Source organism: Epinephelus moara, chromosome 20, assembly GCF_006386435.1.
Source record: "Epinephelus moara isolate mb chromosome 20, YSFRI_EMoa_1.0, whole genome shotgun sequence".
Classification (NCBI taxonomy): domain Eukaryota; kingdom Metazoa; phylum Chordata; class Actinopteri; order Perciformes; family Serranidae; genus Epinephelus; species Epinephelus moara.
The window spans coordinates 34,591,756-34,735,934 of record NC_065525.1 but is presented as its reverse complement, the minus strand read 5'-3'; the positions used below and the strand labels follow the sequence as shown (position 1 = coordinate 34,735,934).

Here is a 144,179-nt window from a genome sequence, read left to right as displayed (position 1 = left end):
TCAATAATGCTTATTGCATCATCTGGGATCTCCTTTGGTCCACTTGCCAGTGTCAGTAGTGCATCTGTCAGTTTTGGCAGCGACTCCCATGTTGACCATGCTGCTTTCTTTCCATGTCCAGCAAAGCTGGATATGGTGTCACAGCCTGTCAAAGCATGGAACATTGGAAGGGCACATGACATCTCTGGTCCGAGACATGCAACCATTTGGTGGGCTGCAAGATAGCGAAAGCTCTTGCCTGTTCCGAATTAAACATATTTTTCACTTTCACTGGTCTCTAAATTATATTTGTGGTGCTGAAAAGATGGTAACAGCAGCTTGAGGGGGTGACCAAAGTGTTCTATTCCAGTATATTAAGCTATAAATGTACCAAATTTGGTGCTTTTATCGCAAAAATGAACAATTTTTTAGCTATGCCGCCCAATTTATTAGTTTGTTAGCAGAATTATACAAAAATTGCCTGACTGATTTTCACAAAATTCTGTGGAGGGATGTAACACATGCCAACTTAGAATACAATAAATTTTGGTGTTGATCCAACTCAGGGGTCGTGTCCACTGGCCGCCCACACATGGCCGCTCATTCACTTCCATTCATTTTTTGGATGAGGATTACGTGAAAACTGAGGCATTTAGCATGGTCCAACATTTCCCCAATATCCAAATTTGTTCTAAATATATTTGTCAACACATCTGCCAAATTTGGTGCTTTTTTCATAGAAATGAACAATTTTATAGCTGTGCCGCCCCACTATAAAGGCATATTGATGCAAGTGCCACCCGTGGCATTTGGTTTAGGAACAAGTTGCCTGTCTTTCTCTTACTCTCAACTGTTTTTTTTTCTCCGCCTCGTCTCCCCCTCACAAAGATTGCACTGTGTGTGTGTGTGTGTGTGTGTGTGTGTGTATGTGAATGTGTAGCCCATAGCCCCGCCTCCCCCACAGAGACAAAGACACTCGATGACAAGAGCTTTCCCTCCGTTCATTATGCTAATGAACCAACTCACCTGGCTGCCAGACGATGCATGGCAGTGAACGCTCTTGTCGTCCGGTCTCTTTGGTGGAGAGAGACAAGGAAAACAAACACACATGAATATGGCAATTAATCGCAGCCGTTTAAATTTACCGTGCAATTAATCTACTTATCGCATATGCAACAGGCCGAATTATGATTCCCTGTCCCGCCCACTCCCGTTGACTTTTTTCCCATCCCGTCCCAATCACGTGAGGAGTAGTGAAACTGATTCCCATCCCGTGGGAATCCCACGGGAATCACGTGACCCGTGGGACTCCCGAAAAAATGTCAGCCTCTAGTCTACAGTGAGACATTGGTCTATATCTTGCACGCCGTATGCTAAATCAGTCTGTGAGATGAATGAAGTTACCCCAGTAGCACACGTACAATACTGTGGACATTTTCCTCTGTAACTTTTAGCTGCGTCCAGTCAAGCCATACAGCACCGATTTGTGTTTCCGTTATCAGTTTGGACGGGTGGTGCCACGCTGAGCTGAGCACCCTCTCCTTCTCCAGAGTAGGTCCAAAAGCCGGGCCGCCTGGCCTAGAGCAGGTAACAGTGGCGTCTCGTCGACCGCAGCCAACACTCGACCACCCCACAAACCAACACCCAAGCCGTGTGTGTTGCGAGACTTTCCTCACCTCTGTCTGCAGGAGACCAGAGAGAAAGGCGTTTCTAAAAGTCTCTGTGTGTTCAGCTCTCAGTACTTTTGTAGCTTCTAACTGAATCTCTGTGGTTTGGAGTTTAGTTTCTCTGCGTCCTGTTTTTACTTGAGATAACTGCTTTATTTTATGGTTTCATGTTCACTATCTGCCGTATTAGAAGTTGTGTGAAGTTGCTGCTCAAAAACAATAAAAGTTTTAGGTAACAAACAACAGGAGACTTTTATTTTTAAGATTCTATAGGAATTAAAATATGTTTATTACCGAATTAGCGGTACTTTATTAGCAGCTTTTCTTCAATAAATATAAGTCTAATAATACGGCAGGGAGGAAGAGTAAAAGCAGAAACAGCCACAATGAGATGTTGATGAAGAGCTGCAGACAACAGGCTCTTACTGAACCTCTGCAAACAGCTCACCTCTAACAGGTAAACTTCTTTTACCTGCCCTGCTGTGGAAAAACACACACAGTAGCAATAACAGGGGACTTCAGCTGTGGATAAGCTTGCAACTGAACATGTAGCCCACTTAGTAGAAAATACTGGGATATATATCGTGTATTGCCACTCAGCCTGAAAATACTAAGTTATGAGTTTTCATCCGTATTGCCCGACTTGACTCTGTTGTTAAACCCACTAATAACAGCTAGTTAATGTTAGCCGTGTGATGCTTACAGTTGACAGGCCACAGTCACTCACATTAAGCTGGGTTCTTCATTCTTGAATTACAAATCCAGCGGAGGAGACGTCTCTTTCACTGGCTGCGCTCGATGCCGGGATGGCGAAAACATAGCACGCAGTTGCTGCCAGGTTAGGAAACATTTTAGCATGCTCCTCCCACCACCATAAAACCTTGAAAAGGATCTTCCTTGGGTGTCTTGAAGTTGATGCAGGCTGCCACCTCATCCTCAGGCTGCAAAGTTTCATCGCTCGAGTCTTCCATGTTGGTGACGAATGTGACAGTGAGGTCCAAGGTTCGACTGGTGTCGCTGACTTTCAAAATAAACGGAATTAGTGATTCAAATGTCGAAATATTACACATTTACCACATGTTTTTCAGTTGTTTTATTCTGCAAAATAAAAAAAAATATATTTTAGTTCTTACTTGCTGCCTGCCCGTGTGTAGTTTATTTTTACCTGTGTCCATACCCATGAATTTATACATATATATGTATGCATATTTCACCTGTTACACAGCTTTTTGTGGGTTGGTGCAGGACTCTACATAGGACTGCACAGAAGTACCTAATACTCACATCTGCAGCCATTTAATCTCCATCCGTGAACAAGATCTGCTTTTGAGTGATGGTTAAATAAGTCAAGTCAATATGTACTTAAGGAAAAACTAAGTGATTAATACTGCTTCACAGTCATTAGAAAATAAAACAAGCTCAAGTCATAGCCTCTCTGGATATGTATGGAAACAGGAGTTTGATGTTTGACACGTCTACAGTAGAAAGCAGAACGCCTAATAAATCACAATCCAAATAAAAGAATAACACAGAGCAACTGTGGAGTGCAATTTCTGTCTGTCCGTTCTCGAGAGAGGAATAACGATCCACCTCTTTCCCTCTCCACCTCCTCTTAATTGTCTTTCAAGTCCTTCTTTAGAGATCTCAAAGCAAGGAGAACGGATTAACAGAGGAATTATTGACTAGTTTTACTTTGAGGAGGAACCACGGAGCCGCCCATTTGTCTCTGGCTTGGTTTTATCAAGTGCAAAAGTCCAGCAATTACTTTTCCTCTGACCTCAGGGAGATCAGGAAAGTAGGCTTCTGTAATCCTTGCTATTGTGCGATGGAAGTGGCGTCTCGTTATATTCACACCAGCTTACATTAGAATTCACCGCTCATGTTGATGGAGGCCAGTAAGATCAATCCATTCTGAAAGCCTCAGCATAGAGAATCTCGGTGGCTGTACATTTAATTAACTGGCAGCATGTCAGTTCCCGAGAGTCTGAAAGGGTTTAGCATCTGGTCATTTCAGTAGTGCTACTGATGGCGTTCAAGTCCAACTTTGTCATTACTATGCAGTTTTTTATTATTATTCTCCCTCTATATTAAATGGCACCTCTTTGTATTGACTGGTTATTTCAGGCTTGAAATGTTGGCTCCGGAAAGCTCCATCTGAGCGTTCACAACTGTGCCCAAGATGCAGATCATTTTTTTCTCTTTTATTGTGGGGCTAAAAGGACAGCATGATGATGAGGGAGCAATGGCTGTTTGAGGCACTCTACAATAATGTAATCAATGGCGTTAATGGAATCTGACTTCCATAAAGAGCTAATGTTGGTCAGCTTCTGCCACTAATTTGCATGGAGAAGGCTGTGGCGTCAAAAACACTGCAGCGAGCCATCTGGAACTGTAGCCCAATGGCAGCCCCCTGCATATGCCATTAGCAGTAAGTGCTGCTACTGTACCTAAGCCAGTCAACATCACATAAGGAGCCCACCGTGTGGAAGCGGCTGGCAGTGGCTTGGTCCCAACCTCAGTCTTGGTCGCTCCATCTCTTCCCCTGTGTCAAATCTTTATTTCTTAATTTCTGCTAGACTCAGACTCTATTGTTGGAGGACAGCAAACTTCCAAAGGGGAATAAAAGGACTGGGTCACACTGACTGATTTGCAGCCTTTCATTGAAGTCACAGAGAAGTCAACATATTGTGACAGAGGCTCCATAACACTATAAATGCTTGCCACAATCGGTCAGAGCTAAGGGGGGATTATTAGTGGATTTATATACTTTGGACAGGCCTTAAAAACAGGATATATAAGGCGTCACTTCTTTGTGCATTTTGACTCTGATGAAGACAGACGAACGTTGACTTTGTTTTCACAATTAAAGGCTGCAAATCAGTGTGTTCTAGTTTTCCTCTTCGGAGTGTGCTCTTTTCTTTCGGTCTTTGTTGACAGACGTTGTTTTCCTACATCCCATCAAATCATTTCCTTTTAAACTTGTTGGTATTTATTAGTAACTGTCACCATTATCTATCATTTGCTGATAGTGACCAACCTCATCAACTAGCAGTCTGACGAAGATAAGCCTCAGGGGGCAATGGCCAGTATTTCCGAGTAGGTGTAATTGCAGCTGAAGCAGCTACATGACTTGTCTGCAATAATCATGCATTAGTTCATTGTAAGCCCCTTTCGCCCCTTGGTCCGGCAGTGGCAGCCCTCAAAATAATGCTAAATTAGTGTTTAGCTAGCTATGAAGCGTTAGGCTGAAAAGGGAGGCAGTCAAGATGAGGGCAAGGGTTACATCTCGTTATGTATAAGGCAGAATTTATACTTCTACGTTGAATTGACCCCATAGCTACTGTGAACGTGGTGACACAGACCTCCTGTCTATTTCTGTAAGCTAAAACCATTTCCCTCAGTGGAAACAAAGCTTTTATTTACTTTAATTTCACAGATAAGAAACAATAAATTGTGAAGACAATAAAGCCTCCACAAATTAGCATTTTAAGTCTTGTGTGTGATTTATCCTGGCTTCATATGAGCAGAGGAAATCTCCACTGATCGCTCTGCCAATTTATACAATGTAAAATGCCATAGGCTTGTGCTAATAACGTTAGCATGTTGTATTTGTTTGGAAAACGTGTTTAGTATAAGACAGTTGTTTTGTCAGTGAACCTTGTGAGTTGAAATAGAGTCAAATTTTGTAACTTTACCTTTGTTAAATGTTGCTGTTGTCCCTGGTTTCATATGAGAAGAGGAAAAGTTTGCTGGTCGCTAGCGTAATGTATACAATGTAAAATACCATAGGCTTGTGCTAATAACATTAGCATGTTGTATTTGTGGGGAAAATGTGTCCAGATAAAGTTTGTCTGTGAATGCTGCGAGTTATGGTGAAGCTGATTTGTGTACTTGTGTTTGAAACAGTCTCTGTTAAGCCATGTTTACTGTGTGTTTAATGTGTGTTTTGGGTGAGTTTTAAATCAACCAAACTTTCAGACAAATGCTCAAGCAGGTACTGACAGCTTGTATGCTTTTTATCTTTTTAACACCACAATAACTTTCAGGGCCAAACAATAACATCTTGGACATGAACCAAACATTTTCTGTAACAACTCATGCTGTAAAAAATGCGCGACTCACATTAAAACTCAGATTGTGACACGACACTCAGATCGTGACATGTGGTTTGTGCAAGTGGTGTAGCCGTAGGTGTTTGTCGACTCACATCGATGCACGACTCACATTGTGTATTGACAGCCCCCACTGTCTTTAGCTTGTTAGCTAGCTAGCTACCAGCAGAGCTTTGTTTGCAGTGTGTATTTATGGATTGCTAATTCAGCTGTGTGTAAAATAAGTACCCACTCAGCGGCCTGAGGAGTGGAGTATGAAGGTGTCCAAAGATTTTTTTTTTCTTCCTATTAGTCCTAAAAATATGAACTAAATATTTAGTCAAACACTTTACTGAAAATTACTTTAACAATTTTTGATCTATTTGGTCGAGCTGTGGGATAATTCAGTATTATTATTTATGGATTTCCACATCATGTTATCTTTTTACAAAAATCTCTTGTCCAATAATCCAAATAGATTTTAATTAGATATCATTCAGTGAGGTTTTATACTTTTGTATAGTTTTGTTATCTGAAAAATGTTCTTGTTGATAGTGTGATATTGATTAAACCTTAGTGCACCCTGGGAGCAGGCAAAGAGTCTTCCTGTCTTCCTGTCGGAGTGAAACTCCAGCAGGGCAGATGCTTTCCATCCTTCACACCCACATACTGCATCTCTATACTGTAGAAAAATCATCATTTTAATTCTGGGACATGTTTCCTTCTTTTTTTTTTAGACCCAGCTTCGTCTCCTCCTTCTTTATTTGCTTCAGGATCTGCGTTTTTATTGCATTTGGCTCACTCGTGCTTTCTGATTCAACCTATTGGCACTGAGCTGAGAGTGCTGAGTGAGTAATAAAGTGCTTGCGAAGACGGACGCGAGGAACATATGGATCTTTTCTGGAGCAGTTTAGCTGCTGCAAAGCTGCTGTTGGCGCCTCCGTATGTGATGTATTACGGCCATCGATGTGTTAATATATACATGTGGGTGGGAGACTTATAGCTACAACCTTTACAGTCTGCATCTACTTACTGACAATGCTTCACTTTTAATTAGAAATAATACGCAAGCTAGAAATTAAAGAAATTATTCTGCAATGTCAATGCAGTTAGGCCAAAATATAAGCATTTAATGGTTATTAAATGCAAATTATTGCTGTTAATAAAAACATTTCATGGCACAGATATCCTTTTAATGAAAACAATAAACACACAACATGTTTGTTACACTGTCATTAAATTCTGTCTTTCAGTCTGAGGTACCAGAACACCGCTGAAGGTGATTTTAAAAAAAGAAATTAAGTGTAAGGGGCAAAATGTGGCAATGCACAGCATCTCCAAATGAAGCAGTGCAGAGCTTTACTGCAGTATTTTCTTTTGGCAGTGTGTGAGGCCTTATTATTGCAACAGAAGCCAGGAATCCTTAATCCACAGGGGGTCTCAGTGGGAAGGAAAAGCTTCTTGAACAATCCCCGTTCTTGGAGTCTGTGGTGAAATCCAGCGATCAGTCAACCCTGAGCCCCTGAGCCTCCTGAGGGCTTGGGACTCAGGCCAGTGTTTTACAATGACCCCGGTGCACTGAGGAGAAAGAAAGGGAGGAAGAGACAAGGAGAGGGAGTGAAGGGAAGAGACAGATACAGAGGGAGAGGAAGAAAAGAGACAGAGATGTAGCGATAGAGGGAGAAAGACAGCCAAGGTCTGCTCGGAACAAAACACCATAACTCACAAACACATAAAAAAATTGGCTCAACATTGGTGTATTCATAGAGCTGAGTTACAAGGCTGGTGGGACACAGGAGTGGGTGTTGATTTCGCACGACGCCTACATACACATATACACATCTCCACATACACCCAGACAAGTTGACTTTACTCCGAGAAGTTAAGGCAAGAACTGCCTTAAAAAAATATAAGTGATGGATAATCTGTTTGAGGGAAATTGATTTTAGCGTAAGTTCATTACACTAAAAGCCAAATTATTTCTACTTGAAGGTTCTGTATATGAGATTTTAAACATTAACACAGCTCCGAACAGCTATTTGCTATGTAAAGATTCAGTGGAGTAATAGCGTCAGAGCAGAAACCAAAGTCACACTCCTGTGTTTGTGTGTTGTAATCCAAGCTTCTCGGTGCTTTGTTGTGGTATCCGGGGTCCAGCAGCGTGTGCATGTTACTGCATTGAAGTCCTGTAAGTCTTAATATGTCACTGGCTAGCTTATCACCGCTGCCCTGCACTACACTCATAAGGCAGTTACGACTGATAAAGCTGTCCTAACCCATTGCGGCAGGACGGATTCATAGAGGAAATGTAAAGCCCAGTTCAGACCAAAGATTTGCGATGAGATAAATTGAAACAGGCAACCACTTGCAATGCGCTGTTCTGCAACGTTCTAAAAACCTGCTGGTTCACATCAATGAAACTAGAGGAGACGGTATATCATCTCTGAGCAACAACTTTCTGTACTTCCGTTCTGATTTCCACAGTCTGCTCGGCCCCAGCTCCAAAATTGAATAGGTTCTTCCCACAGACTGTTAAAAAATCATGGACGTAGCCACTGTGTCATCACCTAATGGTTTGTGGACTCCCATTTGAAGCCCTGAGTTTCACATTTTCACTGTCACCACCTTGAATTTTTTGAACTAGAAGTGACCATATTTGGATGACAGGGTGAAGCTAACCCTAACGCTAGCTGCTAACTTGAAATTTTTGAACTAGAAGTGACCATGTTTGGACAATAGGGTAAAGCTAACCCTAACGCTAGCTGCTAACTTGGAATTTTTGAACTAGAAGTGACCATATTTGGACAATAGGGTGAAGCTAACCCTAACGCTAGCTGCTAACTTGAAATTTTTGAACTAGAAGTGACCATATTTGGACGATAGGGTGAAGCTAACCCTAACGCTAGCTGCTGACTTGGTTAGCGCAGTGCACTAGAGTCTGTGGTTAACTTTGATAATGCTAAAGCTAATGCTAAAGCTTTTGCTAGCAAAAAACAGGCTTAAAACCATAAAAACAACGTTTAGGCCTACTTATTGGAAAAACTGAACATCTGACTCCTTAGAGTTTAGTTAAGAAAAATCAAACACTGAAAAAAACTTGTTTAGGCAACCAAAATGTTACAGTTAACTTTAATGAACTGAAAACACACTGAAATAGCGACGTGTACATCTGTGCCTAAACTGTGAATCTGGGGTAACGCCATGGTTCCGTTTCTAGACCAATATTGTTGCTGTGGTAGCAACATGTTGATGAACTTGTCACTCAGAGCAGCCATGCCCTTAGTGATGCAAAACTTTAAGCCTCAGTAATGCTTCAACAGGTGACATATTTAAAAATGTAACCTCCGTACAGTCGTCATGAATGCGGATACTAGCCATAGAGACCCAAAGCGCTTTTTGGACCAGGCTGTAAACATGTTTATTTCTACATTTAAGTTGATTATACTAATACGGGGGTCTATGAGGATTGACTCGCATTAGGAGTCAGCTTCAAGTGGCCATTCGAGGAATTTCAGGTTTTGGCAATTCCATGTTTGTTTTCCAGCCCTGGAGGTTCCTCTTTCCATGCTTTACCTGTCTGCCAAGTCTCATGAAAATTGGACTGATAGTTTTTCCGTAATCCTGCTGACAAACAAAACATACCCTCCTTGGTGGAGGTAATGACATAACGGTAATAAGACCTACATTGTTTGTTCTTAACATATACAAACAAAACATTCAGTGTAGCGTTCAATTTCCATCCTAAAAAATAATTTCATACATTTGTCAGGGATTGGCCAGCTCTCAACTTGGAAGCTGATTTTTTAGCATTTGAATTTTGGGAGCCAGCTCACCTCTGAAGATTCAGCATTACCTGTTGAGTATAGTTAAATATTTTTTGATGCACTTAGCTACTGCAGGTGCAGTTCATAAATTGGACTGGACATGAGGCAGCCTGAGGTGGGCTCTTCAGTTCATCCATGACAACACTGCCGTCCAACATGTTCCCTGCTTTTGATGGGTTCAAGTAAGGAGAGGCCACATCTTCCACATCAGTATCCCAACAGAGAGAGACATTAAGGAACAATATTATTATGTCCAGTCAACATTTGTAAGTGTGTCTGTGTCACACTGATGCATTTGTGGATGGAAGTCTCATTTTTGTGAACAAAACCGCCTTTTAAACTTCATTGTCAATTTCATTCAAGGCACAGAAGCCCACAGGAGGCCATCTTGTTCATTTTAAAACAGTGATTTAGAGACCATTCATGCTGCACTGTGCATAATCCTGCCACCGTACCTCCTCTATCACTCGGGGATGTTGTGTTGAAATGTAGATGGACTGCCGCATGGCTTTCCACAGTTCATAAAATAAGAAAGACTGGCTTTTGAAAAATGGGAAACCTTTCGCAGATTGATTGCTGTCATGAAAACACAATCCTCTGTTAAATGTCACTGAAATGATGAGCTGTGATGAGATATTAATAAAAGAACAGGATTTTAAGGACGGAACCAGCTGTCCTCTGCAAACAGTGAGAAATCAGCTAAAACATATTTAATTGAGCACGTTTTCATACGCAGCAGTCGCGCTGCTCATGTGAAACAAGATCATATTCTCTGATTCACTCAGTTGCCATTTAGTGATGACAACCTTTGACCACAGCTAACTAATAAAATTACATTCACATGCATGGATTCATTTTTCAAGCATCCCTCAGTGTCCTGTTCCCACGGAGGCACAGACTGACCTTACATTTCTGACCGTCTCAATCTGACCTGCATGTGAAACACCGGAAATGACTGTTTATTCATCACAATGTTTGTTGACGTGGTTGATTCATCCCATGAACGGTTCGATGCCACAACACTATCTTACTCTGTGAACCGGAAGCATTTAATATGTTTTTTCCCCTGTGGAGCAGATTCTGGTGAGTCATCCATTAGACTCTTGTTCTGGAAAAACCTCCCGCAACAATCTATTCATTACAATAATTGTAATACACATTCGAGTGTATGCAGGCAAAGAGGCCTGTTGGGTGGTCATCAAAGCTCATTTGATCCTCCACCAGAGGGCAGTGCTAAGTGCTCTCTTGACCTTGGAGCTCTGCTTGACTCCCCAGTGGTGCAGCAACTGCATCTCATCCCACCTACTACTGTACCTCAGAGCTGTGCTTATTTGTACTCAGCGCACTCTGAACATTTTGCATGATAGGATCAAGAAAAACAAACAGCCTCTAATTGCTGCGGATGTTGATACCCTCCAATAGACTGAAGATATTTTCTGTATTCCTGCAGCATTATCCAATAGGCACTGTGCAGCCTTAAGGTTTTTTTTCCCTTGACTCTACACGCTAAAAACCCTCTTTCCTTTCTCACCACGCACAGATCGGGAGGTGCTTTGGATGAGTGCCAGCACCTCTCAAGAAAGAATACAAGAACAGAGGGTGCACGGAATCATTGAGAGCGTTGAAACTGAGCATTTTTAATAATCGCCTCGTCGCACTGTGCTGAGCTTTGTATCTGAGCGTGTCTTTTGTGTCTGAACAAGCCGGGCGCAAACACAAAAGGCAGTCAAACATTTTTTAGGTTCCCAGCAGGTTTCTTTAAATGTTTAAAAAATGAGTGATACCGGGTCTCCACATGGTATCCTCAATCAAGGTTGCAGAATAGAAGGTAATTAAGTCGTTTAAGTCTCCTATGAGCACCATGAAGCTAATTTCTGCTTTTGACAGGAGAGCCTGGACCAGTGACAAGCTGAATAAATTACAAGGCTGCTTTTATAACGTATTAGAGTGACTACAAGAGTATAAGAAAAAAGATAAAATGAAAACACATCCCCTCTGGCCTTCAGCCTCTTCCATTAACACATTGTTTGTTGTACTTAAGTGATTTATATTATTTTAAAACAACAGTCAATAGTTTCTTTTGAATATTATAACTGCAAGCCAAGAATTTTTTTCCGCCTGTGTGTTCACCAGCATGGCTTAGGTTGTGCAATGACCTTGACTGTCTTTCCACCCACATCTTGGCATTCAAACTAATAATATGATACAAAATGAGTCTCCAATTCAGGAAGTAATAAAATGCAATTTTGCGATGTGACGTCTTGTTCAATTACTGTATATATGCAAAATAAGAGACGTGTTTAGTAAGGATGAAAAGATAACATGGAGGATTTATTGGAGGACAGATATGTCTAGTTAATCAACAGGGTTCATGACTGTGGAATCCACTGGATGGTAAATACATAAATCTGAAAAGAGGAAACATCTGTAGAACTGCCAGTCTGTATCAAGGTGGGATTTGGTTTTTCTAGCCAACATGAGGTCTATCACCAGTATGAAAGATCTCAGATGTCTTTGATTACTTTTTTTTTAACATCCTCTATCATATTTTGTTCATATCTTTATGGCTTTTCTTCTTTGTTTACCATATTTATTGCAGCTGCAGTGCTCCAAGGCTTCAATATACTGCAGTTCAGTTATCTTTGATATAATGAAAAGAGAGCATCGTGATTCATTCATATTTCATTTTTAAGGGAACTATCATTACATATCTGAATGATCGTATTCATGACCAACATTATTACTGTGCGTAAATGAACAGCAGAGATATAGATGAGATTAATACTACTCTCATGTCTGTCGGGTAAATACAAAGCTTTTGAAGCAAACCAATGGCCAAAACAAAATGTGGGCACCAGGGATATGTTATATTTCTATTTTATTATGCAGTGGATATGTTGAAAAATATGTTTCAAACAACACTGTGATTAATGTGTGGTTATGTTGAGGCACAAAAACCACTTGGTAAGGGAAGAGAAAAATGTTTGGGCCTAAAATACTTACGTTTGGCAGCACAAAAGTCACTTGAGTCGTTAAAAACACCCACATTTGGTGACACAAACACCGCTGAAAACTGGAGCTTGATTGGAGCCACTGGTTATTAAAAAGCACCCATGTTTGGTGGTACTAAAGTGGAAAAGTGGCAGTGGCTCACAAAAGAACACCCATGAAACGGCGCTGGAAACACGGCCACCAGTCACTAAAAAACACCTGTGTTCAGTGGTACAAATGCCACCGAAAATGCAGCTGAAAACCGGAGCTAGAGCTAGAACCATTGGTCGTTAAAAAACACCCATGTTTGGTGGTACAAATGCGACTAGAATAACCATGATGGTTTGCTAAAAAATTACCAAGTTTTGTGTCAAAAAAGCCTCTTGAAACTTGGCCACCGTCACTAAAAACATCCATATTCAGTGGGACAAACACCACTAGAAATGCTGCCACCAGTCCCTAAAAAACACCCATGTTAAATGTGTGGCAGGTTGCTAAAAAACAGCTACATTTGGTGGCACAAACACCACTGAAATCGCTGCTGAAAACACAAATGAAAACTGGAGCTTGAGCTGGAGTCATTGGTCCATCAGTCACTAAAAAACACCCACGTTAAACGCAGTGACAGATAGCTAAAAAACACCTACATTCAGAGGCACAAAAGCCACTGGAAATGTGGTGATGGGTTGCTAGAACACACCCATGTTTGGTGGCACAATCACTGCGGAAACATAGCCACTTGTGCAAAAAACACCCACATTTGGTGGCTCAAAGGCTGCTGGAAACGCAGCCACCAGTCACCAAAAAACACCCATGTTTGGCGGTACAAACGAAACTGGAAATGCTGCTGAAAACTGGAATATGAGCTTGAGCCACTAGTCGTGAAAAAACACCCATGTTTGGTGGCACAAACGCCGATGGAAATGCGGCCACAGGTTGCAAAAACACCCACATTTAGTGGCACAATAGCCACTAGGAACACCATGATGGTTCACTAAAAAACTCCCATGTTTGGTGGCACAAATGCCACTTGAATTGTGGCCACCAGTCACTAAAAAAAACACCCATATTTAGGGGCAAAATGCAGCAAGAAATGCTGCCACCAGTAGCTAAATCCACCCACGTTAAACACAGTGATGAAACACAGTGATGAGTTTCTATAAAACACCTACATTTGGAGGCACAAAAACCACCTGAAGTGCAGTGACAGGTCACTAAAAAAGACCTACATTTGGTGGCACAAATGCGGCTGAAAACTGGAGCTTCGGCTGGAACCACTGGTCCACCAGTCACTAACAAAACACTCACATCAAACATAGTGACAGGTCACTAAAAAACACTTAGCCTACATTCGGAGGCACAATAGCTGCTGGAAATGCCGCAACCAGTCGAACTGTGGTCTGTAGCTTTGCAGCTGTCTCAGCTTGGCATCACATCATCCACCATCCCCTCCACATCCAGATAACAAAGTCAGCTCATATACTGTGTCACTTTAGGGATGTTGATATGGTAGGTATGAAACATAAAATCTGTATCAGTAGTTTGCAGAAACGTTTCCCTCTGTTTTCAGTCTTTGTGCTAAGCTAAGCTAACCGGCTGCTGACTGTAGCCATATATTTACCCCTCAGACACAAGAGTAAGACAAAAACTTTGTAAGACAAAAAACACGTGAAATAAATTAGTAGTTTCTTAGGAACTGTGTAGATTCAGTTTTATGCAGCAGAAAAAGGGGTTTCATGCACAGCATGCAGTCCTCTCCTGTTTGTGATGTTTCAGGACTACGCTGCAATACATTACTTATTGATTTCAGGTGAGAAATCAAAGGATGTTTTTTTTTTACTTCAAATAAGAAAAAAAGGCCTTACAGTCTCATGTGCCTCGACTGATTTTTTGCTGAGTGTTTCAATCACTGCCTGACTCTCTCCAAAGACAACTAGCTGCTTCATGTACTCTGTCTACTTCATGCTGCATGTTTGCAGCTTTAAAGCACTGTGGTGCTCAGAGCACAGCAGGGGGACTCAGTGTTACAGTAACAATGTTTGCCGCCCTCCCATCCGTCCTTCCATTTAGCAAGTTCATATGCGAGCAGCTTGAACGGCTGACATTCCCCTCTTTATCAAGTGAAACGGCGCGTGAAATTCTGAATTTAGTTTTGTGTGCATGCTGACTGGCACACAATTGATTGTTAGAAAGATTTCTGTCCCACTCTGTCACACTGATGATCTGTTGGCTTTGATGGAGTGAAAAATCCAGTTTTAGAAGATCAACTGTGATGTTATGCCTCACAGTATTATGCGTGTGTCAAGAAATGAGATTGGAAAACTTTTTTTCTGTGACAAAGCAAGCATATGTTTGAATTTAACCTTGCAATTTTAACAAATTGGGTACAAACCTGGTTCATAAATAAATTGCTGATAAGTGAGGCTAGTTAGCATGGGTGGATTACTAAACGGGCCTACCAGGCACAGGCCCAGGGGCATCAAGTGTCAGGGGCCCCCAGGTCCTCACCTGCAAAATCTCACTCAAAGAGACACATACCGACCGGAAACAAACTGAAAATGACCACAAAGAGATGCAAAACAGCTACAAAAAGCCACAAAGAAGACCAAGACAACAATACAAAGGGGCAAAACAACCACAAAGAGACATGACTACAAAAAAACAAAAGGCACCATCAAAGAGACACAAAATGTTCAGTAAGAGATAGAAAATGACTGCAGAGACTCAAATCAACCACAAAGAGTCACAAAATCACAACAAGATGACTCAAAACAACCACAAAGAGACACATGGCTACAAAACAAAAAGCACCTTCAAAGAGACTCAAAATAACTACAGAGACAATAAAACGTAAAAGAAACACAAAATGACCATGAAGAGACACAAAATGAACACTAAGAAGTACAACATGACTACAGAGACACAAAGCAACTACACTGAGACTCAAAATGACCATACAGAGACACAAAATTAACGCAAAGAAATACAAAATGACTACAGAGACGCAAAGCAACCTAAATTAGCACATTTACCAAGGTGTTGTGTTCCCATCAATGCTGATCGGGGCCAGAGGTGATAATTACCCATGCCTAGTGTAGAGTCATTTGGCCAGGGTGTGAATGCCAGTTAAAACTGTTTCCATCACATTATAAAGCCAGATGTTAGCGGGGTTTTTTGTGCAGTGGGGAGGTGGTGGGGCCTTCTGCATGTCTGAGCCCAGGGGCCCATTGTCTCAAGATCCATCCATGCTAGGCAGGTATTACTGTACAAAAACAAGATGGAAAATGAAATGCTTTCTGTCAGTATGTGCTATCTTTGACAGCACTAAGTCTGTTTTCATTAACACTTCTGCTTCGTTATTTATCCTCCATTTTACATGCATATTTGTGTTAATTTATTTCTGTGTTGTTGTTTTTTCTTCCACTGAAGCATCATTTAATACCTGAGGATCCCCATCTATCTGCAGACAATGCGCCCCAGAGCATTGCATTAGGGACGGAGATTCAAAGTCACAGAGCTGTCAGGGAAAAGATAAACAAACTGGATGTGGTGAGGATTTAGCCAGGGAGCCCTGCGCCTTTGAAAACTACATGCTAATCGAGATTAAGACCCTGAAATGATGTTTACAGCAAATGCCACAACACAGTTGAGGCTGCAACCACTTATTATCAAGTTGCATTGCTTTAAATTGCTCTGGAATCATTTGATTGGCAAGTTTAATCCTCTCCTCTCCTTGAGCAAACATATCTAAATAAGTGATTATTGAACTTGTGAAAAAAACCGAAGGTGACACAAATATTGTCACAGGAATTAGCATCATTAATAAATATGGGGAACACAGCATTACATGTGTATACACCGCAAATGAGTCAACCATTTTTTTTTTTCTTCCAGTGGTGTCATGCATTAGCTGAGGTGAGAAAAGCAAATTGAAGTTGACACTGCCGACGGATTGTCAAAGGAGGACTGTAATAGGCTTACAGCGGGAAGAAAGTAACTCTGACAACTAGCGTCTGCTAATGTTGCAGCACAAAATAGAAGCCTGAAAAATGATATTCGCCATGCTTTTTTATTATCTGCAAACGTTGGCTGTTGGTCATTGAGAGTCCTTTGAAAGTTGGAAATGTGTCCCGCGAGTGAACTGACTTTATCAGTGACTGTCAGTCAGGGTGGAAAATCACTGTGGGTACAGAGCATGCAGCCCGGATCATTTATTGATTAAAATCCCTTTATTAAGAAATCTCAATAATTCTTCGAGCTTCATTTTGTGTGCTTGACATAAACGCCACGCTATAACCTCGAAATCTGAGTTCAGTCAACACCTTTGTGACAGTGTGAGGCGCATTAATCACACTGTAACACCTCTACCTCTGAGGGTCGGGCTGACATAGATTCTCACAGCTTAAAATAGATTTATTTGAAGTAATATTCCACCGAAATGTATCCATATAAGCCTGTTAACATCTCCAGTGCAGGACACATTTAGCTGTTTGGCAATGAGCCCACGTACAGAATTATATACAGACGCTGGAATGCTAATCTTATCTTAATACTGTATGTGACAAATTCCTCTCTGGACTGCAGAGCGCGTTCCTGGACAGAAACACTTAAAATTCATATAATCGCTGCCATGCATCAGGCCACAAGTGGTAAGAGGAGAACGTCTAAGATTACTGAAAGTTTTATTTTTGTCAAATAAAAGAGGTGCAAGTAATGGTTGTTTTCATTATCGGTTAATCTGCTGATTAAATTTGCAATGAATCAATAATCCTGTGGTGTATGAAACATCAAACGTGAAAAAATATGTCCACAATAATGTCCCAGAGCAAAGTATCCTCATACAACAGTTCATATCTTCATACCTTCATAATTCTAAAAAAAAGACAATGCATGTAACAGGCAGAACTTGACACGGCATCCCAGAACATCAATATCCAACGCACCCAAGGTACCTTTCATGTTGTATCTGGACATGGAAGGTCCATGACGAAATGTCGATATATGACGAAGTCGGAGTGATGTGTTGGGCGGACCCAAAAATTGTAGTTACAGAGTTTGGCCTCGATATGAAGCCTGACGCACTTCCTGGGGCTTGGGTTTCTGTTGGGGGTTCTGTTACCAACATAATGCTCGCAGCTGCTGAATGATCTCAAGACATGGATTGTTCTTTATGTAGTTGTTGTGGTGTTTGTCGTACAGTATTGGGTGTTAAGTAACCAAATTGACAATTTTCTTCATTTTGGCAGCAAGCTGACCTGGAGGTATGACATCAGCTGGAGCAAAGGAAGGATGTTGTAAGTCAAACACACATGTCCACAGGCGGTAATCTGCTGGAATCAAGGCAAGTCTCAAATTGTTTTCTCTTCACAAATGATCCTAGGGATATGCAAGCGTCAAAGTCAGTTTTATATCCATGCAAATTTTTCGGAAAAGTCTGTGCTTGGTGCGAAGAAGCTCCAACAGTCTGAACTCAAAAAGTTCAGTTTACAGTTACAGAAAACACAGAAACTGGGCAAATTCTCACAAAGGGAAGCTGGAACCATCAAAATATTGGCAATTTTCTTCAGAAAATTACTTAAATGCTTAAGCAGTTATCAAAAATTGTTTGTGATTACCAACTTTCAAAACCTAAATTTGTAATGATACACTGTTTTTTCCCATTCACAGTTTCATCTGTTAAGGCTATCCTACACAAATCATTGATCTATACCAGATTACATTTTGAAAGTAACCTTCTTTGCCCTGTAAAGAAATAATGTCATCATGAACTTTGCCTCTCGGTGTGCTGCCTTCTCTCACAGCTACTCATCAAAGTGTTTACCTTTGCTGTTAAATGACAGAGGCTGCAACCTGCAACCTCCTCAAAAAACCTTTTCCACTCATAAAATCCTGTCCAGCAACCATGCTTGAGGCATGTACCACACATGGAGCATTGATGCAGGTGGTTTCAGTTTATTCTTAATTAAGGTTGTCATAGAAAGGAAAGGCAAAATACTAAGGAGTCATAGATTAATATTATGAATTTAGTCAAACAATAGAGCTCATGAAAGTGAGCCATTATACTGCACTAAAGAGACAGAAAGTAAGTGGGCTCACATTAGCTCAAAAGGCAAAGAGAAGTGATATCTCCTGGACAAAATTAAGATTCTCATATAATGAAACTTCCATTTTCCCACAGCAGGATCGGCTGCTACTGCCAATGCCACTAAAGCTCTTTGTTCAGAGACCACTTGATTATTACAGTGTATTTTAAAAGCAGTAAATCATGGTGATCAAAACAGACCGCTGTGATTATCTGGCATTTGGCTCAAGTTCTTATCCTGACAGTGGAAAAAAAAAAAAGAAAAGGTTTAGAATAACATTGACATACTTGCTGCGGTTTAATCAAGTCTGGAGCTTTGTGAGCATAGCGGTGGTCTGGCCAGACGGCTGCAGCAACACAGGAAGGTGATATTTGAGACGGTGTGGTGAAAGCTGAGCTTCTTCTCTCTTCTGCCCAGGATGACTTGAGAGGTGATATTTCGGCAAAATATCCCAAGTTACTGCTCTGTGTGAAGATTACATCAATGGGAAGGGAAATGAGATCTGATAAGGATTCCTCCAAGCTACTGAGATATAAATGTCAGGTAATATGGTGAGATGGTAGAATCAAATAGTGTCTATTGTTGCCGAAGTGCACAAATATTTCAACTTAAAGGACTGGCGTAGATTTTCTATTGTGAAGAAATGTATCAGAAGAAGAGATTGGGCGGTCTGATCAATCAAACAAGGTTGGGATCTTCATTTACAGTCCTTTAAATTTTCAAAACGTTCTCACTCCAAACTCCTCAAATATGGCAGCTTGGTCAATGACCCTGTTCTTCAAACTGTGATCCAACAGGTGCCCCTCTAGCATCAATTTTGGACTTGTCAGTTTCCATGTCACTTTCTGCTCAGTCTTCTGGGTGAAGGTCCAGTGTTTGTTTGACCCATCCACCTCCACCTCCACTCTAGTTGCACTTTCTCTTTCTTTCTAGTATGCTTTTGCAGCAGACAGGATTACATTGGACTTAGTTGACAGCCCAGTGTGTGTCATACAGACGCTGCATGGTGCCTTGTGCGTCAGCAACAGAAGCCAAGGGCCAGTGACCAGTGTTAGGGACCAAGCGGTGAGGCAACAAGGACGCAGGAGTTGTTGACAAACTGTGGGTTTTTATTTACCCAAAAAATGCATGAAAGATTACAAACCAAGAACTGAAGAACTGGGCCTATGAAAGAGGTCAACATAACAATACTTAACATAATAACTAAACAAGGTGTCAACTGAACAACCTGAGCTGTCAACATAACACATGAGGGAGCATATATAGTGGCTTGGCCAAACCAAACAGTACACAAGGGCTAACCAAAATAGACAGCAACTACAACTTAATACCATGCAAAACTAACTAAATTCAAATCCCCCCCATGCCAAGACAGCACATGGTTTGGTCCAGTGAGTTGGCTCCAGAATTTAAGGCTGAATCCAAATGTCCACCCTCTGGATTTGCAGACTGAGCTCTTGCAGATGTCAATTGTACGTACTGTGACAAGTTCACCATCATCATGTAAAGTCTGTGAGGGCAGAGATCGCAAGCCGCTGACAAACAGCTGCTCTTGAGACTGTTGTACTTGTTGCCATAGAAATGTTCAAGTGACAGTTACAATCATTGTAACTACTGGCATATTCCTCCTGCTCATTTGTCCCTACAGATGACAAAATATAAATCTCGTGTATAGGGTTAATTTGTGAGTGAACAAACAAAATGTATTTCTGTATAACATATAGACTGCAGACATTCAAATACAGAGATGTTTCCAAATAAGGACTGAACTATGACTAAATTGTGTAAGCCTATTACTTACATCAGAAGATCTTCTGTTGTTTTAGGCCACTTGTGTATCCTATGGATTTGGCATTACACTGTGCAACCTATAGTTTAGGCTGCATAAACACAATGCATTTTAATACCCCTCTATAACCTATATTCCTATATCTCTTCTATTTCTGTATCATGATGATGCTGAATATTATTTCTAGGCCGACATGATTCAGGTAGAGTTTTAGTAGGCTACAGTAACTGTTTTACATATACATACATTTTGTTTTTTTTAGTTGGTTATTGAAAATAGAAAATTACAATGCCACGTCTGAACTGCGATGAATTGTGGGCCATTAAATCAGTGAAGTCTGCTGAAGTCTGCACCCCACGCAGACTCTCTGGAAGTTTGCAAAAAGTCCATCTGAGGCCCCTTGTGGACTGGATGAATTGTGAATTAGGACAGCCCTAAGCATTCCCACACTCCCAGTACGCACCCGCAAAGTCCACAAGTCTGCAAGTGCGGTGAAGTCCAGACATTTGGATTCAGCCTGTGAATCCTCAGACAGTGTTTCCTTACTGAAATGCAAGGGAGGGACAGTAACACAAAGGAGAAAAAAAATGTTATGTTTGAAGATACCACCTTGATTTGTCTCAGTCAGACTGCTGTCAGCTTCACCTTAATTTTGGAAGCCATTTTTGCAACAGCACTGTGAGTAAAGCTGCAATAAATATTTTTTATATTAACAAAGAATGAACAGACCAGATGTCCCTCATACTATAGTTGTAAGACTAACTATTCTAACTCTTTCAGCTCAGTATTTCAAAGTTCTGATAAACTCACTGGACACTACGACAAAGTTGGCAACTAGCTGTTGAACATAGTAAAAATTATTAACTTTCTGACTCACTGGCCAAGCATATTTTTACCAACCAAAACAATAAATTTGCCTTCTTTTTTTTTGGTCACATATATATTCGTTAATGAATAAATTATAACATATTATGTTGAGTACAGAGTTAAAGAGGCCAGAGCAAAATTTGAAGCAAAATTATTTTAATGTGTTTTCTTTTTAATGCCTTTATTCACCAACTAGTGCAAACATATGTTGACAACATGGACAACAATAGATTTACAGACGGTACTGATTAACAAAACATAAAAGGGCTTAGATTAGCAACAGAGGACAGTGTGGGAGGAACAGGAAAAAAGGGGGAAAGAGAAACGAAACAGAAATGAAACAGGTGGGTGTGGGTGGCGGTTGTTAGGTGACTATAGGGCATGGTCTGTTTGGGTTTGAATACATTTCGGTCATGTTTTGCAGGATGAGTTTGGTTTAGTTATATAAATTATTTCTATTCATATATACACACATTCATTATTTTGATGTACAGTATTTACCAACTCAACATCGCAGCCTCAGCATGTGAATAACTTCCCCCTGGTTAACAGTGATGAATGTATATATAGGGCTTTTATTTCAGAAAGTAAGAACAGAAAGAGTGAAGCTCTAATGCACTGCCTTCGACAATGTGGGAAGCAATAAAGAGTTTGCCATTTTGGTTCAGACTACAGAGCCTCCATGTTATTATATTATTACCTTCATAGGTAAGGGTGCAACTGTAGCTGGTCTCGTACTGTAAACAGTGCCGCAAAACTAGGAGTGCTCGAGACGGTCAGTTATTTGATGCTGTTAAGGCGCATAAAATCACATCTGTAGTGTATGTGTGTGTCTTAACTTGGACAATTAGAGCAGAGTAGCAGCACAGCAGTGCACCCTTAAATGATACCAAAATTCAGCAGGGACTCTCAACATAGATTTTTTATTACATGACTATTTTGGCGCAAACATCATCTGCCAGTGTGGCAAATAGCAGATTTATGCCCTCTACACACTGTGCGATTTTAGCAATCTTATAAGACTATTGCATGACACACTGTGAGACATGGATCTAATAAACTTTGGTACGACGTCAAGTTTGATGTGTACAGATTGTACGATGGCCGATTACTACTGAATCGCAGGTTATGACGTACGTCAATATGCAACCTCATCAGCGTGCACCGCATCAGCATACGTCATCCATCTGCGTCACCATAGGTAGCCTGCTCACCTGGAAGTTGCAGTTCCTCTGCAGTTTCCTTCAGTGCAGCATCTTTTTTCTCGCGGTCATGATAGCAGCTGGAGGAAACATCAAATAAACAAGGCTTCTGCTGCCACAGCTCCACCAAACTTTCCTCTTTCTGGGAGTTCCACACACTTCTTTTTGTTTGTTTTACCTCCATGGCAAGCGATCATTTGTTTGGGTTTAGCGCCAGTGTTGCGGTCTCCATTGTGTCATTTCGTGCTGCATTTCTATTGGTTGATTAGTAGACGTAGGTCGTAGCAGCTGTCACGCTGTGAGATAGTCATCCTAAATTTCTGACACCATTAGAATTTTATCTCAGGTTATCTTTGGTCGCAAGACATTGACAACAGCTGTCCTTGAACCTGTCTCACAGTGCGACGTAAGACCACCATTTTAGAGCCACGACCAAAGATATTGCCACGTTTCTCCCACGATGGTCATCTTTCGTCTGGGACAGCCCAAAATCCATTACTCACCAAACAGAAAATGTATCTGCATTTGGCAGTTGGTGAGTGTTTTTTGTAACCTGAAAATAGTGGAGCATTTAGCAGCTTGAGAGACAGATATTTCCCTCAGTAGCTGGTTGAGACCAAAAACAGAGCAAAAAGTTGAGGGAATACCAGACTGAGATTGTTCAGGTGGACGGAAACGTGACAAATTAATATTAATGTTGCTACTGGTTGTGCTAACAGGTGACTTATTGGTTTGCAGCTACTTCATTTCAATCAGGAAAGACAGAAGAATGAAGTAAAGATAATATTTAATACAGTATATGAGTGTACACATTAACAGATTATTTGTGCTGATTAAGATTTAACAGAAGTCTTTAGCGCTTGGACCCCAGAGGGAGATGTTTTGTGATCGAGGGACATCTGAGTAGCAGCAGGATAAATCCCCCCCATGGAGTCCAGACACTGGTGGAGGCCACTGCTGACTCTGAGGCTGCTGACTCTGAGGCTTCTGACTGCTGAGGCATATGAGGCTGATGAATCCGTAAAGACTGGGTGGTGAAGGGCACACGCGACGGCAGCAAGAAAGAACTTCGGCAGAGAAAGAACCATATTTAAAATGAGGAGCAGTGAGATGATAGGCTGACAGAGAAGGTGTGTTGCTGTGCTGTTGGTTGATTGTGAATCAGCTGATGACTCAACAGACCGACCCAGACAATGTCACCTAGAGATAGTGAGTGAGCATACGTGCTTGATATGTCAAGTACCTACATTCTGCTGCCTCCAAGTGGCCAAAAAAACAACAAATCCTGCTTTAAAGGAACTTAATGGAGTTATTGACCACTAGTGTTTTTGTAGTGTAATGTTTTTATTACTGGGTCCTCATATTGTTTTTATCTTGTTTTCCACCACAACAACAATGCACATGCCCAACATAAGCAGGATGTTAACTTGGTGCAAAGTTCACAGCAGGACTGCTATAAAAAAGATGTAAACAATAGAAGTTTCTAAAGATTCAAAAGGGATTTGCAGATGTTTTATGAGGTAGGAAATGCATTCAATGTGTTTTTAAGCCTTAAGGACACATATAACATAATTTGGTGAGAATAGCTGAATGTAAAAAAATCCCTGTTTGTTTACAATAAAGACTCCACATGACACTTTTAATCAAAGCATGTCCATGCATTATTAACCGCCCCCCAAAAAAACTTTGTGAATTGCATCATCTACCTTTGATAAAGACAAGTTCGCACACATCTACTTGCATCATCTGAAGTGCTTATGCTAAAGGGGCCACTGGTGTTGTGGATTACATAAGACTGCCTGCGCTCTCACATACTGCAGGAGCCCACTCATATCAGTGGGTGACATCCCTCCAGGGCAATTTATGCATCCCCAGGGAGGCGAGAGTATGTCATCGGTGCAAACGATTGGCTTAGGCTCAGAGGGAGCATTTTAATTGTAGCTCGTGTCATGCTGAAATAATCAGGGAGGCTGCGGTGTCAGGAAAGGTTGCCTGCAATAAATAGTGTCGTGTTTCCGACGCCATGTGTTATTTTACAGGTTTTCTTACAGATACGAACACACACACACACACACACACGCACCCTTTCGCAGAGTAAAGAGAGGAGATGTCCACGTCATCTTCACCGTGTTTGTTGTTTTCCCAACAAATTAGTGCCACCTCAGTGAGGAGCTGTTATGTTATTTGCCACTGGAGGTGCTGTTGATTCAAAGAAAAGAGATTTTGTTTGAAGGAGAATTTGTACTTTTCTGCACAGATCAGAGGAGGAAGATGAAAGCAGTGTGTCTGTGTGGATATCAGTCTCAGTCACGAATGAGAAAAAGTATTAGAACTTGATATTTTGGGTGTGTTTTTGCTACAATGTGCAACTTTATGAGATAAAACTCTTCACATTTTTATATAAAACGCCCCCTCTCTTTCTCATGGCTTGGGATGGTTCATCATACTTTTATATGGCAGCTAATTTGAAGATCATTTCTGAGGAATTGTTTGTTCAGTTGAAAAGAAATCTTTAATTGAACTGCATGGGCCGCGCTCAACAGTGAATTACTGTTGTAAAGTCATTCCACACCTGAGAGGAAGTGTTTAGAAAATTCTAATTGTATTCCCATTTCGGCTGTCAGAGAGAACGAGAAATAATTTGCCAACCAGCTGACTGTGAGACAGGTGAAATTGAACGTTCAGGCTTTGAGAGAGAACTTGAGGTTTAATCTTAGCATCCAACCAGAAAATACTAATCCTTGTGAGGAGTCTGTGTATGTTCATTACCTTAAAAAAAAAGAAAGAAAGTAAAAGCCAAGTGGAGAACAATCAGCGACAGCACTCACCACGATTAAAGTCTCCCTGTGAGTGCCTTAGATAACTTGAGCAGTAAAACTTTTCCATTGTCCCTGTCCTATCAATAGAGGAGAGATAGTGAATGCAAATCCAACACAACCCACCTCTACTCCACGCTAAAGTGTGAGCTTAATTAGCTTCGGGAGCAGGTTTGTTGAACAAAAACATAAAGAACGAGACATTGATCAAGGGAAAGGCTAGGAAGATAAACCGCCAAGAGAGCTGGGCAACCTGATTTGTCTTTAATTAAAAGTAAAAGGTTTATCCTTGCAGAAGGCAGCGGCTAGTCTCCAAAGGCCACTCCAATTACTGAGTGAGACAAAAGGAGGGAGTTCTACGAATCCAGGAGTGGTCAGACTGAGAGAGGCAGAGAGGTAGCTTTGCTATGGGGGGGTTTGATTTGACAGGTGGTACAGGAGGGATGATATGTGTGAATGTATATTAGTGATGGGTGGTCCCATTGTTTTCACAGTGTCAGTTCCTTCGAGTTGATATAAATATAAATGTAAATATCGGTTAATGTTGCTTGCGACGGCCCGACAGTCTTGAAGCAGAAACTAACCAGTCAGTTAAAAAAAAAAGAAATGCAAAATGAGGTCAAGTACGAGGGGCCTTTCCTTTTTGTCTGGCGCTCCATTAACTCAGTGAGCTTAAGCACGGCATTTCAAAGCCTTATTCATTAAGAGGTGGTGAATTTCTTTCTGTAAATGTCTTGCCTTTTATTTTATTTTTTGTTAGCTTTGCTGACTGACAGCCAGCTTGGCACGTTAGCATGCTTAAACATGCATAACACAGTGCCCTCTACCCACCCACCGGTCTCTACTGGTTAGCTAACGTTAGCCTAGGACACTCTGCGTCCACACCAGCTAGATTAGGTGGGAGCTAGTTAGCGGGACAGCTCAGTCACAGATTACTGCTGGTACCACCATCCCAATGGCGGGACAGCGTTGCTGCAGAACCATGGTGCCACCCTCCAGTCTCATCAGCTTAATTTATAAACACACTCTTTCAGCATTTTTTTTACTATTTTACCACAATGCTAACGGTGCTAACTGGTTAGTTAACGTTAGCCTAGGCCGCTCTGCATCCACACCAGCGAGTTTAGGTGGGAGCTAGTTAGCGGGACAGCTCAGCTACAGATTACTGCTGGTAACACCATCCCAATGGCGGGACAGCGTTGCTGCAGAACCATGGTGCCACCCTCCAGTCTCATCAGCTTAATTTATAAACACACACCCCTTCAGCATTTTTTACTATTTTACCACAGTGCTAACTGATTAGCTAACATTTGCCTAGGCCGCTCTGCATCCACACCAGCTAGGCTGGGTGGAAGCTAGTTAGCAACTCAGCTCATTCATAGATGACTGCTGGTAACACCGTCCCAATGGCAGGACAGTGTTGCTGCAGAAACGTGGTACCACCCAACAGTCTCATCAGCTTCATTTATTAACACAAACACCCATCAGCATTCAAAACTATGTTAGCACTACTAGCCGTTCTGACAAGCGGTGCAAACAGTGATGCTAAAGGAGGGTTTGCAGGTCAAAATTGAGCCTCTTAGCTAATGGGTCAACCTGGGGAGAAACTGGAGGGTGGGCACAATGTTTCCACAGCAATACTGTTGGATAGGGACAGTGTTCCTTACAGTAAATGCCAATAGATAGCTTCCACCTGACTCTACCTGCGCAGTGCAGAGCAGCCAAGGCTAGCTTATAAGTGGACCAGAGCAGGAGCAGTGGGCACTATGTTTCCTTATGTTAACGCAGCTAGTGTGTTTCCCATGAGATCCAGGTGGCGGACAATGTAGTAATATTAAGCATGTCAGTCCGGTTAAAAAATATTCTTGTGGTTAACTAATTAACGGTTAACTGTAGACATCCCCAATGTAAATGTATCAAACCTTCCAAACCTTTTTTTCCAAAGTATGGTGTCCGCTTCTCCATGACACTGACAAAATGTGCTGCCCGCCCCACAAAATGTCAATTCATTACCAGTCGTCATGTATAAGTTTACATTAATAACGATAAAACATTCATTTTAATACATTCATTAAGCATCCCACTTGTATGTGGGGGGTGGCTATTTAAGCTCAGGACGATGTAACAGAAAAGTCACTGACATTACTGACGTTCTTCAAGGGGCAAGTAGACATCCCAGTTACCTCCACAGCCTCATGCTGCATTCATGTGGTGTAAAAGTAATGTAAAAAAATTAGTTCCCAATCATATTTCATGGCTCACCTGATCCGTTTTGTTTGCTCTTTATTATCAACATGTTGTTCAAATGCTCGGAGCAGTAAAACACAAGACATCTCTGTAGTGTCCATGTTGTTTCCACATTACAACGTAAAGTTAACGAACACATCAAAGTTGAAAGAACAACCATCCAAGGAGCATGTGAATGCACCTTTGGACTTTTGCTTGAGAAGGTCTCAACTCGAGTCTAGTTTAATCGGTCCTTGCACGTTCCTTCAGTGCTGTTGTTGCACAACGTCATGACTCATTATGGATTCATGAGCACTCAGACGTTTGACAGCTGACCCGGTACATACCAGACACCAAAAAAGTAATTCAAAAAGAGTCATTCATTTATTTTTCATTAATATAGATGTTTGTGCATGTGTGTGTGTGTGTGTGTGTGTGTGTGTGTGTCTTGCACTTGTGACTNTGTGTAAGTGCAGGGGCAGAAGGGAGAGGCAAGATATGTTTTTTCAATCTTTGAAGATGCATGTGTGTGTTTAAGTGTGTGTGAAGAGGTGGGGGCTGTGGAAGAGGGCGTCCCTCTCATGGTCCCTCCCCAGCCCTGCCCCTTCACATGGAGGAGTATCCTGTAGCAGGTCCCAAAACTGGAAACTCATTCAGTCCCTTCTGAATGGAGTGCCTTTAACGTGAGAGTGGAGGACTTAACTTTCAGCACGAATATATCACAGCCATGCATTCGGTCCTGGTCGGTGCTTTCCTGACCCTGCTGCTCTGCCTCCCCAGCCCCGGTCATGGAGGTAAGTGCCACTGCAAATCACTCTGTTAATGTCCTGTCCCCCACCTCTTCTTCCTTTCTCCCCTCTGTCAGAGATGCACGGGAAGAGATCAGATCACTGTCCCTGTCTCAGGTTTTCCTCATGCATAAATCAGAGCCTGACAAGCTGATGAGTTAATGCCTCAAACTTTAACTTGATGAAGTTATATATGCAATATTGCACTGAGCAAAAAGTTTGAGTAAACTCCACAGGTCTCCTTTATTTTATTCTCTTTACTTTTTTGTTGTCCACTCTCACAGTTTTCATGTCATTCAATGCTCAGCAGTGAAACCCTCCTTTTCTTGATGAAACTCAATACATGAGGGGAAAAGATGTGCCAAGGGTCTGACCCTGGCCCAAGGTCTGAGACAACATCTGTCGGTTTCTCATCTGAAGCTTTTTTTTTTCTTTGCCTTTCAGCCTGTGCCAGGCTGAGTGTATGAGAGCATTTACCTTGAGAATGTTTGCATTGAAAGCTTGTTGCCAAAAGGCAGGAGGTAGTGAAGTTGGAGCCCTCTGTGGATAGGAGGTGAGCTGAGGTCCCTCTGCCGGCAGCAATGAATGGCTCTTTGAGAGGGAAGTGCACAGTGGCAGGCAGAGCTGCTCCTTATCCACCCAGTGAGGAGAGATGAAAGTGTGGCAGAGAGAGGGGGCTGGTAGGGGAGTGTGAGAGGCAGTGTGTGTGTTGGGGAAGGGGATGCTGGAAGGCCAAGGCCCTCACAATGGCCCCATAGTGCATGAGTAAAGTCTACAGATGTACCTTTCTCAGTGTGACATGATGCAGCAGCTTCTCTTCTCCTTCCTCCTGAGCATGAGTACAGTTAGTGTGGGATGTACAGTGTTTGTGGGTGAGGCAAATCCGGTATGTTGATGAGAAGTTGAAACACTGTCTCCAAACAGCTTAACCAGCTCACCTCAGCGCAAAATTGTACATATGGCGAGTTGGCAGGATCAGCCTTGGACTTAGAGCAGCTGTTGAGCCCATTGTCTTCTGCCGGCTGTCAGATCTTCAAACTCTCACTGCAAATTCCACTCCAATTAAGTCCGGGCAAACCTCTCCATGAGTGTCTTATTGGCAGCTAGAGTGAAAAAGTGTCTCTTGATCTGAACGGGGGAGGATCGCTTTGTTTCAGTGGCAGAGAATCAAAGCTCAGCTGGAGAGCTGGATTCAGATCGTCTGCACTGTGATCTGTTCACCGTGAGCATGAAAAGAGTCATCTGCCCTTCTGTTTGCTCATTTATAGATAAACCCCACTGACTGGCGCGACAGCGACACCTCCACGAAAGAATTAGCTGTGCGCTGAGCAATCAGTCATTGCTGTCAGAGTGTGGTCACATTGCATTTGCTCATGATTTACAGAGACCTTTCTGCATGTCAGTGTGCAGTATCTTGAAGAAGTATCTAACCACTGGAAGATTCATTTAGTTTATTTAATTAATGCGCTGTCTGTGCAGTAGAGAGACGCAAGAGGTACGCAAATACTTCTGAAATTGGTGCTAGAAGACCAGACAAAACAGCAGTAAAGGCCTGTCCCATTGGCTTCTGTTCAACATTTAGTTAACCTACAACTACCAGAATGCACTGCGTCGCACCGAACCAATAAAAGCTCCCGCTGGTGGGTGACCTTATTGGTTTTGACGAGATGTGTATAGCTGCAGCCACACCACACAACACATCCCTACAAACCACAATCGCAAACCCTGCTACAACACGACATTAAAGTGAACACATATGAGGCCAAACAGCAAAAACCCATGTTATTTAGTATTAAGATGTAACCCTTCCTTAACCTTATCCACGTCTCCTTTAAGCGTACACTTCATAGCTAGCTAAATGCCAACTTAGCATTTCCTTTGGGGCTTCAGCTTCCAGACTTAGTAGCAAAGGAGGCTGATCATGTAGGTATAGTGGGTGGGTCTTGTAGCTTCTCCAGCCACAGCTATACTTATTTGGTTTTGATACAGAAAACAATATGGCAACCAGCCCGCGACAAGCAATCCCAAATTACAGCCAAACAGTACACTAAAATATCTTTCTGAAAACATTTTAAGCGAGAAATAGACAATGCAAGGACAGAATGTTGGTTCATATTTCATCAGAACTGCTTAGTTTAACCTTTTGATCTGAGTTTTTGCAGCCTCTGTGTCCATGATACAGGAAATAGCATGTCCACTTCCTGTTCGCTAATTCTCATATTGAAGCTTAACAGTACACTAAAATATGGTTCTAAAGATATTTTAGGCGAGAAACAAACAATGCAGTAATTGAATCTTGGTTTTAATTTGATCTGCACTGACTAGTTTTGCGGTTTGGTCTATGTTTGGACTGAGTTTGAGAGAAAGAGAGGGGCATCTTTCTTTTGATCTACTTCAATGCTCTTTTGAAAATGCGAAAGTACAATTTGTAGTTTGTGCAAAAGCCCTAGAGCCAACTAAAAATCCAACCGGATGATGCCAGATTTGAGCTGGGAGATGAGCAGGATGATGTGGGCGTTGGCATGACAGAGGGAAGTTTATCACAGTTCATGTCCACACACTATCCACGTTGTTACGATACAAAGCTGTTTGAAAATTGACAAAGTACCCCTTTAATGCAGTTATCCATAAAGTAGTTAGCATTATAGTTACTTCTGACTGGCTAAATGGTGCAGTAGATGTAATTTTCCACATAACCAAATTCTCCTCTAATCAAAACGATGGCAGAACAAAACAGGAAAACTGTATGAGGGAATAATTTCTCCTCATCTAATTATCTGTTGGCACAATCCTCGCTGCCTCAGTGTGAACAGTACTCACCCACTGACCCTCGAGAACTAATTGCTAATGTTGACCAGATGTACCGAGTCACTGATTAGATTTTGGCCCCCCTTTGCTCTCACAAAATCCCTGCCACAAGCTGTCGGGGGACTCTTCCACCAACCATGTAGTGGGCTCACAGAGGGTTTCATTTCTTCCCTGTGTTTACATCTTCAAATGTCACAGGCCACAAGCCCACATGACGTTCTTCAAGCCATTGGCACCTTTCTTTACCAAGGCACTGTGCAATCTTTCTCCAAGTGTTAAAGTGGTCTACCTGCACCCACTCTTATTATATTTCTCTGCCATCAGGAAAGTCTTGCTCAGAAGTGGTTTGAGTCATATCATGAACACAGTAAGCCTCCCCCTGTAATAACATTTTCCATGAGTTTTCTTCAATGATGCAACCTACCACTTTCCCATAGTCTTACGCCGTTGTGCTTCCTCCACCCACAGAACAGCCTCGAGAACAATTATGCTGCAGTGTGAGCAAATGCAGGAGCTCACCAAATCAATTCTATAATTTTCTCCACATAAAGAATATATGAAGAAAATGTGAGAATGGTGAGATGTGAGATTAAGTGTTTCACATGCACAAAGACTTGTCTGTTTAGCCCTCTGCTGGTCTGACTCACCGGATATAGACTCTGGCTATAAGCCTGCCATTGGTCGACTACTTAGGCTGGCATTATAACCCTCTTCTACTATCTGTGTGTTACTGTTTTCAAATCCCCTTCGCTACGGGAAACAGCAACAACCTCCGGGCTAACAAGCTACACGCTGAAAGTGGCAAATTTTGACAAAGATTTAGACTGCGTAATAAGGCTTGCCTTGTTATTTCAGGGAATTGTAACGATCTTGGGGTGGCTGTGGCTCAGAGGTAAAGCAGATCGTCCACCAATCTGAAGAGAGTTCGATCCCTGCATGTCAAAGTATCCTTGGGCAAGATATTGAACCCCAAATTGCTCCCAATGGCTGTTCCATCGGTGTGTGGGAGTGTGTCAATGGTTTCTGAGTAGCAGGTGGCACCTTGTATGGTAGCCTTGGTCACCAGTGTGTGAATGTTTGTGTGAATGGGTCAGTGTGACTCAGCAGTGTCGAAGTGCCTTGAGTGGTGAGAAGACTAGAAAGGCACTATACAAGTGCAGTCCATTTACCATTTACTTGTGAACAGTGTCACCCCCAAGAATTTTTGATAGGTGTGGCCAGATGGGGCCACTGAAAATCTTGGGGTGGCATACCGAAACCAAAAGCCTTAACTCATTTTTTTTTTTTTTTCCTTAGAAAGACAAATATACAGCTCTAATTTGAAGAACTACATTGATTCTGAGGAGCAAAACATTTACTTGGAATAACCCTTCTCAAGTTTAGTGGAGTGAAACAGACCCCTTTGAAAATGACCATGCCAAGGTTTCCTGCGCCAAAATTTGGCCTTACTTTGGAGCATTATTTAGCCCCCTTCCTGACAAGCTGTGTCGATATTATTGATATCACTACCTTTGTGCTAGCTTAAAACGAGCCTGCCACAGCCTATTAAAGTTGGTAATATTGGCCTCCTGTTATTTTCTCTAGACTCCAGTAAGGGGGGCAGAGGGACCGATGGCCCAAGCCCAGACCCCGCCTCACAGGACTTGAATGGCCAATATACTGTAGGTCTGTTTTCCGACACGGCCAGTTGCAGGTGATTTGCCACATTTTTCTACCATGACAGTGGCATGTGCCAGTGACACAGACTTCACCAGTGTACCAATCCGTTCCACTTCACACAAGCTTCTGTAATATCGTTGGGATAATATTCTGCAAGAGCCACATACAGCTAGCACATCGACTGTGTGGTTTTCTTTTGTGGAGAATTAACCATTTTAAAACAGTGTCACCTCCCCACATGCAAATGTTCCACCAAAACAAGTTTTGCCTGACACTGTTTTGCAAGGGCCGATTGCTGCATGCTAGGCTTAGTGCCGTCCAAGACGATTGTGATCGGTTTAAAGAAATAAAAACAAGCTAGAGCGTTTTTATCACAGCAGAATAATAATGTGTGCTTCTGGTGCTGACAAAGCACTGTGGAGATAGGTCTGGCTTTGTGAGACTAGCCTTCTGGTGATGGTCACGGCCCTCGATTCAATAACACCATCTTTCACTAACCTAAGCTTCTGAATACCTGCCAACCCCATTCAGATCCCCTGTATATCATTGAATATCATTTTACCATAGAATTTAAAAGGGACACATTTTTTTGGCATTGAAAGTAGATAAGCAGCAGGGTTCTGTATTCAGCAGCCATGTGAGAGCACTTTTTCTCTCAAATCAAGCAATGCTCACTTTATCATGTCTCCATCTGAAATGGAACATGACATGTTCCTGTTCTCTGCCTGCAGCTCTGTATCTCGTCAGCAGCCATTACACTACCCTTTAACCGCCACTTTACTAAGGTTTGGAAAAAAATTGGCAGGGTAGTTATTTCCAAGCCATAAATTGCTCTCTAGTGCTCGCATGTTGTTTGGTTGGCCTGGTGATAGAGGTTATTTTATTCCTGTTTTGCTCTCTGTTGATAGGCAGACAAAGTTTGAGGTTGTTATGTTAATCTGTCTGAAAGTTGTGTGCTCCTGAGGAAGCCACGTCCACTGCCACTCCCCTCTGTTGGCCAAACAGTGTGAAAAGTTAATGACTTCTTTCTTGCCCCATTACCAACCACTCTACAAAGTCTCCTGTGTGTTCTTTTGTTTTGTCTAGTGTTGTTTTCTGGAAATCCATTTATAAAATATTGACGTCTGCTAAAATACAAATATGACCTGACAGATGAAGAGACAGACGAAATGGGAAGAAAACAAAACTCCTGTCCAACTCTGTTGGCAGAACTGATGATGTATGATGTGAAAAAGATACTCGATAACACTGTAAGAGCATCGATTGGATTACCACATATTGGATTGTGAATGCTTGCCTTAAACTGCTCAAATAACATTTATTAAGCAGTGGCGCACCCAAGGGGGAATCCAGGGGGGCATAGGCCGCCCTGATACAATTGCTGCCCCTCCTACTGGCTCCCCTAGCAAAAATAGGCTGACGTTAATGTCTTTAAGAGGCTGTGGCATGCTCATTTTTTAAGTTAGCGTGAAGGCAGAGGTAGCCTGTGAAACCAGACAAGGTAAGGCATCCATTAGTGGGGGTCACTTGAACTCTCAACTCAAGATAGCTGAATCAAATGGGTTCTATGGGAACCCACAAGTCTCCCCTAAGCTTGATTGGGCTTATATCCAAAAAATGTGTGATTCCTTACAATCAGTGTGCTCCTTCCCAGCTAGCACTGGATAACAATATTACGCCAGAAAGACTTTGGACTCTTACGTTGGACAGATGTTAAATTTTGGTTGGACAAAATTGGGTTTAAGATATTTTAAATGTCAAATGATGTTAGAATTTCACATTTTGTGGACATTAACATCATGATGTTTCGCTGATGTTGGGTTTTGCTCTCTATACCTTATGACTAAATGTCATTATTCCACATCAAGATGACATTGGCATGAGACGCCTGGACGACATTTGATTATAGTTACTTAACAACACAACTTACAACCATCAAATTTGGTTGAATTTTGTTTTTGACATGGGGTGAACAAAATATAATGTCAGGACAGTGTCTCATGCTGATGTCAATTTGATGTAGAATGCTGACTACAGATGATGCTGATGTTTTGATGGTTTTAAGTTGTGTTGTTAAGGAAAAGGACAACCAGCCTTTTTTAAGAACAATCAATTGCTTAACATTTATAGATATAAACTACATTAAAACAGGACTGTGGAACTCAAAATGTTAACCAGTATCAGTCTAAGCACATCAGATAGTAACATTTACTGCAAAATAAGAAACCAATGTATATCACTATGTGATCCTTAACTCTCATATTGACATAGTTTTCAGCCCACCTATAGGCTTCAGCAACATGAGCAAATTCCTAAAATTCAGTTATGGCGTTTGGCACCTCAAGATCTTTAGTGGCTCCATCTGGCCACCCCTATGAAATATTTCTGGGGGCTCCTCTGATAATAAGACAACAACATCTACTGAAAACATTGTCTAATGGTTTATGCACATTTGTGAGTGTTTTAGAGATGTCTTGCTCCTGTTTGCATTTTCAATTGCAAAGCTTAACGAGGGGATTTGCATCCCAAGACTGCATATGAGCCTGCTATCTCCCCTAGAGTATAATGTCACTATGGTAACAGGAGAAAATAAATATGAAATTTGCCTGGGCTTTGTGAAGTGTCTGTATACAAGGCCTCCGTGTGTTCCTCGAGAGTTGGCAGGGAGAATGGTGTGACTACAAGTGTCTGCACAGAAGATTAATAAGTCCAATATTTGCATTGGGAAATTGATGAGATTAGTGTTCTGCTGGTGGTGCTGGTCCCACAGACACACTGTGTGACCCTCCCCTCACCTCTTAGTTTAAACACAACGCAGTGTTAGGACAGAATAAAAATGGGGCATTTGGAGGAAATCCAAACAAGAAAATCAGTGTTTATAAATGCAGAGCAGAATGCACAGTCATGTGCCTGCTTTCTGTCTCTCCACGTGTGACTGAAGGTCCTAAAAAATAAGTGCTCACTTTAACTTGGTGAGAAATGTCTGAGGAGGGAGTTTTACAGGGTACTTTAAATCACCTTAGTGTACACTTCCAGCACAAACTTTTAATCAAAATATAAACTATAATCTGTAACAAAATACAGTCGGACATATTTTGTGATTAAAAAGAGCAGGAAGAAGAGAGATCTTGTCATGATAGCTTCAGTAAACTTGTATAAAATATGCACAAATGTAACATACCGACATGATCGCACAGAAATATGTGAAATGACCACAACCTCTTAACACCACATTACGTGGTGGTGGTGGTGGTGGCATGTATTGTGCTGAAATTATGTGGTGGCAGCACAGTTAGGTTTAGGAAAATATTTTGTTTTTGATTAAAATAACTAAGATTGTTATGTACGGGACACAAGTATGTTGTAAAGTGACGTAAGTATGTCAAGAAACATGTGGTAAGAATGAAAAGGGCGTAAATATCTAAAGTTAGATAGAAGAAGTTCAAGTTGACCTTTAATTTCACTGTTGACATAGTCGGTGATCTCCTGGATAAAGGTCTAGTATTTCTTTGACTCATCCACCACCCTGACCTCCTTCCAACAAAGACTCTCTCAGTCTTTATACGACCTATGAGGTTGTAACATTGACCGCCGCCCATTGCATGACGTCGTTGAACCCGGGAATTCATGAGTCTACAATGAAAAAGAATTCTAATTGACCTTATTTGGCACCGTTTCTCTGTCGCCAGCACATAATTTCAACACAATACCTGCCACCAATGTAATGTGGTGTTAAAGGAGCAGTGTGTAGGACTTAGCCACATTTAGCAGTGAGGATTGCAGATTGCAGAACCAAATGAGACTTCTCCCATGTGCCAAGCGTTAGCCTACATTCACACCTACAGCCAATTTAGAGTCACCACTTAACCTGCATGTCTTTAGACTGTGGGAAGAAGCCAGAGCAAAACCCACGCTGACACAGGGAGAACATGCAAGCTCCGCACAGAAGGGCTCCCCCACCCCAGGGTTCGAACCAGGAACCATTTTGCTGGGAGGTGACAATGCTTACCACTGCCAGTGTTTAGTTTATCTGTTCTGGGCTACTGTAGAAATGTGGCAGTGCAACATGGCGATCTTCACAAGGACCTGCTCCCTTTGTAGATATAAACGGCTCATCCTAAGGTAATTAAACACGATACTTATTTTAAGGTGATTATAAACTAAAGAAAACACACTAATTATATTAAATTCCATTTCTGCCAATATATCCTCCTGAATCATGCACACTGCTTCTTAAAGAGGGCATGATCATTTTAAGTATTTGAGGAAGTTCAGTCAAGGTGTTCTTGAGATATCACGTTCACAAGAATGTGATGAACGCAAAGTCACAGTGGCCTTAACCTTTGACCTTTGACCACCAAACTTAAATCACATCATCTTTGAGTCCAAGTGGATGTTTGTACCAAATGTGAAGAATTTCCCTCAAGGTGTTTGGTTGTATGTTGTTTTTGAAGAAGGGAATAAACTCTGGTTGCTCTGCTGCAGAACACAGCATTTCTTTTCAGACTTAAGAGCAGCACATGAGTCATTCTTGTAGCCTGGAAGACATCCTGCTCATTGACAAGCTCGTCCTTTCGGCTGCATGAAAATGAGACGCTCGCAACTTCTCAGAGCACGGAAGACAATCAATATTGATAACACTTCTAATGTGATATAACCTCCCTAACTTCTGCCTGCCTGATGTTTCATCCTGGCACTCTCTGAGAGAAAGTTTCAGTGAGTCATGGTTTATTAACTGTTTTTGGGGGGGAGTGTGGCCCGAGGCAAACATCATTTCAAGAATCTAAAGTTATCTGTATGGGCAGCCTGCCTCACCCCGCTCCTTTCCTCTCTATAACTTCATCTTGTTACTACAGGTAGAATCTTATATCTGACCTGCAGCAACAGAGTGGGCAGCATGTCTGCCCAGTGATTACACTGCTCGGTCCTATAATGGAAATGAGAGAGGTTTGACTCCTGTAACAGCAATAAGTCCTGTCAAGGTGTCCTTGAGGAAGACACTAGGCCATTGCTGCTCTTTTAAAGCTGCTGTAGTCAGATAAGCATGTCAGCTAAAAGCCAGAAATGATAAATGCAAGAGTGCCTAAGAAAAGCCAAAACCGATGACCATTTATTTCACCGAACTACGGCTAGTTTAAGGATGATTCCAGTTTATTACAACCTGAGTTCTTTTTCGGTATAATAACCTACTCATCAAAGTAACTGCTGTTCCAGAAACACAGGGACTGCCCTACAAAAAACAGTTATCTATACAACTTTATTTGTAGGTAAAACTGAAAAGTAACAAATCCAAAATGCACAAGATTATGACTAGTATAGTTGGTCAAAGTCTGAAAACTGTATTGGATGTTCACGACAGACAGTTTGAGAAGTAACTTAACTCTTCATTTGTGGTTTCTTTTCCAAATAAATCTGGCTAACCTTGTGTCAAGGCTGGCTTGCCAACTAGACAACTGGCAGGGGCCCAGCACTCTCGGGTAGGGGTGTTCAATATATTGATTACACTCGATGTATTGCAGCTTGGGATCTTTAAAATAACATTGAGTAAATTGTAAAAAGTCTTTTTTAAGCCACTGGTACAAACACACACACTCCCCATTTTTGTATGTGCAGGGGCTCCAGACCGCAACTATTAAGTCACATTTTGCAACCATGGAGCACCAGTGCAACTTGCATTTATTGTTAATATATGAACTGGAGAGCTGTTAGTTTGAGTCCAGCTCACAGTAAATAAATATTTTATTAAATGGCGGTTTAACGACGCTGTGGTAACATTTAAACTTTCTGCTAACTGCTAACATAAAACCAGAAGCTTCAAATTCACAGCAGGAACATCAGCATTTCAGAATAAAAGCACCAGTGGTTCTGCTTTGATTTATTTCATTATAGCAATGCTTTATTTAACTTTATTATATAAGAGTAGCTACTTTATTGAATTTTATTGTAACAGTAGTTTATTTAGTGCTTTAGTGTTTAAGTAGTCTACAGTAATTTAGAGAAGATTTCAAAATATCGAGATATATATTGTGTATTGTGATATAGCCTTAAAATATTGAGATATTATGTATAGGCCATATCATCCAGCCTAGATTTCAGGAGTCTCAAAGTCTCCAAGTTTTCTGTGTGGTTTTTACTTTGTGGTAATTTGATAGTTTGGTAATAATGAATGCACCTCTAAAACAATAAACAATGTCACGGCTTTATAGACATTCTTAAAGCTCTCTGACTTGTAGAGAGTGTCCAAATTGAGTTTCCACCTTTGTTATTCTAGTTTGTATTGTAGTTATATAAGCACATATTATTACGTAATTTTGTGCTTAATTAAATTCCCAGAAACTAATTGCTAAATAATTTCTAAGTAATAGGCACACAGTAAAAAAGAGAGATGTGGAAAAATTAGAAATCAATAGTGGAACATTTTTACCCCAAGGCCCTAAAATTTTATAATCTGGACCTAGCCGGTGTGATCATCTGACTCCTCGTGTTTTTTCCCCTTTTTAAGACCACCAGATCTTGGCACTAAAACATGTTTGTTGGCTAAAAAGCCAGAGGAAAAACAGTAATGACTCGCTCAAATAAAAACAGTTTTGTTGTTTCTTGGTCTCAAAAAGTGGTCCGCAGCTTGGCAGTACTTATTGCAGCTATATCATACTACTAATTGATATATACACAGTTAAAAAAGAGACATGTGGCAAAATGGGGGATCAGTAGGTGCCCATTACTACATTTCTTTACCCCAAGGCCCCAGATGTTAGTTGATCCGGCCCTGCCTATGGTTTTCTTTAAAGCCATTCTGATCATCTGACGACTCATGTTTTTCCCCCTTTTTAAGCCGCCAGATCTCATCAGCAATTAACTTGAAGAGTCCTATCGTATAATTACTGGCAGGAATAATGGCCAAAACTACAAAAATAAGACCCAAGTTGTAGTAAATCAGAGGAATCCTTTAAAGCGGCAGAATCATGTGATGAAGCTATCAAGTGGTGCTTCACAGGGCGACAGATGTGCCAGATGCACAGCCCTTCCAAAATAAGAGAGAAATACTGCCTTCCCTCTGAACGAATCACTGGCATTGTTGTCACACTTAAAGCGGGGGACTCAGCGACTTCAAAAGCGCATATCATCACTCAGTTTATTCTCATTGTGATGCAAGAACAGTGAAAAAAAGGACATGTCCCTCGCCTTGAGGACTCTATAGTCCCCTGGAAGATGATCTTTCCCACATTGCTCTCTTTGAGGTTGCTGGCTGTCAACGGCAGGCTGCTCGGATTATATTTTAGGGCCATGATCTGCTTAGAGCGGGCAGACAGCCCACACACAGACCTCATTTAGCCCTGGGTGTGTACACAAAAGAGTTTCTGTACATAAACACAGGCCCAGATTCTCTCCCATAGGTGGAAGGTCAGAGGCCATCTCATGGTGTGCTACCGTGTTGTTTTAACCCCTTCCACGTCAATCAGATAACTCAGGAGAAGCAGGGGGTTTTGCTGTAATTTGGTGACGAATGGTCTACACCCAGATTTCAGGTCTGTAAGTGGCAATTTGGGATTTGAAATTGTTGATAAACTGTGATTGCCTTGTCGTCATGCAATTTTAGGTAATTCTAAGGACACAGTCTTACCTACAGCAGCAGCAGTGCGGGGTTAGAGCTGCATGGGTGAAGGAGGAAAATAGTCAACATTTATTCCAGAGGACTGCACTGTGAAAAAAAAGTCAAAGCCTCACAACCTGCCAGGGTTTTCTTTCTTTTTCTTCTTCATTTTTTTTGTTTGTGTGTTGGCACACTGAACAGGTTATTAAAGTTCAACAGCTGTATTTTTCATTTACCATATTTTACAGTGTGGACATGTTACAGAAATATCTGTGCTCATATTGCTTCTTACTAAGACACTTTATTAACTTTTAAATAATGATAATAACAATAAGAGTCTCAAGCCACGCTCGCAGCTATGTGAGGCTGTACTTAAGCAACCCAGTTTCCAGAATAATGTTGGCATTGTTTGTTGCTGCAAACTACAGATGTGTTACATTTGTGCAATACTATGGAGCAGATATGTTGAAACTTTGAATTTCAACAATGCTGTGGTTTTGTGTGGTTAGGTTTAGGCGCAAAAACAATTTGATTATGGTTAGGGATACATCACCTTTTGCCACTGAAAATTCAGCAACATCTCAGCAAAAAGCAGCCGCTTTTCATGGCACAACCCTGGCTAGAAACACAGGTTGCTGAAGAACAACCGTTTTTTTTGCTTGTATGTCTTTAACAGTGGTTTGCAGTACTCTGCCATTAAGCAGGTATCTCGAGACATGCTATCCACCATCCCCTCCATTTTGCAACAACAAAGTCAATTCACTTCAGAAACATTGATATGGTACATAGACACATACAAATGTAACATATTTGTGGTTTGCAGAAATGTGCAATGCCAATATTTCTTTTGGTAACGGGCTGACTTAAGCACAGCAATACTTAGCTAAAGGCTAACTTAGTCATTCTAAAGTGGGATTTATATTTGCTTTATACTGCATCAAATTGATGCCATACCTACGGCGTAGGCTCTGCATTGACGTAGAGCCTGACGTGCATCTCCTCAGAAATGTAACTACACGTCGCAGTGACGCAGACCTCCTGTCTATTTTTATAAGATGAAACCATTTCCCTCAGTGGAAACAAAGCTTTTATTTACTTTAATTTCACAGATAAGAAACAATAAATTGTGAAGACAATAAAGCCTCCACAAAAATAGCATTTTAAGTCTTGTGTGTGATTTATCCTGGCTTCATATGAGCAGAGGAAATCTCCACCAGTTGCTATACAATGTAAAATTCCATAGGCTTGTGCTAATAACGTTAGCATGTCGTATTTGTTCGGAAAACGAGTATAAGACAGTTGTTTTGTCAGTGAATCTGTGAGTAGTAATGGAGCCGAATTTTGTAACGTTACCTTTGTTAAATGTTGCTGTTGTCCCTGGCTTCATATGAGTAGAGGAAAAGTCTGCTAGCAGCTAGGCTAATTTATACAATGTAAAATGCCATAGGCTTGTGCTAAATACATTAGCATGTTGTATTTATGGGGAAAATGTGTCAAAATAAAGACAAGTGTTTGTCTGAGAATGCTGCGAGTTATAGTGAAGCTGATTTGTGTACTTGTGTTTGAAATTCTTGCTATTAAGCCATGTTTAATGTGAGTTTTGGGTTTGTTTTGAGTCAGCTAAACTTTACAGCAGACTAGTGTTTTGGAGGTGTAGCTGCAGAGTGACACAGACACACCACTGCAGAAGTATAAATGCTCACAACAGCGTAGGCTACAGTGTAGACTGCATAGAGATGAGGCACAAGTATAACTCCCGCTTAACATGCTTACAGTGACAATACTACCAACTTCACCATCATCACCATCTTAGTTCTATCTTAGTATTTGTCAATTAGCAATAAACACCAATTTCCTTAGTTTTGCAGGTATTTGCTCATAAATGTAGCCATAAGTAAAAGACAAATATTTTTGACCTGCAGTGATGGCGCCAGAGGAAAAGTCGGAGGATCACCAGAGTCAATAGGATTCATCCTCTCGGTAATCCATGCATAGTTGTTGATGTTTCAGTCAGGACCAAAGTGGTGGTCAGGCTGACATTGCCAGTTGTAGACAAATCCAACAGTGGTCACAGCAAAAGTGCTCAAGACAGAGTCCTATTACATTTGTGTCCTTGGCCAAAGGCTTGACATCCTCGGAAATCTGGAAAGTAGATTAAGTTTGGTTTATGATGTTTTTGAGGATATTGGGTTTTTGCAGCAGCAGGCAACAGGATATGGATAAAAATAAGATTAATGTCAATTACTGAACATAACAAAGAGTGAACACTACAAAGTAACAATAAAGCAAACCAATAGTGCTGCGAAAAAAGATCAAGAAGACAAACACCACCCACCTAGATGCATCATCATGCACATTAGGATACCTGTAGGGCCACAATGGGGCCTGGACCTGCAGTGCAACATTTTAAATCAAAAGTGTGTGTTATGACCCTGAGAAAGACGGGCTTATATTCATCCCCCACTGCAGCAACTGAATTCTGCGTGTTTATTTTTGATAAGAGCTGTTGGGGAGTTTAGTGCCCAAAATGAAAACTCCAGAGAAAATTCTCATCATCACAGAACTGCCAAGTTTTCAATAAGCAGGAATTATGCATGACCAGATGTCTCGATACGAGTGGCCTCTATGGGTTTCCTCTCTCCCTCTCTTTTTTTAGAGAATAGTCTGTTTTATCATTTTTGGTTAAATAGAGGGGAATCAGTTTTATTCTGGCTGCTATTGTTTCTCTTATCCATTGAATATAAATTAAAAGGAAAAACAAAATGTCGTCTTACCCCAAAGGGCTGTTACGTAATTACTCAGTTTATCCCTCAAGATCAGCTCTGAAGATCTTCCCTTCCTGTTGATTGTGAATGTTATCTACTGGTAATATCATCGGATATTGTTATCTTATATCATATGATGTAAATTAATGCCTAAATCAGATTTAGGAACAATGCTCGCTTTGTCGAACACTCCGCATCGCATGTAACTCACATGCCCTGATCAGTGGAATCAGCCCGATGTGGCCAGTGCGGTAACAAAAGGCTGCTAAGGCACTGGAAAAGCAGCGTGAATCATGGGAAATGTTTCCAGTGTTGGGCTGACTCATCTGAGACGTGTTAGGAAAAGCCTGAGGTTTCCACTCCAACATCTGGAGTCGGCCTTGGTCAGTTAGCAGCAAGCCAGAGCTGGAGGCTTTAATCAAATTGTCCCTCTGCTTCTCTTACCTAATATAGACAAAACAACCGCGGTGAAAGAATGTGAGTGTGCCGCAATTAGGCGAGTTCTGAAGAATGCTCAGCGTTAGATCTGAAGTGAGTCTCGAGACAGGCACTGAGAGACCGGTTTGTTATCAGATGTGTTTTATGTTTGCTCTCCCAGCAACCCGTAAACTCTTGGGAACTTCTCCTTTTTAGCAACTCATATATATATATATATATATATATATATGTATACAGTAAGCCACACAGTAATGACTCATATACGTCACATTGAAAAAAAGAGCGACATTGTGAAACATTTTTATTATTAAATGTGTTGTATATTGCATTTCACGTCTTGTTCTACATAGCACCTTCCCTCAGAAACCCAAATCCGCTATTTTTACAAGTCCAGCAGGGACAGTAGCTCGCACATGAATATGACTCACTATTTTAAATATAGAGGAATCCACTGTGAGCGCGGGGACTCCCTCCAGCCCTCAGGGTGGATGACTCATAAGCACAAGGCCGCTGTGGTTAATCATGAGACATCTGACTCCAAACTAATAGTTTTTTGTGCTTCTAATTAGTTATCCACTCCGAGATGTTCTTAGCCTTTGCTCCGAGACGGGGGGATTGAGCTTTAGCCTCGAGGGGCGGCAATATGTTAATCTTCTGAGAGAAATAAAACGTTTTTAACACAGTGAATTTAGTCACACATAAAGTTTTGACAGTCTGACAAAGTTTTCTGGAAACGCCTGACACCTGACAGACAACTTCAGCATTTATTTCATATGAGGATGATTTTAGGGAGAGATTGGCCGTATTTGAAATAATAGTCAAATGTTTTGACTATTTTGTCATTTACTGGACAATTTCTGTCTCCAAAAGCATCAAGATGGCGACGGCCAAAATGTCAAACTTGAGGCTTCAAACCAATGGGTGACGTCATGGTAGCTACATCCATTATTATGTACAGTCTACAGTCCTGGCACTGTCTCTTGGATGCCTACTGCTTATGGTCTGGCACCTGGTTGCTACCTTTTTATAAAGTCCCAACCTCACCTGAGTGCTGTTGGGGACCACGAGTGTAAACGCCCTGGACACAGAATAGTCAGCGTCTCTGCAGAAATATACATCGCCGCTCAATGAGAGTGGTTTGGAAGTACAGGCTGTAGATAATAATGGACGTAGCTACCATGATATTACCCATTGGTTTGTGGACTCACGTTTTGAAGCCTCCAATTCTGCATTTCGGCCGTCACCATCTTGGTTTTTTGGATCCAGAGGTGACCATATTTGTGTGAGAGGGTGGAGCTATGGAGGAGCAAGCAAGCAATGCCTCACAGACAGCCTGTCACTCAAGCAACACTGTCTTTAAATATGCGTAACTTCAAGCCTAAATAAAATGCAAAGGGTGAGTTATAAAAAAATCCTCCCCTGTACAGTTGTCATGGATGGTGAAATTAGTATTAACAAACCAAAACCATCTTTTGTACCGGACTGTAAACATGTTTATTTCTGCTGTAAAGTTGGGCATTTTAACATGGGGGTCAATGGGGATTGACTCATTGGCCATTTAATGAACTGAAGTTTTTGGCATTTCTGCATTGGTTTCATTTTTCAGCCTTGGAGGTTGTCGCTTGGTCGTAAGCACTGATTAAAAGATCCATACATTTGATTCGAGTATATAACACTTCACCAGAATGCAGAAATGTAAGTGTTTGATGCTTACAGTTTCCTGGAAGGGGACCCCCCAACCCTTAGTTTCAGATGTGAGATACATTACGTCATATTTGTAATTTGTAACACGATACTTTTTGATGTAATTGAGCCTGTCTCTGATTTTAAGTTACATAAAAATTAACATGTCGATCCTCCCCTTTTTTAATCCAAACAGCTCGTCTTCATCATTCCCACAACATGTCAGCGGGAGGTTACAGTTAGGCATGCCACTTTTCACAGCATGCTGACATGAAGTCAGATCAGCGCCAACTTCCATTCTGTTGAAAATCTTCATCAGCACCGCAGAGGGACAATGAATTGCTCTGAGTAATTTGACGCCAGACGGCCTCATTACAGGCACGGTTCAGACAGAATCAAGGGGGCTGGGGGGGAAGCACCAGGCCTGGGATCGGACAGATGATGGTCTGGAATAGCTTGCACCAGATAAATATAGCTAGACGGGAGAACTAACAAAAGAGCATGTTGCTTCACATGGGGCTGACGAAAGAGGAGAGGGGGAGGAAAGGGGATCCAGGGTGGGGCTTTTGTGTGTCTGTGTGAGAGAGTGTGTGTTCTGTACGTGCTGTGGTTCACACAGATCCCAGTGTTAGGGAGCCCAAGCAAATGTCGTCATCCCGCTGGTTATGAAGGCTTAAAATAACCGGAGGAAATGATGTGTCCCATGAAGTTTGGTTTGACTGACTGTGCGACCGCCTGCAGTAGCATGAAGCTGAGAACAGCTGCACAGTGGAGCTGAAGCACACGTCACCGGTCTGCCAAGCCAGACAACCAAGCTCCTTGTGCAATCATGTGTTGAATCTTTCACACAGTTGTGGCAAAACAGATGCTCAAAACTTCTGCGTAGCTTCATGGCATATTGTGGAGTGAGCACAGATTATGTGTTGTGGGCGTCAATTGTATGATAATTAAATTCTTCAAGATTTAATTAGATTCTATTATCTGCTGTGTGTCACATATAAAATGTAATTCATGATGTTCAGGCATGTAGAATAGCTGTGGTTGGGAAAGTCATCAGCAAAGTGCTGTAGGAAAACACACATATTTGTGTGTGTTGCTTGTTCACAAGTAGTGGGAACGCTCGGTTCAGCCCAGTCGCTAGAAGAAAATGTTGGCATTGCTGATTTCAGCAAACCATGGACATGTTACATTTTCATTTTCCTTTGTGTCATATAAGCATTGCTTAAGTGGCGTAGTATATGAGCTGACTCTCATCAGATGGTGGATGGTGTGTTACCTGAGTGAGATGCCTGCCGAGCTGACCACAGTTCAAGACTAACAAACAACAAAACTGGTTGGTTTTTAGCGTGTAATTGCTGCTGGGTTTTAGCACCTTTTAGCCACCAAATATGGGTATTTTTTAGAGACCTGTTGCTGTGTTTCCACCGTGGGTAGTGCAACAAAGAGCAGTTGTTTTTAGAAAGACATTGCTGTGTTTGCAACACCAGGAATCAGCACACTTAGGGCCCCGCCCCTGCCTGCCACCCGGCACACAATGCTCTGGACCTTGATTTACTGTCCCCGCGGGTTGTGAGCCTACAGGGTGACAGCTCCATGTTATATATTCAGGCTGAGCCCAACCGGCCTGGCCACCAGACAGCTGGGTAAAGAGCTCGGAGTAGAGCCGCTGCTCCTTGGTGTTGAAAGAGATCAGTTGAGGTGGTTCGGGCATCTGATCAGAATGCCTCCTGGGTGCCTCCCATTAGAGGTGTAACAGGCATGTCTCACTGGTAGGAGGCCCCTGGACAGATTCAGGACACACTGGAGGGATTACATATCTCATCTGGCCTGGGAACATCTTGGGGTCCCTCAGGAGGAGCTGGAAAGTGTTGCTGGGGAGAGGAATGTCTGGGTGCTTTGCTTGGCCTGCTGCCCCTGCGACCTGGCCCCTGATAAGCAGATGAAAATGGATGGATGGATTGCAGCATTTCTAGCCAGGATTGTGCCCCTAAAGCACGTATTTTAAACCCAAACAACATCTTTTCCTTTCCATAACCAACTGGTTTTTGTGCCTAAACCTAACCACACATAACCACATCACTGTTAAAATGTAAAGAAGCATAAAGTTTCGATGTATCTACTACAAAATGAGGTACAAATGCTACACATCCATGGTTTGCAGAAATGTAGAATGCCAACAGAAGCATGTCACTTATTAGTCATTGGATCTTTGAACTATGGTGAAGGCATGACCCACCCTACTCTGCTTCTGGTAGGGTTACCCTGATATCATTACCCTTAACCTAACCAATCTCACTCCTTATTCCTTAACCTAACCAATCCAACCAACAAAGGCAACAAGTACAAGCCAATCAGAGGCAGAGTAGGGTTGGTCATGCCTTTGCCATAGTATGTCATTCTGCATAATAATTATCAGTGGGCTTCTCTTTGGGAGAGTGTGTAGCCATTTTGGAGTAACGGCCCTTCAGAGCTCTGCACATTTGTTTTTGGGATAACAGGCTGTCAGACAAATGGCTTTTTGGCTTTAAGGGACATTTATTGGACAACTGGGGCTTCGGAATTATGAGCCATCAGAACAATGGGCAGTCCCCAAGAGGTCGTGGTCATTTCACATATTTCTGTGAGATCACATTGCAATCGTCTCATCTAATTCTCGACAAGAAGACAAACCAGTGTATTTCCCAAAATGTCAAACTGTTGCTTGAAAGAAAGAAGGAAAAGCAGCGCACTCATACTGTAGCTCTGATGCAATCAATTCATCTTTGATTCTGTGGATCAACGTTGTAACTCCGACTGCATTCTTTAGGATAGAAGGCAGTAATCGTTCTTCTGACATACGGTATAGTACACAGGATATTTAAGAAATCATTTTAATGGCCATTCTTTTGTAGACTTAGTTGCTTTATTTGAAAGTAAGTGTACATATGTCTTCATAAAAGGCGGACATATCAATGTTTTCTTGGCTTTAAATGACTTCTCTGTGGGCTGTTCATGTCGATTGCACTGCAGTGATTTAAAACTCTAGACAATACATACAAACAATTACTGGCTTTTATCCTGGAGGAGACAAGATGATCTGAAACACTGAGCCACAGAAATTGAAATTAAAAGCCTGTATCAAAGTTATTGAGGTGCTGCTCTCCGTTCCTTCCATAAATATATAAAGTAAAACACCCGATCACCCCTTTCATCTTAATAACAAACCTGTTGCTTCATCATCAAACCTCTACCTGAATGTATGAGGGAGACAGGTTGAGTCTCCCTCATACACTCTTCCTTGCTGGAAAAAAAAACCCCACATCAGTCTCATTTTTCGTGCCTCGCCTCCGCGCACATATTTGCATCTCCAGACATTATTCACATTTTATTAAATTTGGGGAGACCAAGCTCAAAAATGATTACATGGTTGATTAAACAAACAGAGGACGCAAATATCTTGTGGAAGAGTATGAAGATTGTGAGAAATGAGAAAAGGAATCGGAGTCTTTGAGCGACTGACAACAGCAGCTGAAGTCAACAAATGATCGGCCAAACCAGAAAAAATGCAGATGACAGGAGAGCCGAGCGCGCACCGAGAACAACCAGTATTTTTGTGGCCAACTATGTAATCTGATGTATCATATGGTGCCAGACTGGGCCTTGGGAAAAGGCCCTGGGGAATACAGAGATACGGAGTGAGGACGCTGACCACACGTGACCCTGGAGCATCCTGTCCCTTTACAGCCAAAAATGCATTCCCAAGCTTCTCTTTTGACAAATCTCTATTGTATAAGTGACCACAGAGGAGACACTTAACTATTGTTGAGTTGAGATTTAGTGATCTTAATTGCAATGCTCTCAGAATATTTTTCATGGTTCTCTTAAGGGTCAGATACAGTAGATTTAAACACTAAAACACTAAAACTTCCATTTAGTCTTTTAAAGCAAACCAGTGATATACACGGCCTGTTCAGATATTCCAAACTAACAGAAATGTGGTCCACCTTACCTCCGGAGGCTGTAAAGCTAATTTGCACTGTGAGGGAGCATTTTGCTACACATAAGGGTACCAATCACCATTGGATGGCAATTAGCTTAAGGCCAGCCTAAGGGGGAAAAAAATTGAACTTGCTCTTTCTGGCTGCATGAGTCTCTAATGCACATTAATTTATTAGAAAAATGAGCAAGCTCCCGGTGCTGCTTTGCCCTCTTTCACTTAAATGTATAAACTAATTTTATAGATGTGTGGAGAGGAAAAATGGTAAAGTTAAAAACAAAATGTGTTGTGTTACGGGAAGGCCATTTAGTCAAAGTTTATTAAGGGGAATGTGTAGTGAGTGGCATGAACTGTAAGTCTTTAAAACTTTAAATGGTGTAGCTCCCTCAGGGGTTGAGCTAACACTTTAACTCACTGGTTTTCATCTGTGAAAGTCCACATATTCAGAATATTATAAATGTAATAATAAGGTTTACTCTGCAGGAATTGTAATTTACTGTTTGTAAATACTACATGAAACTTAGCCCCTCCTCCCTACAGTCCTTGTACGTACACTTCAAGCTACTATTGTGGGAAATTACATTCGTTGTAATGACAGTTAAATAACTGCTAAATAACTGCTAGTTTAGTTAGCAAGCTAACAATGTTAGGCTAGGCTAGCTTAGTTAGAAGCCTCTTGGATGAGAGGTGAAACATCTTCAAAAAACCCAAGTAAGTCCAGTTGCCTACGATATAGCACTTAAGCTTAATTAGCATCTAACTAACGCTAACTAAGCTAACCACGAGCACCTGCTGGGGAGTTCCCTTTGTTCTGACAGCCAAAAGTTTTGAAGCCCCATTGGCCTGAAAAATGTTCCATTGCACCCAAGTCCCATTTCTCAGAAAATACACACTCCCTGCAGTAAGAGAACCCAATGGCTAGACAAAATGTTAGCATTGTACATTTCTGTAAAACACAGATATGTTACATTTGTCAACAGCCCTGTGGTGAATGCGTGGTATAGTTTAGGCATAAAAACCATTTTGGTATGGTTAGGAAAAGATCATGTTTTAGCTCAAATGCTGCTGCGAAATGCTGCAGAGGTCTGGTAATAACACCCAGGAACAGTGACTCAAATGCCTCCAGGAAAGTTGTTGTTAGAGAAATCAGCTTTCGATCCAATTGGACATTCTTTGGACTAATGTGGCTTTGGAATTTTGGGCCAGTGGACCAGTGGCATGGCACCAACCTGCCTGTCCAACAGAAAACAGGTGAACTCCACGTCTTTTCATCCTCTTCAACCTGGTCTCACTCCGAAGTCATCGAAATCTGGTGCTTGGGCAGTGACTTGCTGCGTCAGACAATGATGAAAAAGCCATCCTTGAATGTCGGCATGATACACAGCCGGTCACTATTTTAGTTTAATGATACTCGTCAAGGTGAAACGTAGCGGGACACAAACTAAAGTTAAGGCAATGAAAGTCCGGGTAGGAAGGGTGGGAGGGGTGGTGAATGGGTCCAACAAACACTGACTTTCAACCGGGAGAGCGGTCTTCGCGTGAATACACCGCCACAAACTTCCAGTGGGTCATAAGAGATGATTAGGAGCGATTACTTATATTATATCTTTAAGAACATGTGCTCTTTCCACATCGGCTGGTGAGTCCAGGTGAAAGCTCTGATCCTTAATCAAGTTGACTAATTAGCCTGAGTTCAGTCTCAAATGGGAGCTGTAAGTGAAGAGGAGGAGACACTTTAATAAGGTTTAAGTTATGACTCAGTTAAGACATGATGGATGGAGAAGCGAGTTTAAGGAGGGTGGGTCTAAAGCTTTTCACACACAGACTTCTACTCTACTTTAGCAGACAGTGAGAGAGAAGTCAGCCGTTTAAAAATATCTGATCCCTGCAAAGTGTGGTCCAAACTCTAAAATAGGAATATCTTTCCTCGGTTAGATTTCATTCTCATCTAAAAACAGTTTTACAGCCTCAACAAAACTTTCTCTAAACAAAATGTATGTTTTCCACTTTGCAACCAGACATTATCGAACCAGATAGCAAGCCGGTTTGTCAAGAGGTGGTGGGTTCAGAGAAGTGATAGGACAGCAGTAAGGTTTGATACAGTCAATCATAGTAAGAGAAATATGAAAAGTAAAGAAGGAGGAAAAAAACAGCGAGATGTCTTCCTATCTGCACAAGTAAAGACGTGCCTTTGGTAATTTGTCATATTGTGTATCTTGGTGGAAGTCTTAACACTAACTGGCGCAGCAGCTGTTGTAGCAGAGAAATCCTGGTGTCATCCAACATGCAGCTACTTGTGAGCACAAATATTTTCCTGGCAACTGAAAGTGGAATAAACTGGGTTCACTGCATTGCCAAATTGCTGATTTCATTTCCAGACATAATTGAACATAGTTGTCTAAGGTAGAGAAGACTGTTATGTTATCTTAAAGGGTTGTCGTGCTTCTGCTTTCCTGATACTTTTAAGCAAATAGCAGAAATTGTAATTATCCTGATAAAGATCTAAAGTAATAATCGGCTTGATGACAATGATTGAAATTGCGCACAATCAAGAGTAGGCCTGAATAATAGATCATTGATTAGGTTTAATCATGGAGATCCTTATATAATCTAAACACAGACCCACTACATGCTACCACTTCTGCTTACAGTGTGTGCTTATTGTCGTCGCTGTAACCTCCTCTCCTCCTGTAATAGGAAACCTTCAGTGTCTCTTATAACTGACTGATTTTTTGAAGTGCTGAGCAGCCAGCTCGTCCTCGCCAACAATGTCTTCATAATGTTTTACCAGGAAAACTTGCCTCCAGATAGCACTGCAGGAGATGCTGTGTTCAACATGACACCTATAGTGCTGCGCTGAAAGGTAAAATTCAGTGCACGTTCTAATAAAACATGTTTCTGGAAATTTGAAATAGTGCAGCATCACTGCCAGGGAATGTTCAGACATTACCTGACATCTGTCTTGGTGCATACAAGCCAGCATTCCTGAGCCCCGTTGCTGGACTGTGAATACAGTTGGGGAGCTGATTCAGGGAATTAGCTCTGCAGTACTTTCAAGTGGAAATTAAATGTGAAACAGCTGCATAGAAGTGTCAGTGAAGTTAGGATTCTGGTCTGGCTGAAGAGTTTTATGTTGCACAGAACACCTAAAGGTCCAGTATGTCAGATTTAAGGGGGATACATTGGTAGAAATGGAGTATAATATAATAAGAAGGTTTTATTTGTGTGTAATCACTTGAAAATGAGAATTGCCATGTTTTTGTTACCTTAGAATGAGCTCTTTCTATCTACATGTGGAACAGGTCCTTATCCACAGAGTCCACCATGTTGTTTCTAGAGTACGCCAGAACAGACAAACCAATTTGCATTTTTGCATCAGCCACCATAATTCTCCTTCATGCTTGGCACACGGAAGAAGTTTCAGTTGGTTCAACCAGGTGAGTGAAACTCTGAAGTCATCGAAATCTGGCGCTTGGGCTTTAACATCAGCATGATACGCAGCAGATCATCATTATAGTTCAACAGTGCCTGGCGGCGGAACAAGAACGAAAGTTAAGGCAACAAAAGTCCCAGGAGGGTGTGTGAGTGGGGGAGGTGGATGGGTCCAACAAACACTGACTTTCACGCCGCAGAGTCCCTGTTCTTTTTTTCTTTAAAAAGTCAACTCGCAGTGTTGTGCTGACGTAGTGCATTTATTTTGAAAGAGACTGTATGCAAACTGTAAATTTCCTGTGAAAATGGAAGTGTATCTTGAAAGAGGATGATGCATGTAACAGGGCGAACAAGAAATCGGCGTCCCAGAGCATCAAGAACCAATGCACTCAGGGTACCTTGCATGTCGTGTCTGGACGTGGAAAGTCCATGACCAAATGTGGATACATGACAAGGGTGGAGTGAGAATGTGTTAGTGGGTCGCAATCTGCAACCTTATCACTAGATGCCACTTAATTTTTTTCTGATACCCCAAAGACAAATAACAGAACTTTTAAAGGAAAAGCTCACATTTTTTCAAGTCTATCTTACTGTAAAACAATACTGACATGTGCACTGACAGTCTTGTCCATACTGGTAGAGATGATGTGATAACATTGTAAGAGATCTGAGTCAGAATCAGATAAGACCAGGTGAGATAATCCTTTATTTCTCCCACATCGGGGAAATTTACAACATTACAGCAGCAGAGGGATAGTGCAAACAGGAAGCATCAGTAGCAAAAATACAAATCACTATAAATATTTCACATCACGTACAAGAAGTTAGCTTAAATGTTTAGTGCTACAATAAACATATGAATGCTACAGTTGCTGGCTTTTATAAAAAAAAAAGCAACTTTTTGTCATGTATCTTGAAACTATCATTATATCCAGACAGTAGTACATGAGACAGACAAGCTGTGAGAAAAAAAAACATGCTCCTCTGCTTCCTAATACTGCTTCAAATGGCATTGACTGATGTAGCTCCAGCCATAATCGACATTATCACATGAGAGACTCCTCAGCTCTGATTGGTTGTTTTCATTTAACCGCGTGTTTAGTACTGTCATAGTTATAAAAGTTACTAACAGCTGCTGTAAGAGGAATTTTAAAAAGGCAATGTCACTGCAAAAGTCAAGAACATAAATTAAGAATAGAAAGATTACAGAAAATATGAAAAAGACACTATAAAAATACTATGATATATATGTACAATAAAACATAACCGTCTTAGAATGAGATGTGAGATGATTTCCACAGCTTGTTCTGCGCTTAAATATATTCTGGAGTTTCAGAATAAGCTAATAGGCTGTAAATAATATCAAATTATTTATGTTTCTGCCCCACGAGAGGGGCCAAACTGTAACCAGATGGTGAGTTTAGCCTGTTCAATACTTTAGATGAGTTATGACCACCTGTTAGATCAACATGGAACTTTGATTTTCAGTGTTGCAGTTTCTATGGATTTTTTTGTTTGTTTAGTGTCACCTCTGGGTCATATGTCATGATTTTTTTAGATTATTTGGTCATAAACCACAGTATTGGATTGAATAAAATTTTAACCTGATGATGGCGCCATATGGAAAACAAGTTACTATTGTAGCCAAAGTCACGTAGGAGCATTCCTGTAGCATTTTGTCAAATATTCCATTTGAGCCCCTCACACACTGATCTGCATTGCGACACTGTGATTATCACACCGCTTTTTTCCAAAGCATGTGGTTTCAGTCCTGTGTGTGAGTTACATTTCGTCTTACTATCAGACAATAATGCTTTTACCTTGACCAGAAGAAACCTCCTCAGACCACTTTTAAATACAACTCATAAGCTATCAATGGTGGTCTCCGTGTGAACTCGCTGCTGGCTCCCAAATCGCTCCAGAATGAGGTCATTTGGAAACAAACTTAGTGGCCCCGAAACAGACTGTCTGTGTCAAGGAATAGGGGAGTTGGATGATATGCACTGTAACCGGCTGTTGTACTGGATTTATGAATGTGGCTCTAACTGTGAGCAGGTGTGTTTTGATACAGACATAATATATTTCCTTCCTGTGAGTCCTGAGCTACGGAAATATATTGATTAGAAAAAAAGGGTCCCGCTGCATTGCTGAGTGAGATATAGAGAAATAATGTTAAATCACTGAAGCTCAGGCATACTCAGAGTCTCCTATGAGCACATGGTATGTTTTTGGTGAATCAGTGTGGATTGAGGACACGGCGAGGAGGATGCTGTGGCGGTACAGAGCTAGACGTTTCATTGCCAAATCCAACAGGAGCAGCCCTGCACCGCCCAGCTCCACCCTGCCTCGCCCCTGTGTGTCAGCTCTCCGCTGCCACCTCCTCACACGCCAGGAAAAACATGAATGCAGTTACTTTTTATATATGTCTTCTCATATCTATGGCATACTTGAAGAAATTAAAATCAGATAAAAGCTTTGATAAAGTTGTTCAATTCAAAGAGGCAGACGATGATAGCTATGTCCTCTTTCCGCTCTTGGCTTTTTCACTACACTTCACTCCAGCTCAGATTCTGAGGTTTTGTGGCGTGATCCAATGATATTCCACTGAACTAACTGAAATTATTTCCGCTTCTTTTCAAGAAGTGTTCACATAACTCACATTTGTAAAACACTTATGAATACATTTCCCCTCACTTCAAATGTTAGCACTTGATTGAAAGTTTGTTATCAGTGGTTATCAGCCTCAAAGATATTGGTCAAAGATATTATTCTGCTTCACCTGCTGGTAGGTACAAAAGGCTATTATCAGCCCATTTAATGGCCATTTGCAGTTGCTATTGCGAGCAGCTTAGTTAGATTTCGGTTTTGTTAGGGTTAGGTGCTAATACTGTGTGATTTGGGTTCAAATAAGTATGTTTATTCCAAAACTTGCAATCTCAAACCCATCAGCTCTCGGTCTGGTGACGATAAAGCCTCAGGGGGACTGATATCCAAGCCAAGATTTCCTCGTCTGTGCTCTGGTCATTTTGGCTGAACTCTAGAAACAGACATCTGCATATGAACACAGATAAACAAGTTTAAAAAGCTAATATAAAGCAAATCGTTATCAGACAATAGCCGATGGGTTCTGACATTGCATTCTGGCCAACCTGTTCCACCTCTCCAATCAGACCGTTTAACCGTCGTTAAATGTGATTAGTCAATACTAGTCGGACTACACACAGAAACCAGAACACTTCTGATACCAAACTCTTCTCCCGTCACCTACAGATTTTGCACACATGTGCAGCATCTGCTTATAGAGATTGCGTAACGTAACATAACTAACATAACGTAAACTAACGAACTTCTGTACCACGGGTATAATAATACAATATTGACCTGTGGTTTCATACGGGACACAAACCATAGTCTACAAGATGAAAGTCCTGTGTTTGATTGATCCACCCAGCACCACGACTGCTCCCTGACATCGACTTTCTTGCTCTTTCTACTAACGTTACCTGCCATTCAAACGTGACTGGTTAATACTACTTGGCCTACAAACAAAAAAACAGAACACTTCCGATACCAAAATCTCTCCCTATTGCTGACAGATTCTGCATACATACTCAGAATCTGTAGAGATTGCGTGACATAGCATAGCATAACGTAATGTGATGTAACGTAACAAACTTCCATATGTCAGTTAAAATAATTCAAAACTGACCTTTGGTTTCCTATGGGACACAAACCATGGTCCCTTAGGTGAAAGTCCTGTTTGTTTGAGCCACCTAACACCCCTACTTGCCCCTGATGTGGACTTTCTCACTCTTTATACTGACATTACGTAACCTGACTTCCTCCTTTGCTCCCATCATAATTATTACGACCACTAGAGGTCTCCACGTAACAATAAACATGGCCATTTAATGGGCTGATAATGGCCAGATCAGATGTAGCAGGCCCCTTCTTACTCATATCTATGAAGCTGGTAACCACCGATAACTCTCATTCAATCAAGTGAAAACATTCAAAGACATTTCTCAGTGTACAGCAGCACATCCTGATATAATTATATGATAGCAGAGCATGTAGTGTATGTATGTTGGATATTTGTGTTCTAATATGGTCAGATATGTATATGCTTATAATGTACACAGTGGACAACAATAACATATGTGGATGACATGCTGTCAGAACATTGATGACTTCATTTGACATTATGGGTGCATAGCACGAGCCACAGCTTCCTGTGGAACCACAACACCCCACAACAAACGCACTATTGTATCTCCACAGTGTTACTCATATCCAAACTGTTGGCTTGAAGCCACACAGCTAAGTATGTTTATGAAAATGCATCATCCACGCATTCCATACTGTGCAGTGCAGCACTCTGGATGCGTTTATTTCCATGGGCCTTATTCTCAGTGAATCGAACGCATCTGTAGAACATCTGAATGCCATCTGGATGGCATCAGATGCCTTTGGCAGGATTATCGAGAATCAGTGCCTTTTCGGAGCAGCATTCATTAGTAGTCAGAAATATATGGGCTGCTTCATTTGGCCTGTGGAATTCAATTCCTCAACCTCATTTAAATTCTAATAAACAAGTGTAAATATATTCATAACTAAAGGCCAGAACTCATTTACATCAGATTCATAGGACCAGTGTTATGAATTTTGAAAAGCTTCCACATGTGCTGCGTTACATACAGTACATGTTTGAAAAGCTATTATAATATCAAGGCTTGCATATCAAACAGAGGTCGTTTAATGGGTTAGTTTTGATTTCACATGTATGTAAAGAAGACATGTGAGACCTTTGAGTGAACTAAGTTATATTCATTTTTTTAAATGGATGTTGTTATTATAGGATTCTGTCTGTGCCTGCTTTCCAGGTGTTCTTGGTTTTTTCAGTTGGAAGAACGGCTTCTTGTATGTTCCTGACAGCTCTGAGAGCACAGCATGTTGTTAAGTGCTCAAAGCATCAAAGGCTTGAAGTAACACGTATATAATTTTATTGTAAATGGCTAAAATGCTTCAAATGGGTTTTCTATAGTTGCATGGCAACGGCCAAGAGCATAAATGTCCATTAGCAGTTGTAGTAGAGGAGTGCAGTGTACTCGGATTTGTTCCCCATGGACAAACAGTACAGCCCTTTTCTCCATTGAGCTGTCTGTCAAAGTACATCCACACTCGGAGCTTGCCTTAGTTTAACTGCAGCTTCTCATTGAACATGACTGCTGCAGTTAACACCGCCACATCAGATAACTGAGACAGTTAAAAATAAAACACGTTATTAAGGTCTTATGAAGCTGCTGTCGCACAGAAAGTGACGCTATTGGAAACAAGACCAACGCCCTGACACTACGCCAAGGCCTTCTGGTGAAACAGCGGATCAGAAGCCTCCAGAAGGAGCTCTTTTGCCCAAAATACATCTTTTGCTGCTCACCAGAAAATCCCCTCCTCCCACTGGGTACACTGCGTACTTTCTCTTTGAGTCTTTCTTTCCATTTGTACTTTCCTTTGCTGCACTTAGTCAAGTGTCGGTTGGAGCAGACTTTTGAGGACACAAAGACTCCTTTTACAGTAGCCATCTGAAAAATAACTTTCGGTGCCATTTGTTTAGTTTGCCTTTTTGGGGGGGAGGTGGTTTTCTCCACAGCCTGGGTTTGATGGCCCCTCCCTTTTGAAACGGAGTCGCCCTGCAGCTTATAAATGTTCAAAAAAAGAGCCTTCTTCTCCTCGATCCAAAACCACCTCAAAGCTTGGCAGACTCAAAGGACGAACGCAGTAAAACGTAGCAAACACATTCCATGTCATCAGCTACGCAAAACAGTGCTGCTTGTGCTTGCGAGGCTGCTGCTGTGTGTTTGTGAACTTAATCCATGTGTGCAATTCGGTTTTCCCAAAGTTCTGTCAACTCTCTGCAACTCTCACATTTTCTGTTTGCTCACCACCCCCTCATATGTACAGTGTGTTTGTTTACCATGTGGCAAAACCATTAATGTTGCTACACTCTCCATATGGCAGGTGTAGACGGCGATGAGCGCTGCAGAGATAAGGAATTTTTCAACGCTTAGCAACACCCGGCTTCACATTCATGCCATTAGGAATTCACACTGGGGAGCCACCAGTGTTAAGTGCGGCTTACGTGTCTTGCTCAAAGGCACCTCATTGGACCTCTTTAGTGGGAGGAAACAGCATTACTCAACCCCCGGCTCATTTGGGGATTCAAACTGACATCCCCGCAGTCATAAACCCTCTTCTATAACCTTCATGCCACCAGCACATGCATATGCTTTTGCTCAATCAGGAGGACCTTTATCTGCATCGGAGGCTGTGTGTTTGTGCCTGAGCAGATTGAATCAAGCGTGTCTGTGCCTCATTGGGAGGATTCTGTGAGAGCAGGAAATGGGGATCCTTGTGTGGTTATACGTGTGAGTTTTCATGTGTGTGGCCATCTGAAGCATGAAGACAGATGGATGAGTCATACATTTTAAGCTTCTCACTTTTGCTGCTGCCAATACAGTCAGATCTGTGGTTTATTTTTATCCATATTTATGTCCTTTGTTATTCTGTGAGACAACTTTTTAACAAACCTGTTTGCCAGAAATATGGCTGAGAATTAAATATAGATTCCTCACGACAATGAATATGTATTTGGTGAAAGCAGATCATGTGTGCGTACATGAGTGACAGCCACAAAAAAAACCCCACCACATCATATATCAGATAATGTTTAGACGCTGTTACCACGCAGATGACACTGGTTATAAAACACTGACTTCCTGCCGCATTAATAAATACAGTCGAATAAAGACCTTACTGAGAATCATCTGTGTCCGATCCAGCACCACACCCTTCATATGACTCAAAGAAAGGAAGCAAAATGTCTCGCAGCTTTTTACAAAAACCTGCTGACCAAACTGCCTCAAAGTGTCCGCTCTCATTTATCTGAGAAAGACAGCCACATACACAGCAGCCAACTATTTGTAATGATGGCTTGTTAACCGTTAATTACGCTGCCATCGCAAAGCACTTGCAAATTATTCAATTAACTCCGATGTAAACTGTCTCTGCAGGTGGGCTGCCAATATTCTGAAAAGTGTGGCTCTTTATTTTTAGCAGATTCATTTAAAAAGGAGCACAAAGCAGCAGTGAATTGGCTTTAACTTCTCTGAAAATTGTAGGTGTTGTTGTCAGAAATAACTGTAATTTTTAAGTGACGCCAGGTTTTACAGACTGAGGCTGGTGACCTGTCTTTTCCAATCTTTTCTACCTCTTGTCATCAACAGGGTTGGAGCCAGATGTTGTAAACATTCAGGGCTCAGCCGAAACCGAGGGGGGTCCAAGGCCATGATCCCTCAAGGAGATTTTTTTCCATTTATGGCAGCTATATGCACTGTTTATCAGGCCATTTGAGATAATAGAGTGCTTAAAAATCTGTACATCCTTTGGGAAACACATGCTAGTGTAGTAGAGTTCACAGAATGAATGTTTAGCTGACAAGTCTACGTGTGAATCCATCTCATAATAATCAAGGCTGCTCTAATTGCAATCAAGGATCCCCAACAATGACAGGTCAATATGGTTTTCAATACTTTGAACTGAATGCTAGGGTGCTTTCACACCTGTCCCGTTCAGTTTGTTTGAATCAAACTCAAGTTCGTTTGCCCCCTAAGTGCGGTTCATTTGAGCAGGTGTGAACACAGCAATCACACTCTCGCACCAAACCAACCGGACCGAGACCTTCTTGAAGAGGTGGTCTCAGTCCGGTTACAAACGAACTCTGGTGCGGTTTGTTTGTGGTGAGCATGTTACAGTCCTGGAGGATTATTAATGTGCACCTCCTCCTGTACTGCCTTAATATGCACATTCAGCACATCCAACAGAACATTGTTTTCTAGTTGGAGCCGCGCCTCGTTTTCAAAGCTCTTGCACTGTCCACCCAACACAATGCCCCAGTGCAACTGCATTGTCTGCATTATTTATATTTACACCCCTGCCCCTCGACAATTAAAGGATAAATCTGGTCTGGGACCTTAGTTGGTACCAGTGCTCGGTACCCAGATTTCCTGGTCATGTAGGAGTTTTACAGATCCTGTCTTCAACCTCCTGAACTGCTGGCAGGCTCATCAGTGCGGCCCCGATTATTTCTGAGGCTGACCTAAGTTAGCATACTGTTGACAGATATTAGACCTCCAGTTCTCGCTGAGGAATAGCAACTGCGTTGACCATTTTCTCATCCAGACTTGTTTCGCCCTCTGCTTTTGTTTTTCTCACTGCAAAGCATTATTAGCATTACAACAATTTGTCACACCACCTTTGTTTTCTTTACATCTGCTTTACCATGAGGTGGTGCATTTATGCTCCCTCTGACACGATAATCTCAGTAATATCCTGTAGTGTGTGAACATCTGTGAAGTTTCTCCCGATTTTAAAACTCCTGTAGTCTGAGCTCGGCTTTACTCAGCCACACTAGATCTCTTAGGGAATAGCACATTAGGATAAACAACATGGGCATATCTTATTATCTGAATGACACAAAGTTGAAGGTATTTTCAAAAACCTTAAAATTCGAGGGCTTTTGTGAAAAACCCCAGGCGCCCCCCACCCACTCCACCTCTGTCCATCACCATTTATGTTGCCTTGGATGTTCCTTGTCTATAATAGAAGTGTGTACAAGCTGTCTGTCCAAAATACTACAAGTGGTTTTTAATTTGTCAGAAAACTAACCACCACATGATCCCTCAAACTCTGTTAAAACTGAACCATCTGAACATTTGCAACGTCAAACGAAGCCTCTCTTGGCTGGTTTGATGTGTGAAGCCTTTTTTGTCTTTTTGGTTCGACTTTTGCTTGTTATTAAGTCTGGGTTACAATTTGGGTGCAAGCGCTCAGTGGCTTACAAATTGGTTCAAAGGGACTGAGTCACTGGAATCAAAGCGAAAAAGACTGCACACACCAAAAGAGATAGAAATGATATCTCCCACACACATGATGGGAAAAACTGCGTGATAATGAGTCTTTATGAATGTCTGACCCTAATAAGAGTATAATCGCATTGGGAGCTGTGAAATCATGTGTTCACCCATTAGCAAAAGGAACACACTTCTCAGTCTCTCCGATTAGTCCAAGACGCTCCCAAAAGGGCCGTTAGCATGCACACTCGAGAATGTATTTAAATCCAGAGGAATTTTAATTACACTCAGATAGCTTTCAACTGGGTTAGCTCGAGTTGTTTGGATGGTTAATTAATGGATTTGTAGGCTGTTTTCATTTCAACCGCAAACTGAAAACGGAGTAAACAAGCAAACAACATCCCAGGTGATGTTGGCGACTTCTTTTAATCATAAAAAGAAAACGCTTTAACATATTTAACCTATAATAGAAGCCAGTGGAAAGGCTTTAAGTGCTTGAATCCAGTCTCCATTTTCACACAGACTGATGTCATGATTCAGTGGTCTCACGGTCTGTTGAATGTCTGCCACTGCTGATGATCAGCTGATTGACTGATTGGTTGATTGATTTGAACACTTCACTGTATGTTTTTCAAGCCTTTGTTGGACAGTGAAATATTTGAATTTCACTCGAATTAAAAAAGGAAGCCCTACTGAGAAACATCTGATTTCTCAATTCGTCAAGGGTTGGAAATGTTGTGATGGTTCAATTTTACACAATGAAGAAACTGTGTTTTTATCATTTGTTTCAGGCTGTGAGAGACTTTTCACGGGAAGCGTGCTGCCAGCTTGACAGATCATCCAGATCTGTGAAATACTCAAACAGCTAATCCTCAGATTTATGATTATCATATCCGCTGGCACGGAATTTGATCTCCCTGTGAGGTATGAGATGCAATATATGCATGTTCAGACCATGTGGTGCATCAGATCTCACACATATTGACATTCTGTGGCGTTTGCTTACTTAGCCGGTAAGCACCAGTGAACACATCTGCAGATGGTTTACGTTTGTACTGTAGGAAGCCTCCTGTCCCATTTTTCCCTCGTGTTTTACAGGTGCAAGTATATCATTTTTACTTTAATGAGGCGAGGAAGAGAACGGAAAAGTTCAATCTTCACCAACTCTTACCCTTCTTCCCAAACGAGCCAGATGGAACATAAAGTTCCCCTTTTTGGAAAAAGTTCAAGGAGTTTTATACGGCCAACATTCAAGTAACAAGTAATGAATCACAATGAACGTCCCACATACAGGTGTGCAAAGGGGATTTCTGCAGGAGGTCAAAAGAAGAGCGAGTATAACAGAGAAAGCCTGTCTGAAGCCTTGTAAGCCCAAAAAACTAACCTTAAAAAAGGATTATCACCATTTTCCTGACTTCTGGATGTTTGGCTCCATGATTGAGATTAAGGTTTCGTCCACAGATTGAAGTGCTCCTCTGTGTCTACTGGGAGAAGGAATTTAAGTTTATTCTAACAATCATTAATTCTGTAATAGTCCTTAACACACACTGTGATTATAAATGAGCTGAGGAAGTTATAAAGTCATACATCAATACAAATTGATTAAAGCGTATCACTGTGAAATCTCTGTATCGGTTAAGGCCACATCAGGCAAGTTGTTATTGTACATTAAAATATCAATTTCTTCTTCAACTAATGTGCAGGACTCTAACAGAGAGGAATATCAGTAACTGCAGAAGTTAAAATTGTGGTGTTGGGTATATGGGACTTTTCTGTCTGATGTACTGTGATGCCACCCACTTTTTGTCACTTCAAGTGTTTGTATTTCTTCGAGTCATAACACTCAAAATTGGGAAACAACAAAGAAAGTATGGTGGAGCTCAAGCTTTTGTCATAAAGACTCAAAACTACTGTGGTTCTTTTGTTGAATGCTGGAAGGCCTGTCAGTCAAGACAACACAACCCACTGCACATCCTGATATCATAATAAAACAGCAATTGTCAAAACTGACATGTTGATACACACCAGACAGCGTGAAATTAGCAACTGAGGACATGTAAAAATACATGTTTCGACTAAAGACGAGTTCTCAATGATTTCCTGTATCTGAAAGGAAAACTGGTATGTCTCAACCTGGACCATGTTTTTGTGTTCAGTGACTAGTGGAGACAACAAGTTTTGAAACTGGTCCTGTACTGAGAGAGAGTGCTGCATCCAGTGGAGATAAAACAGGCTGGAATGTAACCTCTTGGGGCATCTGACACCATCAATTTCTGTCCACTAAAAGTGCTTGTTTTTGCCACTGACAGGCTCAGATTGTTAAAATGGAAAGCATGCTACAGCGAACTGAAACGGTTTTCTTTACCGTTCACATGATCCCATCTGTTTATTGTTATGTGCTGGGACAAGTTTGTTTTGTTGGAGCACAGAAAGTGTAGCTAAGGGTGCTTTGGGACATAGAGTTAATTTGCGTTGGTCTGAATCAGGGACTAATTTTGTTACAAAGTTGTATAATTGCCTAGAGTTGGTTCGTGTTCTCACGGCAGCATTTACAAGTGGACCAGATAAAATGCCTTGTGTGAGAAAGCTGCTCTTGATTGGTCAGAATTTCCATGTGGGAAAAATCCAGGAAGTAAACCAAATGTTGAAGAAGAGTACACTTGCAAGATAAATGTGACACTTTCTAATGTCACAATGGAGGGACAACTATGCAGGTTGATTTTAGCGCTGCTCATCGTGGACTATATTGCTGTCATTGTTCATTTTAGTCAAACCATACAGTTTGAAAACGAGGCGCGGCTCCAACTAGAAAACAATGTTTTGATGCATTGGATGTGCTGAATGTGCATATTAAGGCAGTACAAGAGGAGGTGCACATTAATAATCCTCCAGGACTGTAACATGCTCATGTTTAACCCAAACAATGTGTCATGTGACTGCAGTTGGTTCAGATCCAGGTCGGAACACGTTCTCACCACAAACAAACCGCACCAGAGTTCGTTTGTAACCAGACTGAGACCACCTCTTCAAAAAGGTCTCAGTCTGGTTGTTTTGGTGCACACCCGAGTGCGATTGCTGTGTTCACACCTGCCAGAACGGACCGCACTTGCACTTAGGGGGCAAACAAACTTGAGTTTGATTGAACTGAACCAAACAGGGCAGGTGTGAAAGCACCCTCAGCGTTATCTCAGCGAAAAGACTTTCAATGTCATGGCTGAATACTGCGGGGATTTTTGCTAGAAGTCTCCTCTTTCCCACTTTCACTAACGTTGTCCTCCTGCAACAAGTCACCTCTTGTGAGATTTCAGAAAAAGACTACTCCCTGAGTGAGACTTGGTTATAGCCTACTCAATAACAAACACACCTGATCAGCAAAAGGTAAGAAAAAAATTTTAATTTCTCTGTAGGATCCTTTCCATAATGTAGTCTGAACTCTTAAAATAACAATCAGAACCTGTCAGTGGCAAAAACAGGCACTTTTAATTGACATGAATTGCCAAATGCCTGAGTGGTTATATTGCAGACTCTTTCGCCACTGTTGGCTGCAGCGCTCTCTCTCTCAATACTTAAACTATTACAAGAAAAGTTGTCTCCATTAGTCAACCAGAAACAAAAACATGGAAAAATAGTGCCCAGGTTGAAAAATACCAAAGTTTCCCTCTAAGACAGAGTAAGATACAGCTCTGTTGGTTGTCATTTTATTGAAACATCAGAGCAACATTCACGCCTCCTAAACAGCAGTGAGCAGACTTTCCAGAAAAAGTTTGATCCTTGGCTGTACTTATCATTTTTGGCATTCCTTGACATGAAGCGCTCACAGCTTTGCAGCTGGTGAAGCCCTCTGATTTCTGAATACCAAAGTTAGAAGTTTATAACACCCTTTGCTACCATTCGTAGCTCCCAGTCAACAGTCAAAGCCTTTACAGCTTTAAATATAAAGTATAAATGTTACATCAGAAAGTGGAGGTCTACTTTTTCACCACTGAAAGGTGACCCAGCACATTCAATCCTGTATAATTGACCTGAGATACTGTTTAACAAGACATGTGGTCAGGGTGCCAACGTCTGCCAAACGACAGCATGTTAAGCACATGTTCATAAAACATTAGGAGGGAAATGGAGAAGAAAGGAGGTGAAGGGCAGAACATTCGGTCCATCAGGGACCATTATGTGTAATGGCACCATCATGACATACTTTCACTCATCTACAGTGAATCGGACCAGAGATGTAGACTCTTTAATGAAATTCATTTACATAATTTAAATAAGGTCTAATTTATTGTATATTATGACTGCATGTGAATCTAACAAACTGAGCAGGTAACACTCAAGTATGTTTTGATGTCGAAGCTTAGCATCCAAACAAGGATTATGTACAAGAGCAAGCTTTAATTTCCTTGTCTTTTGCATGTCTTCATTCAACTGGTAAGGATGCTGGCTTTTTTGCCAAGGACATATAACTTTAGGCATTACTCATATAGGCCGCCAAGTAAATGAATATCTAAAACCCTCTATATATAGTTCTCTCTTTTTTTTTTTAGACAAGTCAGTCAGAGACGGTGATTCAGATCAGCTAGCAACAGTTGCCATTACATCCGACAAAACATACGGTCACCAGCCAGAAATGAGAAGCTGTCTTTTGTCTATTTCTGTCTGAAATCAAGGACACATTGTTCAAACATTTACAGAGAATTTCAGACCCATGATACATCTGCCACTGTTGTAATTATAAACTGTCAATGTGTAGTGCTGGGATGGAAAGCTTGCCATAGCAACAGTAACTAAGGGGGACAGTGTTTAGCAAAGGGTCAGTTGATAGTAGCTCTTCATTTACTGCATATTAACCGCTGTTGACTCCAGCAGCTTTTGTTTGTTTTTGTTTGCCTGGGTAATTTTGTGATAAATCTTGCAGCAAATCTTGTTTAAATGCAAAGTAGGTGTATGAAGTAGGACTGTAATTGTGCTTGAGATTGAGAAGCCAAGATATATCTATATTAAGAAGCAACATTGTGGACAGATTTAAAGTCTCAGGCTCAGGGGCAGTGTGTGAGATCTGGTGGCATCTAGGTTGCAGACTGCAACCAACTGAAGACCCCTCCCCTCAATCCTCCCTTTCCAAACTTGTGTAGGCGATTCGAGGGGGAATGATAACCCATTCTCATCCCAACTCATCGCATATCGCCACTTGGTTTGTGTGGTTGACGTCTACCTATTACACGTTAGGTATCTTCCTGCACTTGTTGATGTTCTAGGACGGTGTGTCAGTTTACGCCTATTAATAGCATTGTGTCTTTTCAAAATACACGTCCATTTTCACAGGAGATGTACAGTTTCTGCTCGTTAGATGCATACAGTTGACGCATATAGAATCTACAGTGGCCTTCACATATCGTAAAAACATAAAAGGTCCTCTCTAGCCTGCCAGTGGTCTGTCTTTTCTGGGCTACTGTAGAACCATGGTGGTGCAACATAGCAAGGTAGAGGTCCAGGGTTCCAGAGAGACATGTATAGCTGCAGACAGATTCTGTTTGTAGCGTACACAGCACACCCCTACAAACCACGCCCACCACTAGTACAAAACCAACCCACCATCGCAATGGTTATCTGAACTGTGCTACACCTTGTCACTGTAGTGAACAAATGTGAGGCCAAATGTAGCAATTATCCACTTTATAATACATTATATATGAAGACGTGATTCACTTTAAAAGTAACGAGATGTAGCCTTCTCTCCGTGCTCTGCGTTCATTTCGTCCGTATTTCTGCACGTTTCCATAAAGCTTACGGATACGGGCCAAACGGAGCAGTACCACCGGGTACCATGGGGGCAGTGTTGCTGTCACTACCCGATACGTAGCTCTAGTGAGACATGAAGAAGAAATAACAATTCAATTTCTCTCGTCGGCAGTACTAGAGAAAAGAATTCTCCGTCGTCCAGTCGCAATGTATTTAACGGCCTCACCGACCACCGCCTCCTACAACGCTGCCTCTGTTTTTGTCTTTTATGCAAGAGGTACATTATCAATATCTCCTCCACAGTCGCCATGTTTGTTTTTGAGTTTGTTGTTGTCATAAACTTTTGACTCTGGGCTGCCTCCTGGTGGATATATTGGTTAACATCCATGCCAACGTAAAGTACACATGGAAGTATGTGGGCAGTGACGGTAACATCGTTTGAAACGGACGTATACATTTTCGTACGTAAAGGGAGCATAAATGAGCGTTTACCCTAACCTTAACCACATCTCCTTTAATGTAATACTTCATAGCTTGCTAATCGCTAACTTAGCATTTTCGTCTGGGCTTCCACTTTCAAGCCAAGGAGCAAAGGGGACTGAAAGTGGACTGACATGTAGGTTAAGGTGGGCAGGTCATGTAGCTGCTCCAGCTGCAGTTATATGTACTTGCCCCCAGGAAGTGCACTGAACTTTGAAGCCAATTTGACATAGTGGCCAAACCATGTAACTACAACTATCACGTCCATCACATGATGCCATTGGGCCCAAAACGGCCTTTTCCCATAGAGTTTAGTGAGGAGACGTCTGTAAATATGTGGATACATTTTCTGAGATTCACAAGCCAAGCAAAATGATTCCTATTACCCTTACCCTACCCTTAACCACCTAACGTAAAACTCCATAGCTAGCTAATACTAACTTAGCATTTCATTATGGCTTCCACTGTCAGGCCAAGTAGCGAAAGGGACTGATCGTGGACTGATGGGTTGGGTAGGGTAAAATTACTTGTTTCACTATCTGGATTTGATCCAAGCAGTCCATTAACATTTCAAAACTAATGCAGAAGATCTGGGTAACTTTAAATCCCGGGAAGTTGAACTTTTTTGGCTTCATGCACCACTGAGAAATTTTCATAGAAATGAACGGACCACGCCCTCCAACACTGTATCCAGTTCTCTTTATGCATCCTTTAAGAGGACCGCTCCCAGTGTAAATATGAAGGACTAATTCTAAGCTAACGAAAGCACAACAAGTCTTCATTTTAGGTGATTATACACTAATGAAAACATAGTTATGAATATTATATTCCATTTCTGTCAACACGTCCCCATCAGTCCTACACACTGGACCTTTAACAAGTAAAACCTTTCATACAATCAATATCTGGATTTACGGATGGGCTTTTAAAGCCTCGGGAGGGGGTTGTGTTTATTTTTTTTTTCTCTACCACGTCAAAGTTTACAATGGCTGCCTCTGTCAGCTTCTGCTGTGTTTTCGGCTACAGGGTCTTGTGAAGGCAAGCATTGATTTTAGTCATGGGCTTTGTTTTCGTCTTCAGTCAAGACAGTGACTCTGTCTCAATGGAGCTCTCGCCTCTAGCAGTGAATAAGAAACACATTCCTCACTTCCCCTTTCGCCAGTGCTCAGTTCACTCACCCCTGTTGATGATCTTTCTCTCCCTCTCACACGATCCCATTGACACTGTGTTTCAACATGGTGCTCCTCCAAACCCCACGGATTCATCAAAGTCTGACAGCCTTGTCAATATTCACCACGCAAAGTGGGCAAGAAGCCATCTCATGCCTCGATGAGACGAACAAATGTGTTCATAAATCTAAATATAGCTGAGGAGCTGTCAGCATTGTATGTAAAACTATGTGTAGCGATTTGGGTATTATGCACGAAATCTGTGCGTGCCATCTGTGCCTATGGCATGTCTTATACCATCAAATTACTCACCCATGTGTGGCACTTTCATCAGTACACGTAATTGTGCCGTGCCAGGATTAAAGATTTGTCTAACAGATGATGGATGAAAGGCTCACAAGATGCACGCCGTTTGGATTAACAGATACATTCCACCACACAGTACACAAGTTTTTAAGAACATGTGCACTGAAACACAAACCAGGTAAATGTTAATGGATACTCTGATGGTTTATTGATGAAGCAGCCTTGAGACACAAAAGCCTGGAGACAGTTGAGAAATGGTTTGGGCAGAATAGTAAATCATGTCCACTGAAAGCAGATGTAGAAAGCTAAACTTCGATTACAGCTAGGATACGTTTAACCAGCTTTTGTATCTCAGTCTTGTAGAAGCTTTGTATCAGCTGTCTTTCCACAGTGCTGAAACATGCTCCTGTTTTTGTTCTTTTTGTTTTTTTCCTCTTTTTTTCTTTACCTTATATGGTTCTGTTTTTTACTGTAAGCTAAATAATATAAAGAAAGACATACCTATAGATACGATGTAGATACTGGGTAGTAGTTCTTTAAATGGCCACTGGAGGCTGGCACCAGAAGCCAGTCAATCTATATTGACCACCATGTTATAAAGCCCAAATTTACAGCAGAAATAAGCCTGCCTACAGCCTGGTGCAAAAAATGATTTTGGTCCCTAGAGCTAATTTCAAGTAAGTTGTAAGTTACCCATGTACATTTTATTAGGACTTAATGTTATGCATTATTAAGCTCTAAGTGACAGGCCATCTGCCGATAGTGTTTTTGGCTTCTCAGTCAGATGCACCCCTTGCTCCTCCATAGCGCCAGCCTTTCTCTCAAATATGGTCTCTTAAAAATACCAAGATAGCAACGGCAGAAATGTAGAACTCAAGCCTTCAAAATGGAGTTCACAAACCAATGGGTGATGTCACGGTAGCTCCAGACTATAGTTGCCTCATGTTGCCTGTATCTTGGCCAAAAAGGTGCGCTAGAATACACCACAAAGACTGCAGCCAACGGCTAACTTGCATGTACGTTCTGCACCTAGTTAGCCAGGTAGCACATTAACAACACTCCAGTGTTGTGGACAATAACACAAACACTTAGGAACCATTTCTGCTGAAGAGCTCAATGGCTAAAAAAATGATCTTACCTAGTATATCAAGTTTGTTTCGATCTCACACCCTCTGCAGTCATTTGTTTGCTTTCTTAACCAACATTCTCTTTTCCTGCACTGAGCTGAATTGCCAATCAGAGTGACTTCTCACACTGACGGGCTCTGCTGCCAGTTTAACACACTGAATCAGCTGAAAAACAGCCAACAAGGGCTAGCAAGCGTCAGCAGTGTGACACACCCCGCAAAAACTATGGTAAGAGACGATGACTGACCATTGGTTTGGTGTGTCATGGCCCTAAAATAGACTCAAAATCCCAAAGGGAATTTTCTACAAAGTATGTTCTGTAGCTTCAAAGTCATAATTGATGGTGTCAAAACTAAAGTCTTCTGGTACTTTAATGTTCTTTTTGGAGGGGACAAATGCACATGTTCTAAATATTAAGGGGGATGAGTCCCTTGCAACCCCCCTGAAATCTACACCTTCAGTGAACAGGGCTTCAACACCTAGAAATTCTGGACCCTGTAAATAACTCTTCCCATTTCAGTAATCTATTGTTTGATCAAGAAATATGCTTATAACTTCTTCTTCTTCTTCTTCTTCTAACCAATGCAGCAGTTGTTGTTCTCCCTTAGATATACACGTCATAACGTCTGAGCATACCTGAAGACTACATTCAGCTGTCACACACGATTAATCCTTGTATCTGGAGTTCTGGCAATTTAGACAGCTCTGTGACTGCAGTACAATAGATTCACTTTCAGGACACACACCTCCATAGATCAGTCCCATAGTTGAGAAGCAGTCAACCTCCAACAAAAGCTGTGTTGATCCGCTGTCATCCTCGAGGTGGGTGGCACAATATGGGAGGGAGTTTTATTTCTCCGCAGTCGTCTGCAGTACATATGGTCGTTTCCAACACAGTGATGAGCATTTAGTTGAATCAGCCATTCACATTTGGGGGTTAGACAAAAGAAGATTATGAGCAACTTCTCTCAGACAAAATGAAGAAATAGCACTGTAATCAGTCAGAGGCAATGAGGTGCATTACTCGTAATTACATCTGTTGGAAATACGCAGAAGTTGTTGGAACAACAGCCCATTCAAACTCCCTGCTCTTGTTATCATCTAAATGCAAATTGGATGTAATAAGGACCTTGTCTGTCTATCTGCTGAAGTTCTGTGCCAACTTACAGGAACAACAAAAAGGAAAAGCTGTCAGATGTAGCTCTCAATTTTCTGCTCTCACTCTTCTCAAGATTTTTTTTCAGCCTCCCAGAAGCATGCTTCCCACTTTCTCCAGGTCCTTTTCATCATATTTCTTTCTCTCTGAACATTTTGTCTTTCTAATTTTTACTGAAGTTTTTTGTGCCTTCTGTCTTTGAGGCATCCCCGAGGTTCGGCAAGCCATGATGCACATGAACTCGTGGCACTGTGGCTTCAAATATCACTCATGACCCTTGTCACAAGTTACCCTTTCTCTGAGGACTTCCACACATAAAACCAAGCAGACTGTCTTCACCAGTAAAAAGACAGCATTGCATGTTCGTTCAAATACTCAGGACGATCTCTATTCACGTTTTCTTGATAAGCGACCCTTTGTAGGTCATGCAAATAATGACTGTGCTGTCAGTTGCAAAGGTGGATGTAGAGTCACTTTGTATACAACCATAAAACCTCGCATCTGCACCTTCCTGTCTCAAATAACATGTTCAGATTTTAGGGCGGATGCAGCTGCCAAAGTAAAACTTTCCCGCCCTGCTTTTATCCAGGACTGTAGTGGCCAAGATGGATGATTCTGTCTCAAGTGTTGCAAAGTGAATAAAGTGCTTTCAGGTGAAGTGATGGCTGGCAGCCATATTGGAGGTATTTAGACCTTGAGTAAAAGTGGCCATGAGCAGCTGGTGTAAACACAGAACTTGTCCATCTCTACAGAATTCAGTAGGCATGCTGGATTTCTGTGTTTTCTGACAGGAAACATATCTTAGCAACTGCAAAGCCTTTGTTATGAAAACTATGACAGATGGCTGTAAAGAAAAAGAGCTTCTTGGGGTTTTTTTTTCTTTACCAGTGAGGGGAAGGTTGGTGCAGCCACCATAGATTACACTGTTGGACTTATGCTGTTGCTACATCTGTCCACAGCACAGCTGCCAAAGGGCGTGAGTTATGTACAGTAAACAGTGGCTTGTGTTAGAGGATGCATGTTGCCACGACGCCCCTTCAGGCCCGCTGCGGTGTGCAGAGTGGCCGCTGTCAGTGAATGATTTGGCAGGGACGTAGAGTTTGTTTCCCCATGGGGCAGCTTTGTCACCACATGTTTAAACCATTACCACAGATGTGGCATGAGCTTTTAGGCCCGACAAGACCAGTGTTTATGTTATATGTGTATGTTGAAGCATATGCCATGCGTAGGAAGGAATGACCTCACAGGGCAGATGGCACAGCTCGTTTTTAGACACAGAAATGTGACAAAGAGGCAGACTTGTGACCAAAGGTTTGCCGGTTTGATCTCTAGACTAGCTGAATAAATCTCAGAGAAAAACAGCAAAGAGCGGTACTTCACTACCCAGACTCGAGTCAAATCACAAATTAAATGACATGAGACTCAACTTAACAAGATCAAAAGAGACTTTTGAGTTAATTCAATTCAATAGAACTTTATTTATCCCAAAGGAAATTTTTGTGCCAGAGAATGCCTCAATTACAGTAACACAAAATAGAGTAGTTTGAGAAAAAGATATTGCACTACACTGACAAGTGATCATGATATTGAAGAGTAATATTGCACATGATGAGGTGAATATATATGTGTGTCCTTTGTTTCAGCTCTCCTCCCTAAAGAAGGGAGAGGAGTTATACAGTTTGATGGCCACATTTAGAGGAAGCCACAGGTAGTCGACTTGGACTTTAACACCAATGACTTGTGACTTTACTTGGACTCAAGCCTTTTGACTTTTAAATGCTTGATAGCTTCCCCCAAATCCAATATTCAAAAAGTGTTTTTTACAAATTGTGCCACAAGTCAATTCATTTCCTGAATCAACTAGCATTAATGATATGAATTCCCAGCAAGTTGACACTTGATTACCCAGATCCACTTACTTTAAACCAATCAGGCAGCATCCAATCAAGTTGCAGGAGAAAACTGAGCTCTAAGTTACTGAGCTCAAGTCCAAAAACTATGCTCTGGTAAACAAAAAATAAAAAAATGCTGTATGCAAAATGTGTGGGTCAAAAATTAAAGATGAAGACGAAACAACTTCTGACTTTGTTTGACATTTTAAGTCCCACAAACATCAGTGAGTTGAGGCTAATATAAACATAATGAGCGAGCTAATGCTTAGCTAACGTTAGCGTAACAACATGTGTCCACATAGCGTTTTCCTTTGGCAGCAAAGTGGTGGCAGGATGCTGGGGAGCTCTTTGTCCCAGTGCTTTTTCTGTAATGATTCATGGCTCCTGGGTATTGTTTCTATGACAGCAATATCTTGACATGAATGTTAGCTTGGTAGCTAACGTCACGCTATGTTCAACAGAGGGCTGAAAAAACACTAGAAGAAGAAGACATATTTTATTAATCCCTGAGGGGAAATTTGGTGTTTTCACTCTGTTGTCAGATTCACACAGGCTTGAAATCCACACACATGTACAAACAGGACTTACACATGCATTGAATGGAGAGATGTCAGAGTGAAGGGGCTGCCCATGGACAGGCGCCCAGGAGCAGCTGGGTTCAGTGCCTTGCTCAAGGAGACCTCAGCAGTGCCCAGGAGGCAACCTGGCACCTCTCCAGCTACCAGTCCATGCACCATACTTGGTCCGTATGGGAACTTGAACCCACAAACCTCTGGTTCCAACCCAGGTCCCTATGGACTGAACTAATGCTGCCAACTATGAGGACACAGGCCTTAAGTAACCTTTTAACAAACTTGTTTAAACACATAAATACCGATTTTAAAAAGCATTCATGATTTTTGTACATTTAATATATTAATACTCTGTTGTCAAAATGGCATTATGATGTGTTTAGGACTTAAAACTCAGTTTAAGACTCAGGACTTGTCAGTCTTGACTTGGGACTTAAGTGCAAAGACTAAAGACTCACTTTGGACTTGCAAAACAATGACTTAACGCTGCTAAGGAGCTCTTGAGCAAGGAACATCTATCCCATTGTATTGTTCGAGGTGTGTGTATGTTTGTAACTGTGTGGAGCAGGGCGTTCCTGGAAAAAGTCATTCACACTCAGTGACTCTACTCTGTTTAAAGAAAGGTTAAATAAACAAGGTAACAGATTTTCACATTGGACCAAATCCCCACTTGTGCCACTTAGTGCCCTTTCAAATAATCATTATTGCTTTGACTGCTTTGGTTTGAGTCATACTTGAGATTAGTTATTCACTACATAAACTAATATGAAGCTCAGAAACTCCCATAGATTTTTATTAAAGCACTTTCTGTCTTAAATTTTTACAAATCAAAACTGCTTTTATCGGCTCTGAAGTACATTTGTTGGTGGTGAAGAGGAGAGAGAGAAAGGAGCCTGTTTCAAATTCAAATCCCCAAAGGGCTTCTCTACCAACGACAACCATTTTCCACTGAAACCAGAGCTATCCGTCTTCAAGTCGGTACTTCAATAATGAAACCTAACCGTGCAAATTGTGGAAAAATTAAATGGATGTACGAGTTGCAGCTGGCACATTAGAGAGCAGTTTAAGGAGGGTTTTTTTTCGCAGTGTTCCCGGGCTTTCCATGTTATAGTCTGTTTATCTGGGGGTTGAAAGCGGAGCTGGAGGAAGATTGAAAGAGGGGTAGAGGGATGGGGAAAAGAGGTGAAGGGGGAAGGAGAATGCTCTTTACTTCTTCCCGATTGAGAGCTGCTGTCAGGAGAAAAGTGGCTGGGTGGAGCAGGGCGGGCCTCCTCAACAGTAGCCTGGTGGAAAACGGTTGTGTGAATGGCGGGAAACGGTGGGCTGACTCAGCCAGTAGGTCGTGGAGGAGTGAGTGCCAGGTTGTGAGATGTCTAACTCATAGTGGAGAGAGTGAGACAGAGTGTGTGTGTGTTCATGGCCACTAGTATGTGCATGAGTGAGTGTTTATGTTTGCACCATGTACTTCAGTCTTTGGGCGTGTGCACTGGAATAGTTTAGAGTAACGCCGGTTGATGGAGGGGTTTGAGAGCAAGCATCTGGATAAAGCATTTATCTGGGACTAAATTCAGCAGAGTTAAGTGAGAGAGGTGTCTCCGGGGTTTGAGGGGGAAGGGGTGAGTTGGTGAGGCGGTGAGGTGGTGAGGGGGGTCAGTCTGAGCTGAAGAGGGTCAGTCTGGCGGTGTGTGCCTTCAGCTGGTTCTCATTATGGGGCTAATGTGACGCTCTGATCTCAAACACACACTGACTTTGCAGACCCAGGTTAAAGCCGGATATGGGTTTTGGGAGGCCCCTTCACTGCAGCTTCTGTATCACAGTTTCCCTCCTCGGAGCACAGCGAGACTGAGGGCCTCATTTATAGAAAGGCCTCACTATCAAATTTGGTCATGGAAAAGTGAGTAGCTAGAAACCGATGTGACAAAGGGTCCCCAGATGTTGGACCAGCGTGGGGTTTAAATGAGGTGAGCAATGTGAGACGTTTATGACATTTTATTTGTTTTTATTCGGCTTTTTATGCAGAATTTAAAACTAAATTTAACAGATAATTAAGGGCTGAGTGTAGACCCTCAGTACTTTTGTGAAACTACCTAAAATATGTCAGAAGTGTTCAGCATCAAAAACAGTCAAGTACCAAAACTTGGCATTGAATGCTCGATTATATTCCAGCCTAGTCGCCTGAAGAAAATGTGGACATTGTATGATTTTGCAAACCACAGGTGCATTACATCTGTACATTTTATATGTATCATATCAACGTTTCTAAAGTGGAATGGTATATGAGCTGACCTCCTCACCTGGAGGTGGGGGTGATAGTCGACATCTAGATGGGCACCTGCCAAGCTGCAGACCACTGTTCAAGATACACAAAAAACAGCTCTTTTTTAATGAGATATCATTGTCTTCTCAGGAGCTTTTTAGCCACCAAAAGTGGTTGTTTTTTAGCAACCTCTCACTGTGTTTCCAATGGGTTAGTGCCAGTAAAAGCAGCTGTTTTTTTTTTTACCAAGACATGCCACCAGAAGTGGTTGTTTTTAAGACATTGCTGTGTTTCCTGTCAGGATAGTGCCATGACAAGCAGTTCAGTCAGGACCACTGTAGTCAGAGAAAACTTTATTTCCATTTGCAGTATTACATTTGGTGGCATGGCTCTGTTCTGGGGCCTCTTTGCCTTTCCTTGGGCCTACGCATAAAAGCCTAAGGTGGAGACGGCACACCTCTCTGCCCTTCCATGCACCTACATGGAAATCATAAGAGAGAGAGCGCACACCTCTTCGCCAAGGAAAGACTTGAGGAAAGTCTGAGACAGAGAAAGCAAACGTCCCTGCCCTTCCATGCGCCTACATGGAAAGCCTAAGGCAGGGAGAGTAGCAGCAGACCCCTGGGAGCAGAACAGAGCAGCATCAATGACAAACAGACATTGACTGACATTGATTGACATTGATAAGTCAGACACAGCATGAGAAGGAGGAGCTGGGGTGGAGACAGGTTACAAAGCGGCCTGCAAGGAAGCAGCAACAGTAGGCAGGACAGAGCAGTTTAAACAGCGCACCCTGAATAAGATTTGCCAATGGGTTGCATCATAACTAAATGTTGGGACTCTAATTTGGGACCTTTTATGTTAAACAGACTGCATTTTTTTAGCGTATTCCTGTGGTCAAAGCACCTCACAAATTGTCTTTCATTTACATATTCACATATATCAATGGCGGTGGAGCCATGGGGAGGACCTTGGGGTTAGGGTCTTGCTCAAGGATGCTTTTAAATGTGGATACAAGAGTCTAGGGATCAAACCAACAGTCCTCTACCTCCTGAGCCGTAGCTGCCTGATGAAGTTTTGTAGAAAAGCACGTTCAAGTTTCTCACAGTAAAGTTATGTTGTTGTAGTATCCGTACCAGAAACGTAGGTATTGAATGTAAACGAGACCCTAATGAGCAATAAATACAAAAATGGATGAAGACAGAGAAAAAAGAAAGAAAGAGCCACTTTATTTACGAGATCTGTCTAGGAAATATTTGGAGCGCCTGCAGCAGCCAAGCCCAACTTAAACTCCATCTCTATGAAGTGTTCCCCTGCACCGGACCCCAGCTGAGCGAGGTTTCTCGGAGTCCGGGCCCTAAATCTCGTTCCCTGTGGTGACGTTCAAGTGGAATGATTTATGACAGCGAGCTGCTACTCAGCACAGTGTTTTCCAGCCCACTGAAAAGCCAATGTCATGCTGATAATTAGTGGTGGAGTGACTGATGCCTGCACTCGTACTCATAACTGCAGTCACAGGGGCACTCTGAGCGAAAGCTGAATGGAGCTATTGATATGTCTAAAATGACTGTTAATGCTGAATGAGGCAGACGTAGAGAGAATCAGGATGAGAGCAAACACGCAGACATACCTTTTCATACCCCCCAGAAAAGTGTGAGGGTGGAAAATTACGAGACCAAACCATAGTGTCGTTAAGTGCTCTCTGCTCATTCGTACTTAAAATGGTGACAGTTTAAATAATGCCTCAGACGCTCTCAATAGTGTGCAACAGCGTGCCAGTCGTATGTATGATGAAAATATTCAAACCCACACAAATACCTCGAGCGCAGTATGCTGACATTAAGTGAAGTACCAGAAATTGTTGAGGGAGGTTGAGTCACGACAGAAGCTACATCAAGAATCTGTTACTGCTCATGTTAAAGCTGGAAAACCCCAAATTTAAGAGTAACAGAATACTCCACTGAAATTCTTTTTATTATGAAATATCTGTGCTCTCTTCAATGCTCTTAACAGAAGTAAACAGTATTTCGGGGAATACATAAGATGATCAGTAGGACTCTCACGCTCATGCAGGAAGTGTGGAGCTGGAGCCTGGAGGTGATTAGCTTAGCTTAGCTGCTGTTTTCTAATGAAAAGTTAAAGCATGAAGGCTAACTTAATGTAAAAATACAGCAATATATATTTCTGTTGTGTAAGGATTAAACAAACTACAACATGTTAAAGGTTCATTGTGTAGGATTTAAGTTGATATATTGACAAAAATGGAATATAATATAGGCTAATAAGTGTGTTGTCATCAGTTTATAATCACCTGAAAACAAGAATTGTCGTGTTTTCGTTACTTTAGAATGAGCTGCTTTATCTACCTAACGAGCAGGTCCTTGTCTACCCAGTCCGCCAGATTGCACTGCCATGTTTCTACAGTAGCCTAAAACGGACAAACCAAACACTGGCTCTACATAGGCCCATTTGCGTTTTTGCGTCAGCCACCGTACTGAGAAGCCCCTCCACGATGAGAGTGTTGGAAAAACACTGATTTTGTTTATCATGAAACTGCTTGATATTGTCTTTTTAATGGTTTAAATCACCAGGTCCAGTTGTTTTGCAGAGGAAGTGACCTCTGCGGACAGTTCAGCTCCCGGTAAAATCCTCCTGAGCATCTTGATCTTTAGTTATCAGACGAAAAAGGTGAGGTTACATTAGCAAGTGCTGCGCTAGTGACCCATCTCCAACATGCCAAACAGCCTAGAAGAAAAACAGGTTGTAATGTGAAACTGCTTTATTCAGCGTTTTTAGTGGATTAAATCATTGGGTCAGTTTGTTTTGGAGAGGAGGAGACCTCTGTGGATAATTTGGCTCACGGTAAAAAAACTCCTGAGCGTCTGGATGAGACATAGCCAGTGGAGCCTGTGCAGAGCGCCTCGGCCATTTTGGGTCTGATTGACTGTAAACATGCAGGACTAATTTGACTCCAAATCGCATTATCTGGGTGTGTTACTCCAACTGAGAAATTCGATTAAGTACGATTTCAGTCGGACTAACATATTTACATGTGTTTTAAAAGTCCGGTTTTAGTCGGACTTACACAATGAATAAGTAGTCTTTAATGTCATGTAAATGTACTAAGTGTATTACCTACAGTAGATGTCAGTCAGCAAGCCTCCAGTTTGGAGAAGCAGGCAGGAGTACCGACACAGAAGCTAAGCAATGTACTGCTTTGGACGGGGGCACCAACAAAATGTATTTAAGCCACCTTAAAAAAAAAGTTTAAGTCTAAACTACATTTAGAATACCTTCAAAGCTTTACTTTGGCACCAGATTGGGAACTGAAGCTGTTGTGTTGATTTATTATAAGCCAGACTTCATAGAGAAAAACAGTAATTTTAGCTTGCTAAACACAGGAGCTGCTGGTCTACTGCTGCCTTGATCGGTAAGTTTGTTTGTATTAGTGTGTGACATTGGTGTTTAAAAGGTTCATTCTTATTCACCAAAGTCACACCATAAGACAAACAAACTAACTGATAGAAGCAGCAGTAGACCCGCAGCTTCTGTGTTCAGTGAGGTAAAATGACTGTTTTTGTCAACAGAGTCTGGTGGCTTTTAGGAGAGCATAGATGGGGAACTGAAGCTGTCTGCGGCAAGCTAAAGCTGTGTAAAGTTTCTCAATATAGCGTACACTTAAACTGTTGTAATTTCTTTGGAGGAAGGAATTTTTTTTAGGTGACTAAAATAGGTTTTGTTGCCGCCCCATCTACTTTGCTTTGCTTCCGTGTCGGTACTCCTGCCTGCTTCTCCAAACTAGGGACATGCCGACTGACATCTACTGAATGTAATACATTAACTATGGATAAGAGCCTCATACAACCCCATTTCAAAAGATCCGCACTAGACTTTAAACAGAGCAAAGCAAACTGTTTTCCCCTAGCTTCCAGTCTTAATGCTAAAGTAAGCTTATCAGTTCTACAAGTAATGCATAGACATGAGTGTTATATACAACTCTCCAGAAGAAAGCTAATAAGAGCATTTCCCAAAATAGCAAACAATCCCAGTTTGCAGCTTGCTCCCTCGTGGCAGACAGCAGCTGTAGTTTTTAGTTTAGTTTTGTTTATTTGACACAATGAGAGAGAGGGTGTCAAGCATAACACAATAAAGTCTGAGACATATTGGACTCATCAGTGCCATTTTATAGCCTGGATTGCTAACTAACTGTAGTTAGGTACGACGGATTCCAATTGGAACCCCAAGACAAACAAAAATGTGTCAAAACATATCAGAATGTCTCAGCAGAATAATCCACTTTGACACTGACATTTATTATGTCCCTAACTTTGCCAATAAATTGGTTAATATGCTGCTTCCGGTGGAGGCTTGGAGCTCAGAGGTGGTGATAAGGAAGTGGTTTGTTTAGCTATGTTGTGGAGAAACAGATGAGTGTTGCTGTGAGTGAAGGAACATTCTACAGTTTTAAAAGTTTCATCTGCCAATTTTGGAAACTTAAGCAATGTATGAGGTTTAAGGTTTAACTGTACAGGTCACGAAAAATGGGAAAAGCCCTTAAACCTAGTTACACCATATGCGAAATTGATGGCTTCAAACTGGTGGCCTAAAATAACCACCATTAAAATAATTTAGCTTAATTATCCGTACTAATCAGTAGATGTAACAACAGGACACAGAACCTCTTTGCGCTCCCATTTTGGTTGACATTGTAAATATTAGAAACTTAAGTGGCTGTACTTAACTGCTGTCTAATTTCCTTCTGCAATTACTGTGGACCGTCAGCGCCGTGGAACAAAGCCAGAGCAGTCGTGCGTTACATGCGGCGCGCTCTGAGTTTTAGAATAAAGCACTGTATGACAATGAAAATCCTTTATTGACCTTTAATTAGATTTATAAGGATAAGTCAGGTGTAGAGGTGCAGACGTACAGGACACTTTGTGCTCTGCAAGATGAGAAATGTATAATTGTAAAAGTCTCATGTTTGATAGTCTATACGTGATTTCCATCGCTTCTTGGCACCACTTTCTTCCTTCCTGTCGTCTCCCTTGACACACTGTTCACACGGTGAGATTTCACACTGGAATTCATTACCGGTGTGTTAAAATGTTCTTCGGCTCAGTCTATAAACAGCCTTATTCTAGCTGAGGGGAAACAGAGAAAGTCACAGTTAATGTATAAACAATCACTTGTTAGAACATTTTTCCCCCTGCGTGACTGTTTGGAAAATTAAAGTGTGTGTGTGAATGGGTGTGCAGGGGGTCAGTTGGTGTGAGGAGGGATATAGGTTGAAATAGCATGAAGGCGGGGGGGCTCGGTCCTCTGATGACACGGGGGGATTATTTTAACAGGACCCACCCACTGGGACCTTGGCGGTTGTTGGCTTCCGTAGCCCGGCTGGGCCGACACAGGCACGCTTTGTATTAGCCAGTCATAAACTACAGCAGAGCCCTTAGTCACCACAATGCTTCTGTTCACGGCTGTGTTTGTCTTACAATGTTAGGTGAGTGAGATCATCAGTCCAAAGTCATTATGACCAACGACTTTTTCAGTCGAGTTTGATGAGCCAACAAGCTGTGAATTCGTCACACGCCTTATTCGGCTGGAATATTGGATTTGAGGAAAGATGTTTACCTTGTAGCTGAAAACATGAGAATGTCCCATTGTTTAGTTTTTGAAGCAGCACAATATTTCTTTGTTCGCCGTTGCCTTGAAATACGGTATAGCAAAGTTAACATGAATCTGAAATGCAGCCAACAGTTGGTGGAAATGTTTTCACTGGCAGCTGTGTGAGAGTGTACAGACCGCAGAGAGGAGTTCATGGTGAGTTTCTGAGGTATAAAACTGTGATTTCCAGTGATCTGATTGGATGCTGTGTGGTCTTCGGCAACTCCTCTATAACCTTCTCTGATTTCCTGTTCTCAATCCCATCTCGGAAAATGCCAGCAGATACAAAGTCATTCGTCCTCAACAAAACAAGTTTGCTGTAGAGAAAAAAGGGCCTTCCCTTTATTCTGTATTCCTCTCAAAGAAGGTGGGCTTTTCCTTTTCATTTTGTACAGCACCCCAGCCTTTCAGACCCCCTCTCCTATTAACAGCACAAACCCAGACAACACTGACTCTTTCACATCCTTTTCCACGCTTTCCCTCCCTTTTCTCACAGGTCCATTTTCCTAAACCGAAATTACATTACACTGCCATTCTCCTTTCACAAGGAAAGGTCATAATTTTTCGTTGCTGCCGCCACCCCTTGTCTGTTGTGTAAGTGCGAGTTTTACAGAGAGGGAGTCTGAAAAGTTTTAATTATTGCCTGGGAGGAGGCCACCCGCTGAGGCTCCACAAGCCTGTTTTTTAATGTATTGTACCTCTTCACTCTGGCCAGCGTTGGAGTGTCTCAGAGGGATGTAGGGGTAGGCGGGGATTTGAAAGAGGACTAAAATGATGTTGTGTTTGCTTTCACATTGACATAGTCTGGCCTGAGAAATGGCTCTGTAAAGCTTGTAAAAGTGTGTCCCCGGTGACTTCTAAAAAGTCAGTGGGAAAGGGGGGGGGGGGGGGGGTCCTTATAAAGCAGTGCTGTCAAGGTATGTAAAATTGTGGCTCTGCTCTCCGCTGTTTAACAGCGCTGGAGTTAGCAGTATTTTTTATACAGACTGCTGTATTCAGAGTCAGGTCGGTAAACATGTTGCACCAACGTGGCCACGTCCTTGTAAGAGCAGCTCGTGTGCTGTAATTAGTGTGGGAACATCATCTCCTGTTGGCTCTCTGGTTGTCTAGTCCATCGTGGTTACATTGTCTTTTTGCATTCTGAATCTGAAATAACATGCAACTAATTACCAAACAAAAACTGAAGCATTTATCACTCAAAGGTTTTCCAATATCATTTCAGTCAGGTACATCTCTGTTCTGGGGCCTTTCTGCCTTTCCTAGCCCTATGCAGAAAGCCTCTTCCATGCGCCTACATTGAAAGCCTAAGGCAGAGAGAGCACACCTCTCTGCCCTTCCACGTGCAAAAGAGGAAAGCTTGAGGCAGAGAGAGCACACCTCTCTGCCCTTTCATGCGCCTACATGGAAAGCCTAAAGTAGGGAGAGCAGCAGCAAAGACTCTGTGGCAACAGAACAGAGCAGCATCAATGACAAACAGAAATGACATTAATAAGTCAGACACAGCATGAAAAGGAGGAGCTGGGGTGGAGGCGGGTTGCAAAGCAGCTTGCAGGAAGCAGCAACAGTAGGCAGGCCAGAGCAGTTTAAATAGGGCGCCCTGAATGAGATTCACCAACTGGTTGCATAGAAAGGAATCATGTGATCTATCAGTCAGCTGCTCCATCAGTTGATTGGGCTGTTTGAGATCAGCTGATGTAGCTGGGATGTGAGCTGAGCTTGGTGGCGTGTCCTGCCTGAACTAACACTATGCTCAGGTTAGCATTTTGACACACTAACCTAGCCACCATCCACAGGAATACTCTGACAACTCTGTTACCTAGATACTATATACTACTTTATGTTTTTTACTAACTATGTAATTGCTGCATGGATTATTCAGTGACAGCATTGGCAATGGTTGGGGCGGATTGTTGGTGTACAAAGCGCAGACCTCCTGAGTCCTGAGGTGAGGTTAGGCTCAGGCCACAAAAGTACTTTGGTTAAATTTGAGGAAACATCCTGGTTTTGGTCAACTGTTGAGTGCACCATCACCAGATGTTTGAAAAGGGGCCTTGATGGCCACTCATATTGGCACATTGTGCATGGACAGCTATAAACCCTCAAGCCTCCAATAAAGGCACTATATAGTGCACTGCTGCTGCCTCAAAGGTCGGACCCTTTCAAGCTACCATATGACAGCTGGATGCTGTTAATTAGGACAGTCAGCTAGCCTCCTGTAACTGTCATACACACAACTTTAAGTGTAACTGTCAGCGTAACCGTAGAGTCTAGGATAACCACTATTTAATACAGTTTAACACATCATGTCTTGTAATTCAAATGGATTTAACTAAAACCTTGACCTTTACTTAAGATAACCAAGTGCTTTGAGGATCTAAAGATAACCATTTAAGAAATCAAAGGAATACTTCATGAACAAAATGATCATTTGTGTGCCAGTTACTCATCTTGTGTGACCTTGAATTTGTGAAAAACGGGGACAATGTTCAATAACCACAAAACTATATCAAAACATCCATTTACAAACTCTCATACAACTCCTGCAGTATAATCTATGTCTCATTTATCCAGTCATTTACTCAGTACTTCCCAAACACATGCATTTTCACTTAAACTTTACCAGTTAAAACACTTCTACATACAAGTAGCGTGCCGAGGCAAACATGCAGGTTTAAAACTCCTGCTCCTGCTTCTTTTGAGTTGCCCATCATACTGCTCATATGTGAAAGTGTTTTAAATGGTAGGGTTTTAGCAAAAATGCATGTATTAAGGAAGTACTGAGCATCCAGTGTGAGACTTTGCAAACAAATATTTTGATAGAATTTTGCTGTTGTTTAACTCTTCACTTCAGCTAATCAGAAATGTTTTCTGTTTTTATATTCTTCATTCACTGTTGGGAAATTTGACATCAACAGTTTTCTTAACAAAATCAGTCTAAGGCTGGGGTTGTAATAGATATACAAGTGATCATTATGTGGGTGAAGTGTTCCTTTAATCACCCTCCCATTGCTTTGCGAAGATTTAGCTTTGCAAGAATGGATAAAGGGGAAACAAAGAAATTTGTGGTTCTCAACATTTTTGCAAATACGTCATAGTAGACACATTTTATAATTCATTATGTTTACAAAAAAATATATAGATGGCATTGAATTTCTCATAAGACATAGGCTATTTGTTCTAAATCAGTAGTAGGGCGTCGATCTCATTTCAACAATAGGTGACAAATAAGACACAGGTGAAGGAAATTTTAAGCATCAAACACTAAATTTCCTGCATTGTGGTGAATTTTTATGCACCAATTTTTGCCTATCTTTCGTTAATTTATGGTGTAAATGTTTTTAATTTTGTCAAAATAAAAGTCGTCTGCTTCACAGGTTATTGGTGGGGGAAAAAATGTCTAAATATTGACATTGATACGTCCCCTGTGTCCCCCCTGAAACCTACACCTATGTTTATAGGAGACTTTCATGCTCTGGTATAGCAACAGAAAGTCCCAACACTGACAACTGTTGTGCACCTTTTGGAACACATAAGATTATGCTTGATAAATAACAATCAATTATTAAAATTGTTGATCAATTTTCTGACAGTCAGCTAATTGATTTAGTAGATTTATGATGCAGAGCTGCTCCTGTAAATTGCACTCCATGCTGCGATGGTCCACTCGGTCGCTATCTGCAGACATAACTGGAAAACTAATGTTTATCACAAGCACAAGTGCTATTGACCCTTGTGGGTGACATAATTGCTCTTGATGGTAATGACCGTGTAGCCATATGGTAAATGCCATTACACCCTTAAAAGCTCTCAGCTTCTATCTATGGTTAACAACACCCTATCCTTCACATAATTATATCCAGAAGCCAGTGTGCCCTGTTGCAGCAGGCACAGCCCAGCAAAGGAAACAAATGACCAACATAACCGCTATTTATAGTAAAGCTAACCATGGTTTAACCATGGGTTACGCAAGTAGGTGGTTTGTTTGGATTCCAGGGAGTGTTACCATGGTGAAATTGTAGTAGAGGAACACACTGTGGGTATCCTCTACGTCTGCATGGAATAGATCATATTATTTGAATAAAATGTGGGCCATCATGTTGACAAATAAAACAATACGTGCTTGTGATTTAGGTATTTGATTAGGTGACAGCACAATCGCAGAGAAAGTATTTCAAAGGCTCATATCTTGTTTACGCATCTGAGAACTCAAAATATGCCTGAAGTGACTTTGACTCATTGGCACAGACAAGTCACAGGACACAAAGTCGTCTGAATGTCTACAATCTTCCTGCACTTGTGGTCAGCGTGCCTCTCTTCCCCATAGCTTTTCCGGACATGTGTTGGTAGATTGAGACCAAAAGAGGATGGAGAAGAGGAGGAGGAGGAGGAAAGGGAAAGAAAGACAACAGGCTAATTCATTCAGACGCTTGTGAAAGAGAGGAAGACTCAGTTTCCTCGGAGCATTATAAATACAAGCGCAGTCAGTCATCAAATTATAGCCATCTGCATTGGCCCGAGACCAGGATTCTGGTTGACGCACAATAAAGTAGTGTGAGAAGGGGTGTGGTAGCTGAAGGGGATCAGAGACTGTCCTCTTTGGTGGTTAAACCTCCACACACAGACTGACACCGAGTGTGGCAGCAGCTTCACAGCTCCAGCTTACACTGTTAAGGAGCGGGGATGATCCTTTACAGATAATGATGCCTTGTCAGTGAAATCACCTCGGGCTAGATCTCATCGACACACAGCCCCGAGTCCCTGGAAGATGGACAGTGTAGCTGAGTGTTGCAGTGGAAAACATGAGTCTTATGATGCATGTCCTCAAAAAACCTCCATGATTCTGTTTCTTTTTCCCATCCTGCAGGAGCGAGTGACTTTTTGCATACCTGTTAGACGGTGTGAGCACAGGAGCAGTTCAAGCAGGAGACAAAAGCAGTGTCACAGAGCAGGGCATTTATACAGATAGCATATTGAAAATGTGCTTTTCCTACACGAAGCCTATTCTACACAGAGCTTTGCAGAGCTTAGCTGGGGAACTAATGAATCCCAGGTCCAGGTACACTGCAGAGAGTGAAGCTATTGTGTGTATCATTAGAAAATGTGCTCCCTTTTCCTGAAGGCAACAGCAGCAAGCTGAATTTGAACCAGAAAATCCCCAGGCAGAATTGTCTTGGCATCGCCCTCTCCTTCAGCTTTTTATCCCCATGCTCAGTGAACAATCCAACAAAAGCTCGGGTTTAAGAACCATGGAGCTCATTGCGATTTTCTTTGTTAATGCAATTGCCTGTAAGAAAAGATTCTGTTCCCCCATTTTTCAGTTTCAGCCTGAAGGCTCCTGTGCAATTAGCACAAGTCTTTCATTTGGAATACCTTAGCCGTAGCAGAGACTCTCTGAACTGTACCATAATAGCCTCCGGCACAGTCAGTAACAGCTAACGACAATAGCCTCCGAAAAGTGACATTTTGAAAATGAATGATGTGTAACTGTGATAATTTCATTCGATTCAGTAATACAAATGATATTTGCATGTTGAGCTCCACTCTCGTTTTGAATTGTTGATTTAGTTTTCTTGCAGCTTATCGGTTCGATTTAACTCAGAATGAATAACAAAGTGTAACATGCGATATTGTCAGAAACAATTTCCTGTGATATTTATTTCTGAGAGCCACCAACATGGCGTGTCTGGCTGCAGGAGACCGGTGCTGTGCAGCAGTGTATAATCGACTGTCTCTGTGTATTCGGCCCCAGTGCTGAGACCGTTCATCACTGACTTTGTTCATGACAGAGCAGCCTTGGAACCAAAAGCAAACGCCTCTTAGTGAAATCACAAAAGCATGGGCACGATGATAAAAGCTTTGCTTTCGTCCTTGCTGACATCAAAATGATTGTCTTTGTTCACATTTCCAGTGTTTGTTGCAGATCTGGGGATGGAGGGGTTCATTTACAGGATGCAAAACCAAAGGACAATTGTACCCTTCAGTGTTTTGAAGTTGGCAGCGTGGCATTAATGTAGATGCAACACAGACACAAGCTGCCCTTTAAAGGCACACACACACACGGACACCTTCAAACACAGTCAGTAGAACATACTTTTTCCATTTATAGCTCTGAACGGGAATGTGTGGTGTCTTATTTTCTCTGACTCAGTCGTGTCTGAAGTCTTTCTGTGAGATTTTTGCCTCGTGGCATCGAGCCCACCACCCCGCCAGGCTACTGGATGCTGCTGTTGATTTGAGGGAATATTTTGGCCCTCGTGATCTCGAAGGAATGTTCTAACTTTGACACAGCAATGTCTCTCTCTGCCTCACTATTCCAAATATTCTAAGGCATTAGCATTGTGTGATGAGAAGACTGCCTTCTTCACTGTGTTCCAATGACTGTCTGTGTCTTGTCCCTTGCAAGGGTGAGTGGGTGTCTAATGGAAAGCCCCCTTTCTATATCTCTTGGCTCAGGCCATGGAAAACCCATGCTGAGGAAACGGGGTCTTGGAGGTGGTCCAGTTTAATTTCAGAGCATGTGCACTGGGAAATAATTGACTTCCTCCGTGGTTTACATTTTGTCGAGGGCCTCGCAGAGCACAGTCCGAGGCAGGTGGCTGAATTTGCATATCATTGGAAACGAGACAGCTCAAGCCTGGGAAATCCTGCACCCCAAGACTCTATATGCCCGGAAAACCTCCGCAGGGGTAATGACTGATGTCTCAGTGAGAGAATCCCTTTGAGGCCAGAGGAGCTCCTCTTCAGCCAGGTGCAGCTGGAGGACACCTGATAATATAGAAATCAGTCCTGAGCAAGTTGCACTGTAACGTGAGAAATGCTCGTATACAGTAATTGGTTTCTCCAAACTTCCACATTAGAATTCACAGAGCTGCCATCCAGCAGTTGTCGGATGAGTTTATGGCTTCATGTGCAGGTGTCTCTTTGTGTTACCGTAATGTAATGATGCATTTTATGTTGCCACAGTGTAGAGAATGCAAATTGTGAGATATGCTGAAATGGATGAGACATTTATGTCTTTATTTAAAAGTGCACAGTTAAAGAAAATATGTGTGTGTGTGTGTGTGTGTGTGTGTGTGTGTGTGTGTGTGTGTGTGTGTGTGTGTGTGGAGGATGACACACAGTGAAGATCACTGATTGTTGCAGTTACGCGGTGTGCCTTTGACTTCTCCGCTGACATGATGCTTCTTTCTTATATTAATATGCAATGTCCTATTTTCACTCTTCACAGAATCCTACTTTGGGGACAGCTACTGCAGTCTACAAGCCTTCCAAGATGTCTCCACCTTCCATCTGTCCCTACAGATCAAGACGAGTCGGCGAAGTGGGCTGCTGTTATTGGCTGCGGGAATGGAGGACTACCTGTTCCTTGAGCTGCAAAATGGCAAAGTACAGGTGAGTGGTTAACAAACTGTGGAGGAGGCTGAAATATTGTTTTGATACTGAAAGATGATATAGGTTGGCCAGTCCCAAAAATTGAAAATCTCCGCTGTCATGTTGTACAGCAGAGATTTGCTACACCAAAATGATCAGTGTTAGCAGTTACAGGAGCACATATGTAAAAGAAACCAGTGATGGTGCCTAAATTAAAGCTGTAGTTGGTGACTTTTTCACATTGGTTTAAACTGTCTCTATATTCACAAAACCACAGCACTAAATGAGACAGATAATCTTCAAAAAACATATTCCTCTGCCTACTCTACTGCCTTGTATTGCTTTTAATGTCCTTTTGGAATTTGAACAAAAACAACCATTTAGAGCTGAGGAGTCTCTGATTATTTCAATCACTGCTCATAAACTGCTGTCAACCTGTCAAACTAGGCAGCGCTGATCAAATATATCAAGATCTTGTTACTGCATTGCCTATTTCTTGCCGCAAATGTTTTCAGAAACGTATTATATTGTACTGTTTAGCTGTAAAATGAGAAAGTTGGTCCAGCTGGTGGATGGTGCTCGGTACTTTGGTGGACTATTTACACTGGGTGCGGTTACATGATGGCTTCTCATTCAGAATGAAATAAATCTGAATTAAATCATTCGGAATTAAAGTGTTTCCAGGTAGTTTACATGAGAAATATTCATACCGAATGAGGGTTTACACGGGAGATCAGTTTAATCGCCTTTATTCGGGTCTGTGCAAGGTTTGGGGCAGGGAAGGTTTCTGATTGGATAGGGGGCGGGGCGGATGTCACGTGTTTACGTTTACCTGAAGAAAACACTGTAGTCCTCGCTCCGGATAACAAGATGCTTGATGACGCCGTTCTTAGTGCGTTTTTCAGGCTTGTTTTGCTCATATTCTTGAAGCAGCAGTACGACAACAACCTTGTTCTGCTAATGCTTCGTCTGTTGAGGAGGAGAAGGGAGGTAGAAGGTCAAAGAAGGGAGATAGAAGACCGTGCTGTGGCGAATGGAAACCGGTGAGTGCAACAAGTCCGACTGCTCTATCTCAGCCCGTTGCTATGCGCGCTATATACGTCATCGCGCCAGAAGGGCAAGGAAACGAGCGTGCGCAGAAAGACCGGAATGAACTTAAAGAGGAATGAGTGTATACAAGTGCGAGAAATTCTTTCATTCGGAATTAGAAACAGAATATTCCAGCCCCTTACATCGGATTGAATTTTCAATCGCATTGGCCATTTTCATTCCGAATTAGTTGTTTACAAGATCACTTTTAATAGGAACGAACTTTCATTCGGAATGAAAAGGGAATTAAACTGTCCATGTAAACGCACTCACTGTGGCACCCTGGTCACAAACGTTCTTATTTTACAGCTAAACAGTACACTAAAATATGTTCCTGAAAACATCTGAGGTGAGAAATATGTAATGCAGTAACAGAAAATGAATTCATGTTTGATCAGGACTGCCTAGTTTGACAGTTTGACCACAGTTCATGAGCAGTGACTGATATGATTGACAACAGTGTTAGAGACTACTAGGCTCTGATTGGTTGTTAGTGAAGCAGCAGCAATAGGAAGAAGAGGAGGGACATGATTTTTGTTTTTCACAGACTATCTGTCTGTTGTACTTCTCTCAGAATAAAGTGACATTTTTTGTCATAGAAGTTACCTACTGTAGCTTTCATGTTAACTCAAAGACAGAGAAGGACTTAAAATTTACTCGAGTGAAAATAAAATCAAAGCTAAATAATCACTAAATTTGCTCATTTTAGAAGGTAAGACAATACACAAACAGATTCAGTGTTTACTTAATAAAAAGTGAGTCATTTTGCTTCTTATTCTCCTCCACAGAAGAAGCAAATATGCAGCGATTAGCATAATAATATGGGTTAAATAAAACATACAGTGTTAATTTACAAACAGATGTAGCTCCACATGTTAAATTTTTAACTAGAGTGTTGAATATGTATTTAATTCAATGTCAAACCATCCCGGTGTTATTATTTCAGCTGGTTAATAACTTATTGATTGATTAATTCGCTACTATAATCCCAAAACATCACATATGAAATGACTTTTGGGCGCATTAGTTAGCTGCAGAATATCTCACACATTTGAGTGTGTTTCAAAGCTGTTTTAAAGCTTGTGAAAAGTGTTGTTTGATAACCAGTGAGCATCGAGACACATATGACACATATCATAAGTGCAGCAAGAAAACAACCTAAATTGATTTGATTGTTCTGTTATCTTCTCTAGTTGTCTCACTGGAATGAGAACTGTCACTTTTTACATCTATTATTAATTGTCTGACGGCATTAAGAAGCAGCAGAATTAGCATCAGGAGTGCGGTCACAGAGATTCATATAGATTTTCCCCAGAAAGCACAATATCTCTGCATTTTCAGTGAGGTTAAATCTCAGGGTGTGTGTAATAAAAGGAGATACTACCTTTCTCAGTGTTCTTCATTCAGTTCCTCAGAGTGTTATGAGATCCTCTGAGCAAATACACTTAAGGCCTTATAAGAATTAAATAACCTTATCTGTCGTACATGTGTAAGAATCGTGAAAACGCAGATCTCTGATGTGATCAGTGAAACTTTTTGGAACTTGTTCATTTTTAAAATACAGCTCATTCAATACTGTGAGCATACCTGAGGAATTATCTTGGGTTGTAGATACACTGTCTTGATCGTAAATGTTAATACTACAATAAAATGAAGCTTAAACTCAAGTGTTTTATGAGTCAACGAATTAGACCCCCATAAATGGTAAGTAATAGATTCCAGAGAGGTCATGACCACAGATAAGGGTATTTGGATTGGTATTTGTGCATTCAAGAGAGTTTCTTGTTCATAACTACTGACAGGACTGGACAAAGTTGTTGTAACTTGTAGTCTTTTATTTGTTTTAGTAAAGGAATTATCTTTAAACATTTGCCCTACATCCATGTGCTGCACATTTCTGATATGACGACCAATCAAATACATCAGAATACCCCATATGCTACAAACTACATGTACAAAAGCTGGAAACCATTTTAAGTTAACACTTTATGGTACCCCACATTAATAAATGGTTAATTGATAGTAGGGCTGCCCCAGAATAGTCGTCATTTAGACCCATTAGTCGACTAGTCGCCCGCGTGTTTATGATATTAATTTAATTATTAAATTATATATTTTGGGCGGGGCAACACAATGGTTTGAGTTGAAGGTGTGAGAAAGAATAGTATCAGTAACATTGTTAACACTGTGCTACATTACAGAGAAATACAAAACCGTACTAATGAACCTTCATTAATATAGGCCTATATTTTATCTACAAGTGCACGTCACACACTGAGCGAGCCGCCTGTTAATGACGCTGTGGGCTAATGGGCATGTAGCTACTTCCATGTTTCAGATGATACGTCATGTTTGTAGTCCACCAATGAAGATGAGTTTACATGTCACCTTGGGTTCGTCCCTCACCTTCTCAAAATGATCCCACACTTTGGATTTCCTGCCCGACATGTTATTAACTAGCCTGTGGAATAACCGCAGGTACCAGCCCTGGAAATTAGAGGCCCGACATGCTGTGTCTTTAACCACCTGGAAGAGCGAGTTTGGGCGCTGGGCGCTGGGCACTACTCCTGAGTGCAGAGCTGATCTTCTTGCAGGTGCTGTTTATAAGTGTGTAGGCCTGTCATCTGTGGGACAGATGTAAAGCTCTGGGTAGCCCTGCACTAACATGATCAACTTTTCCATATTTATCAGACTGAATATTTACAGAAGAAGGGAAAGATATCTGATTGGTTTATAACTTTACTGCTGAGCGCGGCCACTTCCTGTGTCCTGTCCTTTCAAATTAAATTCCCACATGGTCCAGACTATAGGTTTTGATTTATTTTGACAAGGCGCAGCTCCTGAGTTTCACTTTTTTTTCCCCTGCCACTAATGAAATCTTGCCAACTAATGACCTTTCTGGTCTACTAACATTTGGTCAACCATTAAGGGGCAGTCCTAATTGATAGTTAATTAAATTTTAGTTCATAGTTTTTATACCTTTAAAAAGCAATGATTAGATACTTGACAATGTTTGCTAATAATTTTAATTTTACAGTACCATAACAGTTTATTGTTGTGCACATTATAACGTTCTATATACTGTATTACATATTTTCTTAATGATTTTCAAATGATTGGTAAACCTTTTAGAAATCGTTCGTAAAACATCTTTAAACATTAAATAAATATATGATATTTGTAACACTTCATTAATGATTAATAATTGGTTTGTAGACTGTAGTCTGTTGCATGATTAAAATACCTCGTTAAAGGTGGAGTCTGCAGTTCTCAAGAAACAAAGTTGACTGTTGCATATCATTCTCAAGTCGTCAAATACAGACACTTTTGTTTGGCAGTTTGGTCCATCTACCAACTTAAAGCATTTGACAACCTGGTAATGAGACTCATCAATCCACTGTGTTTTTCCAAAATTGCAAAATGGTATATACATGCCTTTAAATGCATCTATAAGCATTGTTTGGGAGGAAATTATAGAGTCGCAACTGTAGTTTTTAACACTTTACTGTTACTTTATAAATGGCTTTGAAAGTAAACATTCTTTGAATGGATATTACGAAGTTGCAACAGATGAACTGTGTGTCTAAAGTAGCCCTACCCACACATTTTGAATATTGTATCGTTACTTTATTTTATAGTAAAGTTGTCATTGCTGAGTTTTTTATGATAACTTTTTTGTAATCTCCCATTTTCTTGTCTCTTACTATCTGTTCATAAATGTGTTCAATACAATGATCTGATAGTGCTTTTATCGGTGCACAAATAATCACTGATTTATAGATCACCAATTAATGTTTTATGTTAAAAAATGTGTTACTATATTATACTTATTAATCATTAACAAATTATTAAAAGCATCGTCAAAAACATCATACAGCCTCTCAGATAATGTTTTTAGATGGTTTACAAACCATTACCAATTAGCACTTATTAATGATGGTTATTATAAAGTGTTACCAATATATTAATTAATATCTCCAAATATGTAATAATAATTAAATTAAATGTTTTTGTCTTCCCTTAGGCACGGATGAACATGGGGGCTGGCGAGGTGACGCTAACCTCATCTCAAGGAGTTCAGCTGAACAATCTTCTGGACCACAAAGTCTCACTCACACTGCAAGATGGCAAACTCACCATGACAATTGATGAGCTCTTCCCGACGTACGTTCCTGTGGATGTCAACGGCGAACAGCTCAATATTGACCTGGGCATTTGGCTCGGAGGAACAGGAGAACTGGACACCTCCTATCTCAGCACTGCCATTCCCCCCTTCCGCGGCTGCATGACTCAGGTCAAATTTGAGTCCCACCAGTTTGATATTCTCAGCGCGGTGTTTAAACAATGCCACGACACAAAGGAAACCTGCAGCAGTGAGTTTGAGGCTGGTGACGGGGAGGCAACTAGTTTCAGCACTCCTGATTCATTTGTGTCCTTCCCCACCTGGAGTGGGCCTAGTGGTGCTCCAAGGGTCTTAGAAGTCCTGATGAAAACCACCATTGAGGACGCGTTACTTGCTTTCCACCCTGGCCAAGAGACAGACTTCATCGCTATTGGTGTCGTGAAAGGCTTTCTCAAAGGTGTGGTGGACCTTGGCAGTGGCATGGAGGTGCTAGAGAATACCCAGGTGCAGCTGGATGATGATCAGTGGCACAGAGTTAAGGTTCAAGTCAGTCAGGATTCTTTTACCATCATGGTAGATAGCCAGTCTTCCTCTCTCCCTCTTGACCCATCTGAAAAATTGGACTTGGTTGGAAACTTGTATTTAGGAGGCATCCAGGGGAAAATGAAGGACGTGTTTCGTGACAGCGGGTCCTTGAGTCGCGCAGAGGAGGAAATGACAGCCGAATCCTTCATTGGTTGTTTAGGAGAGATCAAAGTAAATCAGAAGGACAGAAGCCTGCAGGATGCTTTGGTGACCAAAGATGTCCATGTTAAATGTGAAGGAGAGGACTATGACTACTCAACTTACTACGACACAGACGCAACAACTTCTCCACCCGTTCAATTCCCATATGTTGATGTAGACGTCAGTGAACAGCATTGCTACCCAACAGATGACACGGCAGAGATTTTTAAAAATGTAACAAAACTCCTCGATGTTGCTCCGTTGCTTGTGCCAGAAGTTGGGGAAGCTCTTCTTGATATCAACAACATGAACCCTACATTTGACCTCAGTGCTGCAGGAATACGTCAGTCTCAGATCATCTTTACCCTCCAGAATGATCCCTGGTATGGCTTGGTTGATATAAACACCAGCACAAGGCGCACACGAAAGTTCACTCTTCTTGATGTTGTCAATAAGAAAATCAAGTATATGCATGATGGAAATGAAAGGCATACAGATCAAATCCAGCTGCAGGTGGTTGTGCAAAGTGATGACAATCTTCCAGAATGTTTAACGACTCCTCAGGAGTATATTGTCCCAGTAGAAATCCTTCCCATCAATGACATACCACAACTTGGTGGAGGAGAACTCACCATCACAGAAAACGGCAGAACTCGTCTGAGTCCCAGCCTTATTAAAATCATGGATTCTGACAGTCGCTGCAATGATTTAGTAGTAACTGTAACCTTAGCACCTCCCATGGCAGTTGGTTACTTCGAAAACGGTCAGCAGCCTGGAAGAAGCATCTCAGAGTTCACTTGCAAGGAACTGAAAGATGGAAATATCTATTTCATACACAGAGGGGGTAGTGCTTCTGGAATTACCCTGGAGGTGTCAGATGGACAGTCAGTCAGCCATTCAACTTCTTTTAAGTTAGCTGTGACACAGCCTCATATGACTATGGTCACCAACACTGGACTTCTCTTGTCTCAAGGAAGCAACGGATCCATAGGTGTTCAAAGCCTGGCTGTCATCGCTCATCCTCGTAATGGAGATGTTGTGTATAACGTCACACAACCTTTGATGTATGGAGAACTACAGATAATGACACCTAATGGAATGTACAAGCAGGTTACAACTTTCCATCAATCCGATTTAGATCAAGCCCGCCTTAGATATGTTAGCACAGACTCGGCTGACCAGGAAGATGTTGTGAGCGAGAGGATTCAGTTCGACGTCCACCTGGGGCAGTTCTCCCTCCACAACCAAAACTTCTTGGTCAAAATCATCCCTGCGCAAGTTAAAATTTCTAACCTGGTCCCACTTGAGATGGAGGCCGGTGAAGAGCAAACGATCAGTGTAACAGAGCTTCAAGCTGAAGTAAAAGGGAAAAACCCAGATCCACAAACTGTAAGATACATCATCGTCAAGCCTCCAACACTCGGTAGTCTCAAGTTGTCTGACAGGGAGTTGGCTGAGGGGGACACCTTCACACAGAAGGACATTTTGGACAGCACTATTAGCTACAAAGTACGTGTGCAAAGAGCTGTGGATAGTATAGACCAGTTCCAGTTCAGGGTCCTTGCTGACGATCAGTACTCCCCTCTGTACACCTTCCCAATTACCATCCTCGCAAATGCAGACGCTCCTGTTCTGACTAATGAGAAGCTGGTTGTCTTGCAGGGTGGTGAGCATGCTCTGAACAAATACTATCTTTGGATGCACTCCCCAAGCTCTACAGATTTTGTGTACAGGGTCACACAGGGCCCAAAGTACGGGCGACTGATCAGGGATTCCCCACCTGGGCAGCCTAGATTTGAGGGGGCGATAAGAATATTCAGCAATGAAGACCTCAAGTTTGAAAGGCTTATTTACAAGCACGATGGCTCCAAGACGAGCAGTGATGAGTTCCGCTTTTCAGCATTTGATCAAGGAGGAGAAAGTTCAGGCACTGAGGAAGCAGTGAGCGGAGTTTTCCAAATAGCAATCCAATCCAAGAATGAGCATGCTCCTGTGAGGGTTGTGGATAAAGTCTTCAATGTAGTCCGTCATGGTCAGCGTCTGCTTACAACTGATGTCATTCAGTTTAAGGATGACGACTCCGGTTTCAATGACACCCAAATTGTCTACGCTCGTGAGGGAATCCTCTCAGGCAACATCGTCTCAACAGCTAATCCCTCACAGGCCCTTTTCCGTTTCACACAAGCCGACCTGCGAGATAAGAAAATCCTCTTCATCCACCACGGAGCGGACCGGGAACGCTTCTCACTGCAGGTGTCAGATGGCTTCCACAAGACCACCGCGCTGCTTGACATCCAGGCAAGTGAGCCCTACCTGCGAGTCGTGAACAACACGATCATTGTCATCGACCATGGAAGCACCAAGACCCTCAACACCACCCTGCTGAGCGCTGACACGAACATGGACATCAGAGGCGATAGTGAGATCAAGTTCCAGGTCACGTCGCCACCGAGCGATGGCAGGATTATTGTCAGTGGGATCGAGGCTTTAGAGTTCACCCAGGAGGATCTGAAAAAAGGCGTTGTGTCATATGAGCATAATTATGAGAGTCTGAGGTCCAAGGACTCCTTCAGCTTCACTGTCCAAGCAAGAGGACATTCAGAAGAGGGAACGTTCAGGATTAAGATATTCAAGCAAGGTTATTACTCTGAGCCGGAGGTGATCACCAATGAGGTCATCATTTCCTATGAGGGAGAGCACACCATAATCAACCAGGATAATCTCAAGGTAAGGTTTACTCAGTCATTACAGTATGTTGAGCAAAATCGATTTTATTTAATCACTAGATGAGTTATGTATGTGACATATAGAGTACTGGTTCCCAACATGGGGGTCCTGACCCCCACTAGGAGTCACCAAAGCCTCACAGGGGGTCCAGAGGCCTTCTTGATCTCAGGCAGCCCTGTCTCATAGAAATTATGTTGATACACAACTGATTTGAAACAGGGGAAATCTTAATGCTAAGTTAACTGCATTATCTTTTAACATAATGAGGAAATGTTGCGAATTACCGTACCTGGCAAGCCGCAAAATTGTTGATACTAAATGAAATGTTCATTGGCGAAATATTCCATTTGTTCTCAGCCAAAATAGGCAATCTTGCAAAACACTCTACTTGTAGTGACCACAGCATTATTGATTGATCATTAATGATTAACGAGACTGGTAGAAAATATTTTTGGCACACTTACAGCGACGCAGTGTTTCACTTTATTGTTGAGCTTTCAGTCTAGTGGACTAGTGGACTGCATGTATGCTGTGATGAAGGTGGAGCATACTTATTGATAATACTTATTGATGTTTCCAGCACTTTGCTAAGACCAAGCTGGGTGGAGCCGTGGTTGTTCTGCATTAATTAATGATTAAACAAAATCACAATCTTTCCCTTACCTCAGCCAAAGTGTTTCTGTTGAATGACATAACCAAAGACAGATGTCTGGATGCAAACTCAGGGTTGTCAGGGTATGTCCACCATTCACGACGTGGTACATAAATGTAGTATTTCAGTAACTCAAAGAAACTTTGTCTCTTAAAGGCACTATGCAGAATTGTTGGTTACTGTTTGTGAACATGCTCGCCAGCAAAAGTGTAATTAAAGTCAACTCTGGTTTGGAGTATAGCCCAAAGGCTGAAAAATGAAGCCAGTGTTGAAGTACCAAAAACTGCAGTTCATTGAATGACCACTTGAGTCTAAAGCATAGTTTTGGTGTCTATAACTAATTACAATATTCACTGTACAGAGAAGGGAGTTTTTCATAACTCACCCGTTTACTATTTTTAAGGGCCAAAGTTTTGCATATTTAAAGGCTGCTCTACCCTCTCAAATATGGTCACTTCTGTGTCCAAAAAAAATGATGGCGACGGTTGAAATGCCTAACTTAAGGCTCCAAAACAGCTGTCCACAAACCAATGGGTGACATCATGGTAGCTACATCCGTTATTATCTGCAGTCTACAGCCTTGGCGCTGTCTCTTGGATGCCTGCTGCTTACAGTCTGGCATCTGGTCACTACCTTTTAATGAAGCCCTAGCCTCACTGTAGAGCAGTAGCCGTAGACATCAATGAACATCCTGAGCACAGAAAATAATAAGAAAATACAGGCAGAGAGCAGAGTCTTTGCAGAAAAATACACTGCCACACACTTCTAGTCGGTCATAGGCGATAATTGAGAGGGATTACTTCAGTATGAGTCTATTCATTGTTTTCAGGAAAATCTTGCTTAGTATATCTTTAACATAATCCAGGCAGCAAAAGTAATTATTAAAACAGTTTAGTAATTTACAAATACAATTTCTAGGAGACAGGGTTGTTTTAAGGGTGTAAAAAAACGTATATATTCATATATAGTAGGCCTATATCTCAGAATTTCCTTAATTTATGTGAGGAAAACTAAATTAAATTCTTATTTTCAACGTTTAGATTATTATTCAAGATATTAAAATAAAAAAAATGTCACCGGTTAAGGGCACATTGAGAACCTGAACAAGAAACTAAACTGCCTCACTATGCATTAGAAAAGTACCCAGTTAAAACAACCACAGAGCTAATAGAATAATGGCCAAGCGTCAGGGAGGAGAACAAAAATGAAGCCTATTTAGTGTGTATGATTATTTAAAAAAAACAAAACAACATAATATAGACAGAATTGTTTAGAAAGTTCCTAAAAATATCAGAAAAACGTACCTGTGATGCAAAATTCAATCAATACAATCTACTCAAAATCGTCCAAATTGCTAATTTTACGCAAACTTCCTGCAGTTATTGTTTTCACTGTTGGGGTCAGTTGCAGTGTTTCAGTACTGTTATTTTTAAACATTGAATATAAAATGAAATATCCATAAAATCTGTCGTCAGTTTACTTGATAATAAAAAAAGGGGTCCCTTAAGGATAAAGTCTGGGAACCACTCATCCAGAGTTACAGTTCACAAATCTACAAATCTAAATCTGCTTTGCAGACCCTTAATTTATAAAGCACACATTTGTTTTTACTCATCAAGACAGTATTTAGAATTTAAGCATCTTGGCGGGGATTATGTGACAGAACACTGTCTTTGTCTTTTTCAAGTTTATTTTCACTTTGTGAAATAGATCTTTCTCATGACCCATTCGAGCATACTGCCCCGTTTTGTAACCCCGTCTTTAATCTACATTATAACCACATGAAAGCAGGGCTAAATATGACTGTGCAGTTGCTGCTTTTAATCTAGTTTATGTACTAAATTACAGTCTATTAAGTGTGGAAAACAGAGCACTAAGTATCCCCCGAGGAGCTTCCTGAAGCCCACTGTAATTTATAAGATGAGCCTGCCTGCACTTCATCTTGAATGCAGTTAATGAGGTTTAAATTGTCGGCCCATTCATAACACATTCTCTGTATATATATCTTGACTTGTATAATAATGAGGGACAATTCTGGAAGTGAAATGTTCTTTCTTTTAAACTTTCTTTTCACCATAGTATAGCAGTATTGACTGGAGCAGAACCCAGACATCCAGTACACATACTACTGAAATATGTATTGAACAAAGCCTTGGCAGAATGGCCTTTACAACAGGTAAAATATTGACTCAGCTTCTGGGAGCTTTTCCAATGTGTGTCCTTACTATGAAATGAAAAGTAGTACGATCTTCTGAAATATTCTCAAATGCAAGCTCGACTGCTAAACACTCCACGGCTTCAGGCTCCAGAGAGTTTATTAAATCTTCTCAGTGGGATGACCGTAAATCTGCCTGTGTGTAAATCTGCAGCATGACTTTAAATGTTGCCAAATGTCACAAATGTCTTTTTCAAGTTTCTCTCCACCATACAGACACACTGTTCCAATTAGGTACTATATGCTTTACTCGTACCATTAGGTATAAACTGTACTAAAGTTGAAGTGCTCTATTTTAGCAGTTAATACATAACAAATTAATGTAGTGTACTAACATTAACTCACAATACTGTTTCTGTGCTAAAAGGAAATAAGAAAAGGAATCCAGCTCCAGATGTCTAATATAACTCCAACTCTGAAACACTGCTGCCAATTTCACATGAATGCTTTTTTCTTAAAGTTTTATTAGTTTATTTGATTTGTTTTGCCAACTGTCACTGGGGCAGTTGCACAACCTTCTGCTATTTTTGTCAGCTGTGAGTGGTTCCTTTATTTCCATGGTTGAGGACAACAGCATCTATCATCACCACATTTTAAAAGTCATGCCATTTTTCTGTGTGTGCTGCCTTTTGAGGCTTAATAAGTAACAAGGTGGAGTAATTTAACACAGCCCAGTCGTCAGAAGAAAATGCTGGCATTGTACTCTTGTGCAAAGCATGAATATTTAACTTTTGTTTCGTACGTAACATATCAACTTTTCTGCACTGACATAGTTCAGTTACATGTATATGAGCTGACTTTGTCATCATAGGGTGGAGGGGATGGTGGATGGCATGAAACTGAGATGGCTGCCAAGCAGCAGCAGCCCACTGACCAACAAACTGCACTAGGTGTTTTAGACTAGGTGTTTTTGGTAAGAGATTTTGGCATTTCCAGCTGCGATTATGGCACCAAACCCAGGTGTTTTTTAGCGAGACATCGGCTGCATTTTTAATGATTGTGGCACCAAAACTGGATGTTTTCCAGCTGCACATTGTGGCATTTTCTGCTGTCATTTTGGCAAAAAAATAAAAAAAAAGTGGGTGTTTTTTGGTAAGACATTGGTGGCATTATCAGTAGTGATTGTGGCACCAAAACGAGGTGTTTTGTTTAGCGAGATATTGGCTGCATTTTTTGTGAATATTGTGGCAAGAAAAATTGGTGTTTTTCAGCTACACATTATGGCATTTTGTGCTGCCATTTTAGCAAAAAATGGGTGTTTTTGGTAAGACATTGTTGGGGATTTCTGTTTTAGAACCAACCTCAAACACCAGGTGTTCTTTAGCGAGACATTGCCTGCATTTTTTGTGGTAATTGTGGCACCAACACCAACTGTTTTAAGCTAGACATTATGGTATTTCCAGCTGCAATTGTGACACTAAAACTGGGTGGGTTTTTTAGCAGGATATTAGCAGCATTTTCAGTAGTGATTGTGGCACTACAATGTGTGTTTTTTAAGTAAGACATTGGCTGCATTGTTAGTGATAATTGTGGCACCAAATTCGGGTGATTCATGGCATTTTCAGCTGCCATTTTGGGGGAAAAAACAGACAAACAAATGAGTGTTTTTTTTGGTAAGACATTGGTGGCATTTCCAGCTACAGTTGTGGCACTAAAACCGAGACATTAGTAGCATTTTCAGTAGTGATTGTGGCACTAACATGCGTGTTTTTTTAGCAAACCATTGGCTGCATTTCCAGCTTTAATTGTGGTACCAAAGCCAGGTGTTTTCATCATGACATGCTCAGCTGCTATTTTGGCAAAACAATGGGTGTTTTTTGGTAAGATAATGGTAGCATTTCCAGCTGCAACTGTGGCACTAAAACCGAGACATTAGCGGCATTTTCAGTGGTGATTGTGGCACTAAAATCAGGTGTTTTTCAGCAAGACATTGTCGACTTTTTTAGTGGTGAGTGTTGCACTAAAACCGGGTGTCTTTTAGCGAGATACTGGCAGAATTTTTAGTGATGATTGTGGCACCAAAACCAGGGGTTTTCCAGCTAGACATCATGGCATGTTCAGCTGCTATTTTGGCAAGACAATGGGTGTTTTTTTTTTTGGTAAGACAATTGTGGCATTTCCAGCAGTGGTTGTGGCAACAAAGCAGGGTATTGTAAGCTAAAATACAGTCTTTTCTTAAACATATCTGCTACATCTGAACCGTACAAATGTTACATATCTGTGGTTTGCAGAATGTGCAATGCCAACATTTATTGTGGCAATAAGGTTGTTTCACTACACACACAAAACACATTAAAATGATCATTCTACAAAAACAACATAATAAAGACATTAAGATGTTGAATCATAGATTTAAAGTGTGTATCTTTGCCTTTCAGGTGGACCAAGCTGATATTGTGCCTACAGAAATGGTGTTCATCATTAAAGCGCCTCCTCGTCTCGGTCATGTGGTCAAGCTGACAAACAGCTCGGACAGCATGGCCTCTCCTGTCCTCAACTACATTCACTCCTTCACTCAAGAGGACATTGATCAGGGGCGCATTCTCTACGTGTCTGCATCCATCCAGGTTCAGTGTTCATTTATTTTGTTGTAGTAAATCAGATGTGGCAGCTCTTTCATATTCACACCCAGAGTAAAATCAGACAAAAGACAACCTCAGCCTCTGATGAGTCCGAGGTACAAGGTCTATTTTTATTATTTAAATAACATATTTGAACATCCATCTCTTTCAGGGCAATGACGCCTTCACAGTGGATGTCAGTAATGGTTTCACTACAGTGGAGGACCTGCACGTCTCTGTGAACATCGTGCCCCGCCTCATCCCCCTTCAGACCTTTAATTTCACAGTGAAGGAAGGCCTCAGCAAGGCGATTAACGCAGAGATCGTTAACATCACACATCCCTTCTACAGCTCAGCAAACATTGACTTTGTTGTGGAGGAGCCGCCGCAGCATGGGGACCTCCGTTACCTAGATGGAGACGAGGTCACCTACTTTACATGGGAAGAGGTACGTAATTATATGATGACAGAAATATTGAATAAAATGTTTTAAGATCTCGTCAGCTATGTTCGTCATACATCTACGGCCTGTCGCCTTTTCCTAAAATTTGCCAAATCTCAATAGCAATGTTTAGTCTTGAATCTCCCTCATGAGGCCAGCTATTGATTCCAAATCCAAAAAAGAAAATGTCTCAGAGGAAATTAGAGAATTTCATAGTTAGTGGACATATTTGTTTGCGTTCACTACTAACGCTGCAAAGTTTAAGTACCAAATAATTAATAGCCCACTGCAGAGTGGCTGCTTTGTTGTAAAACATATTAATGAATGCTCAGTTAGACCTATTAGGAATGTTTATAGGCTGATTCAGATTAAATAGGCTGTGCTGCTGTCACTATAAGACACAAATATTTATTGTGGCTCCAATTTTTTGGGCAAAAAATGGCTCTTTTGAAAGTAAAGGTTGCTGACTCCTGTTCTAAGTTAATGAAAGCACAACAATTCCTTAAACAGCAAAGAAATACAACCATACAATTATACAACACTCATTCAAGGAGAAATGAGAAGAATATATATATATATATATATATATATATCAATATTTAATAAAGTAATAAAAAATACATATTAAGAATATTAAAACATATATGTTTAGTTATGAATATTATATACAATTTCTGACCATAGATGCCTCTAAATCCTGCACACTGGACCTTTAAAACCTTAATAATTGTGTTTTACCATTTGGTTTCTCTTGCTGTTTTCAAAATTCTGACATTTGTTTTGCCTTCTTTATTGGCAGAATATTGTAAAATAAAACTTGCCTACTTTTTATTCACCATGTGGCTGGTTTCACTAAATTGTTAGCATATGTGTACCGCATGTGTTTCCAAACCCACCAAAACCCTGCATCCTCTAACTAACATCTGAGAGATTTAGTAGATTGGATTAATCATTTCTTCAAAGCACCTGAATTTCATGTGGACAGAAATTATATTTATATTTTTGTCAGTCCCAGACCAAAAACTTCCCAGAAGACCCCGCAAAAAAATCCAATAATCCATATTTCATCCAGTTTTAATAACTCCAGGGAGTTTAACATCTTCCTCTCATGAGTAGATCACAGTGGCTGTTCATGAGGATTACCACAGTGAGGCATTGCCATGAAACTTTCCCAGGTTACTTCTCAGCGCTGTTTTGGATTTGTTGTGTTGTACCAGAGAGAGAGGGGAGGGAGAGTCTGCGAGCTGCTGCTGCTGCAGCACAGTTATCTGGTCTCTCTCCATGCGGTTCAGAGGCCCCAGCTTTAGCAAAATATTAAAAATGCATGAGTAGTTACCGGTGAAAAAAAAAAAGCAAACCTCATGCATTCTGAATGGACCACATAGTTTACTGGAGCTAGTTAGACACATATCTTATAGCTCCTGCATCTAGCCCCAGTCTGCCTCTGCTCCTCTTGACTTTGCTGAAGCATTGTGGAAAAACTGACGATGCCTTTGGACCGCCTGGAGCCAAAATAAACTGGCCCAGTATATTCCTATAATAATGTGTGAGTGCACACAAGCGTCCCGCGCTTTGCTACTGCCAGACTCACTCATACTGTTTCTGAAAGATCCCAATGTGAGACTCCAATGGGTCTGCTGCGTAGCAACGATTACGTTGGTAGCCAGGAGTCAAAAATGAACATAGATATCATCTTGTGCCGCCATGGAAATGTCACAGAGAAGCTTTTCTTTTTACTGCTTTTTTATGTGAGCTGTGTGTGTGTGCACGTTTTCTGTTTTCTTTTACTGTAAGAGAATGAAACAGAGTCCTGTCTCCCAAATGAGGACCACATTGAAGAATGTCCAAGCCTCAGTTGACGCAGCATTTAAACCAGACTGTAATTGTTTTAAAATTAAAGTGGGTTGTGTGTGTACTCCTCTTTTTTTCCCCTAATGCTGTTTTAAGCTTGGGAATGGACACTGGGCTTCCTGGTGTGTCATAATTTGGCGCTAAAGCCATCACTGGAGGTGGTTCTTTGGGGTTATGTAAGTGCACAGTGACACCGGGGGCGTGCAGTGAGAAAAACTGAGAGTGTGCGCATGAACACCAGGAGATCTACATGAACACCAACCACAAGAATGTAAAGTTACTTTATGTGCCATGTGGCCCAGATGTGTCACATATAAGCGAAGAATCTGTGTCATACAACGTAAGGCTTTTTGTTAACCACAGCACTGACTGATTTACTCCGGCTTTGAACACAATAGTCATGAACACATTCAGTAACATGTGCGATGCTGAGCAGGATCCAGCTTGAGTAAACGGAAATCTGAAACACTTTGCTCCGATACACCTTCGCTTTAATCAGGTTCAGCTCCTCCATCGGGTCCCAATTAGGTCCTCCATCTGTGGAAACCTATTAAAGTCCACACTGGCATCTTTATGTTTTTTTACACAGTACAAAATGTTTTCGGAACAAAGCGAGCAAGCTTCTACAGTTTATACTACTAATTTTCCAAAATACAGCAGGCGCACAGAACCTGAGGTTTCACATCAATCAAAACTGAAAGTAAAATAAATTAGTATCAAACACTGACGCTCGGTCTTTAAGGTAAATCTGAAAGCCACGTTTCCAACAACCACCCGCTGTTTATTGTCCCAGCGAGCAGACTGATTGTCTCGCTGACTTTCCCTGATCAGTAATGATGATGGGGGTTGTTATTCCAGAAGGATGCCCGTCATATGGGATCCATTTGGCACTTCCTGCTCTCTGAAGCAGGTCCACTCCTCACAGCTGCTTGTGGCTTTCGTCAAGACGAAGTTCCAACACTTGTTTCTGAAGAAAAGGATCCTAAGTCTTTGTCAATTCTAAGTATCAAAGTGAAATGTTGGGTAATAGGCAGATTATTTGATCCAGATAGGACTACAGGACTGAGAAACAACAGCACAGGATGCTGGGTGCTGAGATCCCTCCTCTGAATGCAGAAAGTCAACAGAGTTGGCTTGGCTCGGCCGCAGGTGCTGTTTTTTCACTTGACACTGGATGACTGATTCCTTTGTTCATCTGGTTTCCCTCAAGGTTTCGTCCCACAGGGGAGATTCTCCTTGTTCATGTGCTGCTGCCAGACTTTAAGACCTGATTATAGCCTTTATCTCAAACCATTGAAAACATATATTATCTGTTTACAACAACAAAAGATATACGGTACAGAAATCTCCTAAAATAAAATAGATGCTTACAGGCATAGTTCAGATCCTCAGAAGGTATTTACCCATAGTAAATGTATTACAAACAGTAGACATTGGTCGGCATGCCCCAGTTTGGAGAAGCAGACAGGTGTACTGCCACAGAAGCTCAGCAGTGTACAGCTGTGGACGTGGGCAGCAACAAAACATATTTCAGCCACTGAGAAAAAAATCAATATCAGTTTAAGTGTATGCTATGTTTAAAGCATTTCCACCGCTATATGATGACACAGACAGCGGGAAAGGCTTAATTGGCTTCAGTTCCCTATCTATGCTTTCGTCAAAGCCACCAGACTGCATGAAGAAAAACAGTAATTTTAGCTCATTGAACACAGGAGCTGCTGGTCTACAGCCGCCACAATCAGTTTGTTTGTTTGTGTTATAGTGTGACTTTGGTAAATCTGAATGAACCCTTTTAAATGCCAAAGTCACACAATAACAAACACAACATAACTGATCAAGGCAGCAGGAGAGCAGCAGCTCCTTTGTTTAGCTGTGTTAAATCAGTGTTTTTCTCATGGAGTCTGGCTTTGAAGAGAGCGATATAACGGCAACAGTTCCCAGATGAGAATTGCTGTCTGACGGCAAAGTAAAGCAGTGAAAATACTGTAAATATAGTATATATATATATATATATATATATATACACATATATAAATACAAGGTCTTTTGATAATCGTATTGACATTATACCAGCTTTCATCACAGTTTCATTGTCCAGATCACTCAAAATTGAAGAAACTGTAATATAAGGAGAGAGATAAGAAATATAAATACTTGTTTTACTCAAGCTTTTCCTGCCTTTGTTTCAAAATAAAAGCACTCTGACTATGTTTCTGAGGACAGAATCACTTCATTTGTTAATACAAGGTTTTTTATCATGAAATATTTACATGACCGTGTTGTTAACTATGTTTCGGCTTGCATGGCTCCATTAATGAATGGCGTGTCGGCTTTTAACTGTGGAAATACAGTAGATACAGCAGCAACACTGTCTGTGTGAACATGGCAAGTGTGTAGGCTGCAGCAGTTTAGTGAGGCAGACGTCACATGCTATGGATAAGCACCTCATACAACCCCACTTTAAAAACATCCTAACAATCCCTTTAAAGCAATAGTTTGACAGTTTGGGAGATACACTTATTCGCTTTATCTCCAAAGATGAGAGGATTAATATCACGCTTTTTTTTGTTAAATATGAGGCTACAGACCGTTAAGCTGGGCTTAACACAAAGACCAGAAGGTGGGTGAAACAACTGGCCTGACTCTGTCCACAAACATCCGAAACGAAAGTACCAGCAGCTCTAAACACATTATATCTCGCATTATTTATGATTATATTCTGTAATGCTGTGTTACTCCAGATCAAATTTATGTTTAGAACAACTAATGAGACACGGTCCATCCTACTGTATTCTTAGAAAAAAGGTATAGTGCAATAAATAAATAAATAAAAAAGTATATAAAAGTCCTGGGCTTGTTCTCCAGCTCTAGTTATTGCACACTGAGGGAGGGGGATAAAAGCAGTATTATTTGATTGTACCACAGCCCAGAGGAGGAAACTGTTTTTCATCGTCCAAACTGCAGTGTTCCTGCATCTCCTTCCAGACAACAAGAGGTTGAACAAGTGGTGCTGGGGTGGGATGGATCTGTAATGATGTTGTGAGCCCGCCGCAGGCATCATGAGTTGCAGATTGAGTCTAAGTCCTGTAGATGGGCCTCAATGATGTCCTGTGCTGTGTTCACTGTTGGCTGGAGAGCTTTTAGTCGGCCTGACAGTTGGCATAACATGCTGTTATGCAGTGCTTCCGAATGCTCTTAATAGTTCTGCAATTTCTCAAGCAGCTTTGGGCGTGGACTAGTTGTCGATATTATCCTCAGATAGTAGAGGTGCTGAAGTGAGAGTGGTCCAGCTGAGCTCCTCTCTCTGTTATGGGCACTCCCAAAAACTCGAAACGTGACCAGTTCCGCTGCATCTCCATTTATTAGGCATGGGGCACGCTCAGTATTATTTGATTTCCTGTAGTTACACAACAGTTTCCTGATGTTACACAACAGGAAAACAGCCTCTGCTGTCAGTGAATATCATGTTATTTGTAAATAGGCTGATGGCAGTCAACAAAGCGTGTTGAGCCGATAGATCGTTGCACGCCTACTAAAATTCAATTACAGGTGTGCACATAAAGCCCCAGGAGGTGTAGTTTGGTAACCTCCTTATTTGGAAGTATTGTGTTCAAGGCTATACTATAGTCAATAAAAAGCATCCTAGCATGTCTCACTGTTTAAAAGTCTTTCCTATAAAGATCAAGCAAGTTAGCAGTTTGAGTGAACCAGCTTTTGTTCTAAAGAGAAATACTTATGTGCTGTGTAAGGAGATGATAGGTGGTAGAAAGGAATATAAATTGGTACTTGAGTGACTCACTGCTTTCCATAAAATTGATGGACTCACAGGAGACAGATTTATAAAACATTGGTGGAAGCTGAAGCAGCCGAGGCCAAGATCTTCTGACTTTTAGTCCCCAATGTGGGTTGAGATCCAAACTCTTGATTCTAGGGTTCCCAACAGCATATTTTTGTTTGATACATCCCATCTAGTAAATACCCACATGTTTGAACACCACTTTGCAAAGTGGCCAAAGCTGAGATAATTAGATCCCCCAGAGCCACAGAAATCATTATACTGTACATTACACCCCAAATGATTAGCAAACTGACTATTATGAGTAAAATTATTGGTGTTCCAAGTATCAGGGGCCTCCCCTAAAAAGCCATCTAAAAAGATCACACGCACCAAAATGTTTGATTCAAATTAAAGTCCCCCTCCACTCAAAAATGTGTTTTTCTTCTGTTCTGTCTATACTGACTTGTGTTTGTGTAAAGGTTGTCACTAGAGAGGTGTTTTCACATTCTTCTATAAAAGCGGTGATGTCTGTGTACTCCTGTAAAATCTGAGATATAAATGTACGCTGGGAAGCTAGATTAGGTACGTCACTTAAAGGATAACTTCGGTATTTTTCATCCTGGGCCCTATTTCCCCATGTGTATGTGTGCGTATGATTCATAGGTACAACTCGTTCTAAAATTGGTTCAGTATTGAGGGAGGCGGATGCAACCAGGAGCCGCGAAAGGAGCTAAAACGGTAAAGGGGGCAAATGCGTCCCGTATAAGTTTGCACATTAAAAGTGCTTTTTTTCGCCACTGACCGGTTCAGATCGCCAGTGCTATTTCTGTAAATGGCATACTAAGCGTTTCCCTTACCTCTGGGCTGTGTGACGTCATCTCGTGAGAGCTTTGCTCCACTGTGTCTGTAGCTCTCTCTACTCGTGGGACAGCCGTTTTCTTGAGGAAGAGGTGTTTTGGGATTGGATGTCTTCTCTTCTTCGGCTGGCAGTAGTCATCTTGGGAGAAGTGAGCACTGCAGACCCGATGGTCTGCAAGGCGCAGTGTCTGGACAGGAGTGTTAGCATCCATTTGTAGCACAAGTAGCCACAACTTCAGCATCTCGCCGTCCGACAAAGGCAGCCTATGAAAGCTGTACGGGGTGTTGCGCGACATCCTGTTCTTACAATTCGGATAAGCACAAACACGAACCATTGTTTTCAATCGGTGCAGTAAAACTCTCAACTGTACTCCGGGACAACCAGCGCCACTTGGAGCGGCACTCTGCATGGCTCCTCTGTTTTCTTCCGGATTTGCATTTGCCCCCGTTACCGTTTTAGCTCGTTTCGCGGCTCCCGGCTGCATCCGCCTCCCTCAATACTGAACCAATTTTAGAACGAGTTGTACCTATGAATCATACGCACACATACACATGAGGAAATAGGGCCCAGGATGAAAAATATCGAAGTTATCCTTTAAACAAAATCCAATCACTGTCTGATACGGGAAACACATATTGACGGGGGAACTGACTTCAGCACCAGCAAAGAAACCTGAAACCCCCAGCACAGAGTGGACTTGTCAGTGCAGAGTTTTGCGAGTAAACCAGGGCCCCAGGAACACTACTCAGCCCAGCAGCCAATTTTTCCTAGTGGCCACTCGTGGTATTGCAGCACAAAAGTTCTTTCAATAGGCCACCATTATAAAAGAGACGTCTGTAAAACTGTTGACAGGACACCTTGAACTGCAAGGTCGATTATGACTCTTTCTATTTTAAATTTTTGATCCATGGCGGTTTGAAATTTGTTAAACTTTCCTGGAGCCAAGAAAGGCCATTTAAACATTAGTGACATTATCCCAATGTTAAGTCTATGAGCTGAGTGGAAACTTGCGGGCACGGCCAGCAGGAGAAACACTACTGTACATATTTAGTAGGCTGCATACCACGGAAGTAAATCCAAAAGTTAGAAACTTTTTTGGCGTATGTGCTAGGCGAGCAAGTCTATCCTCCTGAGACCCTGTGTCCTCATACAAGGACATCACATTTTGTGTTTACTGGACCTTATACTTCATTCTGCTTAACTTAGGCCTCTTGTCCTCCTTTGTGGACACTTCTTTGTGCCATCCAGTGGTAGTAAGAGCACAATGCATTAATCCATGTAAAAACAAGATGGCAGCCATCTCTACCAAGTCAGTCTGCAGCCGATACCAACACAAAAATGGACAAGATCCAAAACCTGATCACATTTTATGGTTGAAACTTGTTTATTTCTGATTAATAACATTTGTAGTTTGATATGGCAACAAATTTGACCAATTTTAGCAACAGCAACAAGCTACGACACTGTTGATTTGGAATTACTTGTTTGAAGACATAAGGAATTTATCATCAGCTTGTCGAAGGACATTGGGACTTTATTGTCGTCTCGCTTGAGGACATTGGGACTTAATTATCGTTGACAATGTTTAGTTTTTTATACTTATCATGTCCTACTGATCCCAAATAGCAAGGAGAAAATAATTACGCCAACCAAACAAAAGTTCAGGTCTCAGGAGGCTGTTGAAATGAATAGGCGCCATCTTGGGATCCAGTATGTAGGTATTATCATAAATCTATGCAGTAAACATAAGTGTGCAGTTTTTGGATGTAAACCGGACCCTGGACCTTCCTACCAAAAACCCCACTGTAGCAGATAGTGCATGTTCGACAAACACTAACACTTGTGTCAGCAAATGCAAGTTAGCGTACAAGCTAACAAGTTAACAAATTAACAAATAGAAGATGCTAACTACACTTGGCATTCTGCTACGTCTGCTAGTCGTTAAATGTGGTGCACACACACAGCAGATTCCTCAACTGGTTCTGGGTCTGACCGAGGCTCAAACATGTATGATGTTTCCTCTAATGCTAACATTAGTCATCTTGATACGCACTGCTCTTCGACCGGTCACCCTAGTGCAAGAAGTGCTGGAGAAGGCAGAAGGTGAAACTTATGCAAGCAAATTTCTCAGTGAGGGTGTAAGATTAGATCTGCTTCCAACCCATTTTCAGAGTGTTTTTTTTAAACTATAATGGCGGACAAAACATGTTAAACACAATATCTGTAATAGTACAAGTATCTTTATATAATTGAAAACATGCCTGAAGAGGGACTTAAAGAACGTGAGATGGAAACAGTGTCAGTTCTCCGTGGAGTTTGTCCAGGTTAACCAGGATATGATGTCTTTGTGTTGTGTTAAAAGCAGTGTTCTTTGGATATGGGCGTTCAGAGACACAGTCACATTGTAAAATTTTATTCCACCTTTCAGACCCACCCAGGCTCTGACTATTTTATGATGTTTCCTACCATTCACGTTTGATTCAGAATTGAGTGACAACTGGATCCTTTTTGTCTCCCCCAGATGAAACTTGGACACATCTACTACATGCATGACAGCACCGAGAGCACAGAGGACAGTTTTACACTCTCTGCCTCGGCTTATGAGATTGAGCGCCGGAGCCTCCCTGTCACTATCTCAGTGACTGTCATACCAGTCAACGATGAGCCGCCAAAACTGACACGTAACACGGGACTGGAGGTAATGTTTTGCTCTTTGAAAGTGCTTTTGCTGTTACTTTGAGCTTTCCCTCCGACACACTCGACGGTGAACTGCTGTTGCTGTAGGAAAATCTTTTTATATCTATAAAAAGTAAACTTTCGGTTTTGTTGGATACTTTTTTCCTTTAGCACATTTCAGCTGATGAGAATTCAGGCTGACCACAAGCGTCACTGTGTGTGAAAGAGAAAAGAACACATTTTTTATTGCAACCTTTCAAAACAAGGGAGTATTTTATGCTAAAAAAGACGCAACTGTGGAGAAAATAACTCACTCCCCTCCAGGTTTATGTCAGTTTCAAGGTTCATTTGATTTCATGTTACTTTTGTGGATATATTTGCTTTCCTGCAGCGTGCTGGAATAACAACCAGTCCAACTTGTGTGTGATTGACAGGCTGTTGGTATTCCCACCTGCACCAGACTTTGCATGATTGGTCTGATGCTGGAGCCACACCAAATATGAGCGTCAGATAAATGGCTTTATAATGGTTGATGAGATTCTGACATGTTGAAAAGGGTTCATTTTTCATAAAAACTACCTTGTAGTGCTTTAAGCTTTACTGCGTTACGCTTCATCTTGGTTTTGATTGATTCTCAGACAGAATAGTGTGTGAATTTAGTGTTTAACTGCTAATTTAGCAGTCCCGAGACATAATCAAAAGGCCTTGTGTTGTAAGAAAGATTTTCCATTAGCGGTTCAAGCTGATATAAAATCTCAGTTTTAAGAATTAATAAACTCTGAACTCTGAGTGAACTTTCTCACATCTATACTGTATAGCATCGGCTGCAGATACGGTCCTCCGTCATGAATCCTGTATGAAGTGAGAATTAAATTCACTTCATGCTGCAAGTACAATAAATGCAGTGAATTTTTACTGAGCCACTGAAGGATACTGACCTTACAGGCGATGACACACGCTGCAACAGTACAGCAGTGGCCTCCGCAGCATATTTGTTTTCATAAAGAGCCATAAAATGGAAGTGAATTAGCATATTCTCAGCTTGACTTCTCCAAAAATGTTGCAAATGAATCATGTAAGCTGAATGAGTATAAGAGGGCGGTGATTCACTTACTGTGTGCACTCAACGCAGTGTCAAGCAGAATACCAGTTACTGTATGTACAGTATCTGTATGCATTTTAATGCACTCGCAAATTTGCTGATATTTCAGTTTCCACAGAGGGAACATGGGAACATGCTATTATTATCTCAGTGTCTATAATAATCCCTGTTTCTTAAAGATATTCGCTGCAGTATATGCAAAATTCCACATTAAATAGTTGACTTTCATAAAATGATGATGGTTTAAAACACAAAATACATTTAATTTGGTCTCTAATAGACTTTAGTTCATATTTTCTGATTCATATACAATAGAACAATTCATCATTCAAAACTGAGATTATTTAAGATTATAAAAGAGATTTAAAGATTATTTTTTGGCCATTTTCCCTTTTTTTATTGATAGTACAGTTTAAGATAGACTGTGCAGCTGTAAAGGCCTCAGCCCATATGGGGCGCAGACTCTACCTGGTGAGCTTGAGGTCACCCCAACTGTTGCCCATCTCTGGCTATTATATAATCATGTAAAACACATTTAATCATTTAAACAGCTTTCAACTGTTTACATTCTGTGCCATCAGACTAATGAAGGTTAGGCTGTGATCAGGTGCCAAGGAAAATCAACCTGGTTACCATGTTATGTGGCTTGGTGACCAATGGGAACCACCATCTTTCAGTATGGTCTAGTTTTGAGCGCAAGCACTGTGGCAGTAGCAGCGATAAAGGCTGCAATGTAAACACCCGTTTGTGCAGTTTATGTCCCTACAGAAACAGACCTTTTTGGTAAAGAGTAAGATCCTTTTAGTTTAACCAGAAACAGCCCAGAAATCGCTTTCGCCAAACTCACCAGACTCCATTTAAATAAACATTAATTTTATCACAGTAAAACATGCTTCATTCAGAGTCAACAGAAACAAAATAAAACTCACTTTGTTTGTCTTTCCACTGTTCCAACAATCACCAACTCTGGTTTGGTTAAATAAACCCTTAATTCACCCAGTTAGGTGTGAAAATATGCTGCCTCTATACATGCTAAAATTGCTGTTTATTTTAATGGAGTCTGGTGGGTTTGGCGATGGCAATTTCAAGGCTGTTTCTGGTTAAAGAAAAAGGATGTTACTCTGTTCTCCTTTCCATAATTTTGCCAGACACATAACAATCTGAGGGGCCGTACACATGCTGTGTTTTTAACTGCCTGCAAAATGCAAGTTTGTGCACTGGGTGCTACTCTTGTGCCTTCTCTGTGCCAGATTTCAAAATCGTGGCAGGTTGCGTCTGAGGTCGCTAAGCAACCTCAAAAGCTCTGGCAGCTCTGCACTAACATGATCAACTTCCTCTCCATATTTATCACAGACTGATATTTACGGAAGAACGGAAAGATACCTGTCGGCTGTGATTGGTTGGTCGCCGTGACATGATATGCGGTGCTGTGTTTCAAGAGTTGAACTCAGTTTATCACAGGGCGCAGCCGTTGAAAAATAGGCACTCGGGAATCCGCAGCGACATCACTCTGGTGTTTGAGTGTGTGTGCCTTGCATCTACATTAAAAACAATGAATTTGAGGGTGCAAAAATTGCAGCATGTCTACGGGGCCTGAGCCTGTTGGTGGTAAAAACATGCACTTAGATGTGAATTGACAGTGTGAACACTCAATACTGGACCAAAATGGTTGTTCCTATTAGTCACGTAGACACAAAAACGCCATTAACAAGAAGATACACCCAGAATTTACAAAAGTTAAGTTTACAGTCATAATCTTCATTTTACAACAGACTTGCACAGACGTGATGTAAACATAGCTGCACTCTCTCTAATGTGTAGTGTCTTTCTGGTGAGTCCCACTGCACTGTTACTATATTGTGGATAAACCTCACTCTATCACCAAATAACTTCATCACAGTAATTACTGTTTGGTGTAAAGAAGAGACGTGTTTATTCAACAGTATATTTATTTAATTGAATCTGCAGTAGGTTCAGAGAGTGTTTGCGACATGCTGATTTACATCAGCCATGAAAGAAAAGTTTTGGGGGATCAATGAAGTAGAGTGTACTGTAAGAGCAGGCAGGCAGTTGGAAAAAGCCAGCAGTAATCAGCTCACAGAACTGGAAACCAACTGTGTCATTCAGCCCTCCCTGCTCTGCCTGCGGCTCCGCGTCTCCCTGGCAACCCGTATTTTTGGAAAACCAAGATGGTCGACGAGACCACGGCTTTCTGGCAGAGTGAGGGCGGCATCCAGTCCCTGTGCCTCCTCTGCTGCGGCTGCAGAATGTAACATAATGATATGTGGACGTCTCCCCGCACTGAGCCAGGGCTGGCCCGGCAGCGGCACTTGGATTGATTTAAAGCAGGAAGTGTGTGTGTGTGAGTGTGTGTGAGAGTGGAGTGACCTCTGCAGCAGATGATCAGACATGATGATGAACACGGCAGTGATCAGGCTCTGTTCAGGCTCACCATTGATCCCAGTTGGCCCAGTGTATAGGACACAGCTGGTCTCGATTAGGGTTTACACTCGTCTGTCTGGTTCTACTTGACTTTGCTATAACTCAGAATAGTTTTCCCTCTGGGTCAGTCTCAATTTTTGACAGTCTAGCATATTATTTTTCTGTTTATCCATTCATCTATCCAGTTATCTATTAGTCTGACTGTCTAGCTGCTATTTCCTTCGGAGGCGTCTGAGTTGTTCTTGTTTTTGCAGCATTATATACAGTAACTATCCAAACACTTCTGCTTTGCATGCCAGCCTAATCCCCGCCTTGCTATTTGTGCACATGAGCAGTGAGTGATAGATGAAGTGCAGTATTTTTGTTTTATCCCTCATCAAAACACAGAGCAGGGGAGACGTTACACCAGGTATTTGGGTAGTTCATCCATGCCTCCGAGAGAAATAACACAGCTGCAGATGGGGAGCCGAAATCAAAATGGAAACTGCCTTCTTTTTCTTCACGGCCGCAGTTTAGGCACTGACAATAAACTATCATCTGTCTTGTTGTTGCCTTTACTTCTCCACTCCCCAATTTAGAGTTAGAAACACACTGGTGTCCCTTAAATCATCCCAATACTTCAGATGCCCGGGCAGTCTGGGGATCCAGCCTCAGACATCTGGCGCCCCTCAGAGTCTTAAACATTTAAGAAGATGGTGATATCCTGTTGAGTCATCAGCAAACTAAGTCATTTGCCTATGGCAGCTCCTTCATTACTGCCTTCAAATGAAATATAAGCCATTGTGTCCGATCAAATTGAATTTGCAGCCCATCCTCTTAGGTGCTAAATGCATTGATTGTTATATAAACCATCAATTTGCAGGGCCATTTCCAGATTACCTGCCCTAGATTGCCTGGTGCAGTCGCTGGGGTGGAGGGTGGACTGATGGGGCCATCTAGTGGTGAGGGTTGGGTTTTGCACTTTATAAAAAATCAGAACTAGTACTGACAAAACCCTGAATCCACTGATGTGACCTCATTTTAAATATTGACACCTATTTTTAACAATCAAGACAACTGTTTTGCAATGTAAATTCTGTTTTGGAAATATTTTACAATCGAAGTTGCATTTCAGCACAACAGGTAATCAGTGTTGCAAACAGGTGATTATCATGACAATCATCAGCACAAGTCAGTATAATCATAGTGTCAAACTGAACTACAAGACAGCACGGTCTCACATCAGCTGCTCTGAGATATTCATCACATTTTCTACTGTAAAATACACAAATTCAAAGTTATTTATTTCAGCAGCAGGCTAGAAAAACAGCCACAGGCGTTTTACTGTAGCTCTGCAGGCGTTTTATCGTGTCTATTCCACAAGGAATCAAACCTCCTGTTGACCTAAGTGGGAGTTACAGTCTGTAATTAGTGTTGTTTTATAGACTTCTTTGCCTTTAGCTTGTGTGTAAATTATTCTTAACAAACTATTTGTATTCAAAATGGAAAACAATGTCATTTACCACATGCTCCAAACAGAAGGCTCTAAAATATGTCTGTCTGATTTAAGCTATCATGCAGTCATGGGCAGATTATCATTAATTGATGGTTTATATAAATCTATAATTTATATTAAAATGTCTGTTCCTTCATATCAAGATAGAACCACCGCGCACTAAACTGAATTACTGTGATTTTTTTAAGAGAGTGAACAATGTGCTTCTTCAGGTTCGCTCAACAGAATCACATGAGCACTCACAGGTGTGCTAAATATACATGGGTCACATGGCTAATTATCTTTTCTTTTTCAATAGTTTTTCTTTCACATTCTTCAAAAACACTTTTTCAAAAGATAAGTCACAATTCACCCAAAAAGCATAATAAATTTACACAAAAGTACATCGATCAAAAAACAAAGCAAGATTCATAAAGAGTACAAGAGCTACAAGAATAATGTGATTTAACCTCATCCCATTACAGAGCTGACTAAGACAAAGATTTTCTGAAGAAAGAAAGACGGCAGGTCCTGCAAAATAGTGCTGATTCATATTTTTTTCATGCAGGAAATACTTCGCCCCCAAATGACCTTTTTTATATCAGTTACTCACCCTGTGTTACACTGAATTTGTGAAGAAAACTTTCAACTTTCACTGTGAATGGCGAATCCACAAATGAAGAAATAGGAGTTAACTTTTTAAAACACCACAGTCACACAGTAACACAAACTAACTACTTGATCGTGGCAGTTGTAGACCAGCAGCTCTCGCGTTCAGCAAGGTAAAGTCACAGTTTTTGTCAGTGGAGTTTAGCTTTGAAGAGAGCATTGGATTCTTTGTTCACTAAAGAAAACATCATGAATTCATCTTAACACAAGGAGAATAACTGATACACAAATGGTGATTTGGGGAGTTGAAGTATTAATTTAAGAGCTCCTTCAAAACTACTTTTATTTTAATCTCACCTTTCTAACCACATAAAGAGTTGGAGTTGCTCATGTACTGTTTGTACATGCTCAGAAGTTGTTGGTGCAGATTGGCGCTGACCCTCAAGACCCCAGTAAATCTTGTTTTTGCTGACCTCCAGTGGTCTAACTTCCACCCTCACCTTCCAGTGACATACAGGTGTTCAACAGGACCACATGGTGTCACTTTTGGAAGTGGTTACAGGTGCACACATTTGACCACACCCAACCACTCCCATCAGGGATGCAGTATGTGGTCAAAGGTGAAACAGGCGACAGATTGCTTTTCGGCCTTATTTTAAGTTATTCTTTAAAGCTCTGAGAGAACCTAAAGAGAACCTAATTTAAAAATGCTCCAGTTGGGAATAAACGGTGATACCTTTTAATAAAGTTACTGTAAACAATCTGCGCAGTGGCCAGAAAAAGATGTTGGCATTACACATTTTAGCAAACCACAGACCGTTAAATTTGTACGTTTTAAATCGACGGTTCTAAAGTGACATAGTTCTGAGCTGGTGTTATCATCAGGATGTGGAGGGGATGGTGGATGGCACGACACTTAGGCGAGATGGCTGCCGAGCTGCGGACCATTGTTCAAGACCAAAGATAAACAGGGTGTTTTTCAATGAGACATCAGTGTCATTTTGATTGAATTTGTTTATCACAACAAAACCGGTTATTTTCAACCAAAACACAATCTCTGAAACACAACCACACATTAACCATGGCATTGTTGAAACACAATGTAAAATTACAACGTATCTACCACATAATAATGTACAAATGTTAAACACCTGTGGTTTGTAGAAGCATACAATGCTGACATTTATTCTGGCAATTGGGTTGACAAATGAAACCATGACTGAGATGATGAGATGCTTTTGTCTCAAGGCTGTAGTATTGTCAGAGCAAATGTTTCTCAAAATTAAGGCCATATCTTTTGTTTGTTCTCGTAAGGAGATCGTTCCCACCCTCCTCTGAAATAACTCTTCGACAGCATCAGCTCTGTTAGTGGTGGTGGAAGAACGATGGTGAGGTATCGTAACACTAGTATTTGTCTGCAATAATATTCCTTAATGCTGAGAAATCGGCCAGGTGGGTGGCGCTATTATCAGCTAAGTCATCTCTGCATATCATATCAGCCTCTCATGTCTCTCTCGATAAGCAGAGGGATAAAACAGAGGGATAGCAGAGAGCATCTGTCTTGTTTATGGTGCAGTGGTGGGTGTCCTGCCTTAAGGCAAACAGATCCACTTCCTCCCTCCCTAACAGAGTCCAGATTTGGCTCAGAAATGTTTGGGTTCAGTCCTTACTCCTCCAACAGTGTGCTCCTGGACACGCTCTGCTTTCTGCAGCCTTGAGATGTAAACTGCCCAGAGGAAGCAGAGACTCTTCAAGGCCTCATATCACAGGTTCTCTGCAGGCTTCAACAGCAGAGTGGATAAAATGCTACCCTGTTTGTTGATGTAGGCTGGTGTGATGCTGCTCTCAGCTCTACCCACAGTCTGTGAAAAAGAAGTTGGCGTACGGACTGTGATTTCACCCATTGGTTTGTGGACTGCCATTTTAAAGCCATAAGTTTGGCATTTTGGCTGTTGCCATCTTTGTTTTTGGAGGCACAGAAGCTGAGGAGAATCAAGGAATGGATCTGACCTAGAACCATACTTTCCAACTCTCCTGTTTTCCATCGCCCTCTGCTGGTTTCCCACTGGGGTCACAATTCTCTTGTATTTCTCCCGATTTATGACAGATTTTAACACCTTTATTTTCCTTTTCATTATCACAACCTGTTTCTGGCACTGTACAGGGTGTTTTCACCCTACAGCGGCTTCCTTCACACTTCCCCTTCTCACCCTCCTTCTCCGATTCTCTGGCCGGTGGACACCACGTCTCAGTGCTTACCGCGTTACACGTGCATAGGTCCGACGGGATGTTCTAGCTGGGGGGTTTGCAGGGGTGCCTTGGGGGTTGAGGGGACCTGGCTTGCCCTCCTCTGCTGTGGCGAGGCTCCCAGCTGTCTTAAAGAGAACATGAGCCTCCTGTTCCGCCTGCTTAAGCATCCAGGACCCAGGGGTGTGTGGGCCAAAGAGGACAGCAGGCTGTGGATCCCTGGCACGGGCCAAGCCTACAGCCTGGCCTCCCTCCCTCCTCCTGGTACTCTACTGAAGTGTCGGGTCATGAACCAAAAACTAATTCAAATTTAACGCACCTAGCATAAAAATGCTGATGCAGTGCACTTATTATTTTATTAAGTCACCAGAATGCAGTTTCTGGGGGGAGGACCAATTGAGACCATAAATTCAGTAGGAAAATGTTTACTGAGGTATTAAATCAAGTGAGAAGTAGGGTCATTTTCTTAAAGATGGATACAGTCCGACTTCCTTTTGCAGCCAGTGGAGTCGCCCCCTGCTGGCCATTAGAATGAAAGCCTGTAGGTTTAATTCAGACGCCCTTGGTTCTATCTGAAATACCCCTGCAGCCTATCAGTGGCTTGCAGTGATGCAAAACCAACATTTCCTGTAGGATGATGTGACTTTCTTCCTCTGAAGGTGACACGCCACCTACCGAGCTCATGCAGGCAGGCTACCCCCATTCTGTCACGGAAGTGTCTGACACATGAAAAGTTATTATCCCTAGGAGTGAACAGTCTCTGGAGGTATCTTATGCGCAGCACTCCTGGTGGAACCACAGGGTGGGCTGCTGACTTCTGAGCAAATTCCAGCTGAACTGTTTAGATGCACTTTAGAGGTTGTCGCTGGGGTCCCCGCTGTCTGCACATGCAAGCAGCAGGCTTCAATCCCCTCCCAAACTGATGGGCCAGGGATTATCCCAAATTTAGCCACCTGCTTACTTCCAAACATCAGCACCTCTGCTCTCTCCACCCTGGCAGCTGAGGCGGCTCAGTAAGCATTTAAATCACTTGTATTCAGTGTGACACAGGCTAAATACACAGTTGATCAAAGTTATTTCAGTGCTGATGAAACAACTGTTGTATGTAACTGAGGCGCCAAAAATTGTTTAATTTTTTAACCAGATTTAGACGAGTTAGCTTGGATGTCTAGACATATTTTGACCTGTGAATCAGTGCCCATCCTGCATTAAAAGGTTTGTGCACATTAGTCACATTAGAAGATCCTTATCCTGTTTTTGGTGTAAAGCAAAACAGCAGATTTAAAATCACATCCAACCAGAGGCCACAAAGTGTAGAATGAAGTCTTCTTCAACAAGCATGTCAGTTATTTTTAATGATATAATACTACTTGTCATGCTAAATGTTTTCTGAATATTTTAATTGGTTTGCATATTGTTCATGTCATATGTTTCTGTAGCTCCTTAGCTTAGCTCAGCACATGCACATAAAATCCAGAATAAAGACTTTCAGGCTGGACACCAGAGCCTACTTTCAGTTACCTCTGCAGTCGCTTTACAGGACTGTTTGAATAAAATCTGCAGAAGCAGAAATTGTGCAATGGACCTCAACCTCTATTCAAATCCTACTTGTCATCACCCATTGTAAAAGTTATCATTTCAGAGGAACAAAGACGCAGGGAAAAAAGCACGAAGTGTGTTATGGTGGATTTTTTGGCTTTGAACCGTTGATGCTGTCTCATGGTGATAGATCTGTGATGGGGTGTCAGATTGAATGGGATGTTGTTAGAAGGGGACTGCAAGGCAACCAAATTACACACGTCACAACACATCTGTTATATTGAAATGCATCTGGATAGATTACTCTAAAAAAAAAGGAAAAAAGGAAAAAAAAAATCATGCAGCAGAGTGAAAGAAACAACAGTTTTGTTTGTTTTTACAACAATTCCCTGACATACAGAATAAACTCTCAGATAATTTTACTCACTTTGAAAGTCTGAAAAAAAAGAAATGAAGCATATGTAGCCACATTAGAAGTGACGCTGTAGGGATGTTGGTACCTCAACAGCTATCCCCTGACTTTTCCATTAGCACATGAGATCAACATTTTTTAAGTAGATAACTCAACAAATATTTGCTGGGTTGCCAATAAATTTGGTACACACATCTCATGCATGTCCCTGTCAGACGAATGCTAACATGGCAGCATGGTGGTGCAGTGGTTAGCATTGTTGCGTCACAGCAAGAGGGTTTCCTGCTTGAACCCTGGGGTGGGGGAGCTGTTTACATGTCCTCCCCGTGTCAGTGTGGGTTTTCTCCAGGTACTCCAGCTTCCTCCCACAGTCCAAAGACATGCAGGTTAATTGGTGACTCTAAATTGTCCGTAGGTGTGAATGTGAGTGTGAATGGTTGTCTGTCTCTATGTGTCAGCCCTGTGATAGTCTGGTGACCTGTCCAGGGTGTACCCTACCGCTCGCCCAATGTCAGCTGGGATAGGCTCCAGCCCCCCACGACTCCCAACAGGATAAGCAGTTTCAGAAAATGATTGCTAGCACAGCATGCTAACACAGTAAACTAAGGTGTAAACAGTGTACCTGCTAAAACATGCTAAAAATCATCATGTTAGCATTGTCATTGTGCGCATGTTAGCATGCTGACATTAGCATTTAGCTTGAAGCAGTGCTGTGCAAATGTAGCCTCCAGCTTCTCAGAGCTGCTAGCGTAGCTGTGAGCTCTTCATCTTGTTCTGATTAAATCTGAGTGACGAGGCACGTGCTGCCTTGGTATTATATTGTTTTTAACTTAATTATTTCTAGATCTATGTTTGGATTACATTTCCTTCACGTGAACTTAAAGTTTTTTGGAAGGTGCTGCAGAGAATTAAAAAGAAAGCTACTCAAGATAATCCACAGACCTTGTTGTGAGCAGTTTCACGTAGTAAACTATTTTCTTTCTACCCCACACCCTTATCACCGCACAGCTAACTAACGTTACAGCTCAGCCGAGGAGGACAACATTAATGTTTTTATACTGTCAGGAGCACGAGCCTCTCGTCCATGCCTCCTTCTGCACAGTGATACAGTTGGCAGGTGTTGTTTGGTAGAGAGAAAATAGTTCCTACATGAAACTGCTCACAACAAGGTCTGTGGATTATCTTGAGTAACCGGGTCATGATTTCTGGAAAGAGACATTGCTGTTGAGTTTTTCAAATGTTTTTCTTTCTTCCTTTATTTTTGCCCTTTGAGCACCACGAGCCGAGTGCCATTTAACCTTGTTATATCTTTATGTTGTTGTTGTTGTTGTTGAGAAATTCATCTCTGTTTCCTGCCCAGGGACTACAGATGAAAATTAGCTTAAAGCTAACTCTGGTGCAGCTAAATAGCCGTGCACTGTCCCCATTAAATAAATAAGATAAATAAATCAAATCTATTTCCATTGTGTCTGAGAGAAGGCAGACATCTCTATCGCCCATACCTCCAACTGGCAACTCACATCAAAATGATCTAGACTGATTTATAGCACTACAGTTAAGAGGAAAAGTATGTGCTTTTGATTCTGTCCCGTCAACATCGGGTTTTTCAAAAGCAGCTCAGCTCTTGCTGTGGCATTAATCTGTAAAGAAATGCTCCATAGGAGAGGTAGAGATATGTCTTTTTAATACCCTCAGTAGACCAGAATGCATCACAACTATTAGACAGGTTGAATTGTAAGTTTTGATTGCAGTTTCACAGCTGGGAAAACCTCTTGGCTCTTGTTCTGTCTGTGTTATTTCTCTCTCTGTTCACTGTTTACTTACACATACAGCCCACAGGTGAATGCCACCAGTTCATGCCCACTCTCTGAGGTCACTGAAAGTCATTTAATTTAGCTGAGGGAATTAGTAACAGGCGTGGAGGTAGATAAAGCCGGCTGAGAGGAACTGGACCACAAAAAAAAGTAAATTCTCCCACCCCACCTCCAGGCCTGCAGCTCCTGACATATGTGTTATACATGGATGATGTGAGCTTATAGGTGCCATATAGAGTAAATTAACTTCTAAATATAACCGACTGTCAGTGATTGGCACCTGAAGCTTTAATATCCACAACTGAGGCTTCTTCCTGCCGGAGGTCTTCTCGCTCCTCATCCCGAGTGTGAGGACAGAGGCAGCGAGAGAGGTATCAGAGGCCGAATGGCTTTGGAGATCGATACGTGCCTCTTACTGCAGGGCACCCTCAGCTCACTCTCCCAGCTGATTCCAGCTATATAAGAATGTCTTTCTGGGGATCTGGCCCATTTCTTTCAATTAATGCTCCTTTCAGCCAGCCGACCATTAGAAGTCCATTAAAGCCCCTCCACCCTGGGAGAGTCATTCAGCCCGCACCGCTGTGCTCCATCTTCTGATAACAGGAGCGTCTAGACTGCCACGGAGAAATAATTAACCTTTTAAATTGTTTCTGTGGAGGTGGCTGTTTGTAGGACGGCTTTTGTACTTATTTTCTTTTATTTTCCTCATTTGTTTATCGTCTTTCCTCCTTTGGGTCGGTGCCTTTCTGTTTGTTTCCTTATACTTTATTAATGTACAGCATCATATTGTCTTTATTACACTCTAATCATTTCTAAATGAACTCCTGACCCCGTGAATTAGCTTGAGTTACCTTCCTCCAAACAGACTGGCTAATCTGTGGTGTCTTTTCATCCCCCTTCTCTCCCACTGTCTTTGATATTTCACAGGTTCTTGCTGGAGAGGAAGCCGATATCACCTCCAGCATGCTGAACACAGAGGACGCCGATACCCCCGCAGAGGAACTGGTTTACCATGTTGATGTGCCGTCCAATGGGATGGTGGCGTTGAAAGAGGCGCCCGAGGAGGGCATCTCTAATTTCACACAGGCTCACATAAACAAAGGGGAGGTCATCTTCATTCATGAGGGTGAGACCACTGAAATGATTTTCCTTACATTAGTGTATCAATCTATGACCTCTGTCGCCCTCTGTCTTAGACTGCTGGTGTTACAACAGCAGTGTTAAGACTCATCAAGTCCTACACAGGTGTCTAAGCACTCATTTTTGCTCAACGTTGGATACGGAGCCTTCTGTCTGTACTCTACGTTCAATTCATCCATATTTGTGCGTTTACTGAAAGCTTACAGAGTTACAAAGTGCATAAATGTGCATAAAAACTGAGGAAATAAAAGACAGTCTAAGTGAACCTAAAACTGGTGTAAAATCAGAAAAGGCCCTCTAATACAAGTATGTTTTAAGAAGGGACTTAAAAGAGATCACTGACTCGGCCGACCTGATTTCCTTGGGCAGACTGTTCCAGAGCCTCAGGGCCCTGACAGCAAACACTCTGTCCCCTTTAGTTTTCAGCCAGACTTCTGGAACAGACAAAAGACCTCTGCCTGACGACCTTAAAGAGCCTTGAAAGTCATCAGTAAAATCTTAAAATCTATTCTACATCATACTGGGAGTCAGTGTGAAGAGGCTGTGAGTGGTTAAAAGCCTGGCAGCTGAGTTCTGTACAGTCTGTGTGGCGTAGCTCGAGGAAGATAGGATTTTAGAAGAAAATTAGTCAGTCGCTGGTATTGATCGTCAAAGTCCCAGAGACACTTTGTGTGATGAGACAGAAAAAATAGTATTTGAGAGTATTTATTTGCCCATTAGTTGTGCTAAATAAAAGTGTGATTTTCATCCACACTGAAAGAAAGTATTTTGGGTTATTTTTAAGTTTTACATATTTTAATTACATATAAAATTTCCAAGTGAGTTAAGTAGAATAGAATAGAAATAGAAAGAACTTTATTCACCCCCAAAGGGAAATTCAACTGTCCATCAGCTTATAAAAAACAACCACATTTCCCCTCATCAACAACAACACAGTGATATTGAAATAGACATTAAATAAAATACGTTAAAATAGGTGCATACAAAGAAATTAGAAATCAAATTGAAATCAGATTGAAATAGAAATTAAAATTAAATAAGTATAAATTAAATATTCTTATATAAACCACAACAGTGCAATATAGGCAAGGCAGCTTTATTTATATTGCATTCTTCTTTTACAAAGCAATAAAATACAAAACTATAATAAAGGATACAGGTTTATAATAAAAGACTAAAGAGAAAAAAAAAGATATAAATGGTAAAATTAGTTACTGAACAATTTACAATTAAAAAAAATCACCATTAAAAACAGCAGAGTGCAGACAAGAGGTGCAAAGATAAAAAGATTATTTAAAGTGTTTTAAAATTGAGTTTAAAAAGTAACTTATTTTATTCATTACAGGGTGGAATAGGGAGTGTAAAAAAGGAACGTTTGTATGTAATTATTAAAATAAATCTGAGATGGATAGACAATGAAAATTGATGTAACAATAGCTCGTACAATTTACATAATTAGCCTAATTTAATGTTCATTAACATATTTGAAATACATGGAATTTATTAACAGTTATTACAAATTCTGTGAGATATAGTTACATTGATTCTCACTGTCTATTAATCTCATATTTATTTGATTTAATAACATAAATAGTACTATGTTAGAATTATAGACCAAATACATTATTTGAGTGCAGACTAGGAAGGAATCACAAGTGCTAAATTACGTCCTTCATGTATAAGTAGTAATATAAGTTGCAGATATAAATAAGTGTTATTATAATATGAGTTGAAATATAATAGCAAAGACCAGTTTGACCAGCGAGTCACATCTGAACTCTTCTCTTCCTCCAGGTGAGGAGTCCGGCGGTTTCAGTTTCACAGTGACAGACGGCGAGCACACATCTCCCCTCTACCAATTTGTTGTCACAGCGAGGCCTCTCACCATCACCATGGTAACGCAGGAGGAGCTCATGGTATTTCCAGGTAAGATGCCAAAATCCTTCAGACTTTAAAGCGTGAAGTCGGCAGTGATGGAAGGATTACCATGGCGACGGGTGTGTGGTCACTCGCTCGACCCGGTCACTGCAGCAATATGACGACGGGTCTTTTTATTAACCTTTGTACTGTTGTGTTCTGTATCTGTGTCAGACACACAGAATAAGGTTAAAACAGAAACTGAGAGTGAGGTACAGTTTGTCCAATGTGTTTACTGGATTTTTTCCAAAACATAGCTGCTGTTTTTTATTATTATTTATTTTTATTTAACCTTATTTTAACCAGAATCTCATTTCAATAGAGACCTGGCCAACACAAGCAGCAGCACACATAAAGTAGTTACAGACAGAAAACACAAAAAGAGTCTATGAAGGGAGTAAAAATCAAACTTAAGGAGCTCACAACTCAAAATATAAATTCGAAAGAGTTAGTTTTGTTACCAGATACATTTTAAACATTGACATCATAAGGAATCTGTCTCTAATTCTTTATTTATGTATTTAAAATCATTTAACCAGATGAAGGCTCATATTCTACATATTCCATAGCGAGGGTGCAAAGTGCACAAAAGCCCTCCTCCCAGTTTCCATGCAGGCATTTGGAACAAAAGGCATAAGGAAGTCCAGAGGACACAGAGTATTCTCCGACACTTTTCTGTGTGATAAATAAATAAAATAAAATGTATTTCTGGCGTGCAGATAACTTCTCACTCCTTGAGTTACAGACTTTTGGAAATATAGTCAGTAAATGTAGCCTGTTTAGGACATACAGGAAGATCATATTCAACACAAGATACACAAAACTGTCCCCCAAATACCTGAGCAGTGATATAGTGTCCCTCTATCTTTCTTACATTTAACGCAGAGCTGTTCTGGGATGTTTGTTTTGAGCTTATTATAAACGTACATGGAGTAATGGGCCTACATTATCATCAGCCACTTATATTGTCAGTGTTCAAATAATACATATTGTTAAAAAGAATACTTCTTTGGTCCGTATTTTCATGTTTCACTGTTATATCAGAAAAGTCTGTAGACAGATGTAGTGTTACTTTTGTGACAGACTAAATGTGTACTTACTTGTAAGATTGAAGATGAGGTGTATATATTTATATAATCAGGGTGTCTGCAGGTCCTTAGAAAGCCTTACAATGTCTTAAATTCAGTGTTACAACAATAAGGCCTTAAAAGTCATTAAGGTCTGAACGACTACAAACATTTGATCTAATTTCATTTATGAATTTTTTCATTTTCTTTTTGTCAAAATAAATGATGTCTTTCTATGTAAAAGTCCACTTTTTTTTTTAAGATTATGTTTTTGGGCTTTTGTACTGAAGCGTATGGCATTCACTTGACAAATAAAAAAAGCCCTGTTTTTCTGAGTAATTTTTTCTGTTTTTCGTGGTAATGTTTTTTTGGATCAGTAAGGGTAAGGCACGTAATTAGTTACACACAGGATATGATAATCTAGCTATGTTTTCGACTGCATCCTTCTTGTGTAGGCCTATCGCTCAATGTAACAGGTTAGGTTAGTAACAGGTTGTAACAATGTTAGCTGACAAACGTGTATGGGCATGATACAACCTGTCTCCTCGTTCAGGAAAAAAAAATTACCACAAAAAAACAGGAAAAAAATACCCCGAAAAACTGAAAAAAATTACTCAGAAAAACAGAAAAAATTACACCAAAAAACAGAAAAATAAATAAATTACTCAGAAAAACAGAAAAAATTACTCAGAAAAACAGGGCTTTTTTTAAATTGTCAAGTGAATGCAATACACTTCCATACTTTTGCCTTTAATGGACAGGACAGTGTGAAATGGGGAGACAGAGAGAGTGGGGAGATGACATGCAGCAAAGGGATGCAAGCCAGAGTTGAACTCGCGACCCCCGCAGCGAGGCATCACCTCTTTACATGGGGCACCGGCACTATCCACTAAGCTACTGACGCCCCAAAAGTCCACATTTTTAATGTAACACATCTTTAAAAAAAACTATAACACTGTCTTTTTACTACAGACTTGCATCTGTTTGCAAAATGAAGATTGACTTAACTCACTGTAATAACCATATTCTTACATAACACCAAGACCACATATATTAAATAAGTAGAACATGATTTGTCCAAAAGTCTGTCCTAAATTTGGGTTAAAATGTGTCTTGAACAGGTCTTAAAAGCATTCATTTTTTAACTAATACCTGTAGACACCCTGATAAATGTTGCTGAACAGCGGCGTCTGAGGCCAGACGTTGTAATTACAAGGCAATGGTTCAATGACGTTGCTCTTTTCTCAAGGTTCTCTTGAGTCAGTTGTTTTTTAAGACATTTATTATGTTGATCTGAAACTGAAACTATCTGATAAAATATTGTGAAACAGGAGCACAAGTATAGAAAAATCATAAAGCCAACAAATGCACTGATTTGTCTCAGCTACACAAAGGGTTGCAATGGTATGAGATTTTCACAGTATGATTTTCTTTAACAGACGCATGTGTAAAAAGTCTGACAGGCAGTCGAGGATGGAAGGAGATGTGCGCTTAGGTGCGATTCTACATCCGTTAAATGGTTTTACGGTGTACCACTGCTACCTTAGTTACACCGTATCTATGCTAACATTAGCCACTACGAGCTACTGGTCACACCAGACCGAGGACGCTTGTGGCTACAAAACCCCTGTAGTGAAAAGAATTTAACAAGGGTGCATTTTATCACATGAATTCAGCTTTTCAAGTTACATGAACTCACGTTACTCTTACTTTGACAGTCCAGCCTTGATTTAGTTTTGTTTGAAATATGTTTAAATACTTTGAAAAATACAGTATCACTTTATTTTTGGTGGTTTTAACACATCACAACTTCTCCATATCATGAGCACAGGTGTGAGCACGGTCAAAAACCTCAGCTCATAATGAACTTTACTTTCATGCATGATGCAGGAAATGAGTTGTCACATTTTTTTAAAGCTTGGATAAACTTTTGGAACAAAACTCTCTCCATCAGGAAACTCTTGTGCACAGTTACGTGCATGAGTTACTGTAACCACAACCTGTAGTTGTAGGCAATTCTAGACTCTGTTTAGTTTTACAAGCTCAACTACACTTCACACAAGAGGCCGTTTTCCACAGAGTCATCACAGCACTCAAGTGTGTGTGTGTGTGTGTGTGTGTGTGTGTGTGTGTGTGTGTGTGTGTGTGTGCGTGTGTTTTCTCACAGGAACAAGGCAGTCTATCACGAGTGCCAATCTGGGGGCTGTAACCAATGAGGATGGAAATGAGATAAGCTACTCTCTTGTCCGCCCACCTCGTTTGGGAAGACTCATCCTGGCCAATGACAGGAACCAATATGAGGAAATTACCAGCTTCTCACAAACACAGGTAATTACCTTCTGTGTGTGTGTGTGTGTGTGTGTGTGTGTGTGTGTGTGTGTGTGTGTGTGTGTGTGTGTGATGCTAAATGTGTGTGTTGCTGGAAAGTGTTTCTTTTGGGAGACATTTAATTTATTTCCCTTGTTCCCTTCTTAAAATTAATAGGCAAGGCAAGTTTATTTGTAGAGCACAATTCGTACACAAAGTAATTCAAAGTGCTTTACAGAACAAGAAAATGCATTAAAATCACAATACAAAATAAAAACATAAATAATCATTATAAAATGAACTTTAAAAGAGAAGAGTGCAGATAAGATCCTTTCAGTCATATGCACAGTGAAATAGAGCTGTTTTGAGCCTAGATTTGAACATTGTCAGAGTAGAGGCCTGTCTCACATCTTCAGAAAGACTGTTCCAGATTTTAGCTGCATAAAACTGGAATCCTGATTCCCCATGTTTAGTCCTGACTCTGGGCACCAGCAGGAGGCCGGTCCCTGAGGTCCTCAGAGTCCGAGATGGTTCATATGGCACTAACATGTCAGAGATGTACTTTGGTGCTAGGCCGTGGAGAGACTTGTACACAAGCAGAGCTGCTTTAAAGTCTATTCTCTGAGCCACAGGAAGCCAGTGTAGAGACCTGAGCACAGGACTAATGTGCTCGTACTTCCTGGTTCTGGTCAGGACCCGAGCAGCAGCATTCTGGATGTACTGCAGCTGTCTTACGGCCCGTTTGGAGAGGCCAGTGAGCAGGCCGTTACAGTAGTCTAACCTACTAGAGACAAATGCATGGATAAGTCTCTCCAAGTCAGGTTTAGACACTATACCTTTGATTTTGGCAATGTTTTTTAGATGGTAAAAAAAATACCCTGCATTAACATTAAATGACAGTAATGATTTATTTGTAACAGTAAAAAGTAAATATCTTAAACAGTAAAATACATCAAAGGAAGAAAAATAATGAAAACGCTTGTGGATTAAAAAAAACTGTCAGGAAAACCAAAATCAAAAGCATCTTTTGATGGCATTTTCTTTATCAGTCGCATTAAGGGGGCACTGTGAGTTCAACGTTTATTCTTTGTCGTCTTTTCAAATAAATCCGCTCTACTTTCAGGTCACACGTTCCTATTAATAGCAGGTTTGTGTTACAACAGCAGTCGAGGCTGTTAAAGACACTGCTGCTGTCGGCTGCACAGACCATCAGACAGACATACTGTATGAGGAGACATAATGCTACTTTAATGCATAAAAACACAACTAATCCTCCTCTCAACACAAACTGGTGCTGCAGCTCTGCAAGAGGTGGAAATTTGAATAATTTAAAGGCTTGCGGTTGCAGCTTTGTGCTCGTCTGATAGCTTTTAATCATGTTTTTCAGCATTGACTTTTATTTCTATAGGAAAAGTCAATGCAATGACCATGACTGTGAAGCTCACTCAATCTAGACTAATACAGCAGTGCTGACATGGGTGCGGGGACTTGTTATAACTTTAAGGTGGATTGAGGAGGACATGTTTGTGACACAGGCAAATATATATATATGTATATATATATATATATGTATATATATGATTTATTTATATCAACCAGTATGGACTTAAGACGTCAAATAAATCATCGCAGTGGCGAAAGCGCATAGACATTGATTTTGGGTTAGAACATGAGCATTTGTCCACCCCTCTCCCTGAATAAAAACCAAAAAGTGCCAGAGGACTTTTACTGTGTCAAACTAAAAGACATTTTGCCAAAAACTGACAAACCGGTGCACAGTCTGATGTTCAAAATGTTCTGGTGGGGACCCCAGCTGTGAAGTGAAAGCTGCAACGTCTCAAGGCTGCTGTAAAAAAGTTTGTCTTGGGTGCATCGGTACAATAGACGAGCAACAAAGGATGGCAGAGGAGAAACCTGCACACCAATGCAAACTGGGCTGGACGAAGTGAAAGCTACGTCTTTGCTCTATTTTTCTGACAATATCTTTATTTCAGAATTCTGAGAAAAGATTTCATGGAAAAAAATCTGATTTTGAAGATGATGTAATTAAAAGTCTGGTGTGCAGGATTTAGAGAAAAATATTGGCAGAAGTAGTATAGAATATTCAGATGTTTTCATTAGTTTGCAATCACTTGAAAATTAGAATCCTTGTGTTTTTGTTACCGTAGAATAAACCATTTATATCTACAGAACACTGATTTACACTGGCCACATGTAGCAGACACAGAGGGGAATGTTCTGTTCAAGACAAAAACTAAAAATCTATTTCTTATCTACAATGCAATACAATGCAACAAACACCTTGTGTTTTTTCTAGTCATCCCATGAGGCCTTAAAGCTCATTTAAATCCTGTACCAGACAAAGTATTTTCCCCTTTAAGAAACCATTAAATGTTACTCTCTCTACAGTTTTACCTTCTCCTTCACATAAACTGAAACAGTGTGCTCCTAATTTAAGTTTAAATATCAACAGACCATCTATGTGTGCAATATGAGGCATCAACATGTTCCTGTTCTTCACCAGCAGGGGGCATCATTGATATGACTTTGTGCCATTCTGATATTTTGGGTCCCCATAAACATGAGCATCCATGCTAATAAGCTTTTAACTTTATCAGATTTTGCCTCTGATCATTTAATATGTATGTTAAGACTGGATAAATGCAGTCTCTGTCACAGCTGCTGTGTGTCGTGGACAGGGATGGAGAGGATTTAAATAGACACAGGTAAAGAGTTATACCTAATAAACAAGGAGAGTTAAAGGAATTTATTACAGCTGTTTAATCTTTACTGTACAATTGGCAAAGTAGCCTCAGTGCCAGAAGAAATATTTAGATTACATGCAAAAAAGGAACACAAATTTCAAGTCTTGAATAAAATATAATCAGGTTTTTAAGGGCGCACACCTATGTGTTTTAAACCAAACTCTTCATCAGGGTGTGGCCCCTGATTACAAAGAGCCTCTTTGTTCACTGAGTGTGATTTTTTTATTTCTTACTTACTGTCTGCGAAGCAAAGAGGCACTTCTATTTTCAGTTTACTCAGATTACATAACCAAATATCCTCATAGCATTTGTAGCATTTACTGGATTTGGTTTAGGATTATAGGGCAAACAACTTGATCATGTAGCAGCACGTCACATGCACTGTAGGCCCAGTGTTTGTCTGCCAGGGTGCCAGTGTGCTCTCACTCTCGTCTGATTTCCATTCCTGACATCTGACCGTGCTTGGATGAGCATGAGAACAAATTCTTTCCCAGCAAACTGCTGTGTTTAGAGTGTGACAGAAAATCTAACACGATGTCAAGCTGAAAACATGATTTGATTATTTGAGTTGTTCAGCTGTGTGTGTGTGTGTGTGTGTGTGTGTGTGTGTGTGTGTACATGCATGAATACACTCGTGTGTGTGTGTGTGTGTGTGTGTGTGTGTGTGTGTGAGGAGGAGAGAGGCAGAGACAGAATAGTTGAGTTGAGGTCACGGTGACCTCAGGGAGCGAACGCAGGCCGTCACATTCCAGTTCTTAAACCCGGATCCCAGTTCAACTGAGCCAAACCGCTGCTGCAGCCATTTGAGCTCCCATTTTACTGCCATGCTCACAAACGTCAGAGGGAAAGAGAGCAGTGAAATATATTTTAGCAAACTAAATGTAGGTTCTCCGTGTAGGTATAAATCTACTGTGGCTAAACCACAGTTTCTCTCTGACCATTGACAACTCCAAAGTCAGTCTGTCCCCTCAGGTTAAGAGTCTGCGTGTCATCCTGGACAGTACCTTGTCCTTTAAGGTCCACATCAATAATGTTACTCAGTCTGCATACTTTCATCACGAAATATTAATCGTCTTTGCCCGTCTCTTACACCTCACAGCACTGCTATCCTTGTTCAGTCTTTGGTTATATTGACAGATAAAATCCTACAGATGATAAAGTAGTAGATGCTTCAACAGCGTACTCAAGTACTGTGTCCTACGAGGTATTTTAACATAATTACTGATATTATATTTTTCTCCAGTAGACCCTTGTGTCACGATTTAATAACGTTAACTTGGCTGTTTTTATACTTCAACTGTTTACCCACTCCAGTATTGATTTTGAAAGTGTTTAACAGCTCATCATGTTCTAATTTTGTTTCCCTTGTCACACAGCTGGAGTCAGGACAGGTCTACTATGAGCACCAGATACCTGAGGAGCCTTTCTGGGTGGTGAGGGACTCCGTAGAGCTCACTCTGGCATCCCAACCAGCCCCTGATGTCCGTCACGTCCTGCCCATCACCGTCTCTTACTACGCTGCACACAGCAACATCTCCTCCCAGCTGTGGAAGAACAAAGGTACAATCTAATATTTGACATCAAAATTTAAATAAATCACCAATCCATCACTACTAAAAACTGAATTGTGGTTTTTGTGTAAAGATTCTTACAGATGTTGAGATCAAGAGATGTCTGGTAAAGCCCCATTAGAGGGCTCCGCCTAACATAAGGGCACCAGAGTCACAATGTGGACGTATTGTTTTCACCAGCTGCAGCTTTGTTTTATTTAAACAGACACGTCAGATGTGTATTTATTCAACCTTTAGTCATACAGGGCGGACCTGGTGAGCATACATGCTCTCTTACAGCAACAGCCTGTTAACAGTGAGTCAGTTAAATAAAACAACAGAAACAAATAAATGTCAGTCATTAATAAAACAGAAATCAAACAATAGTGTTTGTAGGTTGCCATAAAGCTGGAGCTAAAGAATTTTAATATTGAGTAATGTAATAAAAACACTCCCTCTGTGGTCTTTACAGGTCATTGAATAATGGTTATCATCCTGCACAGCTTATTTTAAGTGTTTCATACTTAGGAGATACAACATAGTATGGGTAGAGTATCACTTTGATTCTGAATAGTTTTATGTAGAAGTATTTTAATCCCAAAACTCTTTTGTATCTGGGAGGATACATTCATTTGCAAGGCTGTAAGTGGAACTCTAGATTGAGGGGCCTCAGTTTAAGTGGGAAACATTCAGTGGTGGACAGTCAGGGCCTGCTAGCCTCTCTGCATGCGTAACAATTTTTGAAATAACTAAATAATAATACGGACAGACAGTAACAAACAGTAAGGGGAGAGAAATTACCTTGCTAGGAACAGTAAAGTTGCTTAAACCGTGTGTTTCCTCTTTCCTTTTTAGTCTCCAAATGCTTAAAAAGCGGGTGTTTAAACATGTTAACTGTGATTACTTTTTACTCACACAGAACAAAAATCATTCAGCATTCAAACATTGATTGACAACTCTATTTATAATAAGTAAAGTAAGAAACTAACATTTATTTTTATAGCGCTTTTCGCAGACTAAGGTCACAAAGTGCTTCACAAGGTCATTATACAACAAGAAAGAAAACATTAGGACTACGAGAGCCACTTTAGTAAAAGCACACAACTAGCAAACTATTTGCACACAGAAAAAAAAGGACCCAAAAAAAAACACACAACAGCAATACACACAAAAATAAACTTTGTTCACAAAAACAAACACCTGAATTCACCCAGCAGTCACAATGCAGTCACTATTCAATCATATTAAATATCTGCAAATAATTTTGTGGTGAAACATCAAACGTCAAATTTACATTTCTGATTAATCTGCCATTATGCAGGGAAATTCCAGCTTGTTCTTCAACTCAGTTTTCATAGAGTTTTAGAATAACTTCTATATTATGTTCTATAATTCTTTATTGCCTGGATAGCCCAAAGTCATAAAGGGATGTATCACTACTGCTGCTTTAACTGCCAAAAAACAACCCCCCCCTGCTCCATCTGTGTTTACTAATGAGATATCAGCATCAGTGTACTGTGCTGCATAATTAAATGTCAATAGAAGACAGCCAAGACTGGTTAAAAAGTGTCTTTGAAAACTAATTTTGACATTTGTTTTTATTGTCTCGTCTCAGGTTTGGATGTTGTTCAAGGCCAGAGGAAAGTCATTGATGATTCCATTCTTGACGCCTCCAACCTGCTGGCTAGCCTACCTGAAGCTCAGCGAGACGATGCAGATGTGGTTTTTGAGATGAAGCGTTTCCCTGACCACGGTCGTATCACCCTGCGTGGTCAGGACTTGCCCCGTGACGCCCCAACCTTCACGCAGGAAGATGTAACTCAAGGAAAGCTGGAGTTTCTCCATGATGACTCAGGGGCTTCCTTTGACAGCTTCGCTTTCAGAGCCCGACTCAAGTCCGAGGGTCAGGGTTTGCCCTCACCTGCAGAATCCGTGGTCCTGGAGGAAGTATTTAACATCTCAATCAAACGGCGGGGCTCTGACGCCCCCGAGCTCGTCACCACAGACATGCTCTTGGAGGTTCTTCAAGGCTCCATGACCATTTTGACCCAGAAGCATCTTAACACTCAAGACGAGGACAGTCCACCAGACGAGGTGCACTTCAAAGTGACCAAAGCCCCCAGCAATGGTCGCCTGGTTGATTCATTCACAACGGACCCCATCTCTGAGTTCACCCAAGAGATGGTCAATCGTGGGCAGGTGGGCTTCGTCAGCTACGGCAGCCTCACCGATGACTTTATGGAGTTCATTGTGTCAGATGGAGAACACCAAACAGAGCCACACACTCTCCACATTGGCATCCTAGCTCGCACCCTGATTCTTGACAAAGCCCCTGAGATCAAGGTGAAACAAGGAGATGACGAGACCCTGGTGACCGAGGAGATGCTGAAGGCCACAACTGGCGGCCCTGTTGAGGAGGACATCCTTTACAAGATCACAAGTGTTCCCAAGTATGCAGCTGTCATGGTAGACCGGCAGCCTACATCAGCATTCACCCAGAAGCAGATCAAAGAAGGTCGAGTCAGTGTCCGCTTTGTTAAATCCACTTCCCCTCGAGACAGCGTTGCATTTGTGGCCCGTAGCAGGGCTGCTAATGTCTCCTCTGTCCTCAACATCACAGTCCAGCCTCTGGCCAACATCGCTCAGGATCCTCTCTTACCCCAAGGTGCTCTTGTTCAACTGGACAGGAAGCTTCTGGATGCAACTCCCCTGGCAAACAAGACCAGAACCTCCCCCACATTCACCGTCATCCAGCAGCCACAGGGGGCTCGTTTTGTGAGGGCTGGAGGTCCTGGTGCAGGTCAGCCAGTGGACACATTCAGCCAGAAGGAGCTGGATGAGGGACGGGTAGCTATGGAAATCCTAAATGGCAACTCTGGATCCAAAGGTAGTGTCAGTCAGGATGAGGCGCGCTTCCTGCTCAAAGCCCACGGGGTTCCTCCTGCAGAGTGTGTGCTTTCCTTCCAGACGGGCCCCTACAATGCCTCCGGGGTCTACCCTGCTACACTGTTGAGGGTTCCCTCAGATGCCCCATCGAAGGACAGTAATGACCTCCCTGGTGTAGCTGCGGCCCCTCGTCCCACTCCAGCTAGCCCTCGCTGGAGGGGCAACATGGACTGGCCCCACGGAGATGCCCCCACCACAGCATCCTCTGGCTCTAGCGCCCATGGGAAACCACATGTCACCCGGCGCAGCAACTTCTGGTCTATTCTCATCCCGATCCTGGTGATCCTTCTCCTCTTGCTGCTGGCGGCCATCTTGGCCTACTACCTGATCCGTAAAAACAAGACGGGCAAGCACGATGTCCAGACGGCAGCATCCAAGCCCAAAAACGGAGAGGTGGCCAGCGCAGAAACCTTTCGCAAAACTGACCCAGCCAATAACATCCCCATGTCCAACATGGACTCCAAAGACGCAGATCCAGAGTTGTTGCAGAGTTGTCGGACAACGAACCCGGCCTTGAAAAAGAACCAGTACTGGGTCTGAGACACTTTGAGATAAGACACAGAGGGAGGTGGATCCTCAAGTGTTTGGAAGTCTCCTCAAATCATTCCTCTCAGTATTAAAGACCTCTTGCCGCACCAGTTTTAAAGAAAATTATTTTCTAACACCATTGGTTATTTACTTATCTCAACGTAACTGTGGATAAATTCTCAGGCAACGAAACACTGAATACTTATTGGCAAAGAAAGAGGCAGTTTGTTATCTAAGGAGGCTCAGGTCATGTATATTTATTTTAGTTTTATCATTCCTCTATGTCGAAGGGCACAAATGAAGACATAAACATGCCATGTGTTTGCAAAAAGTTATCTTGGGTGTGCTCTGTCATTGTATTCCATATGATATCATAGGCCAATATTATTCGTTGGAGTGGGTAGGTGATTTAAAGTCTTTGTGATGGTTTGATTTTAGTTTTTGGTTCATCAGGAAAGTTGATAAGGATTGTACATAGATGATGAGGTAAATATATGCTGTATTATCGAGAAGATGGAAAAGTGCCGCTTTGTGTTTTCTCTTTTATTTTTTAATGTTTTTAAGGTACCGTTGTGTTTCTCAGGGCTAAATTCAGTTTAAAGGAGTAGTACAAGATTTTGGTAAAATATACTTATTCACTTGTTTTCCTCAGAGTTAAATGAGAAGATTGATGCCACTGTAATCTGTTATACAGCAAACTACAGCAAGGAGATGCGTCATGTGACTTAGCTAAACCCAATGAAAAGGGGGAAACAACTAGGGAGGTCACCCGTAAAGCGCACTTATCAACATTATATCAAAAACAAGAAGTTGTGGTGTCATTGCGAGGGATTATTTCTTGGCTGGACACAGCGAGTTCTTGAACCTGGCTTGCTGAAACAAGCTAGCTGTTTCTGGTGCAGTGCCGCTGATTAGACAGCCCAAATTATGAAGCCCCATTAGTCCCCAAATTATCGCAATGGACAGACAGGTGTCCCAAAAACAAAGGCCTATTGCTTTCAAGTCTCGTGTCTCCAAAAATGTACACTCCCTGCGGGTAGCTTCAGTTTCCCAGCTGCATTTGAGCCACTTATGATGGGTGTTTTTACCAGCCCTTCAAAGTGTTTCTCAGTAGTGTCTGAGCCATCAATCCCAGGTATTTTTAACGACCCTTCGCAACATTTCCCAGTGGTTTTTGAGCCACAGATCCTGGGTGTTTTTGACAACCCTTTGTGGTGTTTCCTAGCTGCTCTTAAGCCATCGGTCCGAGGTGTTTTACCAATCCTTCATGGCATTTCTGAGCAACAGATCCCAGGTGTTTTTACTGACCCTTTGAAGCGTTTTCTCATCTGCATTTGAGCAACTTGCCTCAGATGTTTTTACTTATCCTTCACAGCTTTTTCAGCGACATTTGAGCCACCAATCCCGGGTGTTTTTACCAACCCTTCACGGCGTTTCCCAGTGGTGTTTGAGCCACCGATCCTGGGTGTTTTTTCCTATCCTTTACGGCTCACCCAGCAGCATTCAAGCCACTGATCCGCTGTGTTTCTTTTATGACCCTTTGTGGTGTTTCCCAGTGACATTTGAGCCACCAATCCCTGGTGTTTTTTGCCAACCCTGCGTAGTGTTTCCTACCTGCATATGAGCCACTGATCCCGGGTATTTTTACCAACCCTTCGCAGCATTTTCTCAGTGGCGTTTGAGCAACTTATCCCAGGTGTTTTTACTGACCCTTTGCTTTTGTGCCACCAAACATGGATGTTGTAAGCCGAAATCTGGTCTTTTCTTAACCATTAACAAGTGTATTTTTGTGCCTAAACCTCACCACACCTTCATCACAGCTTCGTTGACAAATCTAAAATGGTTTACAGAAACGCACAATGCAAACATTTCCTCTGGCAATCGGGTTGTCTACTGCAGGAAGTGTGTGTTTTTAGAGAAACCAGACTTTGAAGCAGTGGGTGTTTGTTTTTGGGATAACGGGCCATCTGAGAAATGGGCTTAGTGGGACGTTTTTTGGACTACTGGGGCTTAGGAAATTTGTGCTGTTGAAACAATGGGCTGTTTCCCCTGTCTCCAGTCTTTATGCTAAGCTAAGCCAACAGCCCTCTAGCCGTGGCTTCATATTTAGAGAGTATGCGCGTGGTATCTATCTTGTCATCTAATTCTCTGTAAGAGAGTGAATAACCTTTGTCTCAAAATATCTAACTATTACTTTAATGTCATCACATGATAGCATTTCAGTAGTTTTACTTTTGTGTGGAAAAAGGAGACAGTTTGCGACTGTTTAGAATTAAAAAGTTTGTGCGACAACTTTCGCAGGTTTGATTGAATTTAGCTCGGAGTTATGTCATCATCTTTCACATGTTATTATTTCTGCATGCTTCCAAAGTGCTTGTAAATATTCACTGGACTGGCACAGCACTGACCGCAGAACTACACAGTACACAGTTAGCAGACCACAGGCAGGAGGTTATTTCAGTAGTACTGGTCTTTAACACATCCGTACTGGCTGACATGCAGGGGTGAGGTCATCTCAAACTGGGATGTTTCCAGTTTCTAAGTCTGCAATTAAGAATTCATAAAATACCGGTTGGTGCTGGGGACGGGGATAATGAATCAAATGCTCCACTGGTTAGGGTACATTGATGAAGAAAATGAAGACTGTTTTTATGTCTTCACAGCTAGTTTTTGATTTTAAGCATTCCATATCTAAGCTAAATATACAGACTGTCATATAATGAAATTTTTGTTTTACTCTTCAGTCTTGTTTTGTATGTTGAAACTAAGAAGAGCGTTACTGTAAATCAGACTCCTTTTGTTCCTCTTTAGACATCTTTATTGTCACTCTGACCTGTGATGGTTATCTGTGTGTTGAATGTTGAATGAAGTACTTAACGTGAAGCACAGCGAGGAAATCAGATAACTGTTTTTGATCCACTAAAGAAAAGAAAGACTTAACTATTTCTTCTGAGAACTATTTGCTGTACATTTCTTTTCTCACGCTGTATGACGCCTTATCCTTTGTTAGTCATATTCTGAATATACGATAATTTCTTTGCAGTATTCAGCGTTTATTGAGCTTATATTTTTGTAGTGTTTCGAGAGCAGGAAATAGAGATTTTACAGACAGCACAGAGCTCAGGAAGTGATGTGTTTCAGGAGACTGTGTATTTCCAGTGACGTCTCTTACAGATAGCTGAAATAAAAGTACTAGTTTTTCCTTCAGGATATCACATCCACATCTTCCCAGTGTTATGTGTAAATATTTGGTTTCTGAGTATGATTTTTGGGCTTGATAAGCAACTCGAAGTATATATATATCATGTTTTGCATCGATATGTACATGTAACTACATTTAATTAGGCTCATCTTCAAGGTATGCCTGAATGTGTCTCTGTGTGTATCTGTCTGTGTGTGTGTATGTGTGTGTGTGTGTGTTTGTGCAGGTGCCCATCACTCTTCTGTTTTCTGCTTCCCGAGGTCATCGCAGAGTTTCATCATCACCATTCCTCATTTTTCATTATTTATTATTTCTGTCACCCCCCATACATCAAGTCATACTCTCATCATGTGCTTTGTCAGAGACTAAACTGTAATCTGTAAACTGCAGGTGCTTTCATGATAATACGAAGCAGTGTTTAGATTTTGGAACAAGAAGAATTGTCTATTGCTGCAGAATGCCTCTGAGCTTGTTCTCGGCACTAATGGAAATAAAAACATTCATGCAACAAAACTTGCGTTAAGTGTTTTCAGTCGGTTTATTGTTCTAGTTTTCAAAGCTTGTTTGAGTCTTTAAACATTTTTAATTGCAGGGCTCCCACAGATTTTTACCAGTGAATTTTCAAAACTTTCCATAACTTTACCACAGTATTTTACCCCATTCCCATGACTAGGAAGTTTAAAATAGACTGCCTGGTAACCTCTGTGACAACCAGTGATTTAAAGTAGGGTGCATTTCCTAATGTGGAGCAGTACACACACTTAGTTTCTCTGCAATAAAATTTGGCCGCTGGCGTTTTGGTGCAGAGCCTCCATCCAGCGTGGCGAGTGTCCGCCTCTCTCTTGTGCCATGAATTATATTTGTCCTTTGAAAGACACACATTATGAAACACGCACTTCTTGGGCGTTTGTGGGTTAGCAAACTGCTAGGATTTGCTAACTTCACTTGCACTTTAGATACTCCCGCCAACTAGCTTTATACACCAATGTGTATCATGTGATAATTGTGATGTTTCAACAGTTATGCAGCGCAGCATGAGTTTAAATTTAACAATCCAACATATTTCATGTAATGTCAGACATGTTTTAGGATTTTAATGAACATATTTTCAACAACAGGCAAAGCAATTTGCACTATCAATGGTTCAGACTGCTGGTGGTGGTGTAATGGTGTGGGGGATATTTTCTTGGCACACTTTGGGCCCCTTAGTACCAACTGAGCATGGTTTAAACACCACAGCCTACCTGAGTATTGTTGCTGACCGTGTCCATCCCTTTATGACCACAGTGTACCCATCTTCTGATGGCTACTTCCAGCAGGATAACGCACCATGTCACAAAGCTCAGATCATCTCAAACTGGTTTCTTGAACATGGCAATGAGGTCACTGTACTCCAATGGCCTCCACAGTCACCAGATCTCAATCCAATAGAGCACCTTTGGGATGTGGTGGAATGGGAGATTCACTTCATGGATGTGCAGCTGACAAATCTGCAGCAACTGTGTGATGTCATCATGTCAATGTGGACCAACATCTCTGAGGAATGTTTCCAGCACCTTGTTGAATCTATGACACCAAGAATTAATTTAGTTCTGAAGGCAAAGGGGTTCAACCTGGTACTAGCAAGGTGTACCTAATAAAATATAGGTACATTCGGTATATTCAAAGCTTCCAAAACATGCTGTTTTAAACCATTCCCAGTTTTTCTAATGTCCTAACTTTTACACGAATTCCACGGCCTTGGGAAGCCTGTGATTGGCCTTTTTGTCTAATTAAGAAATTTTATTTATGTTTATTCACTTGTAAATGCTGAGAAATGAATCCATGTTTTGTGCTTGCATCCCAAGATTTCTGTAATTCATTATACTCTGGAGCTGCAGTTCATCTTTGGGTTCAAATGCAGGAGGCCATCTTCTAACACGACAAACTGCAGGGAGCACATTACTCAAGCTGGGTTTTCATTGCCTGCAAGTTAGATTTTAAATTAAATCAAATTTTAGTTATTACTAAGGCGAATTTCTGAATTGTTTTGCCCATATAGGAATTTAAAGTTTGCCACGTTGGTTAACCAGTGTCACTGGATGTTTCCAGAGCTTGATTTCAAA

General features: G+C 41.4%; 1 protein-coding gene across 1 annotated transcript; it reads left to right on the top strand.

Annotated features, from left to right (window-relative positions):
• Positions 1-28,193: 28,193 nt before the first annotated feature.
• Positions 28,194-142,574, top strand: cspg4 (chondroitin sulfate proteoglycan 4). Its single transcript, XM_050072659.1, has 11 exons — positions 28,194-28,329; positions 89,172-89,335; positions 94,428-97,979; positions 103,225-103,413; positions 103,580-103,855; positions 112,859-113,035; positions 125,580-125,778; positions 127,587-127,718; positions 130,944-131,104; positions 135,225-135,408; positions 137,014-142,574. The coding sequence occupies exons 1-11, from the start codon at positions 28,263-28,265 to the stop codon at positions 138,882-138,884; spliced, it is 6,972 nt and encodes a 2,323-aa protein (XP_049928616.1). The 5' UTR covers positions 28,194-28,262; the 3' UTR covers positions 138,885-142,574.
• The last annotated feature ends 1,605 nt before the right edge of the window (positions 142,575-144,179 follow it).

What these genes read in the sequence shown, in the direction of transcription:
- cspg4 (XM_050072659.1), top strand. Translation starts at nt 28,263, where the DNA reads ATGCATTCGGTCCTGGTCGGTGCTTTCCTGACCCTGCTGCTCTGCCTC. An exon ending in ACGTGTCTGCATCCATCCAG is followed by an intron (nt 103,414 to 103,579) that starts GTTCAGTGTTCA and finishes CATCTCTTTCAG; the next exon opens with GGCAATGACGCCTTCACAGT. An exon ending in CCAGCTTCTCACAAACACAG is followed by an intron (nt 131,105 to 135,224) that starts GTAATTACCTTC and finishes CTTGTCACACAG; the next exon opens with CTGGAGTCAGGACAGGTCTA.